Source organism: Lutra lutra, chromosome 7 (assembly GCF_902655055.1).
Source record: "Lutra lutra chromosome 7, mLutLut1.2, whole genome shotgun sequence".
In the NCBI taxonomy this organism is placed as follows: Eukaryota; Metazoa; Chordata; class Mammalia; order Carnivora; family Mustelidae; genus Lutra; species Lutra lutra.
This window is the reverse complement of record NC_062284.1, coordinates 69,960,449-70,089,434: the sequence shown is the minus strand read 5'-3', so window position 1 is coordinate 70,089,434 and position 128,986 is coordinate 69,960,449. Positions and strand designations below refer to the sequence as shown.

The window sequence follows — 128,986 nt, the reverse complement described above, 5'->3', positions numbered from 1 at the left end:
ATTATTTTGTATTTCTAATTTAGGTGTGTCTACCTGCCATTTTGCCTGGGCTTTTCATTCTGAGGCTGAAGAAGAACTGATAAATATGATTCCGGCAATTCAGAGAGGGGACCCTCAGTGGTCTGAGTTAAGAGCTATGGGAATAGGCTGGTGGGTCAGGAATATTAACACTCTTCGAAGATGCATTGAAAAGGTAACTTTACTTCATTGGAAGCTCAAGTTAAAAAAAAAATCTTTAGGGGCGCCTGGGTGGCTCAGCGGGTTAAGCCGCTGCCTTCGGCTCAGGTCATGATCTCAGGGTCCTGGGATCGAGCCCCGCATCGGGCTCTCTGCTCAGCGGAGAACCTGCTTCTTCCTCTCTCTCTGCCTGCCTCTCTGCCTGCTTGTGATCTCTCTCTGTCAAATAAATAAATAAAAAATCTTAAAAAAAAAAAAATCTTTAAAGGACAAAAGATATTATCTTCCAGAAAATATGTAGTGGGGGGGCGCCTACGTGGCTCAGTGGGTTAAGCCGCTGCCTTCGGCTCAGGTCATGATCTCAGGGTCCTGGGATCGAGTCCCTCATCAGGCTCTCTGCTCAGCAGGGAGCCTGCTTCCCTCTCTCTCTCTCTGCCTCTCCATCTACTTGTGATCTCTCTGTCAAATAAATAAATAAAATCTTTAAAAAAAAAAAAAAGAAAATATGTAGTGGGGAATTAGTTTGCACATTTTGAGATCTTGAGAATTTCTTAAATAATAATATTTGGAGATTCCCAAAACTTGACCTTTATAAAATGCCTGTGTAGTATATCAATTGCCTTTTGCCATATATACTGAGTTTATATTTGTGGAGTTGCTTATTTTTTGCTATCAGTTGAAGTGTGTCAACTAGTTGGAGAAAATTCAAAAATCTTTTTTTTTTTTAAATAACTTGAAGTTTGCAGTGGATGTGAAAAGTACAGCCCAGGGAATATAGTCAGTAAGATTATAATAGCATTGTATTGTGACAGATGGTGACTGCATTTACTGTGGTGAGCATTGTATAATGTATAGTATTGTCAAATCACTGTTATACACCTGAAACTGCTTTAACACTGTATGTTGATTGTATTTCAATAACAATATTTACAAAAGAAAATAAAAAAATCTAAATTTAGTAAACAAACTTCAGTTCTTATCAGATAGGTACATTATAGATACAAAAATTATTTTTTATATAAAGGATTCTCTGTATGGCTAGGTTAATAAATAGCAAACTTCCTCTGTATACTTAAAATACCATTCAATAAAAGGTTTTGATTTGTGTGCACTTGAAGAATATATCTATGGCAGCAAATTAAACATGCTGTAAAATTTTTTATGACAGGCGTTTGGAATCTGTTTTCTGATAGATTCCCTTTAGAAAAAATTTGTTCAATAATTTGTTAGTGGAGGCTGAAAATTCCTTCAGTGTTGCAGAATCAAACCGTTATTGAGCACCTACTGTATGCCAGGTTGGTGCGAGTTGCTCTTCACAACTTATTTCATATAATCATCTTACTGGCCATGCGTGGCCATCTCCATTTCCACCTGATGGACTAGGGCTAGAGAGGTGAGGTAACCCACCCAAGCTCCTGGCATTTGTAAGTGTTAGACTGAGTCTGTGCCTGTTCTACTCTACTGGGGTTAGAAAGGTGGAATTCTCATTATTTACTTGTAGGAGCTCATCAAAATTCCCAGAAGTACAATTAATGATACTATATTTGTGAAGTACAGATTTATTTCTCCCAAGAGAAATTCATTCCTCTACAGTAGTAGTCATCAGATTTTATTGTCAGAAGAATCAGCTGGCAAACTCACTTAAAATGCATATCCTCCAGGCCAATTTTAGTTTGGTAGGTTGAGCGTAGCTAGGGATGTGCGGTCTTCATCTCAGCATCCTGAGATTCTGGTGTTCATTGTGGCCCTCGGATCAGTTTGAAATGTGAGCACAGAAGTGTCATTTTCCTGTTACATGCAAAGTTGCCAATAAGATAATCAGTGTTTCTCTCCTCAAAATAGGCACAAATGTAAGAAGGAATTTATTCTCATACCAACTTCTGGTGTATAGGGAAAGTTAATTGTTACAGCATGTAAATGACACAGTATCTACATTAAATTTTTTATATTCTGAATCAATGGAAAAAAGAGGACATATTTTCTCTGAAATGTTTCAGATTTTGGCTACAAAGATCTCCTTAATTTCTTGTCAGCAATCAGTTGTGTTATACAATTATTTCTGATATTTCTGATATGTTATATAATTATTTCTGTGTTATATAATTATTTCTGATTTAATTCCACAAGAAAAGTATCTCTTGAAATTGCATCAAAGGGATACATGAATTTTTTGCCTTGAGATATATATTATAAATCCTTAGTGAAACATGAATAAAAATTTCTCTAAAAATTATTAAACATCAAAATACTAAGTTAAATAATTGAAGACAGAGAAAATATTAAAAAAGAAGAGAAATAAACAGGTATAGAGAATACAGCATTTTCATGATGCAGTTTCCCCGTCTCCCATTCCTTGGTAGTTTTCTGCTTCACCATTAGTCACTGTGAACTAATAAAACAAGTGTTGTTTTTTATTCTTATATCTCTCAGCATAGTGATTTGCAGAAGTTATCTAAGTGTCCTTGAAAAATTAAGATACTGTCTGTATGATAATTGTGTTCAAAACAGTATAATTATGTATAATAATGTTATTGGCTTAATTTTTAAACTTAACACTGAGTTGATTGGTTCTGTATGAATTCAGCAACATTGGCTATAAGCTCTGAGGAGATTAATGAATCATGTGTTCATTAAGACTCTTTGTCATGGAATTTCTAAGAATTGAAATTTGTAAGCTCTTGAAAATAACGGAGCTTCAACCTTCTGTGTTAATTACGTGCCAGAAAGAAGGTGTCAGTCTTTAGAATAGTCAAAATTTGATTGGAAAAATATCAGAAAAGAATGTTTCTTTAAAAAGTATGTTTACAAAAAACACTGGAACACTCACTTATTTTTGTCTATAGTTGTTTATGTGTATGTATATAATATTTATTCACAGATGTCTGTATCAGTATGAGTTGAGAGAGCTTTAAATTGTGAAATCACATTGACTATGGAAGTTAGCAATTTAGCTTTTACAAAACATTAAGAAATGTAACATTTAATTTTCAAGAAAAAGATCACATCTGTTGATTCTTTTTTGTTTCATGTGGTAGACAGTTTTATTACTACCTGGGTTCTAATACCTTTTCCACCCCTTAATGTGTGACCTTAGGCAGTTCACTTAACCTCTCTGTGTCTCTGTTGCTGCCTTTGTAAAATGGGGATAATCCTCATGGATTGTGGTAATTTAATAAGATAAATAAACGGCACTTAGACTGGTGCCTGGTACATGGAAGTAATTAGTAAATTGCTAGTTGCTATTATTATTTTTATTATAATTACTGGCATACAAATAGTTGTCTCTCAGAGCTACTGGAGATTGTGGAATAGAGCCAACTTTTCTCATCTCCATGGTTACTATCAGTGATGTAAGAGCAGGGAAGCATTAATTGTTGGTTAATTGGTTGTAATTCTTTTATCAAATAGTTAATTTCATAGATTGTTTTATTTACCATTTAGGTTGCCAAAGCTTCTTTCCAGAGGAACAATGATGCCTTGGACGCTGCGCTGTTCTACCTTTCCATGAAGAAGAAAGCAGTAGTGTGGGGTCTGTTTAGGTAAGTTCCTTCAACAATGAACATGATTGACTGGGATGAAGATTGTGCTGCAAATATTCTGATGCCAGTGCTTTTGAAAGTACTTAGATACGTGAGTGTGATCAGATCAGCTTACTTTTCTGTATCCTGGTTCCTTTATCTGCAAAAAATGGGTATAATATTGGTTCAGCGTAACCTAAAGGGTGGGATGTTGTTAAAAAAAAAAAAAGTTGATAGAAGCACTTTGAAAAGTAAACAGTGTGTCCTGTTTATGTATATGCAAGGAGTTTGAGCTTTCCTTACCACAAGTGAAGAGAAGCTTGATAAGAGATACCTATTACTGAAATTATTTTAGATGGGTGTTTGAGGTTATTTTCATATGTTCTGCAAAGTATTCGAAATATTTTAGATTTCCCTTAGCCACTGATACTTGTGTTCTTCTTTCCAGATCACAGCATGATGAAAAGATGACAACATTTTTTAGCCACAACTTTAATGAAGATAGGTGGCGTAAAGCTGCTTTGAAAAATGCTTTCTCTTTACTTGGAAAACAACGCTTTGAACAATCTGCTGCTTTTTTCTTGTTAGCTGGTTCATTGAAAGATGCCATAGAGGTACAAATAAGAAAACATGCTGTGAGATACTTGTAGGAGATTGAAAATCTGAAGACGTTATAGAGTAGACTGATTTTCTTTCTTTCCTTCTTTTTTTTTTTTTTTGTTTGTAATACTGAAATTTATTTCACTACTTGGATTATAAATTAAATTTTTTTTAAAGATTTTATTTGTTTACTTGACAGATCACAAGTAGACAGGCAGGCAGAGAAAGAGGAAGAAGCAGGCTCCCCACTGAGCAGAGGACCCTGGGATCATGACCTGAGCCAAAGGCAGAGGCTTAACACACTGAGCCACCCAAGCACCCCTAAATTAAATTTTTTTAAATCCGAAAACTTGTGTGTAATAAATTAGGTTACAGATTTGTAAAGCTCATTATAATGTAATTCTACATACTGAATTGCCTTTTTGTTTTTAAAAGATTTTATTTATTTATTTTGAGAGAGAGAGCGAGTAAGAGAGAACATGAAAGGGTAGAAGGTCAGAGGAAGAAGCAGACTCCCTGTGGAGCTGGGAGCCTGATGTGGGACTCCATTCCGGGACTCCAGGATCATGACGTGAGTCAAAGGCAGTCACTTACCCAACTGAGCCACCCAGGCGCCCTGAATTGCCTTTTAAAAAAAAAAAATTATGTTCAGTTGGATTGTAATTTTCTGTCTTATGTTTGTAAAGACAGAGAATACAGAGAACTGAAATAGTGGTGTAGTGATAAACGGAATTATAAATCAATTCAGGTGTGAAACATAAACCAGAAATTTTTATATAGAGAATATTGCATTTCAAGTATATATATATAAAAATGACTAATGAATATTTTCTTCCTAGCCCTCTTACGATTGTGAACTATTTGAGTATGTGTAGGTCACAACCTCCTTCTATGGGGTAGATAGGCAGCTACTTTAAGTTCTTTTTTTTCTAAATGAAATTCATAGATAAGGAACTGAAATTGCTATTCGTATTGTTTTGTAATATAGTTGTCTTAGGTATAGAAAAATGAATGAAGAGGTAAAACTGTATTTTTTGATACATATACCTGGCAGTTGATTATGAGAGAAGTTGTTATAGGGGCACCTGGGTGGCCCAGCTGGTTGAGCATCTGGCTCTTGATTTAGGTTCCAGTCATGATCTCAGGGTCCTGAGATCGAGCCCCACATCAGGCTCCATGATCAGTGGACAGTCAGCTTGAGATTGTCCTCCCTCTGACCCTCCTCCCCCTTTCCCCGCTCGCTTATTCTCGCTCATAAATAAATAAATCTTTAAAAAAGAGAGAGAAATTATGAATGTTACTGTTTATTTATGAGATCTTCCCGCTAAGATACTTACTGTCATTATGAACAATCCATACCAGTGAGGGAAAAATAGAAATAATTGGAAGTAATACATAATAGAAGAAAAAGGAAATACCCAACAAAAAGAAATTCTTTACATTTAGAATTAGTCACATTTTCAAAAATTATCTCTGGTGTATGATTTTTTAAAATAATGAATATGATTTTGAAATAGGAAGTTTCAGGTAATCAGGAGAAGAAGAGAAATGTTGATTGAGAGATGCTTTTATTGCCTGAATGACCTCAAATTTTCTATATGAGTAATTACATTAGAATATAAATTAGAGTAAAAATAGAATTATGGCTTTATTTCATATGTTATTTGTTACTTAATTAGAAGGTTTTTTAAAAATAGTAATAGTTATGTTTATGCGGACATGTATTTGGGAATTAAGAGGAACTGATATATGTAAATTCAAATGTCATAAGTATATTTAATTTTAAATTAGTATTATTAATTTAAATTGACCTAAGTCTGAGGTGATCTTGATATTTGTCTTATGTTTATTTTATAAATGATCTTTCTAGGCCAGAAACTGCTAAGTTCTAGCTTCTTATTCTTTTTTATAGCTATTCTTTAATCTCCTATCAGGTAGTCATTTGCTTGAATTACTGTCTCAACCTCTGTACCCCTCCCACCACTATAAGAATATAAATGGTAGATTTCAGGATATCAGTGGAATATTCCATATCGCTAAGTAATTGTCATTAAATAAGTATTTCTTAATATTTGAATTTACAGGTATGTCTTGAAAAGATGGAAGATATTCAGCTAGCCATGGTTATTGCCCGTTTGTATGAATCCGAATTTGAGACGTCATCCACTTATATATCCATCCTAAATCAGAAGATTCTGGGTTGCCAAAAGGATGGCTCAGGATTCGATTGCAAAAGATTACATCCTGATCCTTTCCTGCGTAGTCTTGCCTATTGGGTAATGAAAGATTATACCCGAGCTTTGGACACATTATTGGAGCAGACCCCAAAGGAGGATGATGAACATCAAGGTAGGACATTTCTGGGTTTCTCTCTTTTTTTTTTAGGATATTATTTTTAAGTAATTTCTACACCCAGGGTGGGGTTCACACATACGAAAAGAGTCATATGCTACCAGCTGAGCCAGCCAAGTGCCCCTCTTTTTCTTTTTTAAAAGAAGGCTGTTTCTGAACTTTAATGTTTATTTAGGAAAAAAATACAAAACAAAAACCAATTATATTGAACTGAAGCATACATGATGTTTACATATTGTATCGCTCTTTCCATATAATCATCTAGCTGGTGGTGGTTTGTTTCTTAAGTAGAAATTTTGGCTGTTGCACTCACTGGTTTAGTGCATGGACCTTTATTCTTGTGTGATAAGCTTTCTTTACTTCTAGTTTTCCCAAATAATTTGGATTTTTTTGAAGCATCTGGAAGGCATTTATTAGCACTCCTTGCAATAATTTTTAAAAAATGGAACATTCTAAGTATTTGTCAATAGGATAGTTAAATGAATCATAGTATATCCATACTACAGAAATGACGTGCCATTAGAAATGAGGCCGATTGATGTGTTAACATGTGCTGTAGCAGTTAGTGAAACAAATGAGATGCAGAGTGGCGTAATTCTTTTTGCATTTTATTTACATATGCATGTCGCAATCCTGTGTGTGTTTACCTACTGGGTCTAGTCTCCTTCTTCCTCTCCCTTTGTTGTTTTCTGGAATAAATCAAAAGAAACTGAATACAGGGGTACCTGGGTTGCTCAGTCAGTTAAGTGCTCAGATCATGACCTCGGGGTTGTGGGATCCAAGCCCGTGCTGGGCTCAGTGCTGCTTAAGAACCTGCTTAAGATTCTCTGTGTCTCTCCCGTCCCCTCCTGACTCATGCTCATTCTTGCTCCCTCTTAAAAAAAAAAAATAAAAAAGTAAAAAAGAAACTGAATACTGGTTACTGGTTACCTTTGGAGAATAGTGTGGGGAGATTCAAGCTTTTACTTTGCGTTTTCCTTGCATACAAGCAAAATGCATACAAGCATTTTCCTTGCTGAGTTATAACTGAATGATGAGTATTAGTACTTGGAGGGCACTTGTGATAAGCACTGGGTGTTACATATAAGTGATGAATCACTGAATTCTACTCCTGAAACCAGTATTACCCTATATGTTAACTAGAATTTAAATAAAAACTTGAAAAAAAATTTTTTGTTATAAAAAACCCTACATGGATAAAGAGATTAGGGACCCATTTTTACTTCTTCTTTATAAAGAAGAAATATTTTAATATATAGTATTAAAAATTTTAGAGGAAAGGATATTAAACCTTTAGAAGAAAAATAAGTATCTGAGTTTCCCAGGTAATTTTAATAAAATGTGCACATTTTTATAGAAGGAAGGTTCTTTTTATTTCTGCTTTCTAGGTTAATTTTTAAAAACTTGTTATTGTGGAAACTGCAAATATATGTAAAAGAGTGAATAATAGATACTGAAAGTCTGTGAATCCATCACCCAACTTCAGTAGCTATCAACTTAGACCGACTTTGCGTCATATACACCATCCTTTTTACCTCCTCCCATTCTCAACATAGATTTATTTTGAAGCAAATTTCAGCATATCATTTCTTTTATAAATATTTCAAAATGAATCTCTAAAAAGTAAGGACTCTTAAAACAACACACGTCACTGTAACAAAATTTGATTAGTAATCATGAAATGGGCAGTGTTCAGATTTTCCTGGTTGTCTCATAAAATCTTATACAATTAATTTGTTTGAATCAAGATTCAGATGAGGGGCACCTGGGTGGCTCAGTGGGTTAAAGCCTCTGCCTTCGGCTCAGGTCATGATCCCAGGGTCCTGGGATCGAGCCCCACATCGGGCTCTCTGCTTAGCAGGGAGCCTGCTTCCTCCTCTCTCTCTCTCTGCCTGCCTCTCTGCCTACTTGTGATCTCTGTCTGTCAAATAAATAGATAAATAAATAATCTTAAAAAAAAAAAGATTCAGATGAGGCATATATGTTACAATGGGTTGAGGTGCCTCTTTGATCTATTTTGTTTTATTTTCTTTTAAAATTGTATTGATTATTATTTGAGTGAGAGCACAAGCGGGAGGGGGTGTGGTAGAGGGAGAAATAGACTCCCTGCTGAACAGGGAGCCCTGCACGGGACTCAATCCCAGGATCATGACCTGAGCTGAAAGTAGACGCTTAACCGATAGAGCCACCCAGGTGCCCTCTTTTGTCTACTTTAATCTACAGTTTTTCCTTCTTCCTTTTTCTTGTTCCTTGTAATACTTTTGTTAAAGAATGTTCACTTCACGGTTTCTCACTTTTTAGAATTTGTTGGTTTTGTCCCTTTTGTGTCACTTCATGTGTTCCCCCCATGTTCTCTATATGTCTTATAAATTGGTAATTAAGATTCTAGATGCTTTTATTAGATTTTTGGCAGAAATATTTTATGGTGGTGTGGAGTACTTCTGTCAGGGAACACATATTGTTTGCTTGTTTTGCTTTTTGTTGCATTACAGCCATCACTTACCACTGCATAGATCCTTTATTTCATTAATGTTTATAAAATGATGATACTCTTCCTTTATGAGTTGGAATACTTCTCTAGAAGTACAGTCTCCCTTAGCTCTTTGATTACTCTAAAATCCAGTAGTGTACGTAGTGAAGGAAACATCAGTGTTTGATTCTTTCACTTTATCAGTTTTCAAAATAATAATTTGGTTCACTAATATACTACAAAGGCAACTAATTAGCTTTTATATTTATTTGAGTTATTTGAACTCACAGATTTAGATAGATTTGTGTTTGACTCCATTGTGGTTTATTATTGTGGATGCTCAGATTACCTCACTTTTAACCAGTGGGAACCTCTTCAAGTTCTTGAATCCTTTTGATGTTATTCTTTGATAGTTTCTTTGCTTTCTGTTAGGGCATGCTGTTTTAGGCTCCTCTTGTACATCTCATGCCCCAGGCCTGGAAATGGCCATTCTCTCTAAGAATCCTTGTTCCTTTGAATGGGGAATAATAGAGACTACATCCTGGGCATACGGATCCTCATTTGCTGTCGGTTTGGTCATTGTGTCTAGGCTGTTTTCATGAATGGAGCCAGGATTTTTTTTTTAACCTGAGAATTTGTGAGTTCACATTGAAATTTTTATTTCAGTATAGATTATAGACTTCTTTTTGAATTTCATATTTGTGTCTTAAAATGAAAAGCTTGAATTCTCATAGCCTTAACATATTTGTTATTTTATATGTATATGATAGGTTCAGAATAATGATGCAAAAATTTTTCATAGCAACATGATTACTGAGGACAGGTTAAGCTGTGATTTTTGTTTTTATGGTATATCCCAGTAAGGATGTGCAGCCAGACTACTTATTCTAAAGTCACTTTGTAGTACCTCTTTGTGTCGTTATGCAACAAGCTTGACATACCGAATCACTTATTTAATTTTGCTGATACTTTTTTGTGATTTTTCCAAATTTAATTTTTCTGTTAAAATTATATAAAATATTGGGGCACCTGGGTGGCTCAGTGGGTCAAAGCCTCTGCTTTGGCTCAGGTCATGATCCCAGGGTCCTGGGATCGAGCCCTGCATCAGTCTCTCTGCCCAGCAGGGAGCCTGCTTCCTCCTCTCTCTCTCTGCCTGCCTCTCTACTTGTGATCTCTGTCTGTCAAATAAATAAATAAAATCTTTAAAAAGAAAATTATATAAAATATTGACATGGCTTTGAAATAAAATATATAAAACCACGGTATTTTCAGAGGGATCTAGCTTCTTTCCATTCCTATTCAATCTGATCTCTCCATTCCTATTCTTCCTTCCCTTTTTAGGGAACGAACTAAACATACTTTTGGGGGGTGTTTTCTTTCCATTTAAAAAATAGAAGCAATATTAAAAAAACGTAAATAATATTTAAGTATCCTTTACTTTGAGGAAATGCTGACATAGTTATTCTTTTATAATTTAAGTACAAATTAACATAATACCTTGTGATTGTATGTTTTACTCCTGTAGTTATCATCAAATCTTGTAACCCAGTGGTGTTTAGTTTCTACAACTACCTTCGAACGCATCCTTTGCTTATTCGAAGAAACCTTGCCTCCCCTGAAGGAACTTTGGCAACCTTAGGTCTCAAAACTGAAAAAAACTTCGTTGATAAAATTAACCTTATAGAAAGGAAATTATTCTTTACCACCGCCAATGCTCATTTTAAAGTTGGATGCCCTGTTCTAGCCTTGGAGGTACTTTCCAAAATTCCAAAAGTTACCAAAATATCTGCCTTACCTTTGAAAAAAGGTCAACCTGACTTGATTCCTAAAAAGACAGATGGTGAACCTTCAGAATCAAAGACTATGAGCGATGACAGTGGACGTTCTGGCATTGACTGGTCTGGTGTAACTTCATCACAGTTTGACTGGAGCCAGCCAATAGTAAAAGTGGATGAGGAGCCTCTTAATCTTGATTGGGGTGAAGAGCATGACAGTGCCTTAGAAGAAGAGGAAGAAGATGCTGCTGGTTTAATAATGAAAAGTGCAGATGCCAGGGAGACAGACAGACAAGATCAGAAAGCCTCAGACCCTAATGTATTACTGACTCCTCAGGAAGAGGACTGTCTGGAAGCTGATACTGAAGTTGACGTAATTGCTGAGCAATTAAAATTCAGAGCTTGTTTAAAGATCCTTATGACTGAACTAAGAACACTGGCTACAGGTTATGAAGTAGATGGTGGAAAACTCAGATTTCAGCTCTATAACTGGCTTGAAAAGGAAATCGCTGCCTTGCATGAGATATGTAACCATGAATCAGTTATTAAAGAATATGCCAGGAAAACACATCCCAAGGTAGAGAGTGATCTTCTGGACCAGGAAGAGATGATGAACAAACCAGATATAGGTTCCTATGAGCGCCACCAAATAGAAAGACGGAGATTGCAGGCAAAACGGGAACATGCAGAAAGACGAAAGATGTGGTTACAGAAAAACCAAGATCTCCTGAGAGTGTTTCTTAGTTACTGTAGCCTTCACGGGGCCCAGGGTGGTGGTCTGGCCTCGGTAAGGATGGAACTCAAATTTTTGCTACAAGAATCACAGCAGGTATGAACTTCACGCTTGTTTTCAATCTTGGTTATTTTAATGATTTTAATGGCTCTTTATACCAATTAGCCTAAATATGTCTAGCCCCTTGGTTCGTAGGAGGAGGATGTTTCTGCTCTGCATGGGTCTGTGGAGATCAGAGCTTTAGTGATTATGAGTAGGTGTAACAGCTGAGAGCACAGCTGTGTCCTACTCATCTTTCTATTTTCTGCATCTCGCAGAGCAACTGGTACAGGTTGGGTGCTCAATAAATTTTTGTAGAATGAGTGAATAAATACATACAGCTTTTATTCAGTTGTTCATTACCAATATTTTTATCATGTAACTACTAACTGATTTTTTTTCTCCATTTTAAGTGCTCTGAAAAAAAAATAATCCACTGTTACCCACAGGAGACCACAGTGAAGCAACTCCAGTCTCCACTTCCGTTGCCCACCACCCTACCTCTGCTTTCAGCAAGTATTGCTTCGACAAAAACAGTCATAGCTAACCCTGTATTATACCTAAATAATCACATCCACGATATACTTTATACTATTGTTCAGATGAAAACACCACCTCATCCCAGTGTTGGAGATGTGAAGGTAATGTAAAGTTTATGATTGGTTGATACTGTATACACTGAGAAGGTAAATATGTTAAGCTTGTCTTCTGGTTTGAACTTGGAGGAAGTTTCTTAAAGTGCTCCTCATCTTCTACTTCCCCAATCCTGGGCAATGGAAGACTTTATGGAAAAGTAATTTGAGACAGGCAAATACTTTTTGATTATAAAGTTTTCTAGACCATATTCTTGCCTCTTAATATTCCTTTAAATCTTCCATTTCCCTTAAATGAACCATCAATTTAGAAATGTTAATGACTGTATGCCAGGATATTATGAGAATATAAACTCAGGGAATATCTTTGGCATGAACCATGACTGATCAGAAATATCCCAGAGAAAGTATCCTCGCTACTATTTCCCTGACGATTATGTGTGTTGGAGTCTCTGCTGTATTAGGGACAAACGGGTTTGACAGACTTAACTACCCGCAAATGAAACCCCATACCTTGTGCTGAAAACTCAAGAACAGCTAGATTCGAAGAAAACACTAGGAAGCTTGGGAGGATTTGGAACTGATCAGACTACCTCTGTGCTACCCTGTGTGTATTGGTGCTACGTGTTTCCAGTTCCAGTGGCTGATGTCATTTCCGGTCCCCAACATTTTTGGTTTTTACTTCTCTTGTTTAAAAGGCACGTTTGACCTCTGGTAGTGCATTCTTCTGAAGGACCCCCAATATTTTGGTTACATCAGCCTATTAGAGACTTCTAATCCATAGCGCGAATTAATATGTATTAGTGTTTTAGCAGAGATTACTTAAATTATTCATTAGGTGAATATGGACACTTGGAAAAGGCATTAAATGCATATACATTCTAAGTAAACATTTCCATCTCCTAGAAATTTGGATAAGGCTTTCAAAGAGGATGAAACTATTTCTAAGGTCCCATAAAATTTAAGACTTTATGAGTCTGAAAATGTTGATTCAGTATGTTTATTTTTTAGGATGTAGTTTTTATACTGATAATTTTTAAACTTTCTAAATTTAAAATTCTAAGAGTATGCACTAGTCATAAGTACTGAGTAAACTACTTGCTCTCTGAAAAATCAGCCATTTCACACAGTGATTGATATATCTAAACATTTAATTCAATCTTATTGATAAGATCAAGTATTTATTTTCATCAAGGGCAATTTTATAAGGCAGTTTAAGTAAAAGCTCAGAAAATTGTGTACTATTTTGGTTCTGCTTTATTGGAATATTAATCTTTAAGCTAACCATTACCAGGTAGAGCAGTCCCCATAATAGATGATTGGCACTTTGCTCAGGCTCACAGTGAGTAAATATTTGATAAAGATGTGTCTAAATCAGTTAGCTTTGTTGTGGGCATGCATATTTAGTTGGGTAAGTGTTATTTTAGAAGGTTTAAAGTAGAGTTAATAGTCTAGGATCTAGTCTTATTTATAATATTGCTAGTTTGCTGGGTATTTTCTAATAGGTAAGATATTAACGTTATATAGAAATGTCCGCATGAAACGTAATTGTGGCTGTTTGGTTTCAGGTGCACACCCTTCATTCACTAGCAGCATCACTTTCTGCATCAATTTACCAGGCATTATGTGACAGTCATAGCTACAGGTAAAAAAAAAAAAATCATGCTAAGTTATTAATACAGCAAAAGCATTCAACTGTGCTAGAGTTATATCAAAGTTCTATTTCCTAGGGATGGAAAAATCCTCAAATATGACTGGCTCAGTCAGTTGAGTGTCTGCCTTGGGCTCAAGTCATGATCTCAGGGTCCTGGGATTGAGTCCCACGTCGGGCTCCCTGCTCAGTGAAGAGCCTCCTTCTCCATCTGCCTGCTGCTCCCCCTGCTTGTGCTCTCTCTCTCTCTGACAAATAAATAAGTAGTTAAAAAAACAAATTATGACTGCCATGTATACTGTAATAGGTGAGAGAGAATGAGAAATAAAATAACTTTGTTTAATTTAGCTGTCATCTGGGCACCTGGGTGGCTCAGTGGGTTAAGCCTCTGCCTACAGCTCAGGTCATGATCTCAGGGTCCTGGGATCGAGCCCCACATCGGGCTCTCTGCTCAGCGGGGAGCCTGCTTCCCCCTCCTCCTCTGCCTGCCTTTCTGCCTGCTTGTGATCTCTGTCAAATAAATAAAATCTTAAAGAAAATTTAGCTGTCACCTAGTAACAACAGAGGCATATAAAAAATTACAAATAGTAAATGGCAATTATCATCATCACTGTCTTTTTTTATTTTAAAAGAATTTTTTCTCTTCAAAATAATTTATAATATGAAGTTTTCTAATTTTTTTCCCTTAAGAGCCATTTCTTTTAGGATTGGATTAGCTCCTATTTGTTTAATTGGTTTTTAATTGAAAGAGGAAACACTTTTTAAAAAACTCAAAAAGTACATTTCTTACATAGAATTAATTAAAATCAGTTTTACTTACCCACTTGCATATAATATAAAAGTCTTTGGAAGTGATATTAATGAGAGTAATGGTTAAAATTTTCCTAAAGGTCATATTACCTTTATCAGTATATACTGTGCATTTTAATGATGAGGGAAATGTAAGTAGTAAGAGATTAAATGACTTGGATAACCTTGCTTTAAATAAATTATATTAAATGAAAAGTTTGTAATATAAATATAATCACATTAAATTTATATTAAACAAAAGTCTCTATTTTTTCTTGTAAATTTAGCAGCTTTTTGTGAGAAGACTTGGTATTACAAAAGGTATTACTCCCTTAAAATGGCCTGTACTCAGCTTTTAGTCTAATGAGGACCCCTCTAAGTAACTACAAAGACTTGGATATGTAAATAAGGAAAAAAGAGTTTATTTAATTGACTGTGATCATCTTAATGATCAAAAACAACTTGTTTGATATCAGTCACTAGTTAAAATGGCACCAAATGAGAATTCAAATAAATATTTTTAAAATATATATTTTCTCATCTTTAGGCTATGATTGACTCTTAAAGGAGTTAGCTTTACTTTTTGCTTTTATATTTTCCCCAGCTCCACAAAGATGAGGGAAATAAATATTGAGGCACATTTGGCTTTAGGATTAGATACTTCTAAGGTATGAGTCTCCAGATTTTAGTTCATATTTTAATTCAAGATTAAGCTCGCACAACTTTGCTGAACTAAGAAATGCAAGAAAGTAGTACCCTGAAACTTCCTAATAGAGTCTAGTACCAACTGTAGTCTTCTTCCTCTCAGATTCCTTTTTTTTTTTAAATAAAAATGGGTGAATTTAGAAAAGATTTTCAATTATTAAGTGACATCTAGAAAAGATTTTAAAAAGACTGAAGAAGGTCATATTCCTCAAACCAATATTACAATGTATGTTAACTGTTTAGAATTTTTTCTTTTCTTCTTCTTCTTCTTTTTTTACCTCTTAAAGTAACCTCTATGCCCAACATCTGCATCTTGAACTCATGACACTGAGATCAAGAATCGATGTTCTACCAGCTGAGCCAGCCAGGTGCCCCTCAACTAACTAGAATTTAAGATTTATTTATTTATTGTCAGAGAGAGAGGAGAGCGAGCGAGCACAGGCAGACAGAATGGCAGGCAGAGGCCGAGGGAGAAGCAGGCTCCCCGCCAAGCAAGGAGCCCGATGTGGGACTCGATCCCAGGACGCTGGGGTCATGACCTGAGCCGAAGGCAGCTGCCTAACCAACTGAGCCACCCAGGCGTCCCAACTAACTAGAATTTAAATAAAAACTTAAAACATGAAAAAAAAATGACTAAATGTCATTATAATCATTTAAGAGAACTATATATAAAGTGCAGTTGCTTTTTTACCTCTGGTAGAATGCTAAATTACTGAACCTTATTTGTATCAGCAGTCAAACAGAAGGAAACCAGTTTACAGGAATGGCTTATCAGGGACTTCTTTTAAGTGATCGCCGAAGGCTGAGGACAGAAAGCATTGAAGAGCATGCAACACCAAATTCTTCCCCTGCTCAATGGCCTGGTGAGAGTTTAAGTGTTCCTGTTTGTTTGTTTGTTTTTGTTTTTTAAAATCTACTATTTGGTAATTCCATTTTAAAAAGTTATTAACTGGTTTCCTGATTGTTGTTCTTTGTGGATTTGGTGAATGGTTTTTTATTTGTTTGTTTTTGATGATGTTTTCTGCCATGGATTAGGAATTCTTAAGTACTGTAATGTTGTCTGAAGACTCAGAAAGTTAAGGCTTCAAAACCCAGCTGTGTTGACCAGCATAAAAAAGCAAGGTTTAACATCTTTCCTAAGGGTGAGCACATCCTCTTCCTTATCCTTAGAAATCCTAAATTAGGGAGCAGTGTCACAGAGATATTTTCACAGATGTGCCAGAAGGACTACAGTTATTCTTGAGTGTAAATTTGTATGTCGGGATAAGAGTGACCGTTCAGTGGCACTTCTTTCATGCTGTCTGTCAGTCCTTCTCTTCTCTGGTTAGCTCTCCTTCTCATTCTCCACATCAGTTAATTCACACCTTCTCCACTTTCTTCAAACCTTTTCCTGATCTGCTCTGTCATTTAGTTTTTACTCTACTTGCTTATAACTGATTGTTGTGAAGAGTGGCAGTAGAAATAAGCGACAGTGTGTATTTAATATCCACTTATGCATAAGTTTCTGCAAACATTGTCTTCATTTTAATTTTTGTATAGCTTTTCCCCCAGATTCTCCAAATGTTAGTATTTTGCTGTACCTTGTTTACCATTCATCCCTCTCTCTCACTGTGTGTACATATGTATTTTTTCTGAAGTATTTGAGAGTAAGTTGCAGACATGATACCCTTTTACATCTAAATATATCAGTGTATCTTTCCTAAAAACAGACATTCTCTTACATAACCATAGCACAGTTTTTAAATTCAGCATCTTCACATTGGTACAATATTGTTCTTCTAAACCATAGATCTTTCAGAAATTTCCCCAGTTGTCCCACTCATGTCTTCCCTATAACATTTATTTGTAATGTCTCATGAGTCTCCTCTGATACCGACTAGTTCTTCATTCTTTTTTTTTTTTTTTTTTTTTTTTTTGTCTTTCATGATTGACAATTTTGAAGAGTACTAGCCAGTTATGTTTTAGAATGTCCCTCAATTTGGGTTTTCCTGGACTTTTATTAATATTAGACTCAGGTTATGTATTTATAGCAAGGATAGCACAAAAGAGATATGTGCCCTTAGTGCAGAATAGCAAGAGGCAAGTGATGTCGATTGGTTCCACTACTGGTGCTGTTAACTTTGACCACTTGTTAAGATAGTTTTTGCCAGATTTCTCACGTATTAAGCTACTCTTTTTTCTTTGCAATTAATAAGTTTCTTTTGAAGAGAGTTTTAGACTGTGTAAAATATTATACTTTTACCCACTAATTTTAGCATCCAGTGATGATTCTTGCCTGAATCAGATATTACTGTGGGGATAATTGGATGGTGACTTTTTTCTGATTTTATATCATTCCTTCCACTTTTAGTTGAAATTGTACTATAAGGAAGAGCTTTCCTTTCTCTCCTTTTTATTTATTCACTCATTATTAGTATAAACTTAATGGGTCTTATCTCATTCCATAGGCTATAATCCATTTCTGTCATTTATTTCATTGCTCAGTTTATGGATATGATAAATATTATGTAATATAGATACATAATTTTGGTTAAGTTACAAATTTGGATTTTTTTCTTCTGGAGCTTTCTGCTGATATACTTCTTATTATATACCCTAACAGGTGTGAGCTCACTCATTAATCTCTTGAGTTCAGCTCAAGATGAAGATCAGCCAAAACTGAACATTTTGTTGTGTGAAGCTGTTGTTGCTGTTTACTTAAGTTTATTGATACATGCTCTAGCTACAAATTCTTCCAATGAACTGTTTCGACTTGCAGCCCACCCATTAAATAATCGAATGTGGGCTGCTGTTTTTGGAGGGGGTGTGAAACTTGTTGTGAAACCTCAAAGGCAATCAGAAAATATTTCAGGTAAGATAAATTTGACACAAATAATGTATATAAATGTAAATAATTTCCAATGTTAAAGTAAATTATTTTTTAATGCTTTAAGAATTTTTATTTTGAAAATCAGTGATGTTTAAATTCCCCCCCCCCCCCGAATTTTTTTTTTTTTTAGTGATATTTAAATTATAATCACTCTGGTTAGGATAGTAAATAACTAAACTCAATATTTGAATAAAAAATACAGTTTCAGTTCAACATTTTTTGATAAACCAGGACACATTTGAGGTACATAAGAAATAGAGGACGAGTAAAGGTAAGTGAGGAGACTGTTAAAGAATGGAAAGGAAAAGGATAGTTTTTAGAGAAGGAAGATTTAAATAAATCCTCATAATTTTTTTTTTTTTTTTTTTTTTAAAGATTTTATTTATTTATTTGGCAGAGAGAGATCACAAGTAGGCAGAGAGGCAGGCAGAGAGAGAGAGAGAGGGAAGCAGGCTTCCTGCTGAGCAGAGAGCCCGACGCGGGACTCGATCCCAGGACCCTGAGATCATGACCTGAGCCGAAGGCAGTGGCTTAACCCACTGAGCCACCCAGGCGCCCGATCCTCATAATTTTTATGGACTGTACCAGCAATTGCTTCAGATTACATTCACGGTCATGCGTAAGATAGCCTTTCCAGTCATGCATGTGGTTTTTAAAGTTCCATTTTCTGTCCTTTTTTCTTCTCTCACGTACTAGAATGTATTTGTCATCCCCCTTTTTAAGATGGTAGGATATGGTGAGGTATAGACCGATGCCATGGGGAAGGTTTCCGTCTTGGTGCTGAAACATCTCAATTTATCCTTAGAAATTGTCCTGTTACAGATGAGGAATCAGTGGCACAGAGTTTAAAGGGCACGGTTCTAATCTATGTCCTTACTGCCCAAGGTTGAATATTATTTTTAAAAATATATTTATTTATTTATTCTTTTGTTTGAGAGAGTGTGTGTGCCCAAGCAAGGGGAGGGGTGGGGGCAGGGGAAGAGGGAGAGAGAGAATCTTGAGCAGACCCCATGCTGAGCGTGGAGCCTGACACAGGGCTCGATTTCACGAACCTTGAGATCAGGACCTGAGCCAAAATCAAAAGTCAGATGCTTAACCAGCTGAGCCACCCAGGTACCCCTGCCCAATGTTGAATTAAATGTAAGTCTGTAAGTCAAAGTACGGAAGGAGATCTTACCCACTTTCATTGCTTTCACTCCCACTATTTTTATGAGGGTGACTCTTCATCTTTATCTAGTTCCTACCTTGTTATAATCTACCTTGAATTTGAAAGTTTTCCCCTCAAATCCCTTCTTTCTCTTCCTGAATTTTCTGTTATTTTCTCATGGTAATTCATTCATTGAATGAATTAATGCTTAAAACCTCTGAGTACACATTATGTGCATTCACTTAAAACCTACTGCATACCAAGCAGTGTTCTAGGCTTTGGGGTGAATAACACAGACAAATCCCTTACCTTCTTGGAGCTTACATCTAGTGGAAGGAAATTCACAGTAAAAAAATTAACAAATAAATATTTCAGTTATGATAAGAACTTTGATAAAAATACGGCAGAGTAGGTGGCAGATGATGAAGTAAAGCATGTAATACAAGAACAGTCTGGAATGGTCATAAAACACGTTTCTGATGACTGAGCAGAGTTCTGGGGAAGTCAGGGATCATGCCAGACAGGTATCGGGGGCCAGAGCCTTTCAGGCAGGTGGTTAAAGGAGGAATGAATGAGTTTGGCCTTTTCCAGGAACTACAGAGGAGGCCAGAGTGGCTGTCTTGAGCTGGGAGAGTTTGGACAGAGATAGGGTAAGACAGCAAGCTGGGGGCGAGGTCATTTAGGATTTCATGGATGATGGTAAAGACTTCAATTGTTGTTTTAAAGGAAGATAGGAAATTACTGGCAGGAGTGACCTAATCTGATTTAAGTTTTCACTGCGCCTACTCTGGCTATTGTATGGAGAATAGACTATACAACAAGAATAAAAGAGGAGGCTATTGCAGTAGTATTGCAGTAGTACTTGAAAGAATATGTGGATATACCGAGTGTGGTATATACAGAAATGGAGTGTTACTCAGCCATTAAAAAGGAGCAAAGTACTTATACATGCTACAACCAGCAGGAAGCTCAAAAATATGCTAAGTGAAAGAAGCCAGACACCCCACTCATCGAGGAGGACTCTGATTCTCCCTCTGCCCCTCCCCACTACTTGTGTGTTCTCTCTCTCTCTCAAATAAATACAATATTTTAGAATTTTGATTTCCTGTAGTGAGTTTTTAAGAGAGGAGTGGGTTGACTTATACTTTCTGGCCTTCCCCTGTACAATTAGGTGTTTGCTTTATGTGTTCCTTTTATCTAACGGATTCTCAGTCTTGACCACCCACCGTACTAGTTCGCCCTCCTGAGGTGATCATCCTCCATCTTCTCTCTGGTTGACGGAGCAAACCGTGCCTCACCCTCTGACTAGCTCAGGAAGCTTTAGTGAGGATCGCCCATAGAATAAGCTCCCAGCTTCACACCCGCAGCCGTGGTCTATCCTAACTCTGGACTGTTCTTGTTATTCCCCTCCCCACTGCCTGTTGGGCAAAAATAGTTTACTTCTTGTCAACCAGGTAAAAAAGAAAGACAGAATTGCAAGCTGCAAAATAAAACGTGTGCGTTTATTTGTGTTCTTTGGAATTGCAGTCTGGGAGACACAGAGTTGACCGAAATTGAAAGCATGCTCTGGAGGACAAGGGGGCTACGGTTTTTAAGGAGGAAAGAGGGAATGTACGTAACTTGTTTTGAAGGAGATGTGATTGGTGCTGGTAAAGCTACGTTACCCTAATATGTAGGTGATTAGTTGCTAGGACTACTGCTAGGTGAAAAGTCCATTTATGTCCGTTCTAAATGTGGGAGATGCCTTGACTTATAGTGGAGTTCAGCAGCAGTTATGAGAACTGGGGGCAGGAGATGCATAAACCTCACTTCCTCAGTGTCCTCCTGGCTCCATTTTAAATAACTTTCTTCACAGTGCTTACTCTAGTTTATTCTCTCTGTTATCCTCATTCATCCAAACCTTTAGTCACTGGTTTCTGTTGTTCCTCCTCCTTTTCACATTGAGCTTCTGCCTTCTTTTTTAAAGGCGTGCTTTACACCCTACATCTTCAGTGAATCTTTCTTGAAGAGCATAGCCAGAAATAATCTCTCCAGCATTAATGAATATGCCATTTATTTGATGCATTGTACATACAAATACTTTAATCCCTATTCTGTGCAGCGCACAGGCTGTTCGTGGCAGGATATCCTTTGATGCTCTGCCCTCCTCTGCTTCTCTGCCATGATGACTGGAAAACAGATGCAGTAACTAGGAAAGTTTAGAAGCACAGATAGAAGTCATTTAGTCTAAATTAAAACATCACAAGAGTAGGCTGAAAAGTTAACATTAACTCTTTGAATTAATAAAGGGAAAATAAATGCTGGGTTTTTTTCCTCTTCTATCTTTATTCAGCACCTCCTGTTCCTTCTGAAGACATAGATAAACACCGTAGGAGATTTAACATGCGAATGCTTGTCCCCGGAAGACCTGTAAAAGATGCTACCCCACCACCAGTTCCTGCAGAGAGACCATCTTACAAAGAGAAATTTATTCCTCCTGAACTTAGTATGTGGGATTATTTTGTTGCAAAGGTAAGGGGTGTGAGGAGGACAAGCTTTGTATGTGTTTATTATATTAATTCTTATGTAAACACCACATAGGAATGACAAGGCAGCTTGTGGTTTGAATAACTGCTTTTTATTTCTATTTTTTCAAAGATTTTTTTTTTTAAATTTGAGAGAGAGCAGAACCAGCAAGAGAGCATGAGTGGGGGGAGAGGGGCAGAGGGAGAGGGAGTAGCAGACTTGCCACTGAGTGCAGAGCCTAAAACTCGATCACAGGATCCCAGGATCATGACCTGAGCCAAAGGCAGATGCTTAACCGACTGAGCCAGCCAGGCGCCCTGAACAACTATAGTTTGGATATTTAATTTCTCAAGTCCAGAAACTGAATAGTCATTCAGAGATGATCAAATACTTGATGATGATCAAATACTTGATATGGATGAAACAAAAGAAAATTACATGGGATTTAGGTCTAAAACAGAAGTCAGATTTATTAACATGTAAGCAGTGTCATGGTTTTCTAGTGACTGGAGTACTTGTATCTGCCATCTAGGTTCCCTTCATCTCATTATCAGTAGTTCTTTTAGTCACCGTGAAATTAGAGTAAGAGGAGGTGGGTGGATTTTTTTTAAATTTTTAAAGATTTTATTCATCAGGCAGAGAGAGCAAGCACAAGTGGGGGGAGGGGCAGAGGGAGAAGCAATCTTCCCACTGAGCAAGGAGCCCCATATGGGACTCGATCCCAGGACCCTGGGATCATGACCTGAGCCGAAGGCAGATAGATGCTTAACCAACTGAGCCACCCAGGTGCCCCCCCCCCCAGGGAGATTTTATTACAATTAACTTAAAACCTAAAAATTGACTTGTAAAGAATTATAGTTTTTTTTTTTTTTAAGAATTATAGTTTTACATGTCTCAGTCTCCATATATAGCTTTTAGAATTTAGAATTAGATTTCCTTCACTATAGCTCTCTGACAGTTTTCATTAAGTTTCTCCTTTGGTATTTATGTTTCTTTAGACTTTTCTAACTAGTTATGTTGATACTTAAGAAAATCACTTGATTTTTAATATTTCTGTGACATGCGTCTTATTTTTTATTGAAGTGTAGTTGACATAGGATGTTATACTAGTTTCAGGGGTGTAACACAGTGATTCAGCACTTGAACACACTGTGTTGTCCTCACCACAGTAAGTGTAGTCATCAGCTGTCACCATACACATTTTTACAGTATTATTGACTATATTCCCTTATGCTGCACTTTTCATCCCTGTGAATTATTTATTTTATAACTGGAAGTTTGTACCTCTTTACCCCCTCACCTATTTTGCCCATCTCCCACCCCTCTGGCAACCACCAGTTTTTTTCTCTGTATGATTCTGTTTCTGTTTTTCTTTTGTTTTTTATTTTTTTTTAAAGATTTTATTTTATTTATTTATTTTAGAGAGAGAAAGAAAGCACACATGAGCAGAGGGAGAAGCAGACTCCCTTCTGAGTGGGGCTCAAGCAGAGAACCTGGAGATCATGACCTGAGCCCAAGTCAGACACTTAACACTCTGAGCCACCAAGCACCCCAGTTTGTTTTTTAGATTCTATATATAAGTGAATCATGTGGTATTTGTTTTCTCTGATTCATTTCACTTAGCATAATGTCCTACAGGTATCCATGTTGTCACAACTGGCAAGATCTCATTCTTTTTCATGTCTGAGTAATATTTCTCTGTGTGTGTGCATATCTTCTTTATATATTCATCTATCAGTGACTTTGAGGTTGCTTGCATAACCTGGCTATTATGATTAATGCTATAGAAATATTTCTTTTTTTTTTTAAAGATTTTATTTATTTATTTGACAGAGAGATCACAAGTAGAGAGGCAGGTGGAGAGAGAGGAAGAAGCAGGCCCCCTGCTGAGCAGAGAGCCTGATGCGGGGCTTGATCCCAGGACCCTGAGACCATGACCCGAGCTGAAGGCAGAGGCTTTAACCCACTGAGCCACCCAGATGCCCCTGTAGAAGTATTTCGGTTGTAGCTAGCTGTCAGTTATTTTATGGAATCTGAGAGTTTTGCCTAGTTTTCGTGACCTCTCTAGGTCTAGTATCACTTGTGAAAGGAAATATTTGCTTAGAGAGCACTTAAAATATTCAATATTAAGTTAGGACAAAAACAACCCAACTATATATTTAAAAATAACTTTACCTTTTCTTGCAGCCGTTTCTCCCTTTGTCTGATAGCGGTGTTATATATGATTCTGATGAAAGCATTCATAGTGATGAAGAAGAAGATGATGCTTTTTTCTCAGATACACAAATACAAGAGCACCAAGATCCAAATTCTTATAGGTAAAAAAGGGTTCATTCTTTTTTTTAAATAAAAAAATCCTGATGTTAGTAATTTTAAGTAATATTATCATGAATTTATATAAGAACTGACTAATATTTTCAGGTTAGCAATTCTGTACCTTTGAGGTAAATTTCTCGACAATAGAGTATTTCTTTAACATCTAGTTTTAAAAAGACTAGCTTCCATATAGAGTGGAAACAAACATGTTTAGTGAGAAAAATACATAATTTGTTTATGTGCTATTAGAACTTAATATATATTCATTGATATGCTCTTAGATTCCATGTGACTGTGTGGTAAATCTTTTTCCATTAGGTAATTTTCAGATATTGTAAGTGTGATACATTGTTACATATTTTCTATTTTCAGAGACTACAAAGGTTCAAGTTGTCAGAAAAAAAACAGCTTTTTTTTTTCTGGGTTAGAGATTGGGTTAAACAATTGACAGGAATCATTACTGTGCTTCTCGATGTTATTTTCAGTGAAGGAGACTTTGTTTGTTCATTTTCCTTGAACAGCTGGGCTCTTCTGCATTTGACAATGGTTAAGCTAGTGCTTCACAATGTCAAGACTTTCTTTCCCATTGCTGGGTTGGAATTCTCTGGTAAGTAATTAATGTTCTTAAATATAATAAAGTAGCATCAAGTTTCTCTTCATGAAAATCTATATAAAAGAGCATTAGGTACTAAAAATTAAAGATTTTATGAGGTCTTGTGTTTCTTAGACCCCAGTCTATGATTTTAATTCATAGCAAGAACCACTGTTTACCCATAGGATTGAAAGAAAAAGCAAGAAATCAGACTAGAGAAGCTACACATTTTCTCAGTTCATTTTAGAGAGTGGGCCTTCTGTTTTGTTAAAAGTTCTAACAGTCCAAATGGTATAAGATTAACATTTTCAGGTTTATTTGTGTTTTCAGAGGTGTTGGCTCTAAAAATTCAGATTTTTAAATTATGTGGATGACGGTCGCCATTTTTTTAAAATCAAAATAAGATGACATTTTCTATCGTCTTTTAGAGTTGCCTGTGACATCACCATTAGGTATTGCTGTGATTAAAAACTTGGAGAACTGGGAACAGATCTTGCAAGAGAAAATGGATCAGTTTGAAGGTCCACCCCCTAACTATATCAACACATACCCAACTGACCTTTCAGTGGGAGCCGGACCAGCTGTTCTTCGAAATAAAGCAATGCTAGAGCCGGAAAATACTCCATTCAAGTAAGGGTACTGTCGTAATACTCATGAGAATGTAGCCTGGTTTAACTTGCCCAGAAGATAGTTTGGCAAAATGTATCCATCTTATGTTTATATAAAAACGTTCATAACTCTGAAACTGCAGTTCTCTTTCTAGCAGTATATGATAAGGAAAACATTAGAAATCTGGATAGAAATATTTTTCACAGCATTACCTGTGATTCAATAGACTTACTGCTTTTATAATCAGAAAAAAAACATCTATTATATTTTTGCCATTATTTTAAGAACTTTTATGGAAATATTTTGGAATAATAATCCCCATATACAAACAAGGTGCTACTGACATTTTAGCAGTAATTTAACAGTAAATACATTAAGGTTTTTTACTGATGTTTTGAAATTCTACCTGCCCTCCTGCCTGTCCTTTGGAGAAGCAGCATGCTTTTTGTGAGGCACCTGTCCCATAATTAAGAGTATTGCTGATAAGCTTGAAAGAGCAAGGCTTTTTTTTTTTTTTTAAGATATTATTTATTTGTCTGACAGAGATACAGTGAGAGAGGGAACACAAGCAGGGGGAGTGGGAGAGGGAGAAGCAGGCTCCCCACTGAGCAGGGAGGCTGATGCGGGGCTCGATCCCAGGACCCTGGGATCATGACCAGAGCGAAAGGCAGAGGCTTAACCACTGAGCCATCCAGGCACCCCGAGCAAGGCTTTTTAGTTGGGCTATTAAAAATGAAATCTCTGACTTTATATTTATTGGTGATTTATGTAACCAACAGAACCAACCCACAGTATAATTTAAAAAGAGAATAATAAGAACTTCTTTTGACTCTCAGCTCAACCTGTTCATTCAGAGAAACTGTAATTAGAGAATTAATTGCTAGATGAAGGAATGATTTTTAAAAGAACTAAAAATTGGGGCACCTGGGTGGTTCAGTGGGTTAAATCCTCTGCCTTCGGCTCAGGTCATGATCCCAGAGTCCTGGGGTGGAGCCCCACATTGGGCTCTCTGCTCAGCAGGGAACCTGCTTCCTCCTCTCTCTCTCTGCCTGCTTCTCTGCCTACTTGTGATCTCCACCTGTCAAGTAAATAAATAAAATCTTAAAAATAAAATAAAATTTAAAAAAAAAGAACTAAAAATTAAGAGAAATAAATTATGAAATTTTGTTGAGCTTAGGGATAGAACTTATTTGCAATAGATAGTGGAGTGTTTTTTTAAGTTTCTGTAAATATGAAGCATATTTTCTACAGAGTAAAAGAAGATATGTTAATTTTTTCTAATAGATCCCGGGATTCTTCTGCACTCCCAGTCAAACGACTCTGGCATTTCCTTGTTAAACAAGAAGTCCTTCAAGAGACATTTATTAGATATATTTTCACGAAGAAAAGAAAACAGAGTGAGGTATTTTGAAAAAAAAATTTCTGTTGTAGTTTTTGTTTAGTTTTAACATTTCTAATGAAGTCAGTGCTTGATTTACTTTTTGGTTGGAACATATTATCTTTCATACCTTATGGGTAATAGTTTACCAAACTACAGTGTATTTCTTTTATAAGATAAAATCTTATAATTTTCATAGAACAGTGAAGCAACATGGGTCCCTTGGTAAATCATGTATAACCAAGTGAAAATTGGTCCCTCCTGTGCACTACTTACTGTTGGGTGTTTACAAATAATAAATATTGTGATGGATGATTTGAGTAATTTAATATATAAATGACCATACTCTATATTATAATTTTTGAATATCATTTAATTGGAAAGCTAACATAGCCCTTTAAAAGCATCTAACATTTTTAGCACTTAGAAATGAACAGGATAAACTTTAGAAGCAAGAAATTCAGAATAATTTTGTGAAAGAGAATAAACTACAGAAATACAGAGATGAAGAAAATTTGCTTTTACAAAGGGAGGCAGAGGTCCTGCATTGCACAGCGATTTTTAGGCTAAATATAAATTAACAATGTAATGCAATGCAGAGTTCAAGAAGAATCAGGAATTTGAGAGCCTGGAACTTGAGAACCTAAAGTTATCTCTTCCTTATAAAATGAGGGGTGCACAGATTTGTTTTATGAGCATATCAGTCCATTTGGCTACTCAGTGAGGTGAAAGTCAGTGCTCAGAGTAAAGTATCAAATGAGATTAAAGATTTGGCAAATAAAATCTCTGAGAAAGGAGTAATGAATTATGTTTCACTTAGGAAAGCAAAAACTTACATGGTTCATTTTCCCAAGGTAAAATGTATAACTGCGTCTCTGTTTTCCCCCGTACTTGGATTAGCAGAACCTACCCGACTCACTGTTTTCATGAGTTGCCCATATCTAGATGGTAATTGTGGTCGGCCCTTGTGAATAGTCATTTATTTTCTGTATGGATTTAAAATTATGTACTTAAATGAAGAAGTAGGGGAAATGAGCTGTGGGGATTCTTTGGAGTCTTAGAAGATTTTTTTTATAAGATCCAGATGATATTGAAATCATTGGTGTTTATTAGGGTTTGTTAAGAAATCACAAAACCAAATTCTTCTCTTTCATTCAGTCTACTGTTTACAGTATTTCCTATAGTGATGCTGAGTCCAAATTCCATAGAATAAAATCTAGAAATCTAAAAAATGGATTTAACATACAAGATACTTGCTCAGTTAGGACTCTCTTATTTATTCCCAGAAAAGCCAGTTCACTGAAGGATCAATTTTTTTTGAGTGTTCAGTTCTTCAAATTATTAAATATAATGATTCACTGAAAATATAGTTTAATTATTCATATGGTTTGTAGTGGTGGTTTGGTTGTATTGTCAGAGCCTCGGAGTGCTATGGGAAGCCAGGGGTCTAGGTTGCTGGGACCCTCAGTTTTGTCCTTCAAGATCTGTTCTCTCAGGTTTCTCTTTTTCACCTAAGCCTCTCCCTCTTTCTGCCCCTTTGTCTTTGTGTTTTTGGGATCAGCAGCCCATGCTGTGTGTTTTCAAATTTTTTACCAGCAGAGGGAGGATCTCCATGAAGAGGTGGATGGGACAAAGATAAATTGAACATTTCTTAAAATGCTGTGTAAGCATTTGTTGGCTCCACAGATGGGAAGTACATGGTGGAGAGTTGGAATGGGAGGAAGAATTTTTATCGTGTACCCTTTTGTACCTTTTGAATTTCAAATTACTGAATGGAATTACTATCTTGTCCAGTGCTATCCAATAGAACTTTCTGTGATAATGGAAATTTTTATTTGTTTTATATAATAGCAGCCACATATGGTTATGGGGCACTTCAAATGCACCTAGTGTGACTGAATTTTCTTTAATTTAAATGGTCATATATGGTTAATGGCCGTTGTACTGATGTTTCAGCACACATCTGCTGAAAATTTTTCATTAAAGGAAAAAATGTTAAAGCTGTTAAGACAAAATAAAAACTGGTCACTAAGTTCAGAAATATGGAACAATTATCAAAACTATCCATTCAGTAAGAGTGGTTCATCTTTTTAAATCGTTAAATAGGACTTTGGTACTTGTGAATTTGATAAATTCCATGAATTGACAAACTAATCTTAAAAATTCTAAATTCACTCAGTTTTTCTTTCTTGATTTTGTGCTTTTAAAAGGAAAGTTTACACGTTCATTTTTTTACCATCTTTAAGTTATGGATTGACCATTTCAATGTGAAATTTTTCATTCTCTTTATGATTTCATTTCATGCATGTGTTTTGTGTTTGTGACGGTGTGGTGTTAATTAGTCTGTAGAAGAACATGTGGAACAGGTCAAACAAAACTGCGTAGTGGAAGATTCCCGCAGCAAGGTAGTATCCCATGCTCTTGGACCTCGCTCGTTCTCAGTTCAAGGAGCTAACCTTCATCTCTGATACTAACCATGTTGGCTAATCAGAATACTCAATGCTCACATACACCTCAGTGGCCTCGGGTAGGAAATTCTCCACCGTCCCCAACTTGCTCTTCCTAAGCATTGATGCTTCTCTTTCCTTCTTCCCGTTGTATCGTCACGTCTTCCCCCTTTCCCTCTGTTCTTAGACATGGTGGTTTTATCTTTCCTCCTTGAAAGGAGGATCTTCTGAGTCTGCATCTTCTTTCCTGCCCCTCACCTTTGACCCTAAGCCAGCGCACCTTCTCATCCATCTCCTTTGTCCCTTTCTAACTGTTCTTTCCAACTTTCCTTATTCCTGTCTTAGCACCCCATTTTAAAATGTTTATTTCTTACATGACTCCTTTATCTTACTGTCTTTTTCCTCCACTCTGTGCCTGCTGATGCATATACATTCTTACCGCAGTGTCCGCACACTTTTGAAGAGATGCAAGTGGCATACTTCTCTTACAAATACTAATGAAAACTATGCTACCCATCTTTCGTGATGGCCGTTAATCAGTATCATCCTCTTATCACATCTTTTAATCGGGGCGATTACAGGGCATCAGAGAATTTAAGCTAATTGCAAAGCTAAGTCTCAACATACTAAAATTACTGGTACCTTTTTTCTTGCTGCTGCTGCTGCTGTTACATTTTCTTCTTGTCCTTTTAAATTTTGTGGAATGTGTGTGTGTCTCACACATTGCTACACAACAGCTGAAACTGCTGATAAACATTTTGTAGGTTGAAGCTGATTTGGGCTATCCAGGTGGGAAGGCGAAAATCATTCATAAGGAATCGGATATGATCATGGCATTTTCCATTAATAAGGTAAAAGTTTTAGTCATTATAAAGATTGTACTTTTTTTTTTTTTTTTTTTTAGTGAACTTGCTTAAGTTACTGACTCTGCTTTACAGGCAAACTGTAATGAAATTGTCTTGGCTTCAACACATGATGTACAAGAACTCGATGTTACCTCTCTGTTGGCCTGTCAGTCATATATATGGATTGGAGAAGAATATGACCGAGAATCCAAAAGGTTAGTCTGTCTTGTGCAGTCAATTTAAAAAAAGGTTTTAAGAACCCATTAAATGGTTATGCACATGATTTGAATTATCTTGAAAAGTATATATGTCTCTCCCTTTATTTGGGTAGAGACATAGTTGGTTTAGCTGCCAATAAAATTCTTACATCAATGAACAAATTACCCATACTTCTTCTATTAGACATGGAACTCTTCATAGTGTTGGAGTCAGAATATTACCCCCTTCCAAAGCCTAATGCCATAATTGCAACTTTGACATTTAACCCCTAAGAAATGTCAGGAACTACATAGTATTCAGTAAATTCGGCTGATTTGGATAATTCAAGCAAAAAGTAGAATATACCAATATATTAATTAGACTGATTAGTGTTTCTTCTTATCACCTGACAAGCATATTTTTACAGATAACAATATAGACAACTTTAGGGCACCTGGGTGGCTCAGTGGGTTAAGCCTCTGCCTTTGGCTCAGGTCATGATCTCAGGGTCCTGGGATCAAGCCCTGCATCGGGGCTTCCCTCCCCCTCTCTGCCTGTCTCTCTGCCTGCTTGTGATCTCTCTCTCTGTCAAATAAATAAATAAAAATCTTAAAAAAAATAGACAACTTTACTTTTCAATGACACTATAGATACTGCACCATCAGTGTTGTGCAACACTGTCCTATTTTGGGGTTTCTTCTCCATGTTTCCCTCCCTCTTGCTTTTCTCCAGACTCCTGGACATTTTATGTGATTGGGAAATGGTGCATCACAGCCTCTTTCCTTGTTCTGTTGGGTTTTCTGTTTTGTTACCATATAATATTACTACAGAGTTAAGGTCAGCTTATAATATTACTACAGAGTTGATGTAACCATGTAATATGATACAGTCCATCATAAAAATTACTTTAACATTTTTATGTGATGATTACTAATACTTCACTTGAAGAAATCTTTAAACTGAGATTTCTTTAAAATGTAGGAATCTGATACATGGGATAACTGTATTAGAAAGACCTTATCTTTTTCTATACATGATAAAAAGAATATTTGTGTTTAAATCTTTCAAAACATACATTTGTTCCAACTTGTGCAGCAGTAAAATTGCCCCCAGACAACATTAAATTTATAAATTTTGTCTAGAGGGAAAAAGCTGACCAGTACTAAAGTAGCCTAGGGTTAGGAATTACACCTACATTTTTCTTATGGATATTTATTCACTCTTTTAAGTGAAGACCTGTGGGTACATAACACAAATTCCAGTTACAGAGCTGCTTAAGAGAAAATGGGACTTGCACAGTAACGCACGAATGTCTTTCACAGTTCAGATGATATCGATTATCGTGGTTCCACAACAACGCTTTATCAACCCAGTGCAACGTCCTACTCAGCAAGTCAGGCGCACCCACCGTCATCTCTGCCCTGGCTGGGCAGTGGGCAGACCAGCACTGGAGCCGGTGTAGTAAGTTATTCACTATTACGGATAGTTACTGGATATGGGCTCACCCAAAAGTAAGTTGAAATCACTTTGACCTAAGAACAATCCTAAAGATCAGGGGCAGTGACTAGTTAGCACCCTGTAATAATAATAGCTAAGATAGCGTGACTCCCTTTGTTGTAGCAACCTTATGTGGTGGGTGCTTTTGTCATCTCCCATTATCCTTTTATAGATGAGCAAACAGCATCAAGGGGTAAAGCAGAGACAAAGAGGAGTTGTGTCTACTACAGGTGTTTGAAGAAATGTGTCTATCACATTGTTGTAGTCACTGTAGTTAAAGGGTCCCGTTCTCATGTTCTGCCCCGAAGAATCTGCAGATATTCCTCATTGTCCTCAGGGAGGGCACTCGGAGAAAAGTTCCTTCATCACTCAGCGAAGCTGCTTGGTATCTGCCTGGTTCGCATGGGCCAGGGCTATGCCAGGGAGTGACTGCTTCCACGGCCTGTTCAGACAAGTGTCCTGTGTGAAGTGGTCCAGGGTGTAGGTTAGTAATCCAGCTGTAAGAGAGTAAAGGTTATGAGAATTAGAGTTGGGCTGAAGTATCTTCTCCCGTGTCTCTTCTCTGATGCACACAATGAATTTGTCTTTTATCTTCTTTTAAAGCTGATGAAAAGGAATCTACATAATGTTAAGAGAATGACCTCCCACCCAGTCCATCAGTACTGTAAGTGTTTTACTTGTGACCCAGAGCATTGTAAATGGCCTCTGTCACTTGGAAATTCGTTGATAGAATGGGAAATATTGGAACTCTGTAGCTTTTTCATTTCTTTTTTTCTGCTTTTCCTTCTGTGTTTCAGATCTCACAGGAGCTCAGGATGGCAGTGTGCGAATGTTTGAGTGGACACGACCTCAGCAACTTGTCTGTTTCCGCCAGGCGGGCAATGCAAGAGTTACCAGATTATATTTTAATTCACAAGGCAACAAGGTTGGCTCTTGGGGCTCACTGCTAAATTCATCTGAAAAAGATACTTAGGAGTAGATGGTTAGTGACCTGGATTTAAGCTGGGCAGGCAGTTTATTGGTGTCTGCTTGGACACCCCTCTCGGCTCCCAGTAAGGCACAGGTCTTCAGAATTGTGTATGGATCAGTCATCCATTTAGAGATACCGAACACCGTGACGATAAAGAGCGCTTTCTGTTGAGTGTGTGTGCTGGTGGTACATATAAGCACAGTCAAGCACCTGAGAGAAACCTTCCAGTTTCTTACTAAATTATCTTAGAGACGTTTGGAGGAAAATGAAATAGATATGGAAAAGCATTTAAAAGGCTGTAAACTATTTATAGTGCCTGACTTGCGTAGAAACTACAGTAATAGAAATAGGTGTAGGCAGAATGTTAAGTGAGGTTCGAGTGACTTCATCAATGACTTCGCCTTCAGTTTGCTCACTAAGGTGCTGTGTTTAACATTTATGCCATTCTTACAGTGTGGTGTTGCGGACGGAGAGGGTTTTCTGAGTATCTGGCAAGTAAACCAGACGGCATCAAATCCTAAGCCTTACATGGTGAGTACATTCAGCATTCCCAGAGCATGTATAGAGGTTGCTTTGTTGGTGAAGGGTCTCTTTCAGACACTAAATCTCATTGGACATTCCCTCATTGGGTCTGTTGAGAAGGGGGCGTCTCTGCCCAGCAGCACAGCTCAGCACCCGTTATTGCCCTTGTTTAAACCGAAAAGATTACTTTTCAGAACTTGAAGGATGACCATTGTATTTGAAAATGTTCAAGGGCTTTCCCTGTATGTGGTCCTACTTTGAAAACTCTAACTTCTTGATAGGTTTTTAATGTAATACCTAAAATGAATCAACATGAAATGCTAACAGGTTCTGTGTATTCTAATTTGCTCCAGCATTTTTCTTACTAAATTAACCAATCCCAATAGGTCACTTCATTCATTAATTCAAACTCTATTAAAACATCTGTTGATGCAGACAAAACATATCTTCACTCGGTGGGGGCTCAGGTAGGGCTGGGAGATTGTGCTGTCTTGTGCAGAACTTTAGGCTTCATGTCTGTCGATTTTAGTTTTCTAGACTATATATATCTTTTTAATTATGTATATAAGATATTTCTCTTAAATTAGTGCCCTGTAGGCTATCATAACGTCTTTACAAAAACAGAAGGGATTTTGAATCCGCTTCACTCCTACCTGGACACCCTCCTGGGTCTTTGCCTCCAAATTTCCACTCATTCACCTGATCCAACAAGCAGAGTCCTGCCTGGCTCCGTAAATCATTTCCTGTGGCTGTGGAACATCCTTAGGAGTGGTTTGGGGCAGCCCTAACTCTGTAGATAATTTGCAGGACCACTTTGACCTCTTTATTATTGCTAAAGGTCTTCATGTGCAAAGAAAGAGATGGTAAAGGAAAGGTCATTGTTTGCATTTAGGTTACAAAGTTCATTGGATTTGAGCTCTTCACACTATAGTCCAAGACCACAAGATGGGCATGTAGGAATCTCCTTCCTTGGGTTATTATTGTTTATTATGATTTATATTAAGTAAAGTTTATTAAATGTATTTGAAATCATTAACACTGAGTTTGGGCCCTTAATGTAATTAAATGCTTAGTTCATCCTATCCTTTGTTAGATAATCTAAAAATAAAAAAACTTTTAATTCCATGTTTTTACTACTCCAGTTTTAAAATATAAATATTTAGCTAATATTGGGTATTAGCTAAATAATATGCAAATAATAGCTAATTTTCTTATCACACTCTCTATTCTGGATGTTTAACAACAGTTCTTAGTTCACGCATCTACTGCTAGCAGAACTGTGTGTGTGCACGGTTCCAGCTTGTCTGGGCTTCTAGGTAATATCACTTGCCCTTGTTTCTTGTAGAGTTGGCAGTGCCACAGTAAAGCCACAAGTGACTTCGCATTTATTACCTCTTCAAGTCTAGTTGCCACATCTGGACAGTCCAATGACAATAGGTAGGTTGACAGAAGCATAATAAATAAGCACATTTTTAGCAGAAAGGTCTTCTTGCTGCAAAGTACTGAGTTTTTCTACCTCGTAAATACAAAACTTTCTGTGACATAATCCTTATCTCAGTAGTTTTCCTTATCAAGAAGAGAAAAACAAGTACTTATAATTTAGGCTTTCAATAAACAGATGTATTTATGGTAAAGCTTCCCCCCCCCCCCCGTTGTCAGGTCAGGATATTGAGACTCTGTAGCCATCATGCTCAGTACTGTCTTGGGTCTGACACTGCTTTCACTGGCAACACATGCCATGAATAACACCTGTCATTTCCTGGCAGTGATTACCCCTGGGGGTCAGAAGCATTAGAGCGTTAGAGTGGTAATGGAAAAGATGAGGGTTTGGGGGATGAGATGGCAGAGACATGTGGGGCCACGTGAGACAGAAATGTGCAGTTCGAAAAGGATAAAATGTTAGAAGCGAGGTATCCCCAGCTTCTGCCCTCACCCTAGCTGAGAATCATTGCTTTCCAAATATGAGTGAACAAAAAAGATAGTAAGATGCAATGAGTAAAAATATTTGACTTGAAGCCAGTAACAAAAAGCACATCGTAAACCATTGTTGTGTTTTCTTTGTAAGAAATGTATGCCTGTGGGACACATTGATATCCCCTGGAAACAGCCTCATTCATGGTAAGTGAGTTAAGGTCTATGATTTTTAACACACTATGAAGGAATGCTTTCCCGGTTTTATTCTAACCAGTGAGTGTTTACTCATGGGTTATAAATGAATATCTGGCTATTTTGCTGAGGTAACTATCCAGCTAGCATAGAATAGTCTTTATATTCTATTTGGAAAATATGGTATGGAGACTGGCGCTACTAACAAGGCTTTTTAGCAATTAGTTGCAAAGTGTTTGCGCTCAGTAGAAAGGAGGTATTTTAAAGAATTACACCTAACTATAAAATAAAAGCTAGGGGCGCCTGGGTGGCTCAGTGGGTTAAGCCGCTGCCTTCGGCTCAGGTCATGATCTCGGGGTCCTGGGATCGAGTCCCGCATCGGGCTCTCTGCTCAGCGGGGAGCCTGCTTCCCTCTCTCTCTCTCTCTGCCTGCCTCTCTGTCTACTGTGATCTCTCTCTGTCAAATAAATTAAAAAAAAAATAAAAGCTAACCTTACAAGAACAAGAAATGTAAACAATGCCATTTAAATACATCCTTTAAGGGGCGCCTGGGTGGCTCAGTGGGTTAAGCCGCTGCCTTCGGCTCAGGTCATGATCTCGGAGTCCTGGGATCGAGCCCCGCATCGGGCTCTCTGCTCTCTCGGGGAGCCTGCTTCCTCCTCTCTCTGCCTGCTTGTGATCTCTCTGTCAAATTAAAAAAAAAAAAAATCTTTAAATACATCCTTTAAGACGGTGTTCTCAGCTGGTGTCCCAAAGATCCCTTTTTCACACGGTGATCTTGAGAGAAGGCTCCACACTCCAGTACATTTCAGCTAAACATAGCTAGGTGAATTCTTTTATAGAAAGATTTTTCAGTCTTTTGAAATAAGTATAGTTATTTCTCTGCAAATGGTTTTTCTTTGAATAATTAACAGTTCTTCAAGGTGTACCACATACTGGGTTTAAGGCTTTAATTGCATTGAAATGCAGAGAATCCTAGGAAGGCTAACTCCTTACCTTGTAGCTGGTCATTTTCACATAACTGTGGTTGAATTTGTGACTTACCTGACAGGAACTTCTGATGAGGCTGCATGGACAGGAACTGGGAGAGGGTAGAAACCTGTCCTGGTGGGCATTAAAGTGGGGCTGAGTGGATCATTGAGAGGTTTGGTCTCCTCTGTGCTTTTCGCTTCTACAGGCTTCTTGCAAGGCAGCGTAACTTTTAAACTTCCTGCATGTGTTTTCATATTGAGATTATGGATAAGAACCTTTTTTTCTGTCATTGGATCTTTTTTAATACTTGGGTCATGATTATAGAAATTGAAATGAAAAATTTGACAGTAATTTCTGTGTTATTTAAATGTGCATTTAAACATTACCAGAATTGTCTGGATAGCCGTTGTCTGGGAAAGACATCTGGTGTTTTCCTTCTTCAGGTTTCACATGCCACGATCATGGCGCCACAGTCCTTCAGTACGCGCCCAAGCAGCAGCTCCTAATCTCTGGAGGCAGGAAAGGCTGCATCTGCATTTTTGACATCAGGCAGAGACAGCTGATTCACACATTCCAGGCACATGACTCTGCTATTAAGGCCCTGGCTCTGGACCCCTGTGAGGAATATTTTACTACAGGGTCAGCAGAAGGTAACATCAAGGTGAGTCAGTACAGGAAGTTGGAAGGTGCTGGATATTACCTGTGTGTGTTGTCAAGACTGGGGAACAGAAACCCCACTGCACTCTTTGATCTTTGGTCTCTTTCTTTCTCTTTTCTAGCGACTTATCCTTTGTGTTTTTACTCCCTTTTCCACCAGGTTTGGAGACTGACAGGCCATGGCCTGATTCATTCATTCAGAAATGAGCACGCTAAGCAGTCCATATTCAGAAACCTTGGGGCTGGTGTCATGCAGATTGACATCATCCCGGGCAACCGGATCTTCTCCTGCGGGGCCGATGGCACGCTAAAAACCAGGGTGTTGCCCAATGCTTTTAACATCCCCAACAGAATTCTTGACATTCTCTAGACTTAAAGGTTTGGGCTTTATTTTTATGAACATTTTAATGAAAATACACTGTCGTAATGAATAGGCATTTCTGCTTCTTAAGCAGCTGTTCACACACTGAAAACAATGCAGAGAATCCCTGTTGTAGAATCTGAGACTGACCCCAGCTGAGAGTTGCCCATACCGGTTGGTAGACTGACTGCATGTACCTTATTCTCACGCTGACATACTCTAAAACAAAACAAAACCCTAGTGTTGTATGAAGGGTAGCTATTCTTTACAGCATTTAGTAAACCTGATTCAGAAAGCATTTGAGGTTAGAAAGTATGTTAGTAAGTTATAATAATGGGAAGGACGTTTATACCAAATTAAGGAGGAAAATGTTGCTGATTCAGGTTTTTCTTCCTAGTCTTACCACTGATGGAAGCATGCCCACAGGCTCCTGTGTTCAGGGAAGGATAGTCACAGGGTGTGAGAAGGTCTAGATCACCAGAAGCCCTTTCGGAGCTGTGGTGCGGCGTGCAGGGACCATTTCTCTGCTGGGAGAGGTCATTTCCATTCTTTCCTGCTGATTATTTTTCCTGTTAGTGTTTTTACTGAGCTAGTACTGTAACTTGCAAATGAGTGCAAATTTAAATGCAATGTTTTTCCTTACGATTTGCACACATTTTTTTGACTGCTAGTTTTTCTATTTAAATATCTGCCTTCATGTTAGGAATGTAATATGTGAACATGACATATTTGTAGTTGACTGAACATACCAGTTTAGTACTTTTTCTTTCAGGGTTAAACACCCCCCACATTTAAGGCTATGTTGAAACTACACCAATAGAGCATTTCATATCATAATTTAAATGAATGTTAGGCTTTTTGTGGCCAGTTAATAGTTGATGAGATCGGTGATGTTATTTATTACCACAGCCTATTGTATAAACTATGCAGAGTTAAAATATTATTTGCTTATAAATTATTAGCCATTGTTGTCATATTTTGATGTACCTCTTTGGTTATGACCAAAAAATGTTCTTGAGATATTGAAACCAATGTCTTTGTGTTTAAATGTTTACCAGCAAATTATCTCATCATGTTAATGAGAATGTTTAATGCCTGTGTGGTAAATAGTAAAAATATAATGGCATAAAAGCACCTTTCTCTGGAGGCGATGTGATGTTCGGGCTGTGAAATACATATGTAAAAGAAAAATAAATGTTATTTGTTAGAGTTTTACCTTAGTTTGGTCTGGCCTTCTTTAACAGTATTTTTAACCACTTACTTTAAATGTGAGTAAATGTTTGACCGTTAAAAGAATTTTTAAGGCTACTGGGCTGTTCATTTATTCACAGATACTTACTGAGTACTTTTCTGTAGCAGAAACCATTCTAGAAAATGGGACACAGTGGTGAGCCTGACAGAAGGCACTCAGCATTGGGATTTAGTTGGGTAAGAGCCTAACGTGACCATACCTTTTCTCGCTTACTGAATTAAATGATGATTTTGCTGCTGACCCCGGTGAAGCAGCTGAGCTAGGAATAGTGCTTATGTGGAGTCAAGGAGAGGGAAGGAGGATGTCTGAATACACAGAAACACAAATTTGATAAAAATTGCAGATATATACATACACTTACCACAGTGTATCTAGTTAGTATATGGTATCCTGTTCATTTTGCCTCTTCTCCACCTTTGTATCTATTTTCCTAAAGTAGTGCCAGCTGATTTATTTTCTCTTATTGTATCAATTACACTTTTTAAAAAGGACTTGAAGCGGTTGTCCTAGAGTTTGCAGTGTACTTCTCAAACTAACTTGAGCTACTTTCACATTGAGCTACTTATGCATCACACAGAGTGCAGATACATTATAACACAGTATTCCCAGTTGCTCCCTCCCATCACTGTAACACTGCTGTCATTTATTTCCTTGTCTATAATCCCAGTACATTGCCACCGTTATTACTTCGAAAAGTTACCTATTAGATTATGAGCACGAAAAGGAAAAATTTCATTTTACCGTCACTTACTTCTTTTCTAATGCTCTTTCATTCTTGATAGAGAGGTTTCTGACCCATATAATTTTCCATCTCTCTGAAGAACTTCTTATAAGGCAGGCCTGCTGGCAGAAGAGTCTGTTTTTACTGACCTGAGGAATTCCTTACTTCACTTTGGAAGGATAACTTTATGGGATACAGAATTCTACAAAATTCTACAGAATTCCACCCCCACTGCCCCAACACTTCAAATATTTCACTCCACTCCTTTCTTCTGTCCATGGTTCTGAAAAGAAGTATGACACAGTCTTATTCTTGGTCCTTTCCTTACCTTAGGAAGTTGGTGGGCTTCTGTTGGCAAAACCCACAAACGTGCACTCCCTTAAGACTGGGCTGCAGGAGTTTGTACCTTGCAAGCTGGTCCACACTCAGACTCCAGGAATTTCTTAATTACCTTTTAAGTGTTCCTACCAGTGACTGGCTCTAGCAGCTTCTCCTCGAAGTTGGCTGTCATTACCTGTATCTGCAGGTCTCTTCAGTGTTTGGAGTGGTATTTTTCCCTGGGCTTTCACATCCTCTAATGGATCTAAGAAAATATGTTGATTTTTATATTCTGTGCTTTTTTCTTAAGATAAGGACAGGAATGATGACTTCCAAGTTCTATACATTAAGGCTGAAACTGGAAGTTCTACTTTGTGTTTCTATAAACATTACGAACTATTTCTATAACTAAAATTTTACTGTGCCATGGTATAATTTATATAAAGTTAAATTTGCTTGAGGCAATGTTATGTATCCTGAGTACTTATTTATTTAGGCTCCTCTGGAGCTTTTAGAGGCTATTGAGATGCAGTTATGATGGTACGTTCTCCAGGGAAATGATTCTTTATGGATTACTTACTGTACACTAGCCCTGGGCTAAGCAACTTACATAGATTATCTCACTCCCAAAACAAACCTATGAGGCATTGTGTCTCTTGTTAGAGATAATGCATTTTAAAAATCCCTATTTTTCAAACGAAAAACAGTTGAGACTTAAAGAAGTAATATTACTCAGCAGTATAAGGATTCTAAATTAGTTTGACTCCAGAGTTCACACCCACTTAACATTACATTGTATAGTAAACATTCCCCACAGATGTCCTGCAGTCTCTCTGTAGCTCTTCACAGAAACATAAGCGAGGCATATATTACCTGGCGGATCTTTGAAATTCACAGGAGATTCTTTACCTTAAGCTATGTGTACACAAAAGCTTAGCACCTGAAGCAGACAAAAAACAAAACAAAAACGTTTGACTGACTTCTTACCCAAAACTCAAATCCAGTCCTGGCTCCTATGTTGCTCCAGAGTAAAGGAGAGTATACACAATGATAAGAGCCAGAGGGAAAAGGGAAAAAGCTTGTGAGATTTTATTACCCCAATCCCTAAACAAAACAAAACAAAACAAAACTGGCCCAACTACCCACCCAGGGTAGGAGATTTCAAGTCTAAGTGCTCTGAGAGATTTCAAAAAGAGAACTTTCTACTGTCAAAGCAGTAAGATTTACCTGCTTACTTGAAACAAAAATTATAGAAAACAATAGTTCTCAAGACATAGGACATCAGGCAGTGGAGGACAGGGATCCCTCAGAGGTGAGCATTATTATAGTCCCAACTTATTACCTGAAGAAATGGTCCAGGCCACAAACAAGGAGAGAAAACCAGGCAAAGCTTGATGGTCTTTCTGAGTTACCAAATAGAACTGGGGCATCTGGGGAGCATAAGATAGAGTGGGCTGAGAAGAGGGCGAGAGAGGTCTCAGAAATTCCTTTTCGTGTATTCAGCTGAACATGAATCCGTGCATCTGTAGGAGAAAACTACTGGTGGTCAGGCAAAGAACCACCAGACAGGATGAAAGAATCAAATCACATTAAACTAGAAATAGTTCATATTCTAACCAACCAACAAACCTCATAATTCATAGGGCATTAGGTACTCATAAGAGTTTTGCTGCAGTAATGGGACAAAATTAGTGAAAGACACCACTGTAGTCCCGCCCAAGAAATCTAAAAGGAAAGGGTTAAGCAATTTCCAAATAAACTACAACTCAGAACACAGTCCCAGAATATTTATAGTAATACAAGGACTAGCAAGGTAAAATTCAAATGTTTGACATTTGATAAAAATTACCAAACATGAAGTAGGATAATATGAGCCAACTGAGCAAATTCAATCCATCAGAAAATGGTCCAGAAATAACACAGGTGACAGAAAAGAATAATGTAGTTGTTTTAAATACATACTATATGTCCAAGAAGAGCTTTAGACAGGTTAACTGGACAGAATAAAGCATTTTTAAAAAATCGAACCTTCTAGAAATGAACTACAGACTACAATGTCTCAGATGGAAAACACACTGGATGGGGTTCACAGATTAAGCATTGCAGAAGAAAACAGTACTGAATGTGAAAATATATTAGAAATTCCCAAAGGAAACAAACCCTAGAACCAAGTAAAGAGCCTCAGTGAGTTGAAGAAAACCATTAAGCCACTCAATATATGTGTTCTGTGGTTCCTACACAAAATGGGAGTAAAAAATATAATTAAAGAAAGTCTGGGACCCTAACGGCAGATGGTGGAGTAGGAATACCCTAAACTTGCCTCATCCCATGGATGCAGCTAGGTAACACTCACATCAGCATAAACAATCCAGAAAATGACTAGAAGACTGGTAGAACAAACTCCACAACTAAAGGTAGAGAAGAGACCACATCAAAGAAGGTAGGGAGGGCAAAGATGCAGTGTGGGAGTGAAACAGACTATGGCCATCCATCTCAAGGATGCTGGTGGAGCAGAGAAGGCTGATAAATAGACTATCACACTGGGAAGACAAATTCCGATTTCATTTGGCTTTGAAAATGAGAGAGGCCAAATCTTGCAAGTTCTTACAACTGTGGGATTTAAAGCCTAGAATTTTTAAAATCAGGCTCAGCTCTGGGAGAGCCCCAAAGGCATTTAAGAAGTGGAGTCCCTGCACTTAAAGGGACAACACAATAAACAGTAGTGAAAATTCAACATGGAAGCAGCAGATTGAAATATGCTGAGGACAGAAGGGAGGGACAGTGATTTATTCATCTCAGAACATGGTCCCAAGAGGCAGGGATCACAAGGAGACCCCTCCAGGAACAAAGGAGCTGGATGCATCATTTCCCGCCCTTGACCCCCAGCATAAATAGTCACCTGCAGGTACTAGCACAGCATCAAAGTTCACTACCTTGCTTACACCAAGCCCTACCTCCCCAACCCGCACTTTGATCTCATTTTTCAAGTACACACCTTATTAAAATACACCCCACCTGGCCAGAGACCACACACTGCCTTCAACAGGCAAAGAGAACCTCTGCAGATGACTGGACTAAAGGAAAAAGCAGCCAGGACTCAACAGCACATCACACGCGTCACTAACATAGGAAACACTTCCTGAAACACCAGTCCCTGGAAAACAGGAGACACTGCACTGCAGGACACTATAGGACTTCTTCTTCATAAGAGCATTAAACTTTAAGATCAGGAGACTTAGCTAACTTTCATAACACACAGAAACAGACACAGAGACAAAAAAATTTGTCCCAGTGAGAGAACAGGACAAAACCATAGAAAGAGACCTAAGTGAAACAGATATAAGTAAATATTGCTTGAAAAAGAATTTAAAGTAATGATCATAAAAATACTTACTGGCCTTGAGAAAAATACTGGAGGACATCAGTGAGACCCTTAACAAAGAGATTTAAAAAAAAAAGAACCAATCAGAGACAAAAAAAAATATATATATATGAAATTAAAAATACACTTGATGGAATAAATAGCAGGTTAGATGAAGTAGAGAAATGAATTCATGACCTGGAAGACAGAGTAATGGAAATTAATCAAGCTAAGCAAATGGGAGAAAAAAAGAATTATGCAAAACAAGAATAGGGAACTCAGCGACTCCATTAAATATAATAACTTTCACATTATAGTGATGCCAGAAGAGAAAGGGGATAGAAGATTAATTTAAAGAAATAGTAACTGAAAACTTTGCTAATCTGAGTAAGGAAATAGTTATCCAGATCTAGGAGGCAAATAGATTCCCCAGCCCCATACAAAATCAGCTCAGGAGTGCCACACCAAGACATTTAATTTGTAATTAAAATGGCAAAAAGTAATGATAAAAAAAAATGCTAAAAGCATCAAGAGAAAAGAAGACAGGTCCATACAAAGGAAAACCCATAAGTCTAGGAGGCAATTTTGCAGCAGAAACTTTGCAGGCCTGAAGGGAATTGCATGGTATATTCAAAGTGCTGAAAGGAGGGTAATAAATGAGAAAAATATGCAGTCAAGAATACTTCATCTAGCTAGGCTGTCACTGAAAAAAGAAGAAGAAATAAAAAGCTTCTAGGACAAACAGAAATTAAAAGAATTTGTAATCTCCAAACCAGTCCTACAAAAAATATTGAAAGGGATCCTCTAAGGAAAGAGAGGGCCCAAAGTTAACATAGACAACAGAGACAATATGCAGTATCAGTCACCTTACAAGCAATGCAATGGCAATAAATTCATATCTTTCAATAGTTATCCTGAATGTAAATGGGCTAAATATCCCAATCAAAAGATACGGTATAAGATTGGATAAAAAATCAAGACCATTGGGATGCCTGGGTGGCTCAGTTGGTTAAGCAGCTGCCTTTGGCTCAGGTCATGATTCCAGCGTCCTGGGATCGAGTCCCGCATCGGGCTCCTTGCTCAGCAGGAGCCTGCTTCTCCCTCTGCCTCTGCCTATGCTTGCTCTCTCTCCCTCTCTCTCTGACAAATAAATAAAATCTTTAAAAAAAAAAAATCAAGACCATCAATATGCTGTCTACAAGAGACTCATTTTAGACCCAAAGACACCTCAGATTTAAAATGGGGTGGGGGGACCATTTACCATGCTAATGGACAACTAAAGAAAGCTTGATTGGCAACCTTTATATCAGACAAATTAGATTTTAAGCCAAAGACTATAATAAGAGAAGAGGAAGGGCAATATATCATACTTAAAGTGTCCAAAAAGAAGATCAATTTTAAATATCTGTGTCCCTAACATGGGAGCAGCCAATTATATAAATCAATTAATAACAAAATCAAAGAAACACATCAGCAATACTACAATAATAGGGAACTTTAACAGTCCCCTTGCTGAAATGGACAGATCATCTAAGAAGATCAACAAGGAAATAAGGACTTTAAGTGACACACTGGACCAGATGGACTTCACAGATATATTCAGAACATTCCATCCCAAAGCAACAGAATACACATTCTTCTCTAATGTACATGGAACATTCTCCAGAATAGATCACATCCTGGGTCACAAATCAGGTCTCAGTCAATACCAAAAGACTGGGATCATTCCCTGCTTATTTTCAGACCATAATGCTTTGAAACCAGAACTCAATTAAAGGAGGAAAGTTGGAAAGAACTCAAATATATGGAGGCTAAAGAGCATCCTACTAAAGAATAAATGGGTCAACCAGAAAATTAACTAAAAAAAATTTCATGGAAATAGGGGCCCCTGGTTGGCTCAATCATTAAGCATCTGCTTTTGGCACAGGTCATGATCCCAGAGTTCTGGGATCATGCCCCAGGTTGGGCTGCATGCTCAGCAGGAAGCCTGCTTCTCCCTCTCCCATCCCCCCTGCTTGTGTTCCCTCTCTTGCTGTGTCTCTCTCTGACAAATAAATAAAATCTTAAAAAATAAATTCATGGAAACAAATGAAAATGAAAACACAACTGTTCAAACCCTTTGGGATGCAGCAAAAGTGGTCCTAAGATCTAAGTATATAGCAATACAAGTCTCTCTCAAGAAACAAGAAAGATCTCAAGTATACAACCTAACCCCACACCTAAAGGAACTAGAGAAAGAACAGCAAAGAAAGCCTAAACCCAGCAGGAGAAGAGAAATAATAAAGATCAGAGCAGAAATCAATGAAATAGAAACCAAAAGAACAGTAGAACAAATCAAAGAAACTAGGAGCTGGTTCTTTGAAAGAATTAATAAGATTGATAAACCCCTTGCCAGACTTATCAAAAAGAAAAGAGAAAGGACCAAAATTAATAAAATAATGAGTGAGAGAGGAGGGATCACAACCAACACCAAAGAAATTCAAACATTATAAGAACATATTATGAGCAACTGTATGCCAACAAATTAGACAATCTGGAAGAAATGGATGCATTCCTAGAGACACATAAACTACCAAAACTGAACCAGGAAGAAATAGAAAACCTGATCAGACCCATAACCAGCAAGGAGATTGAAGCAGTCCTCAAAAATCTCCCAACAAACAAGAGCCCAGGGCCAGACGGCTTCCCAGGGGAATTCTACCAAACATTTAAAGAAGATTTAATACCTATTCTCCTGAAACTGTTCCAAAAAATAGAACTGGAAGGAAAACTGCCAAACTCATTTTATGAGGCCAGCTTTACCTTGATCCCAAAAGCAAAGACCCCACCAAAAAGGAGAATTATGTGGATGCAAAAATTCTCAGCAAAATACTAGCCAATAGGATCCAACAGTACATTAAAAGATATTCACCATGACCAAGTGGGATTTATTCCTGGGCTGCAAGTTTGGTTCAACATCCACAAATCAATCAATGTGATACAATACATTAGTAAAAGAAAGGACAGGAGGGGTACAAGATGGCAGAGAAGTAGGAGACCCTGTTTCAACCAGTTCCCTAAATTGAGCTAATATCTATGAGAACACTCTGAACAACCATGAAATCAGCCTGAGATGTAGGATTATACACTTCTGGATCTTTACAGGGGGCAGAAGACTCCAGTGAAGAGGTAAAGCATACTGGGTACGACTGGACTGATATCAGAGGGTAAATAGAAGGGGGAGGGAGCCACCAGAAGTGACCCATTGGAAAGTAATACCCCAATACAAGAGTGCCCTGTGATTGGGGACCAGCATTAACTTGGAGTCTGATTAAAAGCACTCAAAAAGAGCAAAAGATCTTAAGAGGCAACTGGAGGAATCGGCAGTCATGGGCATGGGCATAAGCCCACAGACCCAGGACGGCCACCATCAGTGACCACCTGTACCAGAGAGAGTGCTGCGAAGCCTCCAGGCTGTGGTCCCTGAGCCCCCAACTTTCCCCCCAGCGCTGGGCCTCGCACACTTCCTGCCAGCTGGCATGAGAGTCTGGTGTGGACGCCAGCTGTTGCTTTAGAACCACAGGCTTTTGCACTCTGCACATGCACTGTGCAGTCAGGGCCTGAACTGCGATCCCTACCCTCCTCAGAGAGCTCCATGTGGGCCTAGCCAGGGTGTCTCTAAGACCAGCCTAGAGTCTGAACACTCCTAGCCCAGGCTTGAAAAATCTCAGCACACTATCTCTGGTTGGGATCTCTCAGATGGTCTGGACCCCAAACAGCAGTCCCAGCAAAGGCAGCCACTGGAAACGGGCTGCCTGGACCAATATCACTCATGGTTTTAGGGGCACGGGGGTGCAGAGACAAGCAGGTGCTTTTTGGGCGACACTGAGATGGTGCCTGGGGACGTGGACTGCCTGTAGGAGGTTGCACAGCTCAGTGGAGTTTGCAGAGGGGGAGTCTGTGTGTTCTGGACCACCGAGAGGGGAGCAGACGGAGGTCTGGGTGCAGTTTGCGTTCCTCTAAACCTTTAAAAAGCCACAAAAAGCCACCAAAGAACAAAAACTTCCAGAGAACAAAAGCCTGAAAGACCCCAGCCCCTTGATGGGGGAAGGAGGACTCAACCCAAACAAGACCGACTGAAAAGCAATGCAGCAGGGCCCTCCCCCAGAAAGCCCCTGAAAGCGTGAGAGGACAACTACAAGGACAACTATGGGGTCCCCATAAAACTGTAAAATCCCAATATCAGGGGAAACAAGATATTAAGCTCCCAGTATTGCCCTAAAACCTATAGATTTCATAGATACAACTTTTATTTTTTAATTCGTTCTCAGTATTCTCATTCTTTTTAAATTTTTAACCTACTTACCATTACAACCAGAGGTTCAATACAACAAATTCCATAATAAGCTTTTTAAAAAAAATTTTTTTTTAAGTTTATTTGATGGACAGAGAACACAAGTAGGCAGAGAAGCAGGCAGAGAGAGAGAGAAGAGGAAGCAGGCTCCCTCCCACTGAGCAGAGAGCCCGATGCGGGGCTTGATCCCAGGACCCTGGGATCATGACCTTAGCCAAAGGCAGAGGCTTTAACCCACTGAGCCAGGCAGGTGCCCTGCCTTAATAACCTTTTAACTTGAACTTTTTTCGTACATATACCTGTATTTTTCTTTTGCTTTTCTATTTTTTAAATATACATATAGATATAAGCTTCAAGGTAATCCTCTTTCCCTAATAAATACTACCCTTATATATAAACCAGTTTTAATCTCCCTTTATCTCTGGAAAGTTGAGTCCTTTAACAAAGATATCAAGATACACCCAGGAAGAATCAAAATAACCTTCCTTGCCCACACTGAGGATTTATAACCACCCTCCCATCTTCTTCCTCTGTCAGTGTTTCTGTGTATTTGTTTTGGTTCTGGTAGTATGTAAGTCTTATACTTGGGGTTTATTTTGGCTGGGTTCTTTTTTTTCCCCTTGTCATTTACTTTTGTTGGTCTTTTTGTCTGTTTTTGTTTGTATATCTTATAAATCTTACCTTTGGGGTCCATTCTGGCTGCGTCGTCTTCTCCTCCTTCTCCTCCTCCTCCTCCTTCTTCTTCTCCTTCTCCTTTCTCTTTTTCTTTTTTCTTTCTTTTTGGTGATGACTTCCGGTTGCTCAGAAGCATTCCAGAGTGCACCTTGCCTGGATCACGGTTGATATGTTCAGCTACACATCCCCTCAACCACCTTTCACCTCTCACCAAAATGACTAGGAAGAGGAATGCCCAACAGAGAGAGAAATTCAGAGACTGTGCCCTTTCCATCAGAACTATTGGATATGGACATGAACAGTAAGATGGAAAGGGAATTCAGGGTAACAATTATCCAGGAAATGGCTAGGTTGGAGAAAACCATTAATGACAACATGGAATCGATTAGGGCAGAAGTGAAAGCTACCCAAGAAGAAGTTAAAAATGCTATCGATGAGCCCCCAAGATGGCAACAGCCGAAGACGAGCTGCTGCTGCCGCGGCTCCCCGAGCTGTTCGAAACCAGCAAGCAGCTTCTAGACGAAGTGGAAGTAGCGACTGAACCCACCGGTTCGCGAGTGATCCAGGAAAAGGTGTTCAAGGGACTAGACCTCCTTAAGAAGGCTTCCGAAATGTTATCGCAGCTCGACTTGTTCAGCCGAAACGAAGATTTGGAAGAGATTGCTTCCACCGACCTGAAGTACCTGATGGTGCCAGCATTTCAAGGAGTGCTCACCATGAAACAAGTCAACCCCAGCAAGCGTCTAGATCATTTGCAGTGGGCTCGAGAACACTTTTTAAACTACTTAATTCAGTGCCAGTACTATCATGTGGCAGAGTTTGAGCTGCCCAAAACCAAGAACAACTCAACTGATAATGGCACTGCTAGTTCCTCCATGGCCTATCCTAGCCTCGCTGCTATGGCATCGCAGAGACAGGCTAAAATAGAGAGATACAGGCAGAAGAAGGAAGTGGAGCATAGGTTGTCTGCACTGAAATCTGCTGTGGAAACTGGTCAAGCAGATGATGAGCGTGTTCGTGAGTATTACCTCCTTCACCTTCGAAGGTGGATTGGTATCAGCTTAGAAGAGATTGAGAGCATTGACCAGGAGATGAAGATCCTGAGAGAAAAAGACTCCTCACCAGAGGCATCAACTTCTCATTCAGCTCGTCAGGACAGGCCTCCAATGAAACCCTTCGTTCTCACACGGAATGTGGCCCAAGCCAAAGTATTTGGAGCTGGTTATCCAAGTCTGGCATCTATGACGGTGAATGACTGGTACGATCAGCATCGGAAATACGGAGCATTACCAGATCAGGGCATAGCCAAGACACCACCAGCAGAGCTTGAAAGAAGTACTCAGCAACAGGAAGATCAGGAACAAAAGGAGGAGGATGAGGAGGATGAACAAGCTCTCCACAGAGCTCGGGAGTGGGATGACTGGAAGGACACCCATCCTAGGGGCTATGGCAACCGACAGAACATGGGTTAGCCCTCCCACAACAAGACCAAGATGGGACTCCAGGGGTCACATCTTCCCCTCCCCGGGCTCCTGCTTCCGCTGTGTACAACAAAGGCAAAATAAAGTGTCAAACAATTAAGTGTGTATCTGTACCCTAGGTGATGAGCCAGCAATCTTGTTTCAGCATTCTCCTCCTCATCATGGTGTATTCAGTTTCTGAAGTGGAAAGAAAAAGGTACTGCGAAGTGGCTCTGTATAATCAATAGCTGTATGAATTCCATTAAAAATAGTAATAATAAAAGTCCCCTATGTTACATGAAAAAAAAAAATGCTATCGATGAGATCCAATCTAATCTAAATTCTCTAACAGGTAGGGAAACGGAGGCAGAAGGCAGAATTAGTGATCTAGAGGACAAACTGATAGAGAAAAAAGATCAGGAGGAGGCCTGGAACAAAGAGCTTAGGAGCTGTAAAAACAGAATTAGGGAAATAAATGATGCCATGAAAAGTTCCAATGTCAGAATTATTGGGATCCCTAAGGGGGAGGAGAAAGAAAGAAGACTAGAAGATATAGTTGAATCAATTCTCCAAGAAAATTTTCCTAATCTGGGCAATGGAACCAGTGCTCGTGTCCTAGAGGCAGAAAGATCATCCCCCCAAGATCATAGAATCTAGAAAGACCTCAAGATAACTGATTGTGAAACTGATGAATCACAATTTTAGACAGGAGATCTTGAGAGCAGCTAGGGGGAAGAGATTCCTTACATACAGAGGAAAGTCCATCAGAATAATGTCAGACCTGTCCACAGAAACCTGGCAAGCCAGAAATGGCTGGCAACACATATTCAGGGCACTAAATGAGAAGAAATGCAGCCAGGAATACTTTATCCAGCAAGGCTGACATTCAAAATGGATGGAGAGATAAAGAGCTTCCAAGACCAGCAAGGTTTAAAAGAGTATGTGACCATCAAGCCAGCACTACAAGAAATATTTAGGGGGGTTCTATAAAAGAAGAAAGAACCCAGGAGTGTCATAGAAAGAAATTTACAGAGACAATCTATAGAAACAAGGACTTCACAGACAACATGATGTCAATAAAAACATATCTTCCAATAATCACTCTCAACACGAACGGCCTAAACACTCCCATAAAACAGCACAGGGTTGCAGACTGGATAAAATGACAGGACCCATCCAAATGTTGTCTATTGAGACCCATTTGGAACCTAAGGATACATCCAGACTGAAAGTGAAGGGATGGAGAAGCATCTTTCATGCTAATGGACCTCAAAAGAAAGCTGGGGTGATGATTCTCATATCAGCTTAATTAGATTTTAAATTAAAGATGGTAGTCAGAGATAAAGAAGGACACTACATCATTCTTAAAGGGTCTATCCACCAAGAGGATCTAACAATTATAAATATTTATGCCCCCAGTATGGGAGAAGCCAACTACATAAGACAACTGTTAAGATAAAGAGTCATATTGATATGAATACATTAATAGTAGGGGATCTTAACATGCCACTCTCAGTAATAGATCATCCAAGCAGAAAATCAATAAAGAAACAAGAGCATTGAATGACACATTGGACCAGATGGACCTCATAGATATATACAGAACATTCCACCCTAAAACAACAGAATACTCATTCTTCTCAAATGCACATGGAACTTTCTCCAGAATAGACCACATATACTGGGTCACAAATCAGGGCTCAACTGACACCAAAAGATTGAGATTATTCCCTGCATATTCTCAGACCACAATACTTTGAAACTGGAACTCAACCACAAGAAAAAGTTTGGAAGGAACTCAAACACTTAGAAGCTAAAGACCACCTTGCTTAAGAATGTTTGGATCAACCAGGAAATCAAAGAACTTAAACAATTCATTGTAACCAATGATAATGAAGACACTTCGGTCTAAAACCTATGGGATACAGGTCCTAAGGGGGAAATACATAGCCATCCAAGCCTCCCTCAAAAAAAAATATCAAAATCCAGAATATACCAGCTCTCTTTACACCTTAAAGAACTGGAGAATCAACAACAAATTAAGCCAACCCCACACACAAGAAGGGAAATATCAAGATTAGAGCAGAGATCAAGGAGATAGAAACTAGAGATATAGTAGAACACATCAATGAAACTAGCAGCTGGTTTTTTAAAAGAATCAATAAGATCAATAAACCATTGGCCAAATTAATCCAAAAGAAAAGAAAGAGGACCCAAATTAATAAAATTATGAATGAAAAGGGAGAGAAAAGGGGAGAAAAGGGAATGAAATGGGAGTGATCATGACTAACACCAAGGAAATAGAAATAATCATTAGGAATTATTATCAACAGTTATATGCCAATAAGTTAAGCAACCTAGACAAAATGGATGCATTCCTAGAAACCTATACACTTCCAAAACTGAATCAGGAACAAATTGACAACCTAAATAGACCAATATCTAGTAATGAGATTGAAGCAGTGATCAAAAACCTCCCAAGAAACAAGAGCCCAGGACCTGACAGATTCCCTGGGGAATTCTACCAAACATTCAAAGAAGAAATAATACCTATTCTCCTGAAGCTGTTTCAAAAAATTGAAGCAGAAAGAAAACTTCCAGACTCTTTTTATGAGGCCAGCATTACCCTGATCCTCAAACCAGGCAAAGACCCCACCAAAAAGGAGAATTTCAGACCAATATCCCTGATGAATATGGATGCCAAGATTCTCAGCAAGATCCTAGCTAATAGAATCCAACAGTACATTAAAAAGATGATCCTTCATGACCAGATGGGATTTATCCATGGGATGCAGGGGTAGTTCAACATTCACAAATCAATGTGATAGAACAAATCAATAAGAGAAGAGAAAAACCACATGATCCTCTCAATTGATGCAGAAAAAGCATTTGACAAGATACAACATCCGTTCTGATTAAAATTATTATAAGTATAGGGACAGAGGGAACATTCCTCAACTTCATAAAATCTATCTATGAAAAACCCACAGGGAATATCATCCTCAATGGGAAAAAGCTGACAGCTTTCCCTTTGAGATCAGGAACATGACAAGGATGCCCACTCTCACCACTCTTGTTCAACATAGTACTAGAAGTCCTAGCAACAGCAATCAGACAACAAAAAGAAATAAAAGGTATTCAAATTGGCAATGAAGAAGTCACACTCTCTCTCTTCACAGATGACACGATACTTTATGGTGGATATACGGAAAACCCAAAAGACTCCACCCCCAAACTACTAGAACTCATACAGCAATTCAGTAATGTGGCAGGATACAAAATCAGTGTTCAGAAATCAGTTGTCTTCTTATACACTAACAATGAAAATATAGAAAGGGAAATTAGAGAATTGATTCCATTTACTATAGCACCAAGAACCATAAGATACCTGGGAATAAACCTAACCAAAGAGGTAAAGGATCTGTACTTGAGGAACTATAGAACACTTATGAAAGAAATTGAAGAAGACACAAAAAGATGGAAGACCATTCCATGTTCATGGATAGGAAGAATAAAAATGGTTAAAATGTCTATACTGCCTAGAGCAATCTATACTTCCAATACCATCTGATCAAAATTCCACTGGCATTTTTCAAAGAGCTGGGACAAACAATCCTAAAATTTGTATGGAACCTGAAGAGACCCTGAATTGCTAAGGAAATGTTGAAAAAGAAAAATAAAACTGGGGGCATCACATTGCCTGATTTCAAGCTTTTATTACAAAGCTATGATCACCAAGACAGCATGGTACTAGCAAAAAAAACAGACAAATAGACCAGTGGAACAGAGTAGAGAGCCCAGATATGGACCCTCAACTCTAAGGTCAAATAATTTTCAACAAAGCAGGGAAAAAAACAGTCTTCAATAAATGGTGCTGGGAAAATTGGACAGCTATGTGTAGAAGAATGAAACTCGACCATCCTCTTACACCATACACAAAGATAAACTCAAAATTGATAAAAGACCTAAACGTGAGGCAGGAATCTATCAAAATCCTAGAGGAGAACATAGGCAGTAACCTCTTCGACATCGGCCACAGCAATGTCTTTCAAGAAATGTCTCCAAAGCAAAGGAAACAAAAGCGGAAATGAACTTTTTGGACTTCATCAAGATAAAAAGCTTCTGCACAGCAAAGGAAACAGTAAAAACAAAACAAAACAAAGAGGCAACCCACAGAAGGGGAGAGGACATTTGCAAATGACACTACAGACAAAGGGCTGATATCCAAGACCTATAAAGAACTCCTCAAACTCAACACGCACAAAACAGATAATCACATAAAAAAAAAATGGGCAGAAGACATCAAAAGACACTTCTCCAAAGAAGACATACAAATGGCTAATAGACACATGAGAAAATGTTCATCATCATTAGCAATCAGGGAGATTCAAGTCAAAACCACATTGAGATACCACCTTACACCAGTTAGAATGGCCAAAATTAACAAGACAGTAAACATCATGTGTTGGAGAGGATATGGAGAAAGGGCAACCCTCTTACACTATTGGTGGGAATGCAAGTTGGTGCAGCCACTTTGGAAAACAATGTAGAGATTCCTTAAGAAATTAAAAATAGAGCTACCCTATGACCTTGCAATTGCACTACTGGGTATTTACCCCAAAGATACAGATGTAGTGAAAAGAAGGGCCATCTGTACTGCAATGTTCATAGCAGCAATGGCCACAGTCACCAAACTGTGGAAAGAACCAAGATGCCCTTCAATGGATGAGTGGATAAAGAAGATATGGTCCATATATACAATGGAGTATTATGCCTCCATCAGAAAGGATGAATTACCCAACTTTTCCATCAACATAGACAGGACTGGAAGAGATTATGCTGAGTGAAATAAGTCAAGCAGAGAGAGTCAATTATCACATGGTTTCACTTACTTGTGGAGCATAAGGAATAGCATGGAGGACATTGGGAGATGGAGAGGAGAATTGAGTTGGGGGAAATCAGAGAGGGAGACAAACCATGAGAGACTGTGGACTCTGAGAAACAAACAAGGTTTTGGAGGGGAGGGGGGTGCAGAGTTGGATGAGCTTGGTGGTGTTTATTATGGACAGCACATATTGCATAGAGCACTGGGTGTGGTACATAAAAAATGAATTCTGGAACACTGCAAAGAAATTAAAAAAAAAAGAACAAGAACCATATGATACTCTCAAAAGATGCTAAAAAAGCATTTGAACAAAGTACAGTATTCTTTCTTAACCAAAACTCTTCACAGTGTAGGGATAGAGGGTACATACCTCAATATCATCAAAGCCATCTAGGAAAAACCCACAGAAAATATCATTCTCAATGGGAAAAACAGAGCTTTTCCCTTCAGGTCAGAAACATGGCAAGGCTGTCCACTATCACCACTACTATTCAACATAGTACTAGAAGTCCTAGCCACAGCAATCTGAAAACAAAAAGAAATAAAATGCATCCAAATCAGCAAAGAAGAAGTCAAACTCTCACTCTTTGCAGAGCATAAGATACTTTATGTGGAAAACCCAAAGACTCCACTCCAAAACTGCTCAAACTCATACAGGAATTCAATGAAGTGTCAGGATATACAATCAATGCACAAAAGACAGTTGCATCTCTATACACCAACAGCAAGACAGAAGAAAGAGAAATTAAGGAGTTGATCCCATTTACAACGGCACCCAAAAGTATAAGATACTTAGGAATAAATCTAACCAAAGGGGCAAAGAATCTGTACTCAGAGCACTATAAAGTATTCATGAAAGAAATTGAGGAAGACACAAAGAAATGGAAAAACATTCCATGCTCATGGATTGGAAGAACAAACATTGTGAAAATGTCTACACTACCTAGAGCAATCTACACATTTAATGCAATCCCTATCAAAATACCATCAACTTTTTTCAAAGAAATGGAACAAATCACCCTAAAATTTATATGGAACCAGAAAAGATCTCAAATAGCTAGAGGAATGTTGAAATAGAAAAAACAAAGCTGGCAGCATTACATGTAAAGCTCTATTACAAAGCTATACCCATCAGGACAATATGGTACTGGCACAAAAATAGACACATAGATCAATGAATCAGAACAGAGAGCCCAGAAATGGACTCTCAACTCTATGGTCAACTAATCTTTGACAAAGCAGGAAAGAATGTCCAACAATCTCTTCAACAAATGGTGTTGGGAAAATTGGACAGCCACATGCAGAAGAATGAAACTGGACCATTTCCTTACACCACACACAAAAATAGACTCAAAATGGATGAAAAACCCCAATGTAAGACAGGAATCCATCCAAATCCTTGACGAGAACACAGACAGCAACGTGTTCGGACCTCAGCCACCCCAGGGTCTTCCTAGAAACATCGCCAAAGGCAAGGGAGGCAAGGGCAAAAATGAACTATTGGGACTTTATCAAGATAAGAAACTTCTCCACAGCAAAGGAAATTGCAAAACCAAAAGACAACTGACAGAATGGGAGAAGATATTTGCAAATGACTTATCAGATAAAGGGCTAGTATCCCAAATCTATAAAGAACTTATCAAACTCAAAACCCAAGGAACAAATAATCCAGTTAAGAAATGGCCAGAAGACAAGAGCAGACATTTCTGCAAAGTAGACATGCAAATGGCCAACAGACACATGAAAAAGTGTTCCACATCACTCGCCATCAGGGAAATACAAATCTAAACCACAGTGAGATACCACCTCACACGAGTCAAAATGGCTAAAATTAACCGGTCAGGAAACCACAGGTGTTAGCGAGGATGCGGAGAAAGAGGAACCCTCCTATACTATTGGTGGGAATGCAAGCTGGTGCAGCCATGCTGGAAGACAATATAGAGGTTCCTCAAAAAGTCAAAAATAGAGCTACCCTATGACCCAGCAATCACACTATTGGTTTTTTACCCCAAAGATACAAATGTAGTAATCCAAAGGGGTACATGCACCTGAATGTTTATAGCAGCAATGTCCACAGAAGCCAAACTATGGAAAGAACTTAGATGTTCATCAACAAATGAATGGATAAAGAAGATGTGATACATACACACACACACACACACACACACACACACACACACACACTGGAATACTATGTAGTCATCAAAAGAAATGACATTTTGGCATTTCCAACGACATGGATGGAACTAGAGGGTATTATGTTAAGCAAAATAAGTCAATCAGAGAAAGACAATTATCATAGGATCTCTTTGATGTGAGCATTTGAGAAGCAGAGCAGGGAGTCATGAGGGGCAGGGAGGGAAACAAACAAGATGAGATCAGGAGGGAGACAAACCATAAGAAACTCTTAATCTCAAGAAACAAACTTCGGGTTGCTGGGGGGTGGGGAGGCTAGGGTGGCTGGGTTATGGACACTGGGGAGGACATGTGCTATAGTGAGTGCTGTGAATTGTGTAAGACTGATGATTCACAGACCTGTTCCCCTGAAGCAAATAATACATTATATGTTAATTTTTTAAAAAGTGAGGGGATGGAGAAACACTTATCGTGCAAATGAAAGTGAAAAGAAAGCTGAAGTAACAATACTTTTATCAGACAAAATAGACTTTAAAATGAAGACTGGAATAAGAGACAAAGAAGAGCATTATATAATAACAAAGAGGAAAATCCAAGGAGAAGACATAATAATTGTAAATATTTATGCACCCAACATGGGAGCACAGAAGACATAAATCAGTTAATAATAAACATAAAGAAACTAATTGATGGTACTATAATAATAGTAGAGGCCTTTAACATGCAACTTATATCAATGGACAGATCATCCAAGCAGAAAATAAGGAAACAGTGGCTTTGAATGAGACATGGAACCAGATAGACTTAACAGACATACTCAGAACATTCCATCTTAAAACAGCAGCATACACATACTTTTCAAATGCACATGGAATATTCTCCAGAATAGATCACATCATAGGCCACAAAACAAGTCTCAACAAATTCAAGAAGATCAAATATTAGTGGTTAAATAATATGCTATTAAACAATGAATGGGTCAACTAAGAAATTCAAGAGGAAATAAAAAATTCATGGAGACAAATGAAAACACAAAGGTCCAAAATCTTTGGGATGTAACAAAAGCTGTTCTGAGACGGAAGCTTATAGCAATACAGGCCTAAGTCAAAATGCAAGAAAAATCTCAAACAATCTCACCTTATACTTATATGTGCTGGGAAAAGTAGAATAAATAAAACCCAAAACCAGCAGAAGGAAGACAATAATGAAGCTTAGAGCATAAATAAATGATAAAAAAAAAAATAGATCAATGAAACCAGGACCTGGTTCTTTGAAAGGATCAACAAAATAGCTAAATCTTTAGCTGGAAAAAAAAGAAGAAAAGAAAAAGGAAAGCACAGGAAAAACAAGAGGAGAAAGGAGAGGAGGGGAGGGGAGGGGAGGGAGAGGAAGGGAAGAGGAGAGGAGAGAAAAGGAAAGAAAAGCGAGGAAGGGAGAAAGGGGCAAAGGGGCAAAGACAGAATGGGGCAAAGGGGGAAAGGGGGAAAAGGGGAAAGGAAAGGAGGAAGGAAGAAAGGAAGAAAGAATGAAAGAAAGAGAGAGAAAAAAGAAAGGAAAGAGAAAGAGAGAGGGAGGGAGGGAGGAAAGAAGGAAGGAAGGAAGGAATGAAGGGATGAAAGGACCAAGGGACAAAAGGACCAAGGGACAAAAGGACCAAAGGATGAAAGGATGAAGAAAACTTGAACAAAATCATAAATGGTGGTGAAATAACAACCAATACCACAGAAATAAAAAAGACTACAAGAGAATGTTATGAGCAATTATATGCCAACAAATTGGATAACCTAGAAGAAATGGATAAATTCATAGAAACATCTAACCCACCAAAACTGAAGCAGGAAGAAATAGAGAATTTGAACAGATTACCAATAATGAAGTTGAATCAGTAATCAAGAAACTCCAAAACAAAAATCCAGGACCAGATGTCTTCACAGGTGAATTCTACCAAATATTTTTAAAAAACTTAATATGTATTCTCAAACTATTTCAAAAAATGTAAGAGGAAGGAAAGCTTCCAAATTCATTCTGTAAGGCTAGCACGACCCTGATGCCAAAACCAGATATGGACACTACAAATAAAGAGAACTACAGGCCAGTATCACTGAAGAACATAAATCCAAAAATCCTCAAGAAAATATTGACAAACTAAATCCAACAATACATTAAAAAAAATCATTCACCATGATCTATTGGGATTTATTCCTGGAAAGCAAAGTGGGCTTAATATTCATAAATCAATCAATGTGATACCTCACATGGATAAAAACCATGTGATCATTTCAGTATACGCAAAAAAAAAAAAAAGTATTTGACAATGTATAACATCCACTCAGGATGAAAATCTTCAACAAAGTAGGTTTAGAGGGAATATAGTAAAGGTTATATATGAAAAACCCAGTGCTAACATACTCAATGGTAAAAATCTGAGAGCCTTTCCCCTAAGATTGGGAAGAAGACAAAGATGTGCACACTCACCACTTTTTTTAAAAATTTATTTTCAGCATAACAGTATTCATTGTTTTTGTACCACACCCAGTGCTCCATGCAGTCCGTGCCCTAATACCCACCACCTGGTTCCCCCAACCTCCCACCCCCCCATCTCTTCAAACCCTTCAGATTGTTTTTCAGAGTCCATAGTCTCTCATTGTTCACCTCCCCTTCCAATTTCCCCCAACTCCCTTCTCCTAAATCCCTATGTCCTCCATGCTATTTGTTATGCTCCACAAATAAGTGAAATCATATGATAATTGACTCTCTCTGCTTGACTTATTTCACTCAGCATAATCTCTTCCAGTCCCGTTCATGTTGCTACACAAGTTGGGTATTCCTCCTTTCTGAGGGAGGCATAATCCTCCATAGTGTATATGGACCACATCTTCCTTATCCATTCGTCCACTGAAGGGCATCTTGGTTCTTTCCACAGTTTGGCAACCGTGGCCATTGCTGCTATAAACATTGGGGTACAGATGGCCCTTCTTTTCACTACATCTGTATCTTTGGGGTAAATACCCAGTAGTGCAATTGCAGGGTCATAGGGAAGTTCTATTTTTAATTTCTTGAGGAATCTCCACACTGTTCTCCAAAGACGCTGCACCAACTTGCATTTCCACCCACAGTGTAAGAGGGTTCCCCTTTCTCCACATCCCCTCCAACACATGTTGTTTCCTGTCTTGCTAATTTTGGCCATTCTAGCTGGTGTAAGGTGATATCTCAGTGTGGTTTTAATTTGAATCTCCCTGATGGCTAGTGATGATGAACATTTTTTCATGTGTCTGATAGCCATTTGTATGTCTTCATTGGAAAAGTGTCTGTTCATATCTTCTGCCCCTTTTTTGATATGATTATCTGTTTTGTGTGTGTTGAGTTTGAGGAGTTCTCTATAGATCCTGGATATCAATCTTTTGTCTATACTGTCATTTGCAAATATCTTCTCCCATTCCATGGGTTGCCTCTTTGTTTTCTTGACTGTTTCCTTTGCTGTGCAGAAGCTTTTGATTTTGATGAAGTCCCAAAAGTTTATTTTGGCTTTTGTTTCCTTTGCCTTTGGAGACAGACATATCTTGAAAGAAGTTGCTGTGGTTGATATCGAAGAGATTACTGCCTATGTTCTCCTCTAGGATTCTGATGGATTCCTGTCTCATGTTGAGTACAGCAATTCAGTAATGTGGCAGAATACAAAGTCAATGTACAGAAATCAGTGGCCTTCTTATACACCAACAATGAAAATACAGAAAGGGAAATTAGAGAATCGATTCCATTTACTATAGCACCAAGAACCATAAGATACCTGGGAATAAACCTAACCAAAGAGGTAAAGGATCTGTACTCGAGGAACTACAGAACACTCATGAAAGAAATTGAAGAAGACACAAAAAGATGGAAGACCATTCCATGCTCTTGGATTGGAAGAATAAACATTGTTAAAATGTCTATACTGCCTAGAGCAATCTATACTTTTAATACCATTCCAATCAAAATTCCACCGGTATTTTTCAAAGAGCTGGAGCAAATAATCCAAAAATTTGTATGGAACCAGAAGAGACCCCGAATCACTAAGGAAATGTTGAAAAACAAAAATAAAACTGGGGGCATCACGTTACCTGATTTCAAGCTTTACTACAAAGCTGTGATCACCAAGACAGCATGGTACTGGCATAAAAACAGACACATAGACCAGTGGAACAGAGTAGAGAGCCCAGATATGGACCCTCAACTCTATGGTCAGTTAATCTTCGACAAAACAGGAAAAAATATACAGTGGAAAAAAGACAGTCTCTTCAATAAATGGTGCTGGGAAAACTGGGCAGCTATATGTAGAAGAACGAAACTCGACCATTCTCTTACACCATACACTCTCACCACTTTTATTCAACATAATACTGGAAGTCCTAGTCACAGCAGTCAGACAGCAAAAAGAAATAAAAGGTATCCAAGTCAGCAAGGAGAAAACAGAATATCCACTCTTCGCAGATGACATGATCTTATAGGTAGAAAACCCTAAAGACTCTACCAAAAAACCAATGGAACTGATACATGAATTCAGTAAGGTCATAGGATACAAAATCAATATACAGCAATCTGTTGCATTTCTATACACTAATAACGAAGTAGCAGAAATAGAAATCAAGAAAATAATCCCATTTACAATTACACTAAAAATAATAAAATACCTAGGAATAAACTCAACCAAGGAGCTTAGAGATCTGTACACTGAACACTATACAACCCCGATGTAAGAAATTGAAGATGACACAAACAAATGGAGAGCTAGTTCATGCTCATGGATTGGGAGCACAGATATTATTAAAACGTCTACACTACCTAAAGCAATCTACACATTCAATGCAATCCCATTCAAAATAACACCAGCACTTTTCACAAAATTAGAACAATCCTAAAATTTGTATGGAATCAGGAAAGAACCCAAATAGCCAAACTAATCTAGAAAAAGAAGAACAAAGCAGGAGGTATCACAATCCCCAACTTCAAGCCATATTACAAAATATAATCATTGAGACAGGGTGGTACTGGCACAAAAACAGAAACATTGGTCAATGGAACAGGAACAGAATAAGGTATCCAGAAGTAAACCCATGATTATGTGGTCAACTAATCTTTGACAAAACAGAAACAACATCCAATGGAAAAAGAGACCTCTCTTCAACAAATGGTGTTGGGAAAACTGGAGAGTGATATGAAGAATGATGGACTACTTTCTTTCACCACATACAAAAGTAATCTCAAAATGGATGAAAGACCTAAATGTGAGACAGGAAACCATAGATTCCTAGAGGAGAACACAGATGGCAACCTCTTTGACCTCAGGCGCAGCAACTTCTTCCTAGACAGGTCTTCAAAAGCAAGAGAAAAGTGGCAAAAATCAACTGTTGGGACTTCATTGAGATAAACTTTTGGATGGCAAAGGAAACAGTCAACAAAACTAAAAAGCAAGTGATGGAATGGGAGAAGGTATTTGCAAATGACATATCAGATCAAGGGCTAGTATCCAAAAATCTATAAAGAATTCATCAAAGTCAACACCCCAAAAGTAATCCAGCTAAGAAATGGGCAGAAGACATGAACAGACAGTTTTCCAAAGAAGACATACAAATGACCGACAGACACATGAAAAACTGCTCAACATTACCCATCATCAGGGAAATACAAATCAAAACCACAATGAGATTATCTCCTCACACCAGGCAGAATGGCTAAAATTAACAAGTCAGGAAACAATGGATGTCGGCGAGGATGAGGAGAAAGGGGAACCCTCCTACATTGTTGGTGGGAATGTAAGCTGGTGCAGTCACTCTGGAAAACAGCATGGAGGTCCCTCAAAAAGTTGGAAATAAAGCTACCCTACGACCCAGTAATTGTACTTCTAGATATGTAGCCACAGGATACAAAAATACTGACTCAGAGGGGCACATGCACCCCCGTGTTTATAGCAGCAATGTCCACAATAGCCCAACTATGGGAAACAGCCCAAATGTCCATCAACTGATGAATGGAGATGTGATATATACATTTAATGGAATATTCCACCCATCAGAAAGAATGAAATCTTGCCATTTACAAGGACATGGATGGAACTAGAGTGTATTATGTTAAGCAAATTTAGTCAGAGAAAGACAATTCACTCATATGTGGAATTTAAGAAACAAAACAGATGAACATAGGGGAAGGAAAGGAAAAACAGAATGAAATACAAACAGGGAGGGAGGCAAACCATAAGAGACTCTTAACTCTAGGAAACAAACTGAGGGTTGCAGGAGGAGAGGTAGTGGGGTAGATGGGGTAACCGGGTGATGGACATTAAGGAGGGCACATGATGTAAAGAGCACTGGGTGTTATATGTAAGGCATGAATCACTAAATTCTACCCTTGAAACCAACACTATACTCTATGGTAACTAACTTGAATTTAAATTAAAAAAAAAATGAAGTGGCAAGACTACTATTTTTTTTTAATAGGCTTTTCTTTCTTTTTGCTTTGTAATCTTTTATTTACAAAAGTTATCATCAGTGAATGCATGGCCTACCCAGAAGCACAGAGGTTAGAAAGCAGAGATTAGAAAGAACTTTACGGGTCACAGCAATAGCTTCTCAAGCAGTTATTTTTTTTCCTGTGGGCCAGTTTTACTGTAAACCTGTTGTAGAACTAAGAATGCTTTTTTGTTTAGTGCTGGTATGGAGTGTTAACTACCTAATCGAACAGGCCAGTAGGCAGAAACCAGGATGCCATGATCCTGACCCATCTCTGCAGCCCCTGACTTAGGGTGTGAGAACCACAGGGTCACTCTGATTCTCTGCAGGGATGAATTATGAAAGGAACAACAGTAATTTCTTAAGAATTGTACAATTTTCATAGCATTTCTCATCTCACATAGAAAAATTCAAGGAAGTGGGAACACTATTATACATTTCACAGATGAAACAGAGGCGCTGAGGGGTGAAGATATCTGCCCCAATTCACACACAGTTTGTTTTTTTTTTTTAAATCTGTCCTTTTAGGCCAAGAGGTGATGTCCTTTTCAAGTGGCTTTGCCTATGCCAATAAAGTAGCAAATCTCCACTGCATTTATCTGCTTCTGGTTCTAGTGACTAGTTTTACATTATGGTTTTACAGAGCTTTCATGATTCCCTACAGAGAACACACAGTCCGTAGCCATGACTTTTCAGTTTGCGGAAGGAGTTAGCAAATTGCAAGAGTTTCACCAGGACCAACCAGTGTCCCTCTTCCACAGATTGTTTTCGGTGGTTACTTTTTCCTTTCAGATGCGACATGGGGATTAATGAGAGATAAATATAAGAATACACTTGTTTCAACATGTGATTGTATCCAGCAGTGATTATTTTACGGACTAACATTAAATAAATGATAACCAAAAAAGAGCCATTCACCATGATTCGTTTGTTGCTCAGAATGGTCCAGATCTGGAAACCACGGCTTTTTTTTTTTTTTTTGATAGCACGCCCACCAGGTCATGGCAGCTGAAAACTGAGAAGTCCCATCACGTGCTTCTTCAGATGGTTTGACATCAGATAGTCACAGCCCACATGTCCTCTTGCACTTGGAAAAGGACTCCTGACTCTCAAGGATCACAGGGTTTCATTTGATCCTTCACTTTGCAACCTTGATGGTAAAAGGGCTGTGGGGGGTGGGGCGTGAAGACCAGAACACCTCATTTTAAAACTTTCACCCCAGAACTGTTTCTCCTGACACCTGTGCTTAGTGATACACAGAGACTCTGGTTGCCTGCAGAGCTTCAAACAGGACACATTATCGGTTTGAGAGAAAATGTTTTGAAATAGGGTCTGGCCTACAGCTGAGGTTGGGAGGATGGTGTTATTTACTTTCCAGGGAAAAGCTATCTACTTCAGATTAAAGAAGAATTAGAGCATTATCAGCTCTGATTCTGACATCAGAAGTACTGATATTTGGAAACTGCTTTAAAACAACTTTGATTATAAGTGACAGTGTGAACTTCTAAAGTGCTATCTTGGTTTCAAAACATTAGATTTTATGTTCTAACAGTGAGCCCAAACCATTTTTTTTTTAAAATAAAGTAGTGCTTGCTGGCAAGAATGAGTAAAATCTTAATTTTCTAAGTTTTTCAAATCTTATAAAGTCTCTCCTCTGTAAAGACAAACTTTCAAGCATATTATAGCATTCCCCATTATACCTCGTTCAGACTCTATTGTCCTGGTGCTACTCTGCCATAGGAAAAAAAAAAAAAATCCCAACTGAGCTTTTCTAGCCATAAGTATATGATTCTGTCCCCACAATTAAGGGAACCAGGATAGCTCAGATATCAAGACTGAGGTTTCTAAAAAATTTGTTCTAAAAGAAGTATGTGCTCATTCAATAACCTTTTTAGGTTGCTACCATATATACAGTTAGCATTGTATATATTACTATTACCAATACCACTTTTACTATGGAGTTGTATTCATATTGAGGTCCCCTGTGTCCAGAAACAGCAACACATATATTTAAATGAAGACTAGTATTCATTAGACGCATAAACATAAATCTTAAACATAAATCTGCAGAGTATTTTTTTTCAAAGCTATGCTGACATGACACAACCAATCCAATAGAAAAGTGGAGAAAAAGTTTCAAACACCGGCTATTTTGAGAATACGACAATATCAAAAGTCTCTGCCCAAGTGTTTTCAGGGTTAGGGGATTTAAATATTCAAATCTCTATAGCCCTTAAGTTTCAAAATGCTTTTATTAATACGGTATAAAGCCACAACTCCGGGCCTCCCAAATGTGAATTGGAAGTCACAGGGGAAAAACCCTCGAGCGTATAGCTCTTCTCCCTCACACACATGAGTTCAACAAAGACAAAGTGGTAAAAATCCCTAAGTCCCCTTCCTGGCCTTGGGACCCTAGTAACTTTCCAGATTCCTCTCTCCTCTTTCCAGCCCTGCCTGGACCCCAGGCTGCAGAATGTGTGAAGACCGGATTTGGCAGGAAATACATGCTTAAGGGCATTCAGGTGCAAGCTATGCCGGATTTTCCCCCTGGCAATCCAAGGAGATTATTATTAGGGAAAGAACAGTTTACAAACTGCTTTTGGGGAGGGCCACTTAATTTTATGCTGTTCCCACCATTCCCCTCGACCAAACACTCAAACCATATAAATTATTCCCTCTTAATGTGGAACAAAACATAACAAACGGCCCCTGGTGAATCAACCTTCCAATAGGCTCGCTTTATATCCTAGATCAGGGATTGGCAAATTTTTGCTGTAAAGGGCCAGCGGGCAAGTGTTTTAGGCTTTGCGGGCCCCTCCTCAACTTCTTTTGCAATGACTCAGTTCTGCGAAAGTAGTCAAAAACTAGTCTGCATAAGCAAATGCATGTGACTGCATTCCAGCACAACTTACAGAAACCGGCCGTGGGCATGTTTCGCCTCAGGGCCCTAGTCGGTCTGTCCCTGTTCTAGATAATAGCCACATACCGTGCCTCTCTGGAGAACTGCCAAGGGCGTCGTCCCACGGCTCTAGCCGGGTTCGTGCCTCCTTACACAATATTTAGTTCTCTGAGGACAGAGGCATCGCTGTGGAAGCCGGGACGACCTGAGGAGTCAACGTTTATCCACACCTGCAAGTCAGCATGCTCAGAGATGGATGGGAGCCCAGAAGGGCCTGTTTCTGTTTTATTAGCAAACCCGAGCGTGTAGCCTGTGTCTGGCTTTTTGCTAATCCTGGAGGGGCAAGCGGGAGCTGAGGATAATGATCATTCTGGTGCTGGGGTGGCAGGTGCAGAGGCAGAGAAAGGTAATAAATTACGGGCAATCTGGTTCCTCCGCACCTGAAAGGGTCCAAGCGGCTTCCCTAGGCACTGAAAACAAGTCAGTACTCAGGAATTCTCCGCTCAAGTTATTGGGCTTAGAAACTCGGAGGTAAATTTGCTCAGCACGCGGCTAAATACCCGAAATCCAAAACCAAATGTATAACCGCCGAGAGGGGACCAACAGTGAGAATCATGGAGTTTCCTACAGGTGGAGGAATTCTTGCCAATCACCTTCGCCAGGCCTTGCCTATTACCGGTCGGGAAAACACGGCCTAACGAGGGAGGGGTAACTTAGCCAGCTAGTCTGTGGAGAAATCACCAAATCTCAGCCATTTTGACTTCGTCTTTGCTATTTCACCCTAAGGAATCTGAACGTAAAGGGGATTCCCTGACCGTATCAACACTCATGTCATGAGATTATGACAGCTAAGTACCTGGTTACCCTACAGACAAGATATATGTTGGGATATAAATGATGACAGAGAAATCTAAAAGTTGCTGAGGGGGAACAGGATGCCTCTCTTCACTGGTTTAATGTAGATGACAAAAACCGCACAGGATAAAGCATTAAATGGCCATCTTCCCATGAATATAAATGCTGGTCTCTCATATTATATGATAACATGGCAAGAACAGACTGGGAAGTTCTTAAATCAAAGTTAGCATTGATCTGTTTCCCTCCTAACAAATCAAAAGCAAATGTTACCCTCATGTCTTTGGTGTCTGTGACATAAAGGATCCCTCGGGCAATGAAGGCATTGCCAGCCTTGGTTTTGGGGTACGTGGTATTGATGTGTTGCCCCACAGAGAATGTCCTCTCATCCAGCTTGGCGACGAGAATGCTCGAGCCATCCACACTCGAAGCATAGATAATCCAAAGACCCTTTTCATCCACAGCTAAGTTGAAGTAAGTCTTGGAATTTGCAAAGAGGTATTTTCGATCAAAATACAGGGCATTTTCAAGCTTCAGAGTTTGGGATGTTTCTTTGCCAAAATCAAATCTGAAATGTATAAAAGGGCAGATAAGAGTCAGCATTCTTGAGGACAGCGGTGGCTTTGTTTGTGGCTATCCTCTATTAAACTGGGTGGAGCCTGGGACGCTGCATTTCTAAGTTCCAGGTCATGCCCATTCTACCGGTTGACTCACAGTGCTCTGCGCGTCAAGGATGTCAAGGATGGTGACACCATCTGAGGGTCCACCTGCGAGCCACGTGACCCAGGAACATTCCTTACTCTCCTGATTCTCGGATGTTTGCTAATCTCCTGAAATGTCCTCTCCAAGATTCTTAGACCTGCAGGAGGCCTTAAAAAATGAGCTAGTCCAGTCTTTTCATTTTACAAATGAGAAAGGAGAAGTGACTGACCCGGGAACATCAGTAAGTAGCCAGAGTTTGAATTTAAGTTTTCTAACTGCAAGTTTGGGGGTTTTTCCTCTACCTCTGCTGGAGTTTTAAAAACAAACATGTCACAACAGTCTAAATGAAGCAGGAAGTCGTCAGCTGGGAAGAGATGGAGCCAAGTCACTGCCGTGAGGTCAGTTTTCTCATCAGGAAAGTGATGGGATAACTTGACCTACAGCAGGGAGTCCCCCGCCTTCGGCTCTTGGAGGCTGATTTGGCAGACTCCACACCCAGCCCTGATCAGAAATGTTGACTGTGATACAAAAGTACCCTAACTCCAGGAACGAGAATTCGGGAACATTGGGTTAAAAGAAAAGAAGAACACAAGAGGGTGCCATTGAGCAGCAGAAGAAATGGGGACGGTGGGACTGTGCGCGGGAGCCTCGCAAGCCGGAAGCCAATTAGGAGCCCCTGAAGTAAGTGCAAAAAGAAGCCAGAGGCAAGTGAGGGCTTGAGAAGAGCCTGCCTGCCCGGCTCAGCTCACGGTCTTCTCTGTTCTCTGAATGCCTGGAGTTCGGGACTGCCATTGCTCTGGTATTGGTGCCTGGTGGTGCGTTTCTTGAAGGGACTTGTGTCTCACAGGAGAAACGGGATCTAGTTCCCCTGTGGCTGGCGGAGAGCAGGGCTGCAGGACAGACCTAAGCAGCGCATCACTTGGGCTAAGTTTCATTAGAAGCCAGTCTTTCTTGGAGTGGCCGATCCTCTTTCTGGGGCTCATTCACCCCGAGCTCCCTTACCATGCTCGTTCCTATGGAAACACAGCCTGGCGGTGGGGGCAATAAGAAGCTGTAGGATTACATGGGAGAAAGGGCACCAGAAGGAGTGTGTCTGGAGAGTCCCGGCTTCTAAACAGGAGGGGTTTGGTTGCGGTTTTCTGTTAGCACAAGACTGTGCGAAAGAGGTAGCCAAGGAGCTGTTGAAATGGTGGGGGAAGGGAGTGAGAGGCCAAGGGGGGTGGAATGCTTCCAGCCATAGCTCACATGTGTCCCGCCCCCAGCCTAACCAACACTCCAGTGCCAGCAAGGTTGTTGCAGTGGGGCCTCATGGGCGGGGGGCGGAGGGGCGGTTATGAGGGTGAGAGAAGTGGGACCCAGTTTTCCCGCAGGTCCTTATCTCCTGTTTTGAATGACTGGGACCATGGCTTTCATAATTATTTCAGATAGGGCTGCTGCTGGACGGCTGCAGAAGTTCTGGTCCATCTTCTCATTTTTACTGAGGACCTGCAGACCCCAGGAGGTGGAGTCTTGTCCAAGGCCATGGAGTCAGTAGGCAAAGATGGAACCTGACTGAGTTCCCTGCTTTCTCGATTTATCCAAGATGACCTGCTTCTGCCTCTAAAGACCAGAACTTGATGTCACTTAAGCCACAAAGACAGAATTTTAGCAATTCTTTTGGGGGAACCAGGAGGACATGGATCAGTCTACCCAGGTAGCCATCTCCCTTCCCCTTAGGAGAGCAAAGATGAGGAGAGGGGGCCTGGCCAGGGCTCCATCAGGACGACAGCTCAATCTGAACACAGAGATTCCCTGACTTTGCACTGTGTTCAGTCTTTAGTCTTCAATGATCTGAGCTATGACATGAAATTCTCACACCCCAAGTTTTTCAGAATACAACCGACTTCGAGGTGTGACGCCTTCCTGACAGGGGAGCGCTAGGTTCTGCCTGCCTCTTTTTTCCAGGGCTAAGAGAGCTACAGCCTTATCACTCCAGATCTACTTCTCTCTGGCTCTGACCTTACTCTTGATGTCTCCACCAGCAATACGGCAGATCCCTGGCTGGGTCATGGGGCTCCCTCACTGTGTCCTGTGGTTCATTCAGTTGGCAAACCCTGACTGACCCCTGTGTGGAAGCTCTGGGGACAGAAAGATGAGGGAATCACACTCCCTACACCTAAGTAGCTCCTGGATCAGTGAGCCACCGCACAGGTGCTATCTGGGATGCATGAGCAGGGTAGCTGTGGCCCGGGTGACTCACCTCACTATGGTGTTGGAACCTCCTTTGTGGTAGTAGAGAGAGTTGTTGTGAACGGCATGCCCACAGCCATGGAAATAATACGGCAGCTGCACGAGTGCGTAACTGCCGTTCAGCAGTGAGGGTTGGTCTTTGAATTCCTTCACCCTGATGCCTGCAGGGGAGAAGCCAGGGAAAGGCATGGGAGGGAGTAGGGGGAGGACGTTAAAAGGACCTAAGTTGAGAATGAGGTGTCTAGCAAGGGTCCATGTCCAGGTTGGAGTCTCAGACTCCCAGACTCAAGGCCAATTCTCTTCTCTTGTTTCCTGAACCGTCCTTCCATGGCAGAAGCCACAGAGTTGGTTTTGCTCCTCCAGGACCCCTCTAGACTATTTATAAAGTCTTCTATCAGACCCACAGAGGCCTGGACCAGTAGCAGCGAAATCTTGGCCCTCGTGTAATCCCTTCTGCCTGTTCCTGCCCCTGCTGAGTGTTCCTCCTTCCTTCAGAGCCACAGAGTCCTTCCCAGCTGGTAACCTGGGCCGTCACCCAGCCCTGAGGAAATGAAGTCCTGTCTCAGCAATCACTCTGATCGGTGAGAATGGCCAGACCCTTTCTGGAATGAGGCTACTGCTACCGCTGATGGTGGTCCTGAACTGTCCCTCCAGGGCCACGCACCTGGAGTCGTGCTTGGAGGCAAGGGGGTATCTCACCCTCTCCCCTGGGCTGTCTGTCTGAAAGAGCTCTCAGAAAGATGGCCACGAGTGCTCTCCTTAAAGAAAGACAGACAGCACGCAAGAATTTGTCTCTAACATTTCTTCCACATTATGGTTTTGGGCTTGATAAGGCTGTCATCATAAGGCTATTTGTTTCCTTCTAGATATTTCGCCTAAAACTGAATAAGCGACATTGGGAGCACCCTGGGGCTGCCCCTGGGACCTGACCTGCAAGGCTTGTCCCCAGTGGGCTCAACTGAGACAAGTGTGCCGTCCACTCACTTGTGCTTTGGAAAACAAAGAGCCTCTGTGTGACCCTAATCAGGAAGGGGTTCAGATACATAGACATAGAATGAACCCAATGAAAGGCACAAGCCCCACACAGATCGGCCTCCTCACCAAGGGAAGTTACCTGAGAAATGTTCCGTCACCCAGATCCTCTCATCACTCTTGTTTGCAGACTCTCTTATCCACGTCCCAAATGTCTCTCTAACTTTCAGTACTTGTGTTGGACTCCCGATGGAAGTGATCACAGATTCTACCAAAGGGAGAGAAAGAAAAATCACTCATCATGACTTGAAGGCATCCAATTTCTGAATTTCAAAACAAGATGCTCTGCTTCACGTACCTGTTGGTAGAGAATGGTGATCCCCGGCCTTCTCATCAGCCTTTCCAACCAACGTACCATCGTTCGGTGTGGCACACGTCTCACCTACAACAACGTTGACAATCATCAGAGCAAATGCAGGTGGCACAGGGAGAGTCATGTAACTTTATTACTGGTGCTTTCCCCACTTCGCCCCAGGCTCTAGTCCTACAAGCATCCCTTACAATAGGTGCACCGAGTTTTTTAGTTGCTTGCTTTTAAGCAACAAGTCAAATACTTCCAATTCCCCGCCACCTGCCCCTGGCATCCCCACTCTCTGCTGGGGGAGTTCCCAACAACTATCCATCATCACAGTTACTAAAATAATACAATCCCAAGAAGGTATCAGTCAAAGGGAAAAAGTGGCCTATTCAAGCCCTCAGCACTCTGGGGTTGGGGGAGGGGAGAGCCATACGGATGCTTCTTGGCTGCTCTGGCCTGGTGGTATCACTATCATGGATTGCATTTTCCTGGAAGGATTTACACTTTCAGGGAAACTGACAGAGCCTCATGATAGTGGTAGCCCCCTTTACCTTGTCTTCCTGGACAGCCAAAGGGAGAAGCCACAGAGGGAGAAGGAGCCCAGAGATGTTTGAGCTTCCCTCCACCATTTCCTACCCCTGATGTCTTGAAGGTCTACGGGACATGGGTCCTCAACAGGCGCCTGATTCACAGCTGGTTTGAGGCCATACCTGAGCTAGAAGCCATCCTACCTGGGTTGTAATTGTTCCCTTTAACAGATGGGCTTGATTCAGACCTTTGGTGAAGAGGTGTCCCTGGTTGGCAGAAGCAGGACAAAAGGGAGGAAGGTGGCCAGTATAAAGACAGAGGGAGTGGACTGGTTGGGGAGAAGGACCTGATCTGGGGCAGGTGGGGACAAGTAAAGCTTTCTGGAGTTCAGCCCACTTGCCTAGAACAATTCTGAGGGGTTCAACTCACCTTTTAGTTAGGTGCTAGGGGTACCTCCATTGTTCCAAGGGAAGCTCACAGAATAATCTAGAGAGGTTTATCAGTAAAATAAAGGGCAGGACCCCCTGTACTCTAAGCTTCTTTCTAGCAGGATGAGCCTGTGTTTCCCTGATCTTCCTGTCCCCTGATGAGAGCAGTCTTAGGAACAGTGTGATGACTCCTGCTGCCTCTGAGTTCCATCTGGAGTTTCTGTTCAGGAATGTGGGTTTTGCCCAGGAAAGGGACAGAGAGACCCTCCTGTTCTTAGTCTGAAGAAAAGGCTCTTATTAATTCATGTTGTACTAACCTGATTCTAAAGCTATGGGGGCAGGAGGGGGCTTAAAGAAATGGAATTGGAGGAGGAGAGAAGGCCAAGTTCAGATGCACGATGCCTGGCAACTGAGGACTCATTTCTAGGAGGCAGAGTAGAAGACCACGGCCTCTCATTTAAGCAGTTTTCACAACTCTGTGGCCTAGGTCCTGCTGACCAGCCTCTCAGTAGGCAGGCGAGGCAGGGGCGGCTGCTTCTCCCTGCACTCCTGTCCTGGCTGACACAGCCTGTGGCAAATGCTCAGGTCAGAAACCCCCTTCTCCCAGACAAAGGTTCCTGCTCAGCTCATTCTCCAAGGGCAGCTGAACAAAGAACTGATGCTCATGGAGAGGGTGATGCTGAACAGCAGTGAAGGCCTCTTGGAGGGGGAAGTTCTAGCCTCACCTTGGAAGTATTTTTCATTAACGTGGCCCTTCATTTGTAATTAGCTTTCAGTCCCGTGGCCACCTCTGGAACTGACTGAGCCATGGGCAAGTCCTCTTGGCCTTCCAGAGATCAGGCGCCCTTTGCCCTTGGTTGGCTTAGTCCCAAAGTGTAACTTTCCAGCTCTGAAAGGAAGAAGCTCTCAGAGCAGAGCTTTAGAGCCCAGCAGATGTGAGTCCCAGCTCTGTCACTTACTGAGTGATCTTGGTCAAGCTACACAGCTCCTGGGCATTTCAGTTCGGGATCTCTAAGTTGGTGGCAGTACCGACTGGCGTATCATGTCATTGCTGTGAGCCTCTAGCGAACTAAGCACTTAGCACCGTGGTCAGCACGCAAAGCGGAGCGGCAGAGAGGACAGAACTGGAGAACTATGGGGAGGTAACCAAGCTGAAACCCCACCTCGTCTCCCCAACATAAGCCAAGCCCTTCACGCTCCCAGAGTGAATGGCTTAGCCTCTGAGACTGTTTTGGGGGAGAGGGATGGTGGGTTTGGCAAGGAAGAGGAATAGTCTGGGGATAAACAAGGGGAGGGTGAGCAGGGGAGGTTGTGGGGGGCCCAATTCTAAACCTGCTACAAGTTCTCACCCCAAGAGCAGAGCGCCAAAGCAGCCCACCGGCCTGGTGCACAGGGGAGCTCTTGCTTTAGGCAAAGCCTCTGTTTAAGAAATCTGGTTGCAAAGCCTGGGTGAAGCCTGAGTGTTTGGGATCATTAGCCAAAGAGTTGGGTTCCCTGGGGCAGGGGCTAGTGACCTGCGCACTGGCCATTGAACATGTTTGGCTGCCGAGGGCCTTTAGATCTTCTGCTTCCAGGCGGTCCTGGGGGACCTGGAGGGCCCGGAGGTCCAGGGGGTCCAGGTGGGCCTTGGTCACCTTTAGCACCTGGGGAGAGAAGGGGGGCGGGGAGAGAGTTTGATTCAAGAGCCATAAACAGAGATGGGTTTCTCCCAGGGGAAAGGAGAATAAGCAGCCCCAGGGAGGATGGCCGAGCGCCCCCTTCCCGGACATAACTGCATTCTAGAACTTGTCCATGCAAAGTTGAGGAAGCAGCCATAGAAGATGCTGAGTTCCAACTCTGTGCCAGGAACTGTGCTAAGAACTTTACAAATCTGCTCTCCATTGTTCTTTCCAATCATCTGTGAGATGGTATTAGTAGCCCCTTCGTGACCTGAGTCTTGGGGAAGTTCAGTGCTTTGCCCAAGGTCACAACTGGGAACAGGGGTGGAACTGAACCTTAGGTGTGTCTCGGGACAAAGACAAAGCTCGAGCTCGTTTCACCCGCCTTGTTGGAGGATCTCAACCCTGACAGCTTATTAGAGTCCCCTAAGGTGATTTAATACAATTCTAATGCTGGGACCCCACCCATAACAGTTAGGTCAAATGACAACGGGTCGTCTGTATTTTTGAGAGCTCCTCATATGCCTCCAGGTGTGAGAAGCACTGCTCCGTGGGGTAAAAGAGATCAGGCGAGCCTGCCGGGCCTGTGACCTGGGGCAGACAGCTTAACACTCTGAGCCTGTTTCTTCATTTCCAGACTGAGTCTCATCCTCCCTGTCTTGCCCCGTGAGAAGACACTGAGGTCACTGTTGTGAGTGCTCTGACTTTAGGTGGCCACTGTGCATGGGTACAGCCTATTGCAGGTGTTATTGTCTGGACCATTCACAAGGATGCCACGAGGCTGGGCCATTTAGCTCTTTGGTTCTACCCTCCCGTCCTGAGCTGACTGGTGATCTCAGGTCTTATTAGCCACCTCTTCCCAGCCAGACTAGATAAGCCTTTCTAGGCTCTCTAGGGGCAAGCCAGGGTCCCAGAGGCTAGACGCAATTCCAAGCCCACTCTGAAAGGGCCAGAGACCTATAGTCAGGGCAGACAAGATCCACCCTCAAATGCCTTGTTGGCTCTCTGGCCAGCGGACACTCAGCTCTGGCTGCTCTCTGGAATTGGGGTACACACAGGGACGTAGCTTTTCCTGAATGGTTTGTCAACACCCCTCACTTGTTAAGAGGTATAGGGGAGTATAGCAGTTGGGATGTATAAATTCCTATATAACTGAAGTATAACATGCTCTCGTGTTTTCAAAGTATATTCACCTATATTTGATCCTGTCAGAACACTTCCTAAATTTTATGTATTTTGTACAGCATCCTCCCTGTTTAAGAAACAAATCATGCTAAACATAATTTGAGCTTTGGTCTTAGCACAGTACCAGGCAAACAGTAGGTGCTCAACACATTTTGAGTGGCTAGATGGGCATTCAGGGTCATTGTTCTTGACCATCTATCATCCCAGCTTCTTTGGGACAGATGTCCTGTCTCAATTCCATCTTCATATTCCCAGCTACTAGCAAAGTTCTAATTCATAAACGGTGTTCTTTGACACTCAAAAATATTTATTGAATACATAAGGATAGTTATATTTTTAGGATAGAAGTGGTCTCCGAAGTACTGTGCTTATAAAATTCTTCTGCTTCTTCCTTGTCCATGACCATCAGCTGTCACCTACTCTTTCCACCATGTCTTTCTGTGGTTTGCTGGGTCTCTACACCCCCCACCCCTGCCAGGTGCCAACTGTGTGCTCTGAGCCTGGGTTGGAAACCAGAAAAAGGAGATCAGCAACCAAGTCTGCTCCAATTCTACGTCAAAATGTTTAGGATAAAGATCTGAAGATTTCCCTACCTGGACTGTGAGGAAAATGCCTGAGCTTTCTGTCAGTTGTCCTCTGACGTATCTTAAATTGCTTGCTTACTCGTCTTGTTCTAGATTGTGCTAGACTTAATAGATATTTGGAAAAAGGAAGCTCCCTTCATCCTCATTCAATCTAACCATGATGTTTGGACTGGGATTATCTAAACTACTTCTGCTTAGATCTCAGATTTTGTCTCACCAAGGTTGGGATAGCATGCACAACTTTTTGAAAGCACAGAATTCTAAAACATGCTGCAAAGCAGATGGGCACATAAAGCAGATAAGGAGAGAAGACCCAAGCAGCATTTGTCCTAAAAACTAGGCCAATTTCTGGGCCCGGCCGCTTACCTGTGGGGAGCACATCATTGGACACGTCCCCTTTGTCTCCTTTGTCACCCTTTGGCCCTGCTGGGCCCTCATTTCCAGTCAAGCCCAGCTCACCAGGGTCTCCCTTCTCCCCTGGAGTTCCCGTGGCTCCAGGCGGCCCTGAAGGGAGGAAATGATTTCTTAGCCTGTAATGCAAAAAATTCTGGTACCCCACTTTGTAATATCATATCACAAGTTGCACTTTTAGGGTGAAGGAGCTTCAACAACCAAATACCTAAGACTCTGTGGCCATTTTAGGATGGCAGCATGATATAAACTCATTAAAGACTCATATTTCCAGGTGGCTCTTCTGAATATCTTAGGGACCTTTGGCTGGGCCAACAGGGAATGGACCAGAAAAGGGGCAAGCACGGCAAGAGTGGAAGGAAAGTAAGTCCTGAGCCCGTTTGCCTGCGGGAAGGATGGAGCACACAGAGGGGTGTGTGTGGTGTCCGGAAGGATGGGTGTTGTCCCCTGCATTGTTGGTTTCTTCCTCACAACATCCTGGAGCGGTAGGCTGCTAAGTCATCCTGACTCTTGTTATAGGGAAGCTGGAGCTCAGGCTCGCATCATCACTGAGGCCACTAAGTGAGCAGCAGAGATCTGATTCTGTGTGCTCTTCTGTGACATTCCAATGCAAAATTGGAATGTCAAATGCTTTTCACCAAATGAGCAAAATGGGTAAAGTTGTTCTAGCACAAGCCTTAAGACGGATGGTGATAGTGTGGGTGGACGGTCTGCCCCGTTCCTGGGGAGCCCTAACTCCAAGAATTGTGGACCGGTCCCTCTCGGCTAGACGCGGGTAAGAATCTATGCAGTGGCCCCTCTCAGCATGGATTACGGACTGCACAGCATTCTGATCCCCGTCAGAAAGGAAGAAACTAGGAGTATGATCCGACTGCCCTGGTCATGCTGGCAGCTAGTTTCCAGACAGCCGCAGACGGAGTGGTACCCAGATAGAGCCCCACAATTTCACTGAGGTGAGGTGACAAAAGCTGGATTCTGGGGAGGTAGAGGTAGCTAGGATTCATGAGGCAGAAGGAGGAGGTTGTGCAGACAGAGCTCTGGAGAACTTCAGACGGGTGTCGTTGGGTCTTTGGCTGAGCAATGACCTCCAGAGTGAAACTCTACAAGGCAGGGCAGGGACAAACAGGAAGTTCACTATACAACTCTCATGCCTGCCCAGGGAAAGGGCTTCATTCCCATTGGGCAAAGCAGAGAGATCTCAGAAAATGATGAGACACTGGGTAAAGTCCTTGGAAAAGTCTTGTCTCAGTAGTGAGGCTAAATTGGCCCAAGAGTCAAGGCTGCTTTGGATCCATTATACCTAAGCTTAAAAACAGCTTCAGAAGTATTAAACAGAGCTGGGAGGAGTTTCGTTGACAGAATAGAGTCCATGATCTGAATCGTTTAGTGAATGTAACACAGAACATTAACTATTTAAGAAAGAAAAGGATCGTATCGTCTCAGCAGACACAGAAAGGGCATTTGATAAAATTTAAACCCATTCTTAATAAAAATTCTCATCAAACAAAAAATAGAAAGAAAACTCCTCAATCTGAAAAAGGGCCTCTGTAAAAATACCTACAGCCAACTTCATCCTTAGTGATGAAAAACTAACTGATTTCTCCCCAAGATCAGGAACAAGACAAGGGCATCCATACTCATCACTCTTATTTCTCCCAATACCAGAGGTCCCAGCTAGTGCAATAAAGCAAGGAAAAAGAAAGAAAGGGCAAGATTGGAAAGGATGGATTCAAACTGTCTTTCAGATAGCTTGTTGTTTTGTAGAAAATCTCATGGAACCTATAAAAACGTACTAGAACTCCTCAGCACCCAGGCACCCTGGGACCCTGAGAAGGAAAAGGGGTTGTCTAGTATTGGGCAGAGGTATTGCCAGCTGTGAATGTATTAACACAGTCCCGTATCTGCAGGGCCCACATGCTTAATTCCACAACAGCTTCCTGGAGAGATTGCTCCCTAGAGAGATTGCTCCAAGTGGCTAAGATTTTAGGCAACAAGGAAGAGCCAGAGGGCATGTTTTAGTGCAAACAGACTTTTAGTTCCTCTCAACCTCTATAACCAAGAGGGCTTAGGATCCATTCATTTTCTTTTCTAATTACCCTGCCAGTCCCCAAGCCCCTTCTTTCTTTTTCTTAAGATAATTATTAATTAGAGAGAGAGAGAGAGGAGGGGCAGAGGGGGACAGAGAGGAAGAGGGAAAGAATCTCAAGCAGACTCTGCCCTCAGTGTGGAACCCAACACAAGGGCTCGATCTCACAATCCTGAGCTCATGCCCTGAGCTGAAACCAAGAGTCAGACGCTTATCCAACTGAGCACCCAGGCGCCCCTCACCCCACGCGGTGTTCCTTCTTATAGGCTCTGGCTAAGTGCCCAGGGCCTCTCTCTTATCCTCATCGACTTGGCCAGTCCCCACTCTCCAACTGTCATCCTTTCAGCCTTGCAACTGTCCTCCCTCCAGAGTAACACTCGAGATCTTAAGATCTGGATCTACCCCAGCCCCACTCCCTACAGCCCCACAGGATTCCAAAATCACTGTCCCAAGAGAATCTGAAAATTTGGGATTGGAAGGCACCTTGGAGGTCATCCAGATTAACCCCATGTCCCAGCCTAGAAGCCTCTCTACACTCCCTGATTGGCTCTTCTGGAGTCCTGTCAGCAGTGGGCAGTTTATTACATCCAATCATAACACAGATCGTCCTGGAAGAGTCTGCGCTGCCGTCAGAGGCAATATTCCCTAAAACCTCCATCTGGAACTCTTAGCACCTTTCGGAAGTGGTACACACACTCCATGTGGCATTTGCTCCTCCCAATTCAAGGGACCCTACGCGGACCACCCCCAGGAAGCCAGCAGTGTACTCGAGAACCTTCAAGTGTTGATCACCGTCGGGCAACGCAGCGCACAAAGACGCGTTCGCCAGATTTCAGCCAACCGCGAAAACCACATCTTCACGAAAACCATGAGATTCTGCTGATGTGGGGAGATAGAGGCTGGGGTTTCCTGCCTCAGCCGGTGGTGGTGGCGCGGCCGGGTGGGCGAGGCGCTGATGGAGGGGCTGGGACGCAGCGGGAGAGGACTCGGAGAGGAGCCGGCCGCCCCTACATGGGGGGGCAGGTGCCAGGTGGGGAGGCGCTGGCCTCGCTCACAGCCTCATGGAAGCCCCCCACCCCACCAGGCCCCGGGACCCCTCGCTGGGAAGCGGCACCCTCACTCGAGAAGAGCCCTTCCTCAGGGCCCTCTGCATAGGAGGATGTCCTTTTGTGGGGATTTTAAATAGGAGATTTGACGCATTATCTGAAGGACACAAAAGACGAGAACGTTGCCACAGAGCCAGCCGCACTGCATGGAGGAGAACGGATACCTTCCACAGGTTTGGCATGAACCCATGCCGCAGTGCTCAGGGGAATGGCGTCCTGCCGTTAGTTCCGGGTTTTCTCTTTCAGGCTTTTAATCTAGTCACAAAGAGCCTCTCCGCACCAGCATCTGATTTCCCCTTTATTCATCCCTCTTGTGCCTTCTCTTTCTCAAAGAGGCCTAGTGTGAGACAGGAAACCACTCCTGCCCCAGTGTGGCGGTGGTACTGACGCCCCCCACAGGGGTGAGACTCTGAAGCTAAAGATACTAAAGACCTTCCCTTAGGAATGTATTTGGACTCTCCACTGGGCACCCACGATGGTTTTTCTGCTTTCCTTAAGGAAGGGCGGGGGATGTTCTGTCTCCACAGAGTCTCTGTCTCATGACAGTTTCCTCTCTGCCCTCCTTGGTGGTGCCCTGGCCATGGCCCCACTGAGGTCCAGCATCGCCTCATCCCATCTGCCGTCGGAGGACCCGAGGTGAGGAACTTACTTCCCTGGCCTGACTGTCACACAGTGTGCGGCCCGGCCCCCCGCACAGTGTGTCTGGTTGAGTCCTGGCCGGCTTCGAGTCAGCACATTCTGCAGGGAAGAAAGGCCAGATTCTGCTCACCCGCCTCGTCGGCTAGGAGTGGCTCTCTGCTATTTTCCTTCCCCCGTGGCGCCCACTCAAAACAAACTGTCTCACCAACTTTACCATTGGGGGTTGCCTGACGTGGCTGGGGTCAACTCCAGCATCTTCCCGGCAGGGGGTGAAGGAGGACAGCTTATTTTTGGCGGGGGGGGGCATCTGTCACTGACTAAAGCAGGGGGGCAAAAAGGGGTTAGGGGCATCACACAAAACCCAGTCCCAAGACTGGGATGAATAAAGAGGAGGGCATTTCTTTCTGTTGCTGGAGGATTTGGTTTTTAGAGAAGACAGTGTAGTACTAACTCTTAGTGAGAAAGTGAGACACAGATGAGGAAAAAAAGCAAATGTTTGGTTTTGAGGCAATGTCAAACATCATAGGAGATGCCAGTTGCAAAACTGACCACATTTAAGTCTCTTTAGTTCTTCTCTCCACATCTAAGTCGGTGTTTTCAAGTGACTACAGGCATTTCAACTTAGATTTCCCTCTGGGTGAAAACCAAGTTTTGGAAACAATAGTTAACACTAATAGGGCACTCACTGTGTGCCAGGCCCTATTCTAAGCCCAATATATGTCTCTCATTTAATCTTCTAAATGACCTGAAGAGTTTGATACTACTATCGTTCCCATTTTACAGATGAGGAAACTGGCACAGAGTGATTAAGTAACTTGCCCAAGGGCACACAGCTTAGAGCCAGGGACCCAAACCATGCCATCAGGCTCGGGCTCCATGCTATTCCACTGTTCTCAGCATTGCCAAGGTCAGAAAGCCAGGGTTTTCTCTGATACTTCAGTCTCCTGGAGACAATGGTCCAGCCTAGAGCTCTATACCCAGGTTTCATCATGTTCTTCATCTCCTCAAGAGCCCACAGTGGCTCCCGGCTGCCTCCTGCAGACACGCACCCAGCCTGGGTCCCCTCCAGCATCCAGTCTCACTAACAGTCCCTCCAGGCTAGGCCTTTCTCTTCTCCCACTGCAACACCCTCCACAGCTTCCCTCTGATTCTTTCTAAGATGTTGGTCTCACTTCTCTCTCTTGTGCCTTACACTTAGCCCTACAAAACAGCCCATCTTCTACATGGGGCCCTACTAGTCCACTATGTGCACAGGGAAGTTCAGCTTTCTCTGGTGATGGATAAAGCAGTCTTCAGATCAGAAAAACCAGCTCACTGCGTTGTACACCTGAGACTAATATAACACTGTATGCTAACTAAACTGGAATTAAAATAAAAAGTTAATTCAAAAAAGAGAGAAAAAAAAAAAAGAAAAAAAGAACAACCAGCTACACTTCCAGAGCTGTGTGTAACATCCGGCCTCTCCTTCACCTGGGTGGGAAGCCCTCCCCGATGGAAGGTAGGCTCTACTCTTCCCATTCCCACGCACATGCATTCAGTCTTCATTCATCAGCTATTTACTGAGCCTCACCCGACTGGACCAGACTATTCCAAAAAATGGAAACCATGTTAGAGTTGTGGGAACCCGACCTCCTCAGTCTGCAAATGGGACCAAGGCTGGATTGTTAAGTGACCTGTGCGAGGCCGTGGTGCAGTCAGGGACTGCGGCTGGTGTGCCCAGGACTCCTTCCACTGCCCTCCTCTGCCCAGAGAACAGGAAATAAGAGACACAAAGCCATCTCTGCCTGCCGGCCAGGCTGCTCCCCTCTGAGCTGCATATTCTTGTACGCATCCTGCAGGCATCTTGGAAGGGCTGGCGGCTTCCCTGCCCTCTCTGCCAGACTCCTTGGCAGGCTGCAGTGGGAGGGGGTCCACTGCCCCGTGTCCTGCAGGAATTAATGGCAGTAGCTCCCAAGGCCAGGCCTCCTTCCTGTCTGCTCCTGCTCTGGGGCACATCGGGGATGCCGCTCTCCCAGCTGGGGGCCAGCCCCTCCAGCCTGTAAGTTTTTACACAGTTTTAAGCTGTGTTTAAAAGCAGGGGTTCAGGAGTCAGAGAGCCCTGGTTTCAAGTCTTGCCTCCTCCACTTCTTACCTTTGTGACAGTGGGTAAGTTATGTCCATTTGGGTCAATTGTCTTTATTGCCCCCCTTTTCTGGGTTTTCCAGGCCCTGGAGGTTAGTTCTAAGCAAGATAAACATGGCTTGGCTGTCATGGGCCTCATATCCTTCCTAGGGAGTCAGGCTGTCAGCACATCAACAAGCAAATGCAAGGAGAGAATTTCCAGGAAGGGATATGTGTTTTGATGGAATGGGGAATGTGACCATGTTGGTGAGGCAGGGACTAGACACAGAGGTGGGGGACGAACTTGAGAGGTGGCAACAGATCTGAGAGCTGCAGGAAGAGCAGGGAAAGTGTGCCATGCAGTGCGCATAGCAGTGCAAAGGTCCTGGGGCAAGAGTGGGCTTGGCCTGTTTGAGAAACAGAAAGATAGGGCTTCTTCATCTGGAAAAAATATGGCCAACAAAAATGTCTCTCTCCTTAGGGTTGTTTTGAAGACCAAAAGAGGTAAGTATAGAGAGTACTTGGTAGCATGCCTGACAACAGATATTAGCTATTTGCATACTATTGTTCAGAGAATCCTGCTAGAGGGCATAGTCCAGCCTGAGTCCTGTCTCTGTGGAACACAGGCTCTTTTTCCTGTTTTTAGAAACAGCACTTGTTGTTCCCTCTTTCTGGAATGCACACCCACTCCTCCTCTCTCCCACCCCTGCCTGGCAAATCACTATTGATCCTGGAACTCTCAGCTGGAACCACAACGCTTCCTTCTCCACAGTCATGACCCTGGCCCAGCAGATCACATCCTGTATGAGACTCTGCAGTGCCTTCCTGGGAGCTGACCAGGAGACCCAGACTACTAATCAGAAGGTTCTGGAAGGTCTTCCTGCACATCTCCCTTCCCCCAGCCATACCTATCGGGCCCTGTGGGTTCCGTGCACTCCCCCTGGGCCACCCTCTGCCTGCGCACATCTTTCAAGTCTGACCTCACACTTTACCTTCCCGACACCCCCTCTCTTTACCATATCTCTTAAACCCCTGTTCTCTCCTTCAAACAGGTATCTCGCATTGTGATTTGATTATTGACTCCTAATTCCTGCCTTCCCACCAAAGATGGAAAGTTCCAGAATAGGGGCTGCATCTGTTTGTTTCCCTACTAGGGCTGGGAAACTGCTCAATAAATATTTGCTGACAGATGGTCCCACCCTCTCCTGGTATTCTACTTGCTACTCAGTCCCGTTCTTGGCCTCCTTGCTGGCTCACCCCCCTCCTAGTTGGTCATTAGGCGTTGTTGCTTCTCAAGGCTCAACCTTCCTCTCCTGTTAGCTCCCTCTGAAAGTGACAGTGCCCATGCCCACATGCCCACTGCCTCAGGTGGCCCCCGCATGCATACTTCTGGCCCTAGGGTCTCTAACTGTAGACCTGCCTGCATCTCCAACTTCCCCCAACATCTCCTCCTGGACATTTCAAGGCACCTCAAACTCAGCACATCCCATGCTCAGCCAAGCTTGTTTCCCTGAACCTGAGCTGATACAGGGCTCCCCTACTTGGGACACAGCAGTCATCAGGGGCAAAGATCTGTGTCAGTCTTGGGCACCCCCCCTTCCTTATATCCACCCACCACCAGGTACTGCTGATTTCACCCCAGAATATCTCTCAACTCCACCGGTTTCTCCATCCCCCAGCCTGCCATCCCTTTGACCTGCACCCTGAGCAAGTTCTGAACATCTCCCTCCATCCGTCCTTGCTCCCTTTGTGTGCTCTCCAGGCAGCATCCGCAGTGTCATTTTAGAAAAGCAGACCTGACCTTGTCACTTTCTCCTACTTGCAACCCCTCAGGGGCTTCTCGGTGCTGTCTGAACAAAGCCCAGACCCCCTGACCAGCTCTGGTCTCCCCTCCCTGCAAGAACACTGAGTGTTGGGTAGGATGTGAACCCATCATGGGACGAGGGAAGGAAGCAGAGGAAGGAAAGAACAGATTCAGGGCTTTGACAGGGTGAACAGACCCACGTGCTGGAGTTCAGGGTCTAGGTCAGAGCCGCAGCTGGCCGATGGCGGAGCCGTGCTTTCAACAACCTCTCCATAGAGTGGGGCTCGTCAGCAGTCTCTGTGTTTGTACATGGAGGATGGTGTTCGGCTCCTTTTCCCCTGGCCTGGGGCAAGGACAACTGCCTGGGCCCTTTGTGACTCAGGTTCTCTACTCAACCTTAGCCGAGGCTTCTCCTTCTAATGCTGCTGACTCCCGGAGGCCTCCGGTGCTGGAAGCCCGCTGCAAAGGAGCATTTGTGTCTTTGCTGGAGGTCCGGTGGGATTTGGTCCCCTGCCCTGATGAGTGGACCTGGGCCCCCTCTCACTGCCCCACCGCTGCCTCCTTCCCTTTCCTGGTGAGGCAGGGCAGTTCTCCACACTACTGCCAGTCCTCCCAGTTTCCTCCAAGTACCAACCACAGTTCTTACGATGCCAGGGCCAAGCTGATTTGGCCACTATCTCTCTGGCCTCATCTCCACCAGGGGATGCTTTTTGCATCCCCTCTGTCCGGCTGCCCTGGCTGCCCTGCTGCTCCTCAGACCCTGTGGGGACACCGCCCTCACACACTGTGCTGGAAACCCCCCGTCCCCCTATAGCCTGTGGCTCCCTCTCTCCCCATCTCCAAGTGTTGGCTCAAAGGCCCAAGGGAGCCTTACCTGGCCTCCCAATCCACAGTCAGCCCACCCTCCACTCCTGTTGCATACACACACTTGTCATTCCCTCTCTTGACGCTGTTTCCCCTGTCACACTTAGCACCATGGAACAGCTGATCCTTTACTACTTATTGAGCTTGTTTATGGTCCATCTGCCCAGAATGGAATGGGGGTTTCCCAAAGGTAGGGATTTTGTCAGCTTTTTCACTTCTGGATCTGCAACATCTAGAACAGCACCCACCATTATAGAGATGAATGAGCTTGTACTGTCTGGGCTTCACTGGGTCGTGGGTAGCAAGCAAACACCCCTCTTCAAAGCCAGGGGTCTGTAAGCTTTTTGAAAATCACCCCTTTCCTGTCTGTTCCACATCCAGTGAACCATGGAGGTTTCCTCTCCCCCAGTTGGCCCTCAGAATACTCATTGCTGGATCCTCAGGACTGGACCACCTTTCTGGGGCCTTTCTGGAATAAACCAAACGTCTGCACACTGATGGCCATCATTATTCACCACCGATGCTCATTTATAATTACGATTATTATCCACCATGTAAGGGTCCATTACTGGTCTGTAATTAACGCTGGAATGGCTGACCTTCTGGGGACTGAGCTGACTGGGACCATGTGGGTCCATTCTCAGAGGCAGCCCCCGGGAACAGGAGCATGTCGGCTTGACCGAACGGCAGAGCCATTTAACAATTTTCTCCCTTTCTACTGGTTCTCACTTAAAGTGCTTAGAAGAGCAGAGGTGCAGGAAGAGGGCACCGTGTCATCTGGAAGAGTGGTCTAGTAGTTATTCTAGCCCCGGGCCTGCCTAGGTGAGTTGGCGTGGCAGAGTAAGAGGCTGAAAATAAACAAGAGGGTTTGGTAGAGTCAGTCCTGACTGCTGTAGCTCAGGGCCAGGCCTGCCCCGGTAGCCTCCTGGGGCGTCCCTACCCCTGGCAGTGGGTCCCCCACCATGTCACAGGCCAGCTCTCATCGGGGCATCTTCCTGGCCTTGTCCACAGACGGCCCAGCATTGGAGCTCAGACCCCCTCAGAACTTGCCTACCCCAGCCCACAGCCTCCTGCTGGGCCTCGCACCAGCCCTTGCTTCTCACGGCTCCCTGGACATGTCCGACACAGATGTTTCCAGGTCTTAAGCTCAAGTTGCAGCCATGCTGCCCCTCAGTGCAGAGCAGCAGAACCCCTCTGGGGATGTCAGCCACACCAGTGTCATCATCGGACGATGCCAGGACAGGAGACACCGGCTGCCAGGACCACGTGATCCAAGTACCAGCCCGAGGGGGGCCTGCTACTCGAACAATTCTAGCTACTCCTCTAGCTGAGAACACCTGTGGCCAGCATCAATCAGCTGACACTCCGTCAGGTCAGCAACAAGGATTTGCTGGGCAGGAGGAGGCAGCGAGAGGGCAGGGCAGGACCTGAGCCTCAAAAGAACTTGGGTGTCAGCACACAGGGAGGCTGTCCCAAAGCCTCTGCAGCAGCCCTCCCCAGGGCTGCCCGCTCCGGCCCCTTCCATCCCTCCGTCTGCCTCGTCTGCCTCGGAGTGAGCAGAAGAGTGGAATCCATTCCCAGGGAGGCCGCTCTCCAGATAGATGTAAACCTTTGCAGGCCTGCACTCAAAAGCATGCCTGTGGCAACTCAGCCCACAGCGGCTTCCTGACGAGAGTTAAACCAGTCCCACAGGCAAAGAGGTAACACCGTCTCCCTACTATGTTCCTCTTGGGCCAATCCGAAAAGCGATAATTGAGACAAGCAATAGGGGATTAACTAGAAAAGTTGCCAAAATACCCAGTTTTCCTCGTTTTCCAGTTGCTCCTTTTTCTCCTTTTGGGCCCTGGGGACCAGGCTGTCCATCTGATCCATTGTGTCCTGGAAGCCCACCGACTCCTGGAGGTCCTGCATCAAAACACGGGAAACAAGACCATCTTAAAAAATCGTCACTGAGCTCAAAATGATCTGCTTTAGCCAGTGAAACTGGATGGGCATCAGTGCCTTTCCCAGATCTTCTCTTCCCACTTCCCTTCCTTTTCCACCTTTGCTTTCCCCCCCACCCCCTTGCAGTGACAGTGAGGGAATGGTAATGGTAGGTTCTTGAGTGGGAGGGGACAGAAGAGCTCGTGATTTGGGTAGAGACAAGGAGGGGGACACACTCATGTTCTTCCCCCTTTCCTACCTCCATCCCTTCTGAGCCATCTGTGGAACTAGCCCCCCCCCCCCATTCCCCAGGAAGTGGGAAAATCCATGGGCTCTTACCTGGTGGGCCAGGGGGTCCTACAACAAAAAAACAAATTTAGATGATAAAGCATGGCTGGAAGAAAGTGAAGCCAGCACCACAAACCCCAAATCAAAGGGTACCTTCCCCTCCTAATAATTACTAACCATCTACTGGCCCTAAGCAACCACTCCACGCCTTTTATTAAGAACTCAGCATATTCACTCAAAAGATCATTGAAAGCAATTCAACAATTTGCCAGTCAAACCCACTTTTGCTTAGGTTTCAATGGACTAAAAATAATTTCTGAGTGGGCTTCACCATAGATTCGTACGTCAGTCATCTCTCAAGCAGTCAGCTTCATTAAATGAGGCTTGGTAAGAACGCAGGAGGGCGCTAGTGCAGCCCGGGCCCAGGTAAGCATCGGGAAATGGTGGTGCTGTCATTGCAGGGCTGAGATCTGGCTGTCATGAGAAAGCAGTCCCAAGAGCTCTCATCCAGCTAGCATATTTCCTCCAGGCCACCTAGGGCAACTGAGAGCAGATCTGGTTCTCAGGTCTCTACTCTGTTGCACGAAATAGCCTGGGAACAATTGAGGGCCCAGATCAGGTAACAAACATCTTGCTTAGTGTGTAATTACCTGAGAATCTAAGGGGTTCAGATGAACCATTTACACATAATCCAACAAAACAATTTTGCTTCCACAAATAGGAGAGTCTCATTGTCAATTATTTTATTTAAGCACTCGGAGAAGCCAATGGGCTTATAACATGAGCGGCTGAGGTCCTTCTGAACATCAGAACATATATGATGATTACCCATATTGGAGTAGAAAGCCTATGACTTTTCATAAAACTGCCATTTACTAAGCACTTCCTGTGTCTAGCACTAAAGTCTCCCAGGCAGCAGAAATCTTGGTCCCTGTATCTCCGGTGTTTACAATCTAGCTGGAAACCACAATGAAACACGAGGGAGGGAGTTACAGAAAAGCAGTCCCTCCAAGGACTACTGTGGTAATCTGGCACATGGCAGTCTGAGAAGGTTTCCAGAGCGTGTGAGGTTTGAGCTACGGTGCTGAAGAAACAATGGGCCTGGCACGGCCATGGGGGTGAGGGCTGGGCAGCTCAGGTCGGGGACCAGCAGGAACAAAGACATGGGGGTGGAAACTTGCATGATTCAGAGAGAGTGAAAGGAGGAAGACTGGCCAACCTGGTGTGTGTAGAGATGAGGCTGAGTCAGTACTTGGTGGGGTGGGTGTGGGGCATTTGAACATCAAAAGGAGAGGTGTAGGTGGTATCTGCAAGGCAGTGGGGAGCTACAGTAGGTCTTAATTGGGGGATAATACCATGAAATCAGTGTGTTTTTGAAATCCTCTCTGTAGATGGAAGTTGTATACAGCTGGGGAAAAAGAAGAGAGAGAGAAAGAGAGGTGGGGTGGGGAGAAAACACCCAGAAGACCTTTGTAGTTAAAATGAGGGGCAAGGTTGTGGACAAACTGGTTGATAACTGTAGAGTTGTAGAGAAAGCTAGAAATTCAAGAGGTATTTCAGCAGAAGAATGAGCAGGGCTCCATGTCTGACTGGGTAGGGGCAAGAAAGGAGGACTCTCAGATGATGGAAACTGAGGATATGGATGGAAAGAGAATGACGACTCTTGGAAGAAGTGTTTGGATGTATTCTTTCTATATATGCAGTCCCACTTTGGGCAAAAATGATTTGGTGAAAATGATAACACATTTTCTAGGGCCACTGTAGTCTGTGGCAACATGATTTTACCCCCAGATGGCACATGCTTGTACATACGTAAGGAGGTGATGGGAAGAGCTAACAGATGGCAGAAGAAATCAGTCATCATTCCTGACTACAGATGGAACCAAATTCAGATGTGTAGATTGGATAAAAGGTCACCAAGCAAGAATCAGTTGTCTATATAGGTTTCAAGAATTCTCAAGATAGTCCAATAACCATTTCCATGCAGCAGGAGTATTGGGGAGAGGTCCTGGCTAGAGCTGTATATTTAGGACACTTTGGTCATGGCCAAGAATGTTGCTATGGAGAAATGTTTAGATTTGGATTTCCTGACATTGACCTGAGGATCATTGACACCTATGGTTATAGTTCTCAGTCATCTGAGTCCATAGAATCACCTAGAATGCTTGTTAAAATGCAGCTACCCAGACCCCAGCTGGAGAATCTAATTCAGTTTACATTTAGAGTGGGGCCCAGGAAAGTGCTTTTTCACCAGGCACCACAGGTGACTGGGAAGCAGGTGGTCCTGGGGAATCCCGACTCTGGGATGCGGAATGTCTCTGGAAAAAGAATCAGTCACTATCAACAGAGTCCTAAAGGGGTCTCTGACCCTAGAAAGCCTGAGAGCTATTAGTCTGGGGGCAAGAGTAAAATGTTGAGCCAAATTGTGGGATGGAGGGGGGGCATACACCACATCTGGAGGGAGGTGGGTGATAGAAGAGGCACCAGGAAAGAGAGACTGAACCAAAGGTACAGGAGGGAATCCAGGAGGTCCCGAGCCCTGAACCTAATGCAGAAGAGAATTTCAGAAGAGAAAGGAGACCAACACTTCCAAAGAGCCCAGAAGCAGAGTGCTATAGTGATGGTGAGCCTGTATCCTGATGCCCACTCGGGATGCCCTACAGAGCTTCCCAAAGGCTGCTTACACCTGGAAGAAGCCCCAAATATGTGTCATTATACTAATGTCAAATCTCAAATAGTATGTGCCAACTGGGTCTTGAGAAAACTGTTTATCAGGATGTTTTCTCAGCTCTTGACTCTTCTCTTCTTGAATAACAGAAACCCTGGGGATACACGTGGATAGCCAAGTTCATGTTAGCACTGTATGCAGGGCTGGAGCGATAGGACAATGGAGAATGGGACTTGGAGACTTGGTTCACATGTGGTCCTGCCTCCCACTGTCTCCCTGTTTCCCACTGCCTGCTGGCTTCCGCAGGACAAGTTTTCTGCTGCCTCCCGAGATTCTGATGCTTCTGCCCCATTCCCGACCCGGTTAGAGACTGCTGCCACCTTTCCACACTGAAGGGGGCCTGGGCCCTACATGTGTCCTACATTCCTACATGCCTTCGTCACAGAGTGGGGTCTCCTGTGCTTGTGAGGGCCTGTACCCTTTCTGTGAGCATCCCTCACCTTGAGGAGTATGACACTAAATAGCAAATAAAAAGCCCCACCATAGCAGGTAGAGAGTAAAACCATTAAAGAAAGGAGGAAGCCCTTTTCCTGCTTTTTGAAGAAGGGGCCCTGAATTTTCATTACTGCAGCGGGCTCTGACTGCCCCAACCCACATTCCTAACCAGAATTGGTGAGAAGTGGGCGGATGCTGGAGGAGCTGAGCCGCTTAGAGTTTTTTTCTCCTTGAAATCTAAGACTGACCCACAGTGGCCCCAGTTATGTAAATCGGAGGTCTGTGGATGGTCTTGCAAGGCGAAACAATGCCCCTCTGCTGAGAGAGATCAGAGAGGAGTGGTGGTGACTGGCATTGACATGACAGAACCACAAGATGGCAATACTGGTATCCCGGAGTCCCCAGAACCAACTTGGAGTGTCCGGACTTCGTGGAGAAAAAAAGCCTTTGCTGGGTTATGCCACTGAGATTTTATGGTTTAATCACTACCAGAGCCTGTCCTAACCTGCCTTGACAAATACATCCCTCTGTCCTTACAATAACTGGTAACTTCTTGACTTTTTCCCCCCTCGGATAAGCTCTGCTGCTAGCAAAGATAAGGATTTCAATGTAGACAAGAAACACAGGCACGACAGTTATGAGGAAGGAATGACCACGTTTCCCGAAGTCTCACCAATAGTGGAACACAAAGAAGCCCCCAAATAAAAATCCAAATAGAAACATGTCAGAAAGAGAGGTCTGGTTCAGTCGCTAAGCCTGATAAAGCCAGGCCTGGTGCCTGTGGGGCCTATGGCTCTGATTCTCTTCCTCTCCTGTTCCCAGCAGGGACTCCCCAGGGTTTGGGATTCAGCCAGTCAAGGCTTCAGGGCCAGACGGGAGCTCTAGCCAAAGGGAGTGTGGCTCCCCTTTCCCTTGGGAGTCAGGAGTACTTGGCTGTCCTTCAGGGATGGCCTGAGAGGGCCCTAGTTCTCGCATGTGGAACTGGAACTTACCAACTAGAACAACAGGCTAGTGGCTCAGTGAGGCCAGCTGAGCGAGAGCATGAGCAAACACCAGCTGTTTCTGAGAACAGCCTGTCAGTTTACCAGCGTTGCCCTGGCCACAGCTCTGAGGCCTCAGGACCCAGCCTGTGTGTGACGGTACACCCTTTGCGGCTGCCCCTGCCACCAACCGCTGGGCCAGTCCCAGGCCACCTAACTTGGAAAGGCGTCTTTCCTCCCATGTCCCAGCTAAACTGCGGCTTTGGTCCAATCCCATCTGTTTGGTGCATTTCAACTTTGGACCATGGGATGGCAACCTTCAAGATTTAGAGTAGGGATGGCCAATAGGTTTTATTTCAAGTGCCAGTTCTCATCCATCAGTACAGATTTCTGGAAGGCCAGAAAAGAATGACATGAGGCCATGCTCCGTGGCAGCTGGGATCCCTTCTCCGTGTCTGCCGGGGTACAGGGTAAGCATCCGTAAGGAGTGCCATCACGGGGTTGGAGCCCCTTGGCCATAAGGAGAATGGGCAATGTGGATTTGAAGCACCTCTGCCCAGATAAGCAGGTCAGTAATGTTATAGTTGTGAGATTTTCCAAAAAAGCCTATGCTCTGAGTCCACTGGAAGTGAAGAACCCAAGAAACTGCCTTCTTTGAGACGGCTGCTTTTCCAGAAAATATGTTTCTGGGGTCCCAGGAAATCTGGGCTTTGGGATGGGATGCATCCAGAAAAGCACGCCGTTTGTACTCAAAAGCACAAAATGTGCACTAGCAAAACCCTTACCTGCTCTAGCTCCTGAACTGCCCTCACTATTTTCCTGATGGTTACCGGCTGCATACATCTGTCCTTGTCCCCAGAGCACTGACAGCTGCCTCCAGAAAAGGGAACAGGGATGGGGTTTCGCGGTCCCAGCTAGACTAGCTTCGAGTCACAGTGCCTGCTTTTTCAAAGCTGAGTCCCATGTAAAGCTGGATCTTGTTCTCAGGCCTCAGGCCCCAAGCCCGGGGTCCACTCTGGCAGCCGCTCCTGCCAGTATCTTCTTGGGGCTCTGGACCAAGGCTCTCTGCCCTTCCCCCTGTAGCTGCCAATGCAGTCCTGGATCCTGTCACCTTTCTGCCCCCTGACCAGACAGCGTGGTCTGTCCCAAGATAAAACCTCGCTTGGCAACTTGTACATTTCATACCTAAGTTTTAATTGAAGAGCCTTCTGTGTTAAAAGGGGGCTCAGTTTCAAGCTGGCATGAAAGGAGAAGGTGCTGGCTTTTGAAAAGATTTCGAGGTGCCAAAGAATAACTTCCTCAACCCATTTCCAGCGCAGATGCGATCCCCACCCCCCACCCCTAATCTTCCCTAAGTGGTCTCGACAGCTCCACCAGCATTCACTGAACAGCCCGGCTCTCCTTCTAGCACTTCTATAATAAATATCAAAAAGGAGGAGGCTTTTCCTGTGCCTCTCAACAGGACTTTTGTGCCTGTAATTCCATCCATCTGAGCATTTCTCTGGTGCTCATTACTGTCACATGAGGAACTCTGAAAAGGACTTTCAAAGATGAAAGAAAGGTGCGTAAGACACAGGAGTTTCAGAATGAAGGACCAAGCTGTTCCAAAGAGATTTAATTTTCTTTGAGGGTCGAAACGTGACTTGAGTAATTCAATTAGCATTTCCCAAGAAGCCACAGGATTATAGCTTTTCTCGCTAAAACTAAACTAAGCAAACAAGAGGCAGACTTGGACCCAGGGTTCTTCAGGGAAATGTCTTTTTCACCAGCCCACTGCCCCCAATTTAATCACTTCCATAAACCATCAGTTTAGTCGTTCACCAAACTTGCACTGAGCTCCCAGTGCGGGGCAGGTCATGGGCGGTCATGGGGAGAACGCTGGCACGCAGGACAGGGTTTCTCACGGCTGGACGCACACTGCAGGGTTTCTCAACCTCCACCAGTGTGCCCTGTCAGTGGGACACCCCCAGGGCCTGAGGGCAGACACGGAGAAGGATCAACAGAAGCTTCATCAGGCTTCAAAGTCTTCTGGTTACGTTTTAAAGTTCATGAGAGCTGTGCATTTACTCCATAGTAGACTTTTAATGCAAAAAATCATTCCCCCATTTCCTCAGAATGGGGGAGAGGATGGAAATAGCTGTGTCTGATATCAGGCTCCGTAGGCCCATCCTTGGGCCTGGCCAGAGCCTTCCTTGGTCTAGGGTAAAACAAATTAGGTGACCTGTCTGGGGTCTGTGTTCTTCCTTGCCCCAAGCTTCTGAAGGCAGGAGGCAAGCACTCCCTGACTAGGCAGGAGGCAGGCACTTCATCTCAAGCAGGAATCAAGCACCCAGCTCCCCGCAGGCAGGAATCAGGTACTTCCCTCAGGCAGGAGACAGGAGGCAGGCACCCCCCACCACCTCAGGCAGGAATCAGGCACTCCCCCTTCAGACAGGAATCAGGCACCCCCCCACCTCTGGCAGGAGGCAGGACACCTAGGTTCAGGTGTACATTGTCTATCAACAGCACGCTCCTCCTTCCCCGCCCAACCCATTAGCCATGCTGTGTCCCTTGGCTTGGTGTGCCTCCTTGTTGATTCCCTCCCTCCTGTTTATTTGTCCTTGATTTCCTGAGTGGAGGAGAGCTGTGACATAACCCCCCATCTCACCTAGCACACAGTAGACACCACACACAGAGCACTCTTCATAATGTTTTCTTGACTAATTAGCAGTTTGCTTCTAGAACTTCCTGTTCATGCCATATGTATAAGGAAACAATAACTTCTGATAAGGGAATACCCCTTTTTTTTCTCTTTTAAAAAGTCATGTGAATAAGGAAAACATCTATGGCCCCATTTCAAGGTACCACACGTTTCTAATTATCCAAGACCTAGTTATTTTTCATGGCTATATTTCTATGGTAATACAAAAAATATTATTTTTCATAATTATATTTCAATTGATACTGAGCTCATTAAAAACATCTGGTAAGGGGTGCCTGGGTGGCTCAGTGTGTTGAGCCTCTGCCTTTGGCTTGGGTCATGATCTCAGGGTCCTGGGATCGAGCCCCGCATAGGGCTTTGTGCTCAGCAGGGAGCCTCCTTCCCCCTCTCTCTCTGCCTGCCTCTCTGGCTACTTGTGATCTCTCTCTCTTTGTCAAATAAATAAATAAAATCTTTTTTAAAAATCTGGTAAAAGTAAACCAACATGTATTTTTATAACCCTTAGTGTTCCTAGGTGTTCATTCTGCCCTGACCCTTTGGTGAGCCCACATATGTGCAGTGTGAACCCTTCTCGCTCAGTGCCAGGCCCGCCTACCTGTGAGGCAGATGCCCTTGGTGCTGTTGCAGAGGTCCACCATCACTCGGATCTGCAGGGAGAGAGGGTAGTTAATAGCACCGCAGAATACAGTGGGCCCCGAACTTGACCTTCACCCGGACGAAAGCAGTTACAAGGATTCACAAAGTAACCTCAACAGAACATGCCGAAGTTTGAAGAAAAGTTAACCTTAACCGAAAAAGAAACTCTTAAAAGACCTAGTGATATATGATAATAGAAGCTCATCTACTAATATCGTCCATCAAATCTCCTTGATTTCTCTCCAGCTCTGAGAAGAGAGGATGGTAAAGGAATTACTAAATCCAATTTTCAAGGCTGTCATGAGTCAGCCCTCCAGCATCTGAAGGACTCAATCTGCGTGGGGGTTGAGTAAAGAGGGAAGGGTTTGTGATTGGGAGTTAGCACCCACTAGCTGGGCGAGCCCAGGCAAAGTACTTAACCTCCAGGCGCTTTGGTTTCCTTTGAAAAGTGTAAATACTATAAGCACCTGTCTTGAGTTCCGTCCCCGGTGCACAAATGCTGCCCCAGATGGCAGTCATTCTCGTGCCTTGTGGGTACAGCCTACTCACCACTGGATGGCCGCCTGTGGTAGGCTGACCCTGCAGCATGGTCTGAGCCCGGGGTCTGGTCTCCCCACACCCATTTTGCAGCCCCTCCCCCTCTCCACTCTTCATGCTGCTCCCAGGGAACTTCACAAAAACCAAACCTGAGCAGGTGAGCCCTGATTTACATATTGTTGTGACTCCTTGCTGCTCTAAAGACACAGAACAAAATTCCTCCTTCTCTGGACTCATCTCACCACTCCCCTTTCTCTATCTTCCAGCTGTGCTTTACCTCAGTTTGCTCATCTCGAAATGGAGATAGGAATAGTGCTTACATCTGAGGATTGTTGTGAAGAGCAAGTGAAATCATTTTATGTGAAGTTCTTAGAACAATCTGGGAAGCACACACAAGAGTATCTTCCACCCAGTGGAGGTAATAAAGAGTGTGGACAGAAGCATGGATTCTGAGGTCAACCTGCCTATGTTCAAATCGTGGCTTTGCCACTCACAAGCAGTGTGATCGGAGGGCAGTTCCGTGACCTCTCTGTGCTTCTGTGTTTTTATCTGTAAATGAAGCTAACAGCACCTACCTTATACCATGGTTGTGTGTATTAAATGAGCAAGTACATGCAACACACTCAGAGCAGGAACTAGCACATAGTAGGCACATGCTATGTATGCTATTGTGTTAGATGGTTCCCTAAATATGCCAGGAATGACTGTAAATTCATAAATTTACCATCCAATTGTTTTCAACTTATAGATTCAGTAATTTTTAGACCCCAATAATGAGACATTTCAAAACTGTGCAGAGAACTTATTAAGAAATGGATTTGAGGGGCACCTGGGTGCCTCAGTGGGTTAAAGCCTCTGCCTTCGGCTCAGGTCATGATCCCAGAATCCTGGGATCGAGCCCCACATCGAGTTCTCTGCTCAGCAGGGACCTTGCTTCCCCCTCTCTGCCTGCCTCTCTGCCTACTTGTGTTCTCTCTGTCAAATAAATAAAATAAAAAATAAATAAATAAAAAAAGAAATGGATTTGAGACAGCAGGTTAGACATCGGGGGAAAAACAAAATGTTGAATCCTTACTTCGCTCCTTACACTAAATAAGTCCATTAAGCGATATTGATAAAAGAGTTAAAAGTGAAAAATATACTTAGATAAAACACTGGAAGAAAACCTGGGGGAAAAATTCTTACTGGCATTAGAGTAGGAAAGACTATTCCAAGAAAGAAACAACCCCCATACTATATAGGAAGAATGTATTAATTTGATTAATAATTTAAAATTTTTGCAAAAGGTGAAATACTACAAGCCAATAACAAATGAGAACCGCAGACCTTGAAAAACAACTGTGAAAGGCTAGTATCTAAAGAGCTCTTACAAACCAATAAGGAACAAGAAACCAGAAGAAAAATGGACAATAGGCCCAAATAGGAACTTCAGAGAAAAGCAAAAGGATGCATCATTTTCACTTACAGTTAAAGAAATACATTCAAATGATGAAATGTTATTTCCCACCTCTTCGATTTGTTAATAAAAAGACTAACAGACTATCATGGGAGCAGCTGGAAAGCCACTCTCTCGTCCTGCTGATCAAGTGAAGGCATACTAACCCGCTGGAGGGCATTTTGGCAATAACTACTAAAATGTAAGTGGGTCTACCTTCTGATCCATCAATTGCACTTTGGGAATAGTCTTCAGATATATTCAAATACACGTGAGGAGAGAGAAGTACAAAGACAGTCATTGCAGAAATGTGGACGAGAGCAAAAACAAACTCCATATTTATCAGAGGGTCTTATGGAATGAAGGGCAGCATATCCACAGCATGCAATTCAGTGAAAAAGAATAAATTTAAATCTGTAAGAATGACACTGAAATATCTCCAAGATAAATGGAAAAAAAAAAAAAAAAGGCAAAGTACTGAGCAGCATGTGTAATGGCCTCTCATTTACATAAAAAAAAGAAAGAAAGAGAGAGAAAAAGTACTGTGCACATAAATATTTCTATATGCTTCTCTCTTGTTGCTTTCAAGAGTCTCTGTTTTTGGCTTTCCAGAGTATTTATGGAAAGAAACCTAAAAAGCCTCAAGGGTGGGGCAGGGATGGAGGACCAGGGTAGGAGGAGGCCATAGGAAACATGATACGCCCTTTTGTTTCATTGGAAATTTTCACTGATCATTCTTTGAGTTAAACTCTATTTTAAAAGAACATGTTTTGATCGGAGGGGAAAGACTGTTTTGCCTTCCACCTAGGCTTAGTCTGTTTGCTAGGAGATCCAGCGGAAAACTCATACCGCGTCTACTTTGTCAAGTGTATCTATAGATAGTTATTGACGGCTTTAGAAATGTATTGTGAAACATACATCTCACAAATAGAGCAAATGCGCACCATTTAAAGACGAATCGTAAAACAAACATGTATATCCCGCACCCATTCCCCACCTCCCTCAACCCCCCGCCCCTGGAAAAAAACTGGAGGTGCTTCTTCCCGTAATACCCCAGCCCCATCAACTCTGAAACAAAGTGTATTGTGTGGTGTTCCTCTCTCTTTCATACAAGTAAGAACACAGAGGCATAGAGAAGTGACATCGTGTACTCAAGGTCATATCACTTGCTGGGATCAGAGCTGGCCTCAATTCCTGATGCCAGGTCTACTGTGCTTTCGATTATTGCTCTGATGATTCCCTCAACAGAACCAGACAGAAGAAATTTCGACTCGCTATTTTTAGTCATTTTCATAAATGAATGTAATCAGCTGCACTATGGACAAGATTTTTTATCTTAAAAAATGTATAATTGCCCATTGAGAGAACCATTAAAGACTTCACAATGCTTCATTTGTTGCCTGGGGGATCACAGCAGAGGGAGTAGTTTGAAACAACAGAAGCATCAATAGGGAAAATTAGCCTTTCTCTTTCCTTCTCATCACCGGTCTGGGGTAGGCACAGCGTCTATAAAAGACGATGAAGAAAGAATTTTCATTTCCGACCTTTTGGCTCCATTTATATGCTAAATGTCCATTTAGCTATTTACCAGTAAATTGTGTTAATGTTCATGCAGAAATAGTCCTTGAACAGACTTGGGCTATATAAGGTTGTGGTGGGGGAAATATAGGGAATGAAAAGTTGTCGCCATAGAAAGTCAGAAGCTGTCTTTCTGATAGTGATTAAGAGCTTGGATCAGAATAAAAGAACTCAAAATGGGTTGTCACACAACCTAGGTTGTCAAATTATGGAATCACATTTGGCATAGAGAGCTTTCTAAATCTTAATTTAGGACTTAAGAATGGTGAAGCTGGAAGAGGCCTTCCAGCTCACTGTCCTGGGGGTGTCAGGCACAGTCGGTCCAAGATGTAGCGCTGCTCCCCCACAGAGTCCAGCTGCTGCCACTTTCCCCATCACTCTGCTCCAGTCGTACTGACCGTTGTCTCTGGTCCTTGCTGTGCCTGTAGGCAGTGCTCACATCTTTGCTGAGAACTCAGCTCAAATGTCACCACATCAGGAACACTTTCCCTGACTCCCCAGCTGAAAATACCCCTAGGGGCCACTCTCCATCACCTCACCCAGCTTGTTTTCTCTGTAACGCTCATCACTATCCAATATTATCTTACTAATGTCTGCTTTTATTTATTATCCACTCCTGCCTCCCAAAGAATGGAAGAATTTTGAGAGAATTTGCTGTTTTGTCTCTATCCCTTGTGTATAAAATAGTGCCTGCTTCCAGACCTAGAACTTTTCCACCGGGGAGATACATTTCAAGTAAAAAAGTAAGTCAGTGGTCTTGAAGGGAGATCTTACCTTGACAGAAGTTGACAATAAATTGCTAACCTGGGATTATGACGGGAGAATTTGATGGCATTGGGAAGAGGATGGGTGAGATGCAGAAAAAGCTCCATAACAGTTGTGAGAAGGCCCACCCCAACCCACGGACACTATTTGGAGGACACATTTTATGGGAACAAATGGCTGTCACCCTCAGAGCAATATAAAGAATGGTACCCCTGAGTGCTCAGGCTTAGTGCACCCTTGGTCAACATGTCAATGGGGTGGAATCACCTCCCCAGAAGAGACACCATGGCCTGTCGGGGTCATCTCCCGAGTGGGAAGATCAATACAGTAACAGAGAGAGACATGTTGTATGGGGACTTGTTCTTAGCAGTGACAACATGTGGGTCATGGGAGAAAAGACAGCCAAAATGGGAGGAAGGGTCTTGGGTTCCTCACCATCACTGTTCTTGGCTTTGCTTGAGAAAGAATTCAAGAACAATCCATTTAGAAGAAGGATCAAAGGTTTATCAAGTAGAGAAGTAAGAAAGGAGCTACCTCACAGACAAAGTAGCAGCCTCTTCTCCCAGAGGGGGTAGAGCATCCCCCTTTGCTTCTAACCAAAGGTTTTATATATCTTTTTTAAATTTTATTTATTTATTTGACAGAGAGATGGCAAGAGCAGGAACACAAGCAAGGGGAGTGGGAAAGGGAGAAACAGGCTCCCCACGGAGCAAGGAGCCTGATGATGCGATGCAGGGCTTGATCCCTGGACCCTGGGATCATGACCTGAGCTGAAGGCAGACGCTTAGTGACTGAGCCACCCAGGTGCCCCAATTTTATATGCTTTTTAAATTAGTTAACTGTATAGGGAGGGCCTTACTCTTTAACTTTGGGGGTTTATCATTTACGTTGGGCCCATAGTTTTTCCATTGTCCCAAGGTTGTGCAATTACCTACAGGGAACAATTTTAAGAATGTCCAGCCTTGGTGGCTTTTACTGTCTGGTGATCTCCCATGAGTCAGATCTTACAACTTTTTTTAATAACCTGCTGATTTTTAAGTTAAGGGTCAGCCTAGGCCAAAATGGCTTTACTTTGGTTAACCAAAGTAGGCAATTTCACAGTCCAAGGACAATGGAAAAACCAAGTGCCCTTGGCTCAATAGCTTCTAGTTTTGCAAAAGTGTCAGAGGACAGGAGCATTTGGTAAGATCCCCTTTCCAGTGGGGCTTGAGGGCCATCTTTTTCAGAACATCCAATCACCAGGCTCTAACTTGTGACCAAGTTAGATTCTCTGAACTGGGACCTGGGAAAATTTTAAACTGGGACCTGCTGATGCTAAGTTTGAGTATAAGACATTAGAGACCTACAGTAGCTGGTCATATCAGCATGAGATGACAAGGGATAAGCAGAAGGTTGTATAGTGATGAAATTTTAAGAAGTTTGCAAGGTTTTTGTTAAGACTATCATATGCTTTTGTTAAGGCATATATGTCCAGTGAAGTGGATACCTCAATCATGGGAGATCATGAAAGGTATACCCCAGGGAGGAAACATACTTTTTAATAGTTCCTTTTCCATTGTGAGGGCATCAGCCTTGCAGCAGGGGAAGCTTTAGTTCATCTTGAAAACACGTATAGTAGCAAAACCATATGGCTAACCCACATGAAATGGCAGCTAAATGAGGTTCCAGATGCAGGTGCTAAAAGGGTCCAGCGGGAGGTCTGAGGGTTCTGGGAATAAAAACAGCCTTTTCAGGATTAATGACCTGACAAGTCAGATGTAGCTGGTAGACTGTTTTTGCAACTTTATATAAGTGTCCCTACCAATATCTACTCATAATTTGAGTCATCTTCGATGTACTGTGGTGGGTGAAGGAATGCGAAAACAAAACAAAACAAAACCAAAAAAAAGGGGGGGGGGTTTCAGAGAGCTGAGAGGCACCAAGGGATCTGGGTTTCCCAAAGTCCTAAGCGTTCACTTCATTTACAGCCATTGCTTACCCACCTTAATTTCTATGATTTAGGAACAGGTTGTTGCCATGTTACCAGGACACCAGGATGGCAAAAGTCTTACTAATATTTGTGGAGAAGATTTTTAAGACTCATGTTTGCCCTTAAAGACTTAAAGAGGTTGTGCTAGAGTTTGGGCACAAGAGTCCTTTTAATAGTTTATATTTTAAAGGTTTTTTTCCCCTAAGCCCAGGGTTGTGACAACCAAAAATGTCAGACATTGCCCAATGTCCCTAGGGGCATGGGGGCAAAAGTCACCGTTGGTTGAGAACTCTGGTTCTAAATGTTAGTCACTCCAACCAGTAACACTGTGCCAGGTTGGTCCTCAATACGCTCTTGTTTTATCCTCAGGCAATGTAAGAGGTGGGTTTTATTGTTCCCAAGTTACAGAGAAAGATTATCTTCCCTAGAATGCTGACTGACTGGCCCAAGACCCCACAGCTAATTAGAGCTAAAGCATGGAATTCAATGGCATTGAGCTGAAGCAAACATCCCCAGTGCTATGAAATATAACCAAAGTCAACCTCTTCTGATTTTAGGCAAATGTGGTGGCTGTGAATTCTCCTGTATGGGATTTGGTTTCCCTGAGCAGATTTCTAGACATGCTGTTCTGTTGCTTAAAAACCATCACTGGAGTTTTGCTATCTATCAGGTAAAGTTAGTTAAGGACCTGATATCAACCTACTAGCCGGGTCCAGTGAGAGCTGTTTTCCCTCTCTGGGTGTCTTGTGGTTCTCACTGACAGCTTAAATTCCCCCAGTCTTCTCCAGGCCTTCAGGTTGACCTCTGACTAGAAGAAAAGGTGGGTTGCATTCTTTTTGCAGCTGTCCTTCTTGGAATAAAATGTGTATTTGCTCTAGGGTGCCTGGGCGGCTCAGTTGGTTAAGCGTCTGATTCTTGATTTGGGCTTAGGTCATGCTCTCAGGGTTGTTGAGATTGAGCCCTGTGTTGGGCTCTGTGCTGGGCATGGAGCCTCTTAAGAGTCTCTCTCCCTGTGCCCCTCCCCACCTCTCCCTTTCTTGAAAAAATAAATAAATAAATAAAAAAGAAAGAAAGAAAGGAAAAAATGTATCAGCAGAATATCAAAGTGGCTCCTATCTTTGGAAGCTAAGTTGAAGACCTCCTAAAAACTTTTCTCTCTTAAAACCTTGTGTCTTGGGGTGCCTGGGTGGCTCAGTGGGTTAAAGCCTCTGCCTTCGGCTCAGGTCATGATCCCAGGGTCCTGGGATCGAGCCCCACATCAGGCTCCCAGCTCATCAGGGAGCCTGCTTCCCCCTCTCTGCCTGCCTCTCTGCCTACTTGTGATCTCTGTCTGTCAAATAAATAAATAAAATCTTTAAAAAAAAAAAAAAAGCTTGTGTCTTGAAAATTTCAAAGAGCACTGCATTTTAATTTTTTTTTTAGATTTTATTTATTTATTTGTCAGAGAGAGAGAGGGAGAGAGAGCGAGCACAGGCAGACAGAATGGCAGGCAGAGGCAGAGGGAGAAGCAGGCTCCCTGCCAAGCAAGGAGCCCGACGTGGGACTCCATCCCAGGACGCTGGGATCATGACCTGAGCCGAAGGCAGCTGCTTAACCAACCGAGCCACCCAGGCGTCCCGAGCACTGCATTTTAAATCAATTTTCTGGGATGAGATTAAGTATGTGTAACCGATAGAAAGAGAAGATTAATAGACTGCCAAGACCTGGTGGGGGGGTGGGCAAAGAAGGGGCAGTGCCTGCTCAAGACAGGGTTTCTTTTTGGGGAGATGCAAAATTTCTGGAACTAGAGAGTGTTGATAGTTGTACAGCACTGCAAATGTAAATAGTACCACAAAACTGTACACTTTTTTAAAAAATATTTTTTAAAATTTATTTATTTGACAGAGATCACAAGTTGTCAGAGAGGCAGGCAGAGAGAGAGAGAGGAGGAAGCAGGCTCCCTGCTGAGCAAAGAGCCCAATGCGGGGTTCGATCCCAGGACCCCGAGACCATGACCTGAGCTGAAGGCAGAGGCTTTAACTCACTGAGCCACCCAGGCGCCCCAAAACTGTACACTTTTAAAAGGGTTAAAAGGGTGAATTTTATGTTACATGGGTCTAACTGATGACGGAGCAAAAGGCTGGCTGAGGACAAAGCAAAAGGCTGAAACCTCGCAATCTCCCCCTCATCCCCACTCCTGGGTGGGACAAATGTGACATTCTTTTTAAACATTTTTTTTTTTTTAGATTTTATTTATTTATTTGACAGAGAGAGATCACAAGCAGGCAGAGAGGCAGGCAGAGAGAGAGGGGGAAGCAGGCTCCCTGCTGAGCAGAGAGCCCGATGCGGGGCTCGATCCCAGGACCCTGAGATCATGACCTGAGCCGAAGGCAGCAGCTTAACCCACTGAGCCACCCAGGCGCCCCCAAATGTGACATTCTTTAAGAATGCCCCAACTACCTTAATGTCAATGGCTTGCTAAAAGGGAAAAACAACCTTGACACCAGCAAGACCTCAGGTATCTTAGGTCCTCTTTAGCACATTAAAGTTCTATTGAAACCTCCTTTTCCCTCACCTTCCCCCAACCACATGGTACATAGCCTGCCATCCCTCACAACCCAGGGCAGCAGCTCTTCCTGCCCACGGGTCCTGTCCCCGTGCTTTAATAAACCACCATTTTGCACCAAAAATGTCTCAAGAATTCTTTCTTGGTCATCAGCTCTGGACCTCACCCCACCGAACCTCACCTATGTTCTAGAACTTCATCATAGCCACAATAACAAATTATCTGTTTAGAAGATATTGTGTCCTCCCTTTCCTGGAACAACTCAATATCCTGGGATCAATAAGGAAATACGTTGGGGGATAATCTTAGGTTAATATTTCCAACATAACTACGGCATGTGAAATTCTCAGATTTAAATATTTTCCTGTATTCTGCAGAATTATGACTAACACAGTTTTCTCTTGTATCTTGTTCTGATGGGAAGATATAAAAACTGACATTGCGAAAGTTGATTTTAGGGGCTTCACATGTAGTTACACTTAATTTATAATAAAAGAAAAATATTGTCCCAATTTACAGGTGAGAAAACTGAGCACACTTCTGTACATTTAGATCTCAGAATCTAGAGGGCCATTCAGACATTTAAACTACCATTTACTATGTAGGTGGACATTGGAACAATAACAGTGGGAGTTACTTTCTTTTTTTTTTTAATATGTTAAATCATTTTGAGAGTTACTTTCTACAGCATCAAATACAGAATCAGTTGGGGATGGTGTCTAGTATTGGGGTGAGGGGTTTAGAAGGGAGGAGGTATAAGAATTTAAACTAATCTGATCCAAAAGAAAAACAAACAATTAAAAATGCCTCATTCCCTTTTATTTTTGCCCTTCAGTCTATTGTGATTGTGATCTGTGTTTATATTTCAGAGACATGATAAAATGTATACATCAAGGGACAGAGTGTAAGGGCCTATTCAGCCAGAGCACTGCCCCACCCTGGTTGAACTGCCATTTTGTTGTAAAACTTAAATTGACTCCCCCCCCACCCCACTCCCCACAGGGGAACTTATTTAAAAGCAAGTCCGGGAAACCAGTCCCACATAACAAAGTCCAAGTACAAGGGTGGTTCAGGCCAGGAGGAGGTATTCAATCAGTGGGGGCACATACTGTCTCCTAGCTACCAAGGAGTATGGGCCCCCGCCCTTTGGGAGCCTTTTGGCGCCAATCCTAACCAAGGTGTGATAGGCTAAATCAAATGTCTACTAGGGTAAATTGTAATTCAGTTGGTTGCCTAGCATCACTGTGGAGTTTCCTGTGTGGGTTACAATCTCATTGGCCACCTGTGTGTGGCCAGGCCCAACCACATGGCCTTTGCTCTATAAAAGTTAGTCTGGAAAGCAGGGAGGGGTCGTCCTCTCTGTAGGGGCAGCCCCGATCGGTCTGTTTGATGGTGGGTCTGATTCCTGATGCTTGGCGCGAAATAAAGCTTTGCTTGACCTTTGCTTTGTATCAGTCTTGCTCCTTTAATCACGGACCCATTATTGGGGTACCCAATTTTGGGGGGACCCAATAAGAGAAAGAATACAAGTTCTTCTAAAAAGGACTTGGGTTTCCTGAGGTCAATAATTTACAAGTCTTTTGAGATAAACAGGAAAGTTTGGGGATTGGTAAAGGAATAGATGAACTTTGACTTGCCTCTAGAGCTAATTTAGGTTTTGTGAAAAATCTGTAACATTAGGATCATTGCTCTCAATTCCTCCAAGAATTGGCTTTATAACTGAAATGACATCATAGATTGGTCCACCTGTACAGCTACATTATTCTCAATTTGTTTCTTTCCTTTTGGATACATACTTCTAATTTTTTTTTTATTTTATTTTATTTTCTGATAGAGAGTGAGGGAGGGAACACCAGCAGGGGGAGTGGGACAGGGAGAAGCAGGCTCCCCGCCCAGCAAGGAGCCCGATGCAATGTGGGCTCAATCCCAGGACCCTGGGATCATGACCCAAGCCAAAGGCAGGCGCTTAACCAACTGAGCCACCCAGGCATCCCACATACTTCTAATTTTTAAATTCTTCTGGCGGTATTGCATAATCCCTTGGGAGTAAGACAGGTCCTCAAAGAGGGTGCAAAGGGTATTACCTTCCCAAAATCCAGAGCCACTCCCAAACACAGCCCAAAGAAAGAACCAACAATCTGCTTGTCCCAGTCAGGCAGAAAGCCAAACCCGTTTAGACAAAACAAGACAAGCTAGAAGACAGTGAGCATCCTTGGGCATAAAAGGATTAACAAACAATGGTTTGGGATTTGAAAAAAAAAGGCACAACATGGTATTTTATTTTCCTCTCCTGATGGGGTACTACAGACAGAGATTCAGAAGAACTGATTCTGGTAAGAATTTTAACCTCTCACTGGCTTTTGTCAGTGTTCCTCTGTAGGCTCTGGTAGAATGAAGATTTAATTGGCTTTATTAAAATGATTCATGAATTGGGAGCACCCCATCTAGCAAGTAGAAGGGAACTCTGCTGAGCTAAATAGAAGAAAGGGTTTTAAAGGCAGAGAAAGAGCATTAAAAAAAGAAGACAGGAATTTATTAGCAAGGAATGCATTGTTTAGGCAAGATTGCCCTCTTAAGGGGAGAAGCAGGGGTCTGTCAGTAAATTTCCTAGTATTGGCCAGGAAATTCCATGTTGACTAGCTAAAGGTTACATTCCTTGGAGTTTGGGGGTCGGGGGGGTTGTTGAAACTGCTGCTAGTTTAGGTACTAAGTCTTGGTTTGGTGACTTGATCTAAGCAATGCCATTTGGGGCCTGCAGTTTTCCTTTCAGCATAAGGATATCCCGGACAAGAATGTTCATGGCAACATTGTGATGGCAAAAGCACCCAAACAACCTAAATGTTCATCAATAAGGCAGCTGATAAACAGATGAAAAAGAATGAGGTAAAATGATATGTCCTCAGCTGGAAATACAGCCTTAGCATAGTCTTTAACAAGGTACAGTCAGAGCCACAACATACAATACAACTTTTCTGGTTAAAAAAGGATATCTAGACATGCGTAGATAAGCGCAAGGAAAAGCTGGGAGCATCATAAACCAATTATTGAGATTTTTTTTTCCCCCTGGCGGCTGAGACCAGGGGAATGAAAAGGAGATTTTAATTTCTTCGTGAATACAGTTTTAAAAGATATGTTGGGATAATGACTGATTTTTACTTTGTTAGGTTTTTAGTAATTTAGTGGGAGAGAGAGAGCATGCAAACATTATGTGAACTCAAAAGATGGGTCTAAAGGCCCAGGTTTCCCTGGGAACCCAAACATCATACCTTCACTGTCGAGGCCGAGAAAAATTAAGGCCAACCCACCTCAGGTTTAGCCTTAGCTTAAGTACAGCCATCTTAGCTCCGGCAGCCATCTCAGACCCCTGTGCCCAAGGGCTGAACTTTCCCCTACTTTACTTTAGTTCTAAGGACCCCCACCCTGCTTTAGTAACAAGAACCCCCACCCTGCTTTGGTTCCAGAAACCCCCACCCTGCTTTGGTTCCAGAGATCCCCACCCTGCTTTGGTTCCAGAAACCCCCACCCTGCTTTAGTAACAGGAATCCCCACCTTGCTTTAGTAACAGGAACCCATAAATACCCCTGCCTTAACTAAGCTCGGGGTCCAAGTCCCTACTCTGCTGTGTCGGGTATACTTGGGCCCAAGCTTAAGCTTGTCGAATAAACCCTCGTGTGATTGCATCGATGTTGGCTCCTTGGTGGTCTCTCAGATGTGAAAACTTGGGTACAACATTCACAATTATTCCCAACACTTGGAATAACTCAGACCTCTGTTGCTTCTAGGCAAATGAACATAGAATGGACAAGAACAGTTGTCTAGCCCAGTGATTTTCCAAGTGTTCATTAGTCATAGGATTTTTCTTTTTCCCATATAAATTGCCAAAACCCAAAATAGAAAACAAACAACAAAAAAACTGAGCTACTCTGGGTGAACTGGGGTGAGGTTGGCCTTATTTATCTGTGAAATGAGAGCTTTGGACTAGACATGACTTCAAATTCTGCTCCAACCGGAAGATGGAGGAGAGAGGAGGTGGGGAGGGACACCCAGAGACCTAGAGTCATGGGAGGATGGAAGAGAAAGCTGAGGACCAGAGAGAGTAAGTGGATTAGCTGGTCCAGGTTCACTCAGCTAGCTTCCAGAGCTGAGTACTATTTTCTTCCACAGGTACCTTTTCATACTGCTGAGCCTTTGCCAAAGGCTTTTCCCCAAATTTTTGCTTTAGTTTGGTTTGAATATGAATAGGATATTAGATTTTTTACTATTTGAAAATGCATCAATCTTAAGAAATCTTTTCTGTGCAAAAGCGAAAGGTTTAGTGAAAAGTGTTTCTCATCAGAAGGAGCATTGCTAACTGCATGCAGTGAGTTAACACTGTTCATCTGAACACAAAACTGAGGGTGGTTGGCTGGCTCCCCTCTTGAACTACCTTCCTTCACCTTTTAATCTCAGAAATGGTTCATGAAAAAGTAAGAGAGCAAACCTGCCCATCCACCCCAGCTTGCTCTGGTTTGAGCCCTGCTTAAACAAAGTATGCTGCGGTGGCTGCTTCTTTGTTCCCCAATTACAGTCTCTGGTTTGCTAGCCAGAACACTGTTCAGATTCCAAGTTACCTTTCAGATCTGACCTATGCCGTAACTTAAATTCCATTTTCCTTGGACAACTGAATACTCTTTATGACTCCCTGTAATTATGCAAATTGCTGCTATTATGCACATACAAATGATCCTTTAGAAACAGCTCCCTGGAGCTGATAATCAGCCTGCCATTGACTGTGGAGATGGGGTTCTGAGTGTAGGGGCCCAGCTGCTGGAGGGTTGGACCACAGGTGTTGGCGAAATCCTTTGTGGGGCCTGAAGCTGAGGTCAGCCACCGTGGACTCACCCCCATGAAAGACAAGAATTCACACTGGGGCCAAGACATGGTGGCCCAAGGGGAAGGTGGAGTTTGCCTTGTATGGGGCTGAAATTCTTGGGTATGAACTTGTTCCTGCAGACCCACAGGAAGATCAGCAAAAGGTCTAGACATCTGTCAGCTCAAATAAGCAAGCCCTGGCCATCCCACACCAATGGCCTCGGGCCTAAGTTCTCCTGTCAGTTTATCCAGACTGGAATCCTGAAAGTCCAACTAAACCCCGCCCAGCCTTCCCCAAAGACCTTTGTTCCCACCAATCGTGCCCCTTTTGAGCCCAGCAACATCACAATATGGATGGTTGTTGGCACACTTCCCAGGTGTTGCTCTGGCTTCTCAACAAGATGGGCTCATTGGTAGGGACTGTTCAATCCTTTTTCTTTATGCCCTACTGACTCATTAGTCCTGGTTCCCAGCATTGGAATGGCATTGGGCACAAAGTAGATGCTCAATAAGTCCTTCATAATTGGTTACTCACTTAACTGGAAGGAGAATGTACTCCTCAACCAGTGATATTATTTCTTTCTGACCAGCACTAACATTGTTTATGAGAAGTGAACATCTAGCATCTTCATGCCTGCTTGTTTAAGAGAACTTTATTTTGGCAGACATGCCACTAAACCCTAGAAAACAGGAGCTTGGAGCTGCCAGGATTATCCTAGTAGGGTTCCTGAGACATGGCTGTCCACTTCCTGCCCTCATTAACATCACTGTAAAACCAGAAACAATTGCTATTCCCCTGGCATGTAGGGAAATAACCTAAACCTTTCATGCTCTCTTGAGTAGAGGCAACTGCATGAGCCCTGCATCCAGTTGATTAGGGCCTGGGTCAGCTAGGCAGAGACTGGCTGACATGTAAGAGAGTCTCAAACATCAGTGAAAATCCAATGCCATGGGGAGAACATGCTATTTACCAGCTACTCTTGCTTTACTAAATGGATTAGGATGGGGGTGGAGGCTAGTCTGCCCTCCAAGCAGGGGTTGGATGTCTTCTCCCTGAGACATTTCTTTTGCAGAGTAGGGTCTGCAGAACTGAACTGAATTGCTGGAGACTGTACAGCCTCCTGCCACCCTCCTTCTCACCCTGTCTTAGCCACTGCCCAGACTCTAACAACATGCCCAACAAATAATTAAGGAGTGCTGGTTTAGAGTCCACCCACAAGTCTTGGCCAGCCCTCTTGTGCGCAAACCCACAGAAGCTGAAGCCGCTTGGGTTGGGCTCAGGACTCATCAACAATCCCAGTTGGAAGAGGTGGTTCTAGCAAACATCCTCACTGACATCTCTGGCAAAATGGCTTTGAGCTGGGATCAGGGCCTGGGGACATTTATTAACACTGGGAACATCTGAAAATGTGCAGTTTAAGTTCTTAAAGGAGCATTTCCTTCCCTGGGTGTGCTTCGAGGATGTCTCTGGGCTCTGACCTCAGGTCAAACAGTGGTGGCAGATATTTGATATTTCTTGTTGATCGCTCAGGACCTTGTAGAAGCGACCCGGACCCTTGACAAAATAGGACTCATGACAATACTTACCCAGGGAGGAGCTAGGGGGAGTAATGATGCCCTCATAAAGACAACTTTTTATGTTTGTGTTGATGTTATATAAAGATATTTCATGATTTGCACATAAATGAGGTGGTTCTACTTTTCAAAAAATCATTAATTCATGTCATTAAAAAAAATTAGACTAAAGTCTAGTTGCTAGCTTTAAAATGTAAAACAGAGTAAGATTTATAAAAACAGCCAGACAAATCAATAAGCTCCCTAAACCAAGGAGCAGAAATTGCCATTGGTCATTATGACCCCCTTCTTAAGCTTTTCCCTTCTTCTACCAGGCACCCCTCAGGCACCAATACGCCCCAGGTTCTCAATCTCATCCTGTCTGCTGTTCAAGTAGCTGCTGATCGGGAATGGCCAGACCTTTTGCTTTTCCTTCCGTTGAGAGGCTGGGGGAGAGTCATTGGCAGCAAACAGCACTCCTTGCACCAATGGGCTGACCCAGCTCCAGAACCAGAAACCTGGGCCACTCCCAGAGAAGGCTCAGAACACATTCTTTCTTCTACCAAATGGGAGACAGATGCAAACACAGAGACAATGTGACATTGTATCTATCCTGAGACAGTTCTCTCCACAGCACCTATCATTTAAACAAATAAACAAACAAAAAAAGGTAACTTAAATCAAGTTATTAAGCTCAAATCTTTGCCCATACTTTAAGAAGTTATCTTGTAGTGAATTGCCTATTTTCACATCCAGCAATCTATTGACTAACTCTGGCCAATTGCTTCTTAAAGGGAAAAGAACATTCGTTTTTATTTGTGTATAGTTCAAACACATGTGAATCTAATGGAATAGCTTCTAAATGAAATTATATGTAACTATGAGAAAACAGAGGGGATGATCTGATCTTACGATCTTGAGATGGGGAATAACATTCTAAGCATAAAAGCAAAAGTAGAGCCTATAAATGAAAGGCTTTATAGATGTGAGTATATGAAATGAAAAATTTTCAACCACCTTCAAAAGAAACTCTAGAAACAAAATGAAAAGACAGGAAATACCCAAGGCCACAAGGTGTGGTACAAAGAACACAGGCTTTGGAATCAGATCCAGCTCCATCTGATCTGAATTCCTGTTCTTTTACTCGCTGGCTCTGTGATCTTGAGCAACTTAACCTCTCAAAGCCTCAGTGACCTATCAACCATGTGGAAATTACCCAAGGCCATGTGTTTTCTTCCCCTTGGTATAATTAAAGGGTGCCTAATTGGGGCCTCTGGGTGGCTCAGTTGGTTAAATGTCCAACTCTTGATCTCAGGGATGAGACTGAGCTCCATGCTGGGCTCCGTGCTGGGTGTAGAGCTAAGTGCCTAATTGAACTATAAGCACCCAAAACAAGGTAAAACTCACAACATCTAGCAACCAATAACAAATTACCAGATCTGCAAAGAAGCAGGTAAACAGAACCAACCCTTAATGAGGGAGGAAAAAAAAATCAATCAACTGAAACTCACCCAGAAATGATATAAATGAATTATGAAACAAAGACAACCAAACAGTTATTTTAACTGTATTCCAAACGTTCAAGAAGCTAAAGACAATACTGAACATGTTAAGTAGAAACATAAAAAATATAAAAAACACTAACTCAAATTTATAGCAATGGAAATTACAATGTCTGGGTGAAAAGTGCACTGAATGAGACTAAAATCAAGATTAGGCATTGCAGAATAAAGTTTGGTGAATGTGAAGACAAACTAATATCAGCTAGCCAAAATGGAACACACAGAAAAAAAGAATTAAAAAGTAAACAGATCATCAATGTGTTGTGGGACAACTCCAAGTAGCCCAATGCATGTGTAATCAGAGTCCATGACTGGCAGGGTGGGGAGGAGGGTAGAACAATATTTGAAAAAAATAATAGCAGAAAACTATCCAAGATTTCAAGAAAACTATAAATCTATTATCTCCTTCAAGTTCAACAAAACCCAAGCACAGGAACCATGAAGAAAATGACACTAAGGCATATCATAATAAAACTGCTTAAACATGTATTAAAAGGAAAATCTTAGGGGTAGCCAGAGGAAAAAAGACACAATCCATATATAGGAACAAAGACAAGGATAACAACAGTCTTCTTGTTGGAAACAAAGCAAGTGAGAAAAAGTGGGGTAACATTTTTTTTTTCCCCAAGCAGGGGGAGCAGCAGGCAGAGACAGAGGGAGAAGCAGGCTTGCGGGACTCCATTCCAGGACCCTGGGATCATGAACTGAGCTGAAGGCAGACACTTAACCAACTAAGCCACCCAGGTGCCCCAGAACATCTTTAAAGTATTGAAGGGAAAATCAAAATAATTTTCAACAATGAAGGCAAAGACTTCAGACATTTTTATGTTGACCAGTACCATGCTGAAGCTAAAAGGGACCACCTGCTGTTGAAATGCCTTCTTGCTTCTGCCCAGCACTTGCCTTGTGAAGTCCTCCCCACCCTTCCAGGCTTAGCTCAAATGCTGCCTCCTTCTTGAAACCTTCCCTGACCGCCCACTGGATTTTAGTCTTACTTCTCTGAGGGTCCTATTATACTTTGCTCTGTGTCAAAAGTGCTTCCTTCCTACTAGCCAATAAGTATGTTGGGCGTTCTTCTCTTGTTCTTCATCACCCACAGTGTGCACCCTCACTGCCCAGAATGGGCACTTAGCATTTGTTATATTAACTTACAAATTACTTACTTGCTTAAAGGCTTCTGCTAAACTTCTAAGATATTTCTAACTGACTTAGAAGTACTCATGGACAAACACTTGATAAGCCAGGCCCTGTGCTTATAAGGGTAAGAGAAAATCTCTGGGCACAAAAGCCTCACAATACAGTTAATTGGTTTAATTTCGTTGTTTATCAAAGACTTTTTTTTTTTTATTAAACAGTCTGAGTTTAATATGGAGTGGGAAGATTCTTGGTTAGAGCCTCCCAGGGTCCAGGTAATGAATATCCTCATATTCAGCATTTCTACTATAACCTGGGGACACTTCCTACTGGGGCACCTTCCCAGACTTGTATGCAGCTCCCTCTTCGACTTCTTCACGTGGACCTCTAAAGGAAATCTTAGTGTTAACATGCCCCACACTGAACTCCTGATATTCCCCACAAACATCTGTAGTTCTGCTGTCTCAGTTAATGGCCACTAACCTTGAGGTCATTTAACATGTTTTTACCCCCACACCTGTCAGGCTGTCAGAAAATTCTATCAGTTTGACCATCAGACATATGTAGACACTGTCCACTCCTTACCGAATCTACCCCTTACGGTATCTGCTGCCAGCACCTTGATCTAAGTCACTCTCTTCTTTCACTTGGATTATCACAACAGCTACATAGAAAGCCTCCCTGCTTCCACTGCCCACCCCGACCCCACACAGAGTCTAGTCTAATCATAGTGATTTCCTTGAAAAGTTAGGTCACTTCTTCCATTCCTCTGCCTAAAATCTTCCAAAGACTCCCCCTTCAGGTCAGTGTCCTTACAACAGCCCACAAAGCAACATGTGAACTGTTCTCCAGTCCCTTCAGTTTTCTCTCTGACCTCCTTTCTGACCCAGTTCTCCCTCCCACTCTCTCTGCTCCATTTTCCTTCCTCAGGGCCTTTGCAGTTGCTGTTCCCTCTGTCTGAATGGCCCTTCCTCAGATATCCACATGGCTCACTTCCTCCTCCTTCAAGTTTTTGCTCATATGCCACCTTCTCAGTGGGGCCTTCCCCACCCACATGACTTATAATTCCATCTTCATCTTCCTCCTCTCTAATCGTCACCCCTGCTTTATCATTTTCCATAGCATTCATCACCTTCTAATACTGTAGATAATTATGTACTTTGGTTTTTGCCTGCCCTTCCCTTCCAGAACATAAAGTCCAAGGGGACGGGGATTTGTAGGCTTTCTTCAGACTATTTCACACACAACCACAACAGTGCCTGGGACATAGTAGGTGCTCAATAACCACATATTGAATGAACAAATCTCTGACAGGTAGAGTAGGTCTCTAAGTCTTACCGATACCTGACACCATCTCCTATTTGGTGAGTAGCATGAATTCTGAGGAAGGAATTTTAAAAATGCCCCAGGGCCCACCTTCAAAACTCTCAGCAGGGCAAGAAACCAGATTCAGAAACTGACAGATACCTTCTTTAGATGTGTACTTGTTGAGTTGTAGATGAATTCATCAGTGAAGAGGTATTTGTCAACTACCTCACTAGAAGCATAGCAAAGAATGGTGAGATGTATTTAAAGAGACAAGGTGACTGAAGGTGACAAATTGGAGACCGAAACTGTGCACAGAGTTTTAGTTTGTGTGGTACAGATATATAAGTGCAGAAGGAATTAGGGAAGGAAAAGATAAGTGTTTTGAAGTGACTGAGAATCACTTGTCCCCTCCTGACCTCTAATGGAGCTCTCTGAAGCAGGAGTGTTGCTGGGATAATCTTTCACCAACCATTAATAACAACACTTTGTGCTCACATTGTTCCCTTCAACAGGCATCTTCAGATAATTTCTGATTTTTATCTAAGCATTCTTATCCTTAACTTTAGTCAGAAAAGTATTTATAAACTATAACAAGTAACTTGTCAGTGATGGGGGAATGGACAAAGAATTAAACCATTATCCCCAAACTCTGCCCTGTGGCATTCTTTGTACATAGCAAAAACATTTGTGAAGATGTTTTATCAATCTACTCCTTGCTCAGCCCCCTCTTCCTTTCTCTTTGTATCAGGGAATAGCTATAAGTGGTTATTCCAGAAAACATTTAGAGGAGGTCCTTAGGGACGAGATGCTCACCCACAAAATAATTATTGATTCTATTAGCCTTGGAACACAATGGGATCATTGGTTTGACAAATATGTTGTTCCTATAGGGTTCAAAAAATTTTGGTCAGTGAAAGAATAAATGCATGAGTTCACGTTGGACATGAATAAAGATATTTGCAAATTATATTTAATATAATTAAATTCCCTAAAAAAAATATATATATATAGTGTGTGTGTGTGTGTGTATGTATATATGTATTGGAATACATATATATGTATATATGTATTGGAACACACACACATATATATATGTATATATGTATTGGAATACATATATATGTATTCCAAAGATTCCTGAGATTCCAAACTTTAGAGTCATCCTAGGATCTGCCCTTTCTTTGGTAAATTGCGTTGATTCAATTGGCATTATTTTTATTACAAGGTTTCAGAATTCCCTGAAGCTCAGAAAGGAAGCATTTGAGATATACTAAAATATCAGTAATAATAAGCTAACACATACTGAGTTGTGGACACCACGCCAAAGACTTTATATGAGTTACTGAATTAAATCCTTATGGTAGACACTGCTTTAATTGCCTTCTTAAGGATGAGAAAACTGAGACACAGAGAGCTTGACCTGTCAAAGGTCAAACACCTAAAAGGGAGCCAGGAGGAAACACATAGTATGATTCTAGCACTCACTGTAAAGGCTTTGGGTCTGCATTTTCCTTTTTAGGCTTGTAAAGCCCTTTCTCTTAGAGCAAACACAGAGTTCTTGGAAGCAGGATGTTCTCCTTTCCCTGAATGCTTTCTTTTCTTAGTTTACCTCTCTTCCCACCCTTTTTCTCCCTCTCTTTTCATCTCATATTTAATCTCAAAACAAATTCAGCATCCTCACTTAAAATTTTTTTAAGTTATTTTTTAGAGGGTGGGGAGGGGATAAGAGAGAGACAGAGAGAAAATCTTAAACAGGCCCCAGGCCCAACATGGAGTCTGACAGAGGGCTTGATCTCAGAACCCCGAGACCATGACCCGAGCAGAAATCAAGAGTCGGAAGCTTAACTGAATGAGCCACCCAGATGCCCCCTGGCATTCTCACTTCTGAATTAACCTGCTTCAGTGTTTCCTCAATTCTGCTTGTGATGTCTTCACTCTTCTCAGTGTTGGATGGATCTGGACCAGATACTTCCTTTCTCTTTCTTATATCCAATTAGTTACCAGTTTAATTTCATTCTTCTGTCTTGGTATTTGTAGGATATAGATCTTCTTCTCCATTTCTGATGCCACCACCTTAGCCAGACATCAATTCTTTTTTTGCCCAGACCGAGGCAATAACTTCCCACCTTTCTTCTTGCCTCTGGTATCTCCCCCGCCTGTCCTGCACTACAAACAAGACCAATCCTACAAAACCACTTTCTTCATGACTCCTTCCCATCGAAAGATCTACAATGCTCCCAATTGTCTATCAGATTCATTCTCAACTTCTCAAAAATGTAAATTGAAGGAATTCCCCTCCCTCTAGCCCAAACTCTCCAGTGCGGGAAGATCTTCTTGGTCCCTTGCTCTTCCAGCCTGTGACCCTTGTCATTCCAGTCCCTCGAGCTTGGTGTAAGTTCTTCTCCGTCCTTGGAATGATTCACCTTCCTTGCCTGCCCAAATCTTACCAACCCCATATTGTCCACTTGAAGTTCTGTCTCCTCCATGAAATCTTCCTTCATCACTTTGGTGAGAATGATTTTCTCTCTTCTTGACTGCCCTGATGCTTACCACACAGCTCACTATCAAGGATTTCCCCCTAAAGTTCTCCCTTTTCAGTGAGATTGTTTCCAAGGTCCTCAAGTGCTACCTAGAGGGAGAAGGCATTTTCCACCTTTGAGTGAAAATGAATCCAGACTCCAACAGTCAGTCATCCATCAAGTTAATGAAAAACCAGGGGATTATTTTGCAGTGGTCAGTTCATCGTTTTAGCTCAGGCATAGTTAGCCACAATTTTTCCCCAAGTACTTCACATCTTTACATATAGGCCAGGCAGGGTCTCCAAAGTTCCCAGCGCTTTGGTGAACACAGGAAACTTTCTGAATGGCAGATGAAAGGTTACTCTACCTATTGCATTCAGAACAAACTCCACAAATTGCATTTTGAATGATCTTCAGTTGGTCTTGTTTTAACTCTACCTTTCAGTAAAGAAAATTGTGGTTGAACTTTAGTTAAACTAGAAGTAAATTATATCTACTTAAAATACAGAGCTGTTAAAACCCAAAGAGCTACATAAAAGCAACTGATGGGCTGAAAAATGCTCTCTTTGTAGCAGAATCACAAACGAAAACTTCAGTTTATTTCACACAACATGACCTTTAGTCTGTAGATAAAATGCATGTAAATTAAGCTTAAATGTCAACGAGATTTGACCAAGGATTTCTTCTATGGGAGCGATGGGGGAGGCGGGGGGCGGGGAGGGCAGGAGTTTGAGGAATGCAGAGAAAAAAAAAAAAAGCTTTTTTTTTTTTTTCTCAGATAAATGTGTTGTGTCAGATCTGAAGCCTGTTCTGACAGTTTCCACATAAGTAATCCAATCCTGGAGAACATGAGACCCCAAGAAGCAAATTGTTTTTCTTTCTTGGAAGTTGTTTTTGCTCTACCTTCAGCTCACATTTTGTCAGTTTTCCAAATGAAAGAAACCAAAACATTTTTTAGGACTGCCACTGACAGTAAGCAGTAGGAGATGACAACAGCTGAGCCACTCAGAAAGGGGGTCAAGATGACTCTATCGTAGTGGGTGTCAAAGCTTGTCATCAGTGGTCGTTTAGAAGGGATGGGGGCCTGGGAAATCCTGACCAGTTTGAGAAGCCCTGTCATCCCATCAAGGTTAACTCCATTTTGCTTTCATGACAAGGTGATTTAGGCTGGTGTGATGTCAGTCTGCTATCAAGAAGCCAAATATGATCCTGAAGCAGTAGCTGACAGAAGCACATGTGAGCAGAAAACTTGGCATTCTGAGGGAACTTGTGATAAACCATAAATCCAGAAAGAAGATGCTGAGATAATGGGGCAAGAAGGGCTAACATGAAAGTAAGAGTGAAAAATCTTCATAACGCAACAACGAAGAGCTCCTGGAACCTGACTACACCAGGTGCTGTTCTTGACCTACCTCCTTTCCCTTAACCCCCCTACGGACAGTATGAGGTACACGTTATTATCTCAAGCTTGCACGTGAGGAAACTGAAGTTTGGAGCAGTTAAGACTCATCCAAGGTCGCCCAGCTATAAGGCTGTGGGCCTAGGATATGAATCCATCTGACTACCTAGTTTGCTCTGCTCACCACCACAACATATTCAGGGAAGCATCAGGGAGGGAGAATTTGGCTGAGAATCTGAGAGTGAGGAAGGAATCCCAGGTTGCTCAAATTAGGGCTGCCACGCAATGGCTGAAGGTGGCAGGAGTACTGTGTTGTTGGTGAGCCTGGGCCAGCGGTAGAACAGATCCTGGGACAAGGGCATTGGGGATGATAAAAACCCTCCTGACATTGGAAGCCTCATGATCTGAGAAGTCATTCTGGAACTCACCCAGAAAGGGCCCTCTGCCCGAAGATCTCTCAGCCTGTGGTCTGGGGGCAGTGCCACTAACAGGCGGGCTGGCCTGGGGAGTAGTGCCTTTGCAGGGGGGCATGTGGCTTTGAGTTCCAAAGTCAAAAAGTTCTTTCCGTCCCTGGCATAGAGGTTGAAGGAAAGGCAGGAATGCCATTCACGTGGTCAACACAACTGCTCTGTTCTCGTGGGTCCAGGTGCTCAGTCTTGGCCCACTTGTGTTTACACATGTCCCTAGAGAATCATGACAACTGTATATCTACATTGAGTGATTTATTTCCATGTATGCAAAATGTGTTTTGATAAAGTGTCTGAAGCTAGTAAAGAGCTAGCTCTTGCCTGACTTCCTCAACGTGCCATCATGAGTTAATTTTATGGGTGTGTTCACAGTACCAACAGCAGACAAAATCTTAGCAGGCACGTAGCTTCAAGTTCTCCCCACCCTTAATTGACACTCAGAAGTGGCTTCTGACATGTAAACCAACCGCAGTGTCAGGTGTGACATCCCAAGTGCCCACATGCACCTGCTGCTATGACAAAAGCCATGGAGACATACCTCCCAGGCACTGCATGTGGGTTTGTGCCTTTGGCTGCCCTGTCTTTTCTTGTTCTTCTGTATCAGGCCTCTGATCTCTCATCAGGGACTGTTCCATAGGACCTAATGGGGTACAAACCTCCCCCTTCAATTGGAATTGAAGAGAACAATGGAGTTTGAAGCAAGGCTTAGATATGGAGTTAGTGTTGGTTAAATGCTGTCCTAACATGACTGTTTTTGACTTGGGAAGCTGGCCTAGAAGGAGCGAAAGGCCTGATGGCCAGCTTGGCCTGGCAGCCCCCTTCCAGGGTAGGACTGCTCTTTGGGTCAGCTCAATTCTAGATTCTGTCTCCTTGGGGGAGGTCTTAAAACCCTGTCAGAATGGCTAAAATTAACAGGTCAGGAAACAGATGTTGGTAAGCATGGGGAGAAAGGGGAACCCTCTTACACTGTTGGTAGGAATGCAAGCTAGTACAGTCACTCTGGAAAACAGCATGGAGGTTCCTCAAAAACTTGAAAATAGAGCTACCCTAAGACCCAGCAATTGCACTTCTGGGTATTTACCCTAAAGATACTAATGTAGTGATCCAAAGGGATACCTGCACCCCAGTGTTTATAGCAGCAATGTCTACAATAGCCAAAGTATGGATAGAGCCCAGATGTCCATCAACAGTTGAATGGATAAAGAAGATCTCTCTCTCTCTCTCTCTCTCTCTCTCTCTCTCTCTCACACACACACACACACACACACACTGGAATATTATGTAACCATCAAAAATTATGTAACCATCAAAAGTTGCAAAGCATTTTCAATGACGTTGGTGGAACTAGGGGGTATTATGCTAAGCAAAGTAAGTCAATCAGAGAAAGGCAAATACTGTATGATTTCATTCTCATGTGGGATTTAAGAAACAAATAGATAAACATTAGGGGAAGGGACAGGAAAATAAAATAAGATAAAAACAGAAAGGGAGGCAAACTGTAAGAGACTCTTAACTCTAGGAAACAAACTGGGGGTTGCTGGAGGGAAGGTGGGTGGGAGGTTGGGCTAAATAGGTGATGGGCATTAAGGAGGGCATGTGATGTATCTCATGAGCCTTGGTGTTACAGTGTTATATGCAACTATGAATCACTAAATTCTACCCTTAAGCTAAAAAACAAAAACAAAAACAAAACAAAACACAAAAAAAAAACAAAATTTAAAAAACCCCAGGGTTAACCCAATCCTAGAACAACCCTGATTTCGTTGCTTAGGTTCTCCAAAGGAACAACCCCCAGTGTCATCTCCACTCTGATGGATGACAGTCTAATGAGGAGTTGGCAAGCTTTTTCTATAAAGGGCCAAAAAGAAAATATTTTAGGCTTTGTGGGCCATATGGTTTCTGCTGCAGCTACTCAGTTCTGCTGTTGTTGTGTGAAAGTAGTCACAGATGATATGTGAACAAACGGGCATAGCTGTATTCCAACAAAACCTTATTTATGATGACTGAAATTTGGATTTCACATAAATAATGTTTGTATGTCACAAAATATTCTTCTTCTTTTGGTTTTTTAACCCTTTAAAGGTATAAAAAAATCATTCTTACTTTGTGGGCTTGCAGGTGGCAGGCCTGACTTGGCTATAGGTCACAGTCTACTGTCCCCTGGTCTGAATCCTCAGCTTTTACACCATCTGGAGGTGACTGACTCCAAGAGGTAGGAAAGGGAGGTAAACCCTGACACAGCCAATTTAGGCCTTTCAGGGAGCTAGCATCTCTGCAAGCAGGACCTGTGGCTATAGATAGGCAACATGATTTCCACCCCATAGACAAGATAATGTATAGATCCATGTAATTCATTACATTCATTACATTCATCATGAAAAGCTCTGTTTGTTACAATACTGCGTTAGACAGCTCAAGACAGCTGGCATTTCTTCCTTGAGAACTATCCTCAGAACTGGACCACAGGCTTTTGAAAAAGCCACAGTGCTGGGAAATCTCCATCCACTGAAGATGGGGTTGATTTTTAGAAACAGCCAAAAAACTAAACAAAACCCAGACCAAACTAAACACACAAAGAAACCTAGCTCCACTCAACCAACAATAACAATGGCACAGTTACTAGTACCCTTGCAGAACCAGGGTGAGAACTCCGTGGGGGAGGGGGACGTGGTGGAGCTAAGTAAGGCCATTTCTGTTCAAAACCATGCATGATTATAAGATGAGACTGCTGGGAACTAAGCTTGGTAGTCCTAACATGGCCCCTAACAATGTGAGTGTTGTTTGGCCAACACGCTCAGCCAATTAAAAACAATTTTTTTGGAAATTTTTGGTCAATATTTCAAAGCCAAGAGATTTCACATAAAAAGTCAGATTTTTTCACTTCAAAAAAAATCAAAAGATCAGACACACTGAGCTCTTGCTTTTGTACAGGAACAACCAGGGAGAGCCTGCCCCCCTCTCCTTTAGAAAGAGCGCAAACTTCAGGCTGGCAGAGTCGTCACCATGCCTTATTATCCCCCAGTCCAGGGGCAGCACCCATGTAACTTTGTGATTATGGCCTTTTCACTCACAATTAGAGTAACACAATCACATGGTTCCGAAGTCAACATAATACACAAAGCTACACAGTGAGAGCCTCATTCCCATCTTATGCCCACCCACCCTAAGTAAAGCACTTTTGTTAATATCTTCACTTATTTTTCCACTTCTTCCTTACACGAGGTAATACAATATACATATTTTTTCTGTCTTGCTTTCTTCCCGTAGAATATATCCTAAGGATTATTCCAATAACAGGACACAGAGAATTTCCTCGTTCTCATTTTACAGCTAGCTCTCCCAGTGAGTGCATAGGTTGGCTTATTAAAATAATTCCGGGGGCGCCTGGGTGGCTCCAGTGGGTTAAAGCCTCTGCCTTCAGCTTGGGTCATGATTCCAGGGTCCTGGGATCAAGCCCCACATTGGGCTCTCTGCTCAGCAGGGAGTCTGCTTCCTCCTCTCTCTCTGCCTGCTTCTCTGCCTACTTGTAATCTCTGTCTGTCAAATAAATAAATAAAATCTTTAAAAAAAAAGATTAAAAAATAATAATAAAATGAAATAATTCTGTATGGACGGGCACAGGTTGTGAATAGTCTTTGGCTTTTACCAATATTCTACAGTGAATATGTGCATATGTCATTTCATAGGTGATAAAGTCTGTCGTGCAGGATAAATTCCCACAATTGAGACTGCTGGGTCACAGGGTAAATGTATTTGTAATATTTTTAGGTACTGCCAAATTGCCTTGCGCATGGGTTGTACCATTTTGTGGTCCAGATAGCAATGTAAAAGCGTGTCTATTTCCCTTCCACTTCCCCAGGAGAATGTGGGGTTAAACTTTTGTAGTTTTGTTAGACAGGTAAAAATTATGTTTCAGGACAAGGTGCAATTTGCATTTTAAAACCAAGACATCTTTTCTCACATGTTTACCTACAGACATTTGTATTTCTTTTACTGAGAACTATGCTCCATTTTCCTATTGGATCCCTATTTCTGCTGATTTTCTTATTAAATTCTTGTTTTTTTCTTATAAACTTATAGGAATGATACATATATATATATATACACACACGTACACACACACACACACACACATATATATATCTCCCCACCCCATGTATATATATATATATGTATATATATATATATATGATAAGCCCTGTGTCTATGATATGAGGTGCACATATTTTTTTCCCAGTTTGTCCTTTATCTTTTGCTTATGTTTGTGAGGTGTATGTTTGTTTTTGTTGTTGTTTGCCATCCAGATGTTTTGTTGTTCTTGTGTGTGCTTTTTAAGCTGTAGTTAAATTTATTCACTCTTTGCTTCTGGCTTTTGATTTGTTGGAAAGAAAGATTTGCCCCATTCCAACATTAAAAACGCATTTACCCATATTTCCTCCAGTAGTTTCAGGGTTTCGTTTTTTAAAAACATAAATCTTCAACCCATTTAGAGCTTGTTATGACACACATTGTGAGAAGTAAAATCTTTTTCCTACTGGGGACTTGACCCTAGATTTTGGACAGGATGATGAGGCTTCCAGAACATCAATAAGTATAAGACCTGGAAAATGGGATGAGAGAGCAGCTGATGGGAGAAGTGAGATGTGAGTGGTGTGAGGTGGGATGGGGACTAGACGGGAGCCCCCTCACCTGCGGGAGCTCCTGGCAGATGGCTTCCCATCATTGGTCTAGCTCAGTGGTACCCAGGACCCTTATTACTTTTCTCCAAAGTACCCACTTACTCTGAAGGGTTTAATGTGTTTGGTTGTACGAAACTAACTGTTCTAAGTAATGACTAGTTATGTTGCCCTTCTAACAACCAGTTTCTGGGCAGAATGTGCTAACCGAAATTACCATGCTGAGTTGATATAGTTTCAGCCAAAAGCACAGAATTCTGGAGTGTCAGATAGCTTTAGGAAGCTCATCTTATATAAATGAGCCTTTTGGAAGACTTTTTTAAATGCTGACATTAGTCTGCTGACATTAGCTTATTTCTTGGTTTCTCGGTCTTTAAAGACATGGAACCACAGTGAGGGGACCTCTGATTTCATCCTCATTCAGAACCTACTGGTGCTGTATAACAGGGTTGGGGAAGGTGTGACTTCAGCCATAAGGAGTGTGCACACTGATTTCCACACTGTATACTAAACAGTTCTCTAAGCAACTTTTCTAGTAGAGATGCCCATGAAAGAGCTTTCTTTTTCTTTTTCTTTTTTAAGATTCTGTATGTATTTATTTAAAGATTTTATTTATTTATTTGAGAGAGAGAGTGCACACAAGCAGTGGCAGAGGGAGAAGAAGAGGGAGAAGCAGGACTTGATCCCAGGACCCTGGGATCATGAGCTGAGCCAAAGGCAGATGCTTAGCTGAATTAGCCACCTAGGCAGGCCTGAAAGTACCCTTTAAAACATTGTTTCCTCATGTGAATAATTCTGTATTTTGAGGAAAAATACAGGGAGTAAAAATGAGAAAAATGTGCCAAGGTGAATGATGCTAGAATAAAGTAAAAGGCTTTCAGCAATAAAATGGGTACCTCTGCTTGAAGCAGACAGAGGCCTCAAAGAGACGTGGTGGGAGCAAGATGCTCAATGTTGTTCACTGTCAGCAGGAAGGCTTGTCAATGTCCAGGCATGCCAGACTGCACCTCTAACAGTTAACTCAGGATTTCTGGTAGTGGGATCTAGGTATCAGTCATTTTGAAAGCTCCCTATGTGATTTCAGTGTGCAACCATCACTCTTGAACCATGCTGTTCAAAGTGAGGTCCTCAAAACGGCAACATTGATGTCAGTGGGAGCTTATGAGAAATGCAGACTCTCAAGCTGGAAATTAGATCTTGAGTCAGAATCTGCATTTGAACAAGATTGTCAAGGTATTCACCTGCTTATTACAGTAGAGAAGTAGTGATCTAGAGCTTTCTCAGAGTGGCACCTGGAATCACCTGTATCTAACTCACCGAGGGGCTGGGAAGGTAGGAGAATGGGGAATCGCATACTTACTAAGGAAGACAATTCTGGAGATGATCATTTTTTAAGTTCGAGGGTGGGACTGTGGAATCTGTGTTTCAGTGTGTTTCCAGGTGACCCCCTCGCCTACTGCTTGAGAACTTGAGAACAACCAGCAAGAAGACAGCTACTCTCTCCCAAGCGGCATGGAAATTCCCTCAAAGCATACCCATTACAATGGGGGATGAGCTGGTGATAACCTATAAATGCCTCTCAGCCCAACAAATGTGGTGTTTCTGCTCTCCGACCTCTAACAGAGCAGGTGGTGATAGTTAAATCTAGCTCTCAGATTGAGACAGAAATGGATCTCTGTTCTCTTGGGTTAGTGACTGAATAAGCTTTAATACACAAGCTTCTACCTTAAAAGCAGGATTAAAAATATAAAATGTTGATGCTCAGATGCATCCTTCTTGAAGGGTTTCAAAAAATCCTCAAAATGCATGGTAGAGAGTCAAGAGAAAGAGTTAATGCCCTGAAAGGAGATTTCTTCACTTTACAGAGGTCTTTTAAAATTTTTTTGCTTGGGGGCACCTGGGTGGCTCAGTCCTTAAGCGTCCGCCTTCACCTCAGGTCATGATCCCGGGGGTCCTGGGATCAAGCCCTGCATCGGGCTCCCTGCTTGGTGGGGAGCCTGTTTTTTCCTCTCCTGTTCCCCCTTGCTTGTGTTCCCTCTCTCGCTGTGTCTCTCTCTGTCAAATAAAAATAAATAAATAAATAAATATCAGATGTCTAATTTAAATTTTTTTTTAAATTATAACATGGATGAGAAAAAAAAAATGAAGCCACTAATGGAAAATTTGATCTCTCTCAAAAGATGTATTTGCAGTATCTAGTACTTCCATCATGTAGTTGTAAAAGCATTTCAACTCATATGAGATACTTAAAAGCTTTTCTGATGCAGAAGCTTTAAATGAGTTTATCTTCAAATCCCTAGGATTCCCAAGTATGGCTCACACTTGACTTGGGGTGCCAGAACTGAAATCTTTGTAGTTGTAAAATGAAATAAGACCAGTGCAGTCGTAATGGATAATGAAACAGAATTGGGAAAGGCCATGTGATCTAAATGTAATCGTTAGATAATTATTGAGTTAAAAATCAGCAAAAGCAAAGAAACTTCAAACTGGAAAAAAAAAGATTTTTGAGGTTTTGCTTTAAAGACATTAAGAGCAGAGTTTCTTAAACCTTTTAGGGGGAGTGCAAATCTAATGAAAATCTAATGAAAAGCCATGGACTCTACCCAGATGCACGGCCCCTAAATGCACACTGGTAATTTCTGGAGTTCTATAGACCTGCTGGAGCCCACATGAGAATCTCAGCTTTCACAGAGGATTCTAAGAAAATTTCTCCATTTTGATCTCTCCCATTTGGAACCGCTTTAGACCCAAGAGCAACTTTCTCAGCACCAAGGTTCCAGGCGACTGGTAAAATTAGGGCTGGTTGTTTTCCCTTCAACCAATCTCATGAGGCTGGTCCGAGGCCAGGTGAAAAGCCAGACCACTAGCTGAAGCCAGGTAAAGAACCCTTTTATTGAAGATGTCTATGCTCCCAGAAATGTCTTCCCTGTGCTCTCAGTGGGGGTTCCCTGCGCTCTCAGGGGGGCTCCAGCGAGTCTCACAGGCAAAGCCCAGGGCCGCTGTGGCTCCCTTCACCTCAGATGGTGAAAACTTTAATCCAGAGTTAGGAAGGAAAGCAGTCTCTCTTAAACACTGCCTGCACCCCTTGTTTACCTGCAGACCCAAAGATGTCAGAGGTGGAAGACAGCCCTTCACGCCCTCCCCCATTTAACAGAGGAGAAAACGGAAGGGCTAAGTTGCCTGCCGGGGTGACCTCCCCAGCCGGGCTCACACCCAGGGCCCTCTCTCACAGCACGTCGCCGTCTAGCCAGGGGAGCGAGCTCAGGGCGTCGGGGCCTCTCTCCCCACATTGCCCACCGCCCACCCTGGCGGAGGCGCCACGCGGAGCCGAGCCCCCGCCTACCGGCACCATGGAGTAGGTCATCATCATCAGCATGTCGTGGCTCTCGGCGCGGATGTGTGGCGCGGGCTCCCCGCTGTGGCTGCGCTTGTTGCGCGCGGCGCTGGCGGGGTCCGGGGGTGGCGCGGGCGCCCTTCGCCGCGTGCGACTCAACTCAGCCAGGAAGGAGCGCACCGCACTGTCCTCGCGCTGCTCCCGGCCGCGCTGAGCCTCCAGCGCCCGCACGGCTGCGCTCAGCCCGCGCCACTGACACAGCGCGAACACGGTGCCCGCAGCATTGAGCGCTGACAGCAGCGCCACCGCCGCCAGCGCGCCCCGCAGCCCCCAGCCGGAGCCCCCGCGGCCTCGCTCCGCGCCCCTGGCCATGCTCTGCGCACCTCGGGCCGGGCAGGGCTCGCCGCCCCCCACCGGGTAGCCTTTATACGCCGCGGGCAAGCCGTGGGCTGGTGGCAGCGCTGTGAGTCACGCTGCCCTTTGCCCGGGCTGGCGGGGCGGGTTGGGGACAGTAGTGGTGGCGCCTGAGCAGCCCGGAGGGACAGGCGGGGGAGAGGGGGATAGGAGCAAGTGGAGATGGCCGGCGCGGGGAAGAGGTGGGCCGGGCTCTTGCTCCTGGTGCCTGGCCAAGAAAACGGGCAAACCCAGGTCTCCCTCCCTTTCTCACTGTCCTGCCTGTGGGCATTGTTGTGGCCCAGGCCCGCAGAGTGAGGGTCAGACTGAGGGGGAGAGCAGGAATTCTTAAGGCGCTAGAAGTCACTGAATTCCACTCCCTTCTCCCCACACGCTGACCTCTCTGGAGAAAAGGGTCAGCGTGCCTAGATGCCAAGATATATGCCCACTGTCCCTAGGTTTGCTGCTGGGCAGGGACCCAGGCTGCCCATCACGTGGCCACTGAAGACCCCATGAGATCTTTCTGAGGAAGGGGATGGAGAGAGACAAGGAGACAGTGGGCATTGGAGGGTTAAAAAGGCCACCCATCAGAATGAGAAAAGCCCTGTTCTGCCTGAGAAGGAGTCCTCTGTGAAGGAGATTTCTAGGATGTGACAGGCCAAGAACTCTGACATGAGATCCATATCTAGGAAACAGCAGGGTGAGGAGAAAAAAAAACTCCAGGGTGGAAATCAGGAGACCTGATTCTAACCCCATTCTGCTACTACTCAACTGAAGGGCTTTGTGCATGTCCCAACACCACTCTGAATTGATTCTGAGGTGCTTTCTGGCTGAAGAGTTGGGACCCTGGCTAGGCTCTTTCTGGACCTTACTTAGCCTGCCTTGCTTGAGGGGACAGTTGCCTCAAGCCTCCTAGTTACCCCTTCCTTTTCCTGTCAGCTCACATGCCTATACCTCAAGGATCACTATCCTTCAAATGCAGAGTCATGGCTCAATCTCCTCAGAGGACCTCTCCACCCCATTTCTCACCTTTCCCCAAATGGCTCTGCCTCCCTGCAGCCCCAGACCCCACAGGAGACCCTAGTGGTGTTGGAAGACCCCAATCAGAAGCCAAGATTTCTGTTTCCACAGCCCATTATTTCAAAGGAGGAGGTGGACCCCTGCCATCAGCCCGCTGAAGCTGTCACAGTTCTGTATCAAGGTCTGGATTCCCGAGTTTTTATTGGGACATTGACAAACTTTGCATATTCTTAGGAGAGTATCCGGGATCAGGAGGACTTAGGAAAGCATGGAGTTCCAAGTGGTTCATGAAGGACCTTAACTACAGGGACATGATGTCTGGGAGGGAATGGAGGTGATACAGACAAATCTGTCCAGTTTCTCCCAACTCAAACATACTGTGATCTATTTGAAGAACGCCATGTATCCTTAGATAAGGCTTAGGATGCCAGGCTTAAAACAATGGATAGAAGCCACAGAAAGAGCTGGGAATCAGGCTCAGTAAGATCTTCATTTAATTCACTAAAAGTTAATGAACTGTATGTCAGGCATAGTGATGGGCATTGGAGGTACAGAAATGAACTAGGCAAGCTGCTTGCAGTGTGAGCAGTTGGAGTCCCACAGAGCCTGCTGAGCTTCTCTTTATCCTAATGTTCATTATAGTTACTACTGCCTGACCATGTCCATGAGGAAGGGCACCACCAACAATAACAAGGTATACAGCTCCTGAGGTTAGGGGCCACATAGTGTTTGACCTTGTCTCCCCCAACACCAGGCACAGTCTTCGGCTTGAAATTGCCGTTCAATAATTCCCTATTGAACGAGTGAATGAACAAATGGCTGGATAGTGAACGTATGTCTGTGTAAGACGATGTGTGCCTAGTGGTAGTAAGGCTTAAGCACAAAACTCTACTCGTGCCACCGAACTGGAGCGACTTTCCTTGGAAGGCTGCCTATTCACTGGGGAGAGTAACCACAGCCTACACCACACGCCTTCAACCCCTCTGGTTGAGAGCCCATAGTCAGTAGGGGAGTGGTGTTCCAGTTCTATTTGGAACCAGCCAGGCTTTATCTGATGAGATCACGTGAAGATGCTACCCTTCTTGGGATGTAGGACTCGAGAAGTTTGTGGCATGGACTTTGGGCCGGCTGGGTGGAGTGCTTGGGATAATGCACTCAGAGAGAGCAGAGAGGCAGAAAGAGCAAAGGGAAGACAAGATTCCTCTTCCACTCACCACTTCTTCCAGTTCCTTCTTCAAGTCTTTCTGTGTAGGAATATAATATTTTATTGGAAAGGAGAAGGGTGGGGCAAGTTGTTATGGCCTACGAGGCAGGTGTCTTCACTCATCCATCCCCACAAGATGGCTGTATCCAAGCAACTGGCCTTGCTCTGTTCTCTTTTCCCTTTCTTCTCTGTCTTCTCTCTACACCCTCACTCCACCACAGTTCCATGCACTGACACGTCTCCTTCTCTGTCCTATCTCAGAGTTGTGCCCGTCTAAGGCCTAGCTCAGAACCCTGTCCCTGTCCCTCATCAAGCCTTGCCTTCCTGAATTCTGGAAGCCTCAGGGACTCGGAGCCTAGAAGCATGGGCTTTGGAATCAGATAGAACGAAGCTTGAAACTGCTTTTGAAGTTTACAACCTTGGGTATGTTACTCAGCTTTTCTAAGAAGAGGGTAATCATATCTATCTCCTAGCTTGTGAAGATTTAATGAGAATACACATTTAGAGCACTTGGCATAGAGTAAACGCTCAGTGGACATTAGTGCTATTGCCTATGGGGTGTCTGAACTTGCTGACACCCTTGCTGTGCTTTGGCCTGTTTACCAACATCTTAGTTCT

The 128,986-nt window shown here is 42.4% G+C and overlaps 3 protein-coding genes across 7 annotated transcripts in view; 2 read left to right on the top strand and 1 right to left on the bottom strand.

Annotated features, from left to right (window-relative positions):
- The window catches only part of DMXL2 (Dmx like 2), a 160,246-nt gene extending 121,643 nt beyond the window's left edge, over positions 1 to 38,603 (top strand). For 2 of the 5 annotated variants that reach the window (XM_047737484.1, XM_047737488.1), the window contains 25 exons: positions 24 to 193; positions 3,619 to 3,716; positions 4,144 to 4,309; positions 6,380 to 6,644; positions 10,643 to 11,721; positions 12,114 to 12,305; positions 13,826 to 13,902; positions 16,135 to 16,265; positions 18,005 to 18,253; positions 21,751 to 21,929; positions 24,111 to 24,241; positions 24,761 to 24,846; positions 25,260 to 25,461; positions 26,725 to 26,842; positions 29,161 to 29,223; positions 30,030 to 30,116; positions 30,204 to 30,325; positions 31,631 to 31,769; positions 32,409 to 32,469; positions 32,603 to 32,730; positions 33,229 to 33,306; positions 34,643 to 34,734; positions 35,363 to 35,415; positions 36,819 to 37,036; positions 37,193 to 38,603. In XM_047737484.1, the coding sequence (XP_047593440.1) occupies positions 24 to 193; positions 3,619 to 3,716; positions 4,144 to 4,309; positions 6,380 to 6,644; positions 10,643 to 11,721; positions 12,114 to 12,305; positions 13,826 to 13,902; positions 16,135 to 16,265; positions 18,005 to 18,253; positions 21,751 to 21,929; positions 24,111 to 24,241; positions 24,761 to 24,846; positions 25,260 to 25,461; positions 26,725 to 26,842; positions 29,161 to 29,223; positions 30,030 to 30,116; positions 30,204 to 30,325; positions 31,631 to 31,769; positions 32,409 to 32,469; positions 32,603 to 32,730; positions 33,229 to 33,306; positions 34,643 to 34,734; positions 35,363 to 35,415; positions 36,819 to 37,036; positions 37,193 to 37,402 (4,394 nt within the window). In that variant the 3' untranslated portion in view covers positions 37,403 to 38,603. The remainder of the gene's footprint in view (positions 1 to 23; positions 194 to 3,618; positions 3,717 to 4,143; positions 4,310 to 6,379; positions 6,645 to 10,642; positions 11,722 to 12,113; positions 12,306 to 13,825; positions 13,903 to 16,134; positions 16,266 to 18,004; positions 18,254 to 21,750; positions 21,930 to 24,110; positions 24,242 to 24,760; positions 24,847 to 25,259; positions 25,462 to 26,724; positions 26,843 to 29,160; positions 29,224 to 30,029; positions 30,117 to 30,203; positions 30,326 to 31,630; positions 31,770 to 32,408; positions 32,470 to 32,602; positions 32,731 to 33,228; positions 33,307 to 34,642; positions 34,735 to 35,362; positions 35,416 to 36,818; positions 37,037 to 37,192) is intronic. The other 3 variants (XM_047737485.1, XM_047737487.1, XM_047737486.1) reach the window with 3 other exon arrangements.
- A 9,894-nt stretch (positions 38,604 to 48,497) lies between these two features.
- LOC125105559 (immunoglobulin-binding protein 1-like) lies at positions 48,498 to 49,782 on the top strand. The gene has a single exon (XM_047739138.1). The coding sequence runs from the start codon at positions 48,500 to 48,502 to the stop codon at positions 49,523 to 49,525; it is 1,026 nt and encodes a 341-aa protein (XP_047595094.1). The 5' UTR covers positions 48,498 to 48,499; the 3' UTR covers positions 49,526 to 49,782.
- A 13,759-nt stretch (positions 49,783 to 63,541) lies between these two features.
- On the bottom strand, positions 63,542 to 126,297 carry GLDN (gliomedin). Its single transcript, XM_047739004.1, has 10 exons — positions 125,761 to 126,297; positions 94,078 to 94,129; positions 86,690 to 86,707; positions 86,225 to 86,332; positions 75,784 to 75,921; positions 73,505 to 73,633; positions 71,035 to 71,118; positions 70,819 to 70,944; positions 69,715 to 69,865; positions 63,542 to 67,341 (listed from the first exon to the last, which is right to left on the bottom strand). The coding sequence occupies exons 1-10, from the start codon at positions 126,121 to 126,123 to the stop codon at positions 66,864 to 66,866; spliced, it is 1,647 nt and encodes a 548-aa protein (XP_047594960.1). The 5' UTR covers positions 126,124 to 126,297; the 3' UTR covers positions 63,542 to 66,863.
- Between the last annotated feature and the right edge of the window lie 2,689 nt (positions 126,298 to 128,986).

What these genes read in the sequence shown, in the direction of transcription:
- LOC125105559 (XM_047739138.1), top strand. Translation starts at nt 48,500, where the DNA reads ATGGCAACAGCCGAAGACGAGCTGCTGCTGCCGCGGCTCCCCGAGCTG.
- GLDN (XM_047739004.1), bottom strand. Translation starts at nt 126,123, where the DNA reads ATGGCCAGGGGCGCGGAGCGAGGCCGCGGGGGCTCCGGCTGGGGGCTG. An exon ending in TGACCTACTCCATGGTGCCG is followed by an intron (nt 94,130 to 125,760) that starts GTAGGCGGGGGC and finishes CTCTCCCTGCAG; the next exon opens with ATCCGAGTGATGGTGGACCT. An exon ending in TCACCATTCTCTACCAACAG is followed by an intron (nt 70,945 to 71,034) that starts GTACGTGAAGCA and finishes TCCCTTTGGTAG; the next exon opens with AATCTGTGATCACTTCCATC.